The sequence below is a fragment of the Tamandua tetradactyla genome, chromosome X (genome assembly GCF_023851605.1).
Source record: "Tamandua tetradactyla isolate mTamTet1 chromosome X, mTamTet1.pri, whole genome shotgun sequence".
Lineage (NCBI taxonomy): Eukaryota > Metazoa > Chordata > Mammalia > Pilosa > Myrmecophagidae > Tamandua > Tamandua tetradactyla.
This window is the reverse complement of record NC_135353.1, coordinates 45,867,526-46,010,975: the sequence shown is the minus strand read 5'-3', so window position 1 is coordinate 46,010,975 and position 143,450 is coordinate 45,867,526. Positions and strand designations below refer to the sequence as shown.

At 38.3% G+C, this 143,450-nt stretch overlaps 3 pseudogenes; 1 reads left to right on the top strand and 2 right to left on the bottom strand.

Moving 5' to 3' along the window:
• Positions 1–53,162: 53,162 nt before the first annotated feature.
• On the bottom strand, positions 53,163–54,094 carry LOC143671802 (solute carrier family 25 member 33 pseudogene; annotated as a pseudogene).
• Positions 54,095–54,465: 371 nt separating this feature from the next.
• Positions 54,466–118,045, top strand: LOC143671800 (pleckstrin homology domain-containing family A member 3-like; annotated as a pseudogene).
• A 15,225-nt stretch (positions 118,046–133,270) lies between these two features.
• Positions 133,271–135,570, bottom strand: LOC143670221 (cell cycle checkpoint protein RAD17 pseudogene; annotated as a pseudogene).
• Between the last annotated feature and the right edge of the window lie 7,880 nt (positions 135,571–143,450).

Here is a 143,450-nt window from a genome sequence, read left to right as displayed (position 1 = left end):
TCCTGTTAACCCTAAAGAGCACCTAGGGCTCTATCTGAGGTTCTACAAAAGTTTCATGTACTAACTTTACTTTCCAGAAACCTACAACCTCCAGCAGGTTTCCTAGGACAGATAAATCCTGAAACCCAGAGGGACCAGCCTCTCCAAGAACAACTAGTTCCATCTCTCTATCCCATATTATTGACCTCCCTTTTCAACATGAAAAGGTTAGAATGGGCATAGCCCAAATAGCCCTAAAGATTGGGAGAAGGATCAAAGGAAAAAAGGGAGTTATAAAAGAGAAGATAAGATTTAACAAATGAGTATGACTGATGAACCATTATTTTCATATTTCTTTTGTTCTCCAGTATCTTGTAGCAGCTAGAAGGAAATAAACTGAAATCGTGGAACTGTAACTCATACCCAACTTTGAAATCTGTTCTATAACTACTTGTTAAATGTACTTTGCAATTTATTGCTTTTTTGTATATATATAATATTTCACAATAAAAATGTTAAAAAAAAAAAAAAGGAAAACTGCCCCAGCTAAGATCATGCCTTCTTCCAGGGGATTCCACATCCAATGATGGATTAGTGCAAGGGACAAACTTGGGACCACCAGTCATCCTAGGTCCAGAGCCTCCCTTGGGCTTCACTGAGGCCTTTGTTGGGGTCTGCATCATAGCTTCACTTCTCCCTCTGCCCAATTCTGTTTCCTTTACCTCTTTTCCACTGATGTTGATCCCAGTGGCACTCCCCTGGGTCTGATGTTTTTCTCCTCTGGGTCTGATTTGCCTCTCCAAGTGTTTGTGCAGTGGTCATGCTTTCCCAAAACACACTGATGAAGGTTCCAACATCTTCAAGCATTGACCAGGCTCTCATATCTCCCTTGTCAAGCACTGGGGTGGTAGCAGACGCTCTCAAATCCCCCAGGCATCTGAGAAAACTGGGGTATTAACATCCTTCCTGAAAAACAGAGTAGAAGGCCTACTCTCCTCAAGTACTGGGGCACACTCACCATTCCCACATACATGGGTGGGTCCACTGTCTTGGCATGTGAAGGTGCCTTCAATCCAGATATCAGCTTCTATGGTTCTGCCCCTGAAGTGATTTTTTTCCTCAATCTGTCCCATTTCTGTACTTTTTAGTACAGGCTGGTGGTGGTTCCATTCCTACAGATCTCTCATACACAAACAAATCCAAACTTGTCAGTTTTGCACGTAGTACACATGGTTCCAAACCATTAGACAATAGAACTTTTCTTTAAAACTTTTTATTGTATAGTATAACATATATACAAAACAAAGAAATAAAAAAGCAATAGTTTTCAAAACACTCTTCAAGACGTAGTTACAGGGCAGATCCTAGAGTTTGTCAAGGGCTACATATGGTCTTTTCAGATCTTTCCTTCTTGCTGCTCCAGAATATAGGAGGCTAGAAGGCTAAAATATTTTTTTATTACCATAATCTACTTTTTTTTTCTTTTTTTGTGAAAAATAACATAAAAACAAAAAATCAATAAATTTCAAAGCATGGCACCACAATTAGTTGTAGAATATATTTCAGACTTTGACAGGGGTTACAATTCCACAATTTTAGGTTTTTACTTCTACCTGCTCTAAGATACTGGAGACTAAAAGAGATATCAATTTAGTGATTTGGCAATCATATTCGTTTGTTAAATCCTTTATTCTCTATATATCTCACAATTAGCTTTGATTTTTCTATCCCTCTCTTTAGAGGCGTTTGGGCCATTCTAGCTTTTTCACGTTGGATTGGTCTGTTACTAATATGGGGTAAGAAGATGGAACTATCTGATGTTCTGGAGAGGCTGGGTCCTCTAGGTTTCAGGACTTATCTGGTCGAGGGGCCCATTTGGCGGTTGGGGGTTTCTGGAAAGCCCCCAGTACTAGAAAAAAACCCTAATATATAGAGCACTTGTGGAATCTTATATATTGCCTTAGGTGTTCTTGAAGGTTAGCTGGATGGTCCTGGTTGGGGATTGGCAGGTTATGATATGTAGCAAGGTCTAACTGAAGCTTGCCTAGGAGCAACCTCCAGAGTAGCCTCTTGACTGTATTTGAACTCTCTCTGCCACTGATACTTTATTAATTATACTTCTTTCCCCCCTCTTGGTCAGGATGGAATAGCTGATCCCATGGTGCCAGGGCCAGAATCATCCCTGGGAGTCATCTCCCATGTTACCAGGGAGACTTTCACCTCTGGATGTCATGTCCCATGTAGGGCAGAGAGCAATGATTTCACTTGCAGAGTTGGGCTTAGAGAGAGTGACGCCACATATGAGCAACAAAAAAGGTCCTCCAGAAGTAACTCTTAGGTATACCTATAGGTAGGCTAAGCTTCTCCGCTACCTACATAAGTTTCACAAGAGTAAGAATCAAGATCAAGGGCATGACCTATTGAATTGGGTGTCCCTAAAGTTTGACATAATATCAGGGGATTTCCTGATGGTAGGGTTTAAGAGTTCCATATGCTTTCTCCCATCCCTCAAGGGACTTTGCTAATACTTTTTTGATTATCTGCTTAAAATACTCCTGGATGTATCCAAGCATTACATCAGGCTATAGAGGATTAAAGGATATATTTCTTATTCTGGGCTCCCTGTGTTTCGATGGCTCAAATGAGTTATACAGATAGGTTAAATTAGATTATGTGCTACAGGAAATTTCCATTCCAGACCAAATAAACCTTTCTTCCTTTGGTATCAAAGAATATGTGTGGCTCTAAAATATAGACATTGTCTTCCTTACCCCTGTGTTCTGAATTACTTTAACCCCAACCTGATTGGCTTTGTTCTGCTCTCTAAATATCAGGTTATATATCAGCCTCTTAAAATCCAGAAATAATAATTACCACTCTGGACTAAATGTGTCTGCTATAATCTAGGCCCTTATTTTCTTGTAAGTATTTTTTAAGGGAGACCATACCACCATTCTTTGGTTTCTGGCTTATTATTTTGCCTCACCAAATGTCCCACACATTCATTCACATCATTGCTTGCCTCATGAGTATGTTCCTTTTTTGTAGCAGCATAGCTTTCATTCATAAGTGTACACCATCGTTTGTCAATCTACTTCTCAGTCAGTGCATCCTTCAGTCACCTACATTCAGTAGAAAATGCTTACAAGAAAATAAGGGCCTAGATTATAGCAGACACATTTAGTCCAGAGTGGTAATTATTATTTCTGGATTTTAAGAGGCTGATATATATCCTGATATTTAGAGAGCAGAAAAAAGCCAATCAGGTTGGGGTTAAAGTAATTCAGAACACATATTCTTTGATACCAAAGGAAGAAAGATTTATTTGGTCTGGAATGGAAATTTCCTGTAGCACATAATCTAACTTAATCTATCTGTATAACTCATTCCCTGTTGATGGGAATTTGGTTTGTTTCCATTTTTTGGCAACTGTGAATAATGCTGCTATGAGCATTGGTGTGAAAATGTCTTTTTATATTATTGCTTTTAGCTCTTCTGGGTATAACCAAGTAGTGGTATTGTTGGGTCATAGGGCAACTCAATATTTAGTTTCCTAAGGAACTGCCAAACGGTCTTCTATAGTGGCTGCACTATTATACATTCCCAGCAGCAGTGCATAAATATTCCAGTTCCTCCACATCTTCTCCAACATTCGTAGTTTCCTGATGGTTTAATAGCCGCCATTCTTTTTTTAAATTTATTTATTTATTAATTTAAAAAATTAAGAACAAAGCTTTAACATATCATTCCATTCTACATATATAATCAGTAATTCTCAATATCATCACATAGTTGCATATTCATCATTTCTTAGAACATTTGCATCAATCCAGAAAAAGAAATAAAAAGACAACCTAAAAAGAAATAAAACGATAACAAAAAAAGATTGTACATACCATACCCCTTACCCCTCACTTTCATTTATCACTAGCATTTCAAACTAAATTTATTTTAACATTTGTTCCCCCTGTTACTTATTTTTATTCCATATGTTCTACTCATCTGTTGACATGGTAGATAAAAGGATCATCAGGCACAAGGTTTTCACAGTCACAGTCACACTGTTAAAGCTATATCATTATTCAATCATCATCAAGAAACATGGCTACTGGAACACAGCTCTACATTTTCAGGCAGTTCCTTCCAGCCTTTCCACTACATCTTGAATTACAAGGTGATGTCTACTTAATGTGTAAGAGTAACCTCCAGGATAACCTCTCGACTCTGTTTGGAATCTCTCAGCCATTGACACTTTGTCTCATTTCCCTCTTCCCCCTTTTGGTTGAGAAGGTTTTCTCAATCCCTTGATGCTGAGTCTCAGCTCATTCCAGGATTTCTGTCCCATGTTGCCAGGAAGGTCCACACCCCTGGGAGTCATGTCCCACGTAGACAGGGGGAGGGTGGTGAGTTTGTTGTTGTGTTGGCTGGAGAGAGAGGCCACATCTGAGCAACAAAAAAGGCTCTCTTGGGGGTGACTCTTAGGCCTAAATTTTAAGTAGACTTGCCCTATCCTTTGCAGGGTTAAGTTTCATATGAACAAACTCCAAGACTGGGGGCTCAGCCTATAGCTTTGGTTGTCCAGACTGCTTGTGTGAATATCAAGAATTCAACCTGGGGAAGTTGAATTTCTCCCCGTTTTCACCATTCCCCAAAGGAGACTTTGCAAATACTTTCCCACTCACTGATCAAATCAGTCTGGGATTCATCAGGGCATCACTCTGGACAAACCAACAAAAGCTCATGTCCAACCCAAGATTCCAAGTACTTATGGTGTTCAATCAAGCTATCAACATAAGTTACATTAGGAGATGCACTAGTCAAAATATAAATTTTGTACCAAATAAATATTTTTTAATAGCCACCATTCTTATAGGTGTGAAGTGGTATGTCATTGTAGTACTGATCTGCATTTCCCTTATAGTCAATGAAAATGAGCATCTCTTCATGAGCTTTTGAGCCATCTGTATTTGCTCTTCACAAAAATGTCTATACATATCTTTAGCCCATTTTATAATTGGGTTGTCTGTTATTTTGTTGTTGTGTTGTATGATTACTTCGTGGATACAGGATATGAAACCTTTGTCTGATATGTGATATCCGAGTATTTTCTCCCATTGAGTTGGCTGCCTCTTCATCTTTTGACAAAGTCTTTTGAGGTGCAAAAGCATTGGATTTTGAGGAGTTCATATCTATCTATTTTTTCTTGTGTTGCTTGTGCTTTGGGTGTAAAGTTTAGGAAGCTACCTCCTATTACTAGGTCTTGAAGCTGTTTCCCTACATTTTTCTTCTAGGAGCTTTATGGTGCTAGTTCTTGTATCTAGGTGTTTGATCCACTTGGAGTTAATTTTTGCATAAGGTGTAAGATAGAGATCCTCTTTCATTCTTTTGGCTACTGATATCCAGTTTTTCCATGCCCATTTATTGAAAATAGTATTTTATCCCAGTTCAGAGGATTTGGGGGCCTTGTCAAAAATCAGTTGACCACAAATTTTGTTGTCTGTTTCTGCACTCTTGATTCGATTCCATTGGCCAATCCTACCTGTGACCCAGTATCATGCTGTGTTGACCACTGTGGCTTTATAATGGGTTTTAAAGTTAGGAAGTGTTAATTCTCCCACTTTGTTCTTCTTTTTTAGGATGCTTTTAGTTATTCGGGGTCTCTTTCCTTTCCAGATGAATTTGTTAGTTAGCTTTTCCAAGTCGTCAAAGTAGGTTGTTGGAATTTTGATTGGTACTGTGTTGAATCTCTAGATCAATTTGGGTAGAATTGACATCTTAAGAATATTGAACCTTCCTATCAATGAGCAGGGAATGTCTTTTCATGTATTTAGATTTTCTTTAATTTCTTTTAGCAGCATTATATAGTTTTCTGTGCACAAGTCCTTTCTGTTCCTAGTTAAGTTCATTCCTGTACTTCATTCATTTAGTTTCTATTTTGAATGTAATTGCTTCCTTAACTGACTCTTCAGTTAGGTAATTGCTTGTGTATAGAAACATTACTGATTTTTGCACATTAATTTTATATTCTGCCATCTTGATGAATTTGTTTATTAACTCAAGTAACTTTGCTCTAGATTTCATAGGATCTTCCAAGCATAGTATTTTGCCATCTGCAAATAATGAGAGTTTTACTTCTTCATTTCCAATTTGGATGCACTTTATTTTGTTGTCTTGCCTGATTGCTGTAGCTAAAACTTCTAGCACAATATTGGGGTAATAGTGGTGACATTGGGCATCATTATCTCATTCCTGACCTTGGGGGAAAAGCTTTCAGTCTCTCTCCTTTGAGTACTATGCTGCCTATTGGTTTATATTTCCTTTATCATATTGAGATAGTTACCTTTGATTCCTACCTTTTTGAGTGTTTTCCTCAGGAAAGGATGTTGAATTTTGGTGAATGGTTTTTCAGCATCTATCAAGACGATCATGTGATTTTTCCCTTTCGATTTGTTAATGTGCTGTATTGCATTAATTGATTTTCTTATGTTGAACCATCCTTGCATTCCTGGTATAAACCCTACTTGGTCATGGTGTATAATTTTTTTATGTGTTGTTGGATTGAATTTAATAATATTTTGTTGAGAATTTTTGTATTTATGTTCATCATGGAGATTGGTCTGTAGGTTTCCTTTCTTAGAGCATCTTTACCCAGTTTTGGTATTAAAATTATATTAGTTTCATAAAATGAGTTAGGTAGAGTTCCTTTTTCCTTAATTTTTTGGAAAAGTTTGAGCAGAATTGGTGTTAGTTCTTTTTGGAATGTTTAATAAAATTCCCTTGTGAAGCCATCTGGCCCTGGGCTTTTCTTTGTAGGAAGATTTTTAATGACTGATTGAATCTCTTTACTTGTGATTGATTTGTTGAGATATTCTATTTCTTCCTGAATCAGTTCAGCTTGTTTGTGTGTATCCAGGAATTTGTCCATTTCATCTAAGTTGTCTAGTTTGTCGGCATATAGTTGTTCATAGTATCCTCTGTGATTCCTTTTATTTCTTCAGTGTCTGTGGTAATGCATCCCTTCTCATTTATGATTTTGTTTATTTGCATCATTTCTCTTTTTTCTTTGTCAGTCTTGCTAATGGCTGATCCATTTTATTGATTTTTCTCAAAGAACCAACTTGTAATTTTATTGATTTTTTTCTATTTTTCATTTGTTCTCCCATTCATTTAACTCTGCTTTAATCTTTGTTATTTCTCTTCTTCTATTTGCTTTGGGGTTAGTTACCTCTCTCATGTTCCTCCACATGGGCAGTTAAGTCCTCAAATGTTGCTCTTTCTTGTCTTTTTTTTTTTTTGGCTTTTAAAAAGGGGAATTTAATAAGTTGCTAGTTTACAGTTCTGAGGCTGAGAAAATGTCCCAATTAAAACAAGTCTGTAGGAATGTCTAATTTTAAAGGTATCCAGGGAAAGATACCTTGGTTCAAGAAGGCCAATGAAGTTCAGGGTTTCTCTCTCATCTGAGAAGGCACATGGAGAACACAGTCAGAGTTTCTCTCTCATCTGGAAAAGCACATGGTGAACATGGTCAGGGTTCCTCTCTCATCTGGAACGGCACATGGTGAACACGGCATCATCTGCTAGCTTCTTCTCCTGGCTTCCTGTTTCATGAAGCTCCCCGGGAGGCATTTTCCTTCATCTCCAAAGCACTGGCTGATGGACTCTCTGCTTCATGGTGCTGCAGCATTCTCTGCTTTCTGTGAATCTCCTATTCTCCAAAATGTTTCCTCTTTTATAGAATTCCAGTAAACCAATCAAGACCCACCCAAATAGGTGAAGACATATCATCACCTAATCCAGCTTAACAACCACTCTTGATTAAATCATATCTCCAAGAAAATGATCTGATTACAGTTTCAAACATATGATATTGAGTAGGGATTATTCTGCCTTTATGAAATGGGATTTAGATTAAAACATGGCTTTTCTAGGGGACATATATCCTTTCAAACCAGCACAACTGTATAATACTAATAATTATAATCACAACTCAAAAGACATTTAAAAACACTCAGAAACTCATGGTCATAGGACATTTTTAAAAATTTTCAATTTACAAACATTTTCATGCTGAGAAATGATGGTGTGATCAACAAAATCTTTCAAGATCAAGGATAATATTCTAAGGGAAAAAGTGAAATGGAAATATGCTTCCAAGTGGATAAAGGAATGATGTAAAATTTCTGAATATAAAGAAGAATTTCTTCATATGTTTATAAGATAGATGGTAATGGGTATTAAATCACAATGACCTTTATATTCCAATGGATGCATTAGTAATGCAATTCTTTTTAAAACAGTAATATTTACAACATGTTGGAAATTGCATCCTTTGCAACTATTTAAATGAGCGATAAAAAACTTAGATGTCAACTTAAAGATGTGTAAGAAGGTAACTACTTTTAGAAAGTTCTTTACTGAGGCACTTAAGTAAAAAAAACAGTGTGAGGACCACTGGGCCATTGCAATAGTTTAAGTGTAAGGTACTGGTAACTTGGACTAAAGGTTGAGGTGGTTGGATTCGTAATATAATTTGGAGATGAGTCGGCAGGACTGCTGATTGGAAGTGAGGTTGATGATGGTGTTTTAGCTAAAGAAGAGTGGGGAAAGAGCAGATTTGGAGTAAAGAGAGAGTCTGTTCTAGTTTGCTAGCTGCCGGAATGCAACATACCAGAAACGGAATGGCTTTTAAAAAGGGGAATTTAATAAGTTGCTAGTTTACAGGCCGAGAAAATGTCCCAATGAAAACATGTCTATAGAAATGTCCAATTTAAGGCATCCAGGGAAAGATACCTTGGTTCAAGAAGGCCAATGAAGTTCAGGGTTTCTTTCTCAAGTGGAAGGGCACATGGCGAACACAGTCAGGGTTTCTCTCTCATCTGGAAGGACACATAGTGAACATGATGGCATCATCTGCTAGCTTCCTCTCCTGGCTTCCTGTTTCATGAAGCTCCCTGGGAGGCATTTTCCTTCTTCCTCTGCAAATGTCGCTGGCTGGTGGACTCTGCTTCTCATGGCTATGTTGTTCTGCTCTCTCTGAATCTCCTATTCTCCAAAGTGTTTCCTCTTTTATAGGACTCCAATAAACCAATCAAGACCCACCCAAATGGGTGGAGACATGTCGTCACCTAATCCAGTTTAACAACCACTCTTGACTAAATCACATCATCCAGGGAGATGATCTGATTACAGTTTCAAATATACAGTATTGAATAGGGCTTATTCTACCTTTATGATATGGGATTTCAATTAAAACTTGACTTTTCTACGGGGCATACATCCTTTTAAACCAACACATTCCACCCTCTGGCTCCTAAAAAAGATATGTTTTTCCCATATACAAAATACATTAATTTCACAATAATATCAGAAATCCTTAAACCATTTCAGTAGCAATACAAATGAAATACAAAATTAGAAACAGTACAAACTCCTATCAAAGTTAGTTACAGGCATGGTCTGTTCTAAGCAAAGTTCTCTGGCTCTGGAGCTTTCAAAACTTATAACAAGTTATTTGCCGCCAACATACAAAGGAGGACCATTCATGGGATACATATACACATTTCCATAGAGAGGAAAGAACACAGGGGTCACTGGATCCAAACAGTTTTGAAAACCTGCAGGGCAAAGTCCATTAGATTTCAAAGTCTGAGAGTGATATATTCTCAGGGCTTTAGAAAGCGACAGTCCCATCCTTTCCAAGGGCCTACACAGAGGCCTGCCTCTCTTCGAATGCAACCTTGGGGGACATTGGGGAGACCACTTTTTTCTAGGCTCCACCCTCTCCACGCATCAGGGCTGCACCCAGGCTCTCTGCCATCTCCGGGGCACAAACTCAACCCCTCCATGTGGTGGCAGCCAGGCTCTTCCCAAACCCCAAGGAATGTGCTTCACTCTCTCCAAGGTCTGAGGTGGCATGACTCTTCCACTGCAACGAGGTGGAAGGCCCATTCTCTGCCTCTGGGGCAAACTCATCCTCTCCAAGGGCTTGGGTGGGTCCACTCTCCTGGCCCGTGGCTTCTTGACTTCAGACCTCAGTCTCCACGGTTTTGCCTCTGAAGTTATTTTTCCTCCACTGTGTCCCTTTTCTGAACCCCCCAGTTCAAACTGGCAGCGGCTCTGTTTATACAGGTCCCACAGCACTCTCATTGACTTTCTATGCAGTAGCCTCAGATCATGCCCATCAGACATAAGGAGTTTCCACAAATCCTTTTTTAATAACTCCATGTCCAATCCTGGCTTTCTCTGAGATGGCTGACTGGTTCCACATTTGGTCAAATCCTCACATGGAGCACTATTCTCTGGGGTCTCCATTTCTGGAGGCCCAGAATTTTCCAGGACATAGTTATGGTTTCTTTGTACTCAAGAGTTCAGTTTTCAGCTTATCTCTCTCCTGTCACATTTCACTATAAGCTACAAGGAGAAACCATGCTGCACATTCGACATTTAATTTGGAGATCTATTCTGCTAAATATTCAAGTTCGTGGCTTTTAAAATCTGCCTTCCAGCCAAAGCCACTAGTCAATTTTGCCAGATTATCTGCCATTTTAAAACAAGGCTCACCTTCCTTCCAGTTTGCAATAACACATGCCTCATTTCTGTCTAAGGCCTCATCAGAGGTATGTTTAGCGGCCACATTTTTACCAATAGTCTCTTCAAAGCATTTTAGGCCTTCTCTATCAAGCTCCTCACAACTCTTCCAGAATCTTCCCCTTATACATTTAAAAAGCTATTCTAACATGTTTAGTATTTGCAAACCACAGCAGCACCCCACTCCTCTGGTACCAAAATCTGTTCTAGTTTGCTAGCTGCTGGAATGCAATATACCAGAAACGGAATGGCTTTTAAAAAGGGGGATTTAATAAATTGCTAGTTTATAGTTCTAAGGCCGAGAAAATGCCCCAATTAGAAGTCTATAGAAATGTCCAATCAAAGGCATCCAGGGAAAAATACCTTGGCTCAGGAAGGCCGACGAAGTTCAGGGTTTCTCTCTCAAGTGGAAGGGCACATGGCAAACACACTCAGAGTTTCTCTTTTGGAAAGGCACATGGTGAACATGGTCAGGGTTCCTCTCTCAGCTGGAAGGGCACACGGTGAACACAGCATCATCTGCTAGCTTCTTCCCTTCTGGCTTCCAGTTTCATGAAGCATCCCAGGAGGTGTTTTCCTTCTTCTTGTTTTTAAATATAGGCATTTAGGGCAATACATTTCTCTCTCAGCATAGCCTTTGCCACATCCCATAAGTTCTGATAATTTGTATTCTCATTTTCGTTCTCCTCCAGATAGCTACTAATTTCTCTAGCAATTTCTTCTTTGACCCACTAGTTGTTTAAAGTTTTGTTGTTTAGTCACCATATATTTGTGAATATTCACATTCTTTGGTTGTTATTGAGATCCACCTTCATTCCATTGTGATCAGAGAAAGTGTGTTGAATAATTTCAATGTTTTGAACTTTATAAGGACATGTTTTGTGCTCCAGCATATGATCTATCCTGGAGGATGTTCCATGAGCACTGGAAAAGAATGTATATCCTTGTGTTTGGGGGTACAATGGTCTATATATATCTATTAGGTCTAATTTATTTATCAAGTTGTTTAACTTCTCAGTTTCCTTGTTGATCTCATGTCTGATTGTTCTATCTATAGAGGAAAGTGGTATATTGAAGTCTCCTACTGTTATTGTGGAAACACCTATCATTCCTTTCAGTTTTGCCAATGTCTATCATGTACTTTGGAGCTCCTTGATTGGGAGCATATACATTTATGATTGTTACATATTCTTGGTGAATTGTCCCTTTAATTAATATATAGTGTCCTTCATTGTCTCTTATGATGTCTTTACATTTAAAGTCTATTTTGTCTGATATTAGTACAGGTACTCCTGCTTTCTTTTGGTTACAACTTGAATGGAAAATCTTTTGTGATCCATTCACTTTCAATTTATTTGTATCCTTGTATCCAAGATGAGTCTCTTGTAAGCAGCATATAGCTAGATTATATTTCTTAATCCATGCTGCCAATCTATATCTTTTAATTGGTAAGTTTAGTCTGTTAACATTCAAGGTTATTACTGAAAATAGTGTTTCTTGAATCCACCATCTTATCTTCTTATTTGTCAGAAATATATATTCATTTCCCTCTTTCTCTTTTTATCCTTTAAGAGACCCTTACTGGTACTCTTCAATTCTGTGCCCTCCTCCAGACCTCCCTCTTCTGTCTTTTTTTCAGCTGGCAGAACTCCCATTAGTATTTCTTGTAGGGCCAGGCTCTTGTTGACATATTCTTTCAGGAATGTTTGCCTGAGAATTTTAATCTCTTCCTCAGTTTTTTTTTTTGCTTTTTCTTAAATTCAACATAACAACATACAAACACAAACATTCTCACCATATGATCATTCCATTCTTTTTTTAATTTTTTAAAAATTTTTATTAATAAAACCAATCAACATACAATATGATCATTCTTTTTTTCATCACATAGTTGTATACTCATCATCATGATAATTTCTTAGAACATTAGCCTAAATTCAGAAAAAGAAATAAAGGAAAACAGAAAAAAATTCATGCATACCATACACCTTAACCCTCCCTTTCATTTCAATCTACGAAATTCATTTTAACATTTGTCCCCCCATTATTTATTTATTTGTAATCCCTATGTTTTACTCATCTGTCAAAAAGGTAGATAAAAGGGGCATTAGACACAAGATTTTTACAATCACACAGACACATTGCAAAAGCTGTATCATTATACAATCATCTTCAAGAAACATGGCTACTAGGACACAACTCTACATTTTCAGGCAATTCCCTCCAACCTCTCTCTAACACCTTAACTAAAAAGATGATATCTACATAATGCATAAGAATAACCTCCAGTATAACCTCTCGACTCTGTTTGGAATCTCTCAGCCATTGATATTCCATTTTGTCTCATTTTGCTCTTCTCCCTTTTGGTCAAGGAGGTTTTCTCATCTCCCTCAGTTTTGAAGGACAAATTGACTGGGCACAGTATTCTTGCCTGGAACTCTTTCTCTTCTAGGATCTGAAATATATCATTCTGTTGCCTTCTCACTTCCATGGTGCCATTTGTTTAGTCTGAACACAATCTTATGTGGTTTCCCTTGTATGTAGTAGATTGTTTTTCTCTTGATGCTTTCAGAATTTTCTGCTTCTCTTCAACATTTGACAGACTAATTAGTATGTGTCTTGGGGCAGGCCTATTTGGATTTATTCTGTTTGGAGTTCTTTGAGCTTCTCTGACTTGTATATTTATGTCCTTCATAAGGGTTGGGAGGTTTTCCCCCATTATATCCTCAGCTACTCTTCCTGGTCCTTTCTTCCTCTCTTCTCTTTCTGGTACACCAGCGGTTCTTATATTTGTGTGCTTTGTTTTGTCTATCATTTCCCTGAGATCCAATTCAAAATTTTCCATCTTTTTACAATTTGCTGTTTTGAGTGTTTGAAATCATTTATCCTGTCCTCTATATCACTTATTCTTTCTTCTGTCTCTTCAAATATGCTATTGTATGCCTCTAGTATGTTTTTTATTTGGTCAACAATGTCTTTAATCTCTGTGATATCTGCTATTTATCTGTTTATTCTTTCAAATTCCTTTTTATGCTCTTCTATTGTATGTATTTTTTTGTATGCTGCATGGTGGGGGTCAAATTTCATTCTTTTTCCATGTGAGTATCCCCTATTGCAGCACCATTTGTTGAATTTTCATTTGTTTGTTTGTTTACTTGTTTGTTTATTTGGGAAGTGCATGGGCTGGGAATCGAACCCAAGTCTCCTTCATGGCAGGCAAGAATTCTACCACTGAACTACCCCCACATCCTTCTACTGTATTCTTGATCTCCTTTATGTCATTAGCCATCCCACATATTTTATTAAGTAGTGTTGCATGAACATCTTTGACTAGTTGTTCCAATGTCTGTGTCTCCTCTGGTGTTTTCATTTGGTCATTAGGCTGGCTATATCTGTCTGCATTGTGATATGCTTAGCTATCTTCTGTTGTTTTCATTGCGTGTGAATATTTTGATTGATTTAATTTAGGGGTTGATTTCCTTCAATAGTCTAAGGCCCTGTGTTTGTGGGTGGATATGTAGCAGCATGCAGGGCACAAATGTGTGGTGATGCATTGTAGTGCAGGTATAGGCACGGGCTGGGAATGTTACAATGGTGCTTGTGAACATGGGTACCCAGCAGACTGGGAGGATGCAGCTGCGTGGTTGCACAGGCCTGGGTGACATAACCCTGGTGTGCGCTGGTCCAGGATATGGGGCCCTTATTGAGCATGCACAGAGCTATGGCAGTGTGCCAGCATTATCATTATGCCTTCATGGGCTGGGGGTTGGTGGGGCAGGGGTGCTTGGGGTGGGGGAAATGGGGGTAGGTGATGGTTCAGGTCATGGGGTGTGGGGTGAGTTGCTGGTCACAGGGCTGCACAGTTGAGGGTAGCACATTCAAAGAATGTGGCTTGGCTTACTTGCTAGTCTCCATCTCCCCGTCTGTGCAGTCCTGTGGGCTCCACCTTCCGCGTTAGGCTCCAGTCCTCTGCTTCTGAGTTCCTCAACCTCTGCAACCACCATATGTGGTGCAGAAGGCTCTACCAGGTCAGCTGTACTACTCAATCACCATCTCATTTGTCCTCTCATCCCTTCTCTAACTTTTCCTTGGAGTAGGGCTGAACTCGATCTACTTTATTTGGTCATCTTCCCAGAACTCTCAGACAGTCGAACTTTTAATAAACCTTTCTGGATAACTGCATTTGCAATCCTGTCTTGCACTGAAATGGTTGACTGGTTCCATAGTCACTTACACCCTCACAGTATTCTCTGGGGACTTGCTTTCCAGAAGCTCAGACTTTTCCAATCCTTTAATTTCTGGTTTCGTTTGTACCAGGAGTTCAGTTCTCATCTTATCCTTTTCCTTTTGTATTTTACTATAAGCTGCAAGAAGAAGCCAGGCTGGACTTTCCACACTTAGTTTGAAAATCTCTGCTGAAGTGTCACCTTGGCATAGCCTTTCCTGACCATATTATTGAAAATAGCAGTCTACTCCTCAGGAGTCTCAATCCCTGTAACCTTGTTTAATTTATCTCTATAATATACATTATCCATGACTTGTTTTATGTTTGTTTATTTCTTTGTTTATTTTATCTCATAACTAGAGCTACCTCTCCAAGACCTAGAACAATGTCTGGCTCAATAAATATTTCTTGATTTATGTATAGAATACACATATGATTTGATATCAACGTTATGCAGAAATTTTGTTTGTAGAATTTCTTTTTAGTTTCTTTTCCATTATATATTTAAGAGTTGCTATGAAAAGAAATTCAGGTAATACATAAATTACAAATAATCCAGAAAATTCCCTTAAAATTCTCTCACCTCCACAAAGGTAACAACTGTTAACTGTTTGGAATTATCCCTCCACACTTTTAAAAGTGTGTATATATGTGTGTGCATGATACCTACATAAATGTATGCTATTGTGTTTTTTAAAACATTTTTATTGTAAACCTTAACAAGCAAACATACTGTGCTGGTGTGAAATGATGTATGGACCCTAAAAAAGCCATGTTTTAATCCTAATCCCATTTTGTAATGGGAGCCGCTTCTTGTAATCGCTATTCAATATTGTATGTTTGAAACTGTAATCAGATCATCTCCTTGGAGATGTGATTTAATCAAGAGTGGTTGTTAAGATGGATTAGGTGATGACATATCTCCACCCATTTGGGTGGGTCTTGAGAAGTTTCTGGAGTCCTATAAAAGAAGAAATATTTTGGAGAATGAGAGGTTCAGAGAGAGCAGAGCAGAATGATAGCCATGAGAAGCAGAGTCCACCAGCCAGCGACCTTCGGAGATGAAGAAGGAAAATGCCTCCCAGGGAGCTTCATGAAACAGGAAACCAGGAGAAGAGGCTAGCAGATGTGTCATTCCAGATGAGAGAGGAAGCTTGACAGTGTTCACCATGGGCCTTTCCAGATGAGAGAAACTCTGACTGTGTTCGCCATGTGCCTTCCACTTGAGAAAGAAACCCAGAACTTCATCGGCCTTCTTGAACCAAGGTATCTTTTTCCCTGGATGCCTGAGATTGGACATTTCTATAGACTTGTTTTAATTGGGACATTTTCTCAGCCCATTAACTTTAAACTAGCATCTGATTAAATTCCCCTTTTTAAAAGCCATTCTGTTTCTGGTATATTGCATTCCAGCAGCTAGCAAACTAGAACACATACAACCATCCTTGGCATACAAACATTCTATACATGGTGTAAAATCAATGGCTCACAATATCATCACATAGGTGTATTCATCACCGTGATCAATTTTTTTTAACATTTGCATCTCTTCAACAAAAGAAATAAGAAATAGAAAAGAAAAAACTCGAACATACCTTACCCCTTACCCCTCCATCTCATTTTCCACTAGTATTTTGATCTACTCAATTTATTTCAACCTTTGTTCCCTCTATTATTTGTTTATTTCTTATCTATATTTTTTACTCATCTGTCCATACCCTAGATAAGAGGAGCATCAGTCACAAGGTTTTCACAATCACACAGTCACATTATAAACATTACATCTTCATACAATCATCTTTGAGAAATAAGGCTACTGGAAAACAGCTCTACAGTTTCGGGTACTTCCCTTTAGCCACTCAAATACACCATAAACTGAAAAGGGATATCTACATAATGTGTAAGAATGGCCTCCAGGATAACCTCTCAACTCTGTTTGAAATCTCTCAGCCACTGACACTATTTGGTCTCATTTCTCTCTTCACCCTTTTGGTAAAGAAGATTTTTTCAATTCTTTATGCTGGGTTCCAGCTCATCCTGGGATCTCTGTCCCACGTTGCCAAGGAGATTTAAACCCTTGGAAGTCATGTCCCACGTTGGTGGGGGGGGAAGAGCAGTGGGGTCACTTGTGGTGTCAGCTTAAAGAGAGAGGCCACATCTGAGGAACGAAAGAGGTTCTCTGGGGGTGACTCTTATGCCTAAATTTTTTTTATTTACTTAAAATGTCTTTATTTTATTTCACTTTTATGTTTGAAGGATAACTTAAGTCTATGTAGAATTCTTATTTTGTTTGTTTTTTGAAAGTTTTTATTAATAAAGCCAATAAGCATACATACATGAACATTCTTTTATTGTATATTATTTTAAAATTTTTTATTAATAAAACCAATAAACATACAATATGAACATTTTTTCTTTCATTGTATAGTTGTGTATTCATCATCATGACCATTTCTTAGAACATTTGCATCGATTCAGAAAAAGAAATAAAATGACAACAGAAAAAAATTCATACATACCGTACCCTTTAACCCTCCCTTTCATTGATCACTAGCATTTCAATCTACTAAATTTATTTTAACATTTGTTCCCCCTATTATTTATTTATTTTTAATCCATATGTTTTACTCATCTGTCAATAAGGTAGATAAAAGGAGCATCAGATACAAGATTTTCACAATCACACAGTCACATTGTGAAAGCTATATCATTATACAATCATCTTCAAGAAACATGGCTACTGGAACTCAGCTCTACAGTCTCAGGCAGTTCCCTCCAGCCTCTCCATTATACCTTCACTAAAAAGGTGATATCTATTTAATGCTTAAGAATAACCTCCAGGATAACCTCTCAACTCTATTTGGAATCTCTCAGCCATTGACACTTTATTTGGTCTCATTTTGCTCTTCCCCCTTTCGGTTGAGAAAGTTTTCTCAATCACTTGGTGCTGAGTCCCAGCTCATTCTAAGATTTCTGCCCCATGTTGCCAGGAAGGTCCACACCCCTGGGAGTCATGTACCACATAGAGAGGGGGAGGGCCGTGAGTTTGCTTGTCGTGTTGGCTGAGAGAGAGGCCATATCTGAGCAACAAAAGAAGTTCTCTTGGGGATCACTCTTAGGCCTAATTTAAGTAGGCTTAGCCTGTCCTTCACAGGGTTACATTTCATATAAACAAACCCCATGATTGGGGGCTCAGCTTATTGCTTTGGTTGTCCCCACTGCTTGTGAGAATATCAAGAATTTGCCACTTGGGGAAGTTGAATTTTGCCCCTTTTTCACCATTCCCCCAAGGGGACTTTGCAAATACATTTTTACTCCCTGTTCAAATCCTTCTGGGATTTATCGAGCTATCACTCTGGACAAACCTACAAAATCTCATGCCCTACTGAAGGTTCCATGTACTTATTCTTATTATTACACTTATTAATGTGTTCAATTAAGCTGTACACATAAGTTATAGTAGGAAATGCACTAGTCAAAATATATATTTTGTACCAAATAAACATTTTTTGCTTTAGTCTCACACATAAGTTAAAATTTTAAAATATAAATTACCATCTATTTTCAACACCCTGCAGTATTGATATTCCTTTGTTATTCCTCATGCAAAAACATTTTTAAATTTGTACATTTAGTCACTATCATTATATACTCTAGGCATTCCTAGATTATACCATCTCAGTTTTTATCATCTGTTTTTCCTTTTGATTTCATTTGTGCCCCCAGGCCTCCTCCCTCTATCATTCTCACGCTCAACTTCATTCAGTGTTCTAACATTATTCTATTACAGTTAGGTAGTATTGTGCTATCCATTTCTGAATTTTTACAACCAGTCCCGTTGCACAATCTGTATATCTTCAGTTCCAATTACCCAATATCTACCCTATTTCTCCCTCCTGATGACCTCTGTTCTTAACTGAAATTCTCCAAGTTCATTCATTAATGTTACTTTATATCAGTGAGACCATACAGTAGTTGTCATTTTGTTTCTGGCCCATCTCACTCAGCATAATGTCCCTATTGTTACTTACATCATAAATTTATTCTGTCTTATAGTTGCATAATATTCCATCGTATGTATATACCACAGCTTGGTGAGCCATTCGTCTGTTTATGGACATTTGGGCTGTCTCCATCTCTTGGCAATTGTGAATAATACTGCTATAAACATTGGTGTGCAAATGTCTGTTTGTGTCTTTGCCCTCATGTCCTCTGAATAGATACCTAGCAATGGTATTTCTGGGTCATATCGCAATTCTATACTTAGCTTTCTGAGAAACCACCAAACTGCCTTCCACAGCAGTTATACCATTTGACATTCCCACCAACAATGGATACATGTGCCTCTTTCTTCACATCCTCTCCAGCACTTGTCATTTTCTATTTTATTGATAATTGCCATTCTGGTGGGTGTGAGATGATATCTCATTGTGGTTTTGATTTTCATTTCCCTAATACCCAGTGAAGTTGAGCATCTTTTCATGGGCCTTTTGGCCATTTGTATTTCTTCTTCTGAGAAGTGTCTGTTCAGGTCTTTTGCCCATTTTGTAATTGGATTTTCTGTCTTTTTGTTGTTGAGTTGAACAATATCTTTATATTATCTGGATACTAGAATATCTCATATATCGTTTCCAAATATTGTCTCCCATTGTGTAGGCTGTCTTTTTACTTTCTTGACAAAGTTCTTTGATGCACAAAAGTGTTTAATTTTGAGGAGTTCCCATTTCTTTCTTTCTTTCTTCAATGCTTATGCTTTGGGTGTAAGGTCTAAGAAACCACCTCCTATTATAAGATTTATAAGATATTTCCCTACAGTTTCTTCTAACAGTTTTAAGGTCTTAGATCTAATGTTTAGGTCTTTGATCCATTTTGAGTTAATTTTTGTATAGGGTGTGAGATATGGATCCTCTTTCATTCTTTTGCCTGTGGATATCCAGTTCTCTAGGTACCATTTACTGAAGAGACTGTTCTGTCCCAGGTGAGTTGGCTTGACTGCCTTATGAAAGACCAATTGTCCATAAATGAGAAGGTCTATATCTGCACACTCTATTTGATTCCATTGGTTAGTATATCTATCTTTATGCCACTACCATGCTGTTTTGACCACTATAGCTTTGTAATACACCTTAAAGTCAGGTAGCATGAGACTTCCAACTTCATTTTTCTTTCTCAGGGAACTATTAGCTATTCTGGGCACCCTTCTCTTCCAGGTAAATTTGGTTATTGATTTTTCTACTTCTGAAAAGTAAGTTTTGGGAATTGTAATTTGTATTGGATTGAATCTGTAAATCAATTTAGGTAGAATTGACATCTTAACCATATTTAGTCTTCCAATTTATGAACACGGTATGCCCTTCCATTTATTTAGGTCTTCTGTGATTTCTTTTATCAATTTCTTATAGTTTTCTCTGTATAGTTCTTTTGTTTCTTTAGTTAAATTTATTCCTAAATATTTTATTCTCTTGGTTGCAATTGTAAGCAGAATTTTTTACATGATTTCCTCCTCTGATTATTCATCACTAGTGTATAGAAACACTACATATTTTTGAGTGTTGATCTTGTAATCTGCCACCTTGTTGTCCTCATTTATTAGCTCTAGTAGTTTTGCTGTGGATTTTTCAGGGTTTTTGATATATCATATCACCTGCAAACAGTGAGAATTTTACTTCTTCCTTTCCAATTTTGATGCCTTGTATTTCTTTTTCTTGTCTAATTGCTCTGGCTAGAATTTCCAACAGAATGTTGAATAATAGTGGTGATAGTGGACATCCTTGTCTTGTTCCTGATCTTAGGGGGACAGTCTTCAGTTTTCCCCCATTAAGGATGATGTTAGCTGTGGGTTTTTCATATATTCCCTTTATCATGTTGAGGAAGTTCCTTTCTATTCCTATCCTTTGAAGTGTTTCAACAGGAAAGGATGTTGGATTTTGTCAAATGCCTTTTCTGCATCAATCGAGATGATCATGTGTTTTTTTCTGTTTTCATTTGTTGATATGGTGTATTACATTAATTGATTTTCTTATGTTGAACCATCCTTGCATACCTGGGATGAATCCTACTTGTTCATGGTGTATAATTCTCTTAATGTGGTGCTGGATTCAATTTGCAAGAATTTTGTTGAGGATTTTTGCATCTATATTCATCAGAGAGATTAGTCTATAGTTTTTTTTTTTTGGTAATATCTTTGGCTTTGGTATGAGGGTGATGTTGTCTTTGTAGAATAAGTTAGGTAGCTTTCCCTCTTCATTTTTTTTGAAGAGTTTGAGCAGGATTGGTACTAATTCTTTCTGGAATGTTTGGTAGAAGCCATCTGGTCCTGGAATTTTCTTTTTGGGGAGTTTTTAATGACTGATTCAATTTATTTACTTGTGATTGGTTTGTTGGAGTCATCTATTTCTTCTCGAGTAAATGTTGGTTGTTCATGCCTTTGTAGGAAGTTGTCCATTTCATCTACATTGTCGAGTTTATTAGTATAAAGTTGGTCATAGTATCCTCTCATTAGTTCCTTTATTTCTGTAGGGTCAGTGGTTTTGTCTCCTCTTCCATTTCTATTTTTATTTATTTGCATCCTCTCTCTTCTTCTTTTTGTCAACCTTGCTAAGGGTCCATCAACCTGATTGATTTTCTCATAGAAGCAACTTCTGGTTTTGTTGATTTTCTCAATTGTTTTCATGTTCTCAATTTCAATTATTTCTGCTCTAATAATTATTTCTTTCCTTTTGCTTGTTTTGGGGTCAGTTTCCTGTTCTTTCTCTAGTTCTGCCAAGTGGACAGTTAATTCTTTGATTTTTGCTCTTTCTTCTTTTTGGATATAGGCATTTAGGGCAATAAATTTCCCTCTTAGCACTGCCTTTGCTGCATCCCATAAATGTTGATATGTCCTGTTCTCATTTTCATTTGCCTCGAGATATTTATTGACTTCTCTTGTAATTTCTTCCTTGACCCACTGGTTGTTGAAGAGTGTGTTGTTGAGCCTCCATATATTTGTGAATTTTCTGGCACTCTGCATATTATTGATTTCCAACTTCATTTCTTATGATCTAGGAAAGTGTTTTGTATGATTTTAATCTTTTTAAATTTAAATTTAAATTTATTGAGACTTGCTTTGTGACCCAGAATATGGTCTATCCTTGAGAATAATCCATGAGCACTTGAGAAAAAGGTATATTCTGCCATTGGGGGGTGTAATGTTCTGTAAATGTCTAAGTCTAGCTCATTTATTGTATTATTCAATTCTCTGTTTCTTAATTGATCCTCTGTCTAGATGTTCTGTCCATTGATTACAGTGGGGAATTGAAGTCTTCAACTATTTGGTAGATGTGTCTATTTCTCTTTTCAGTGTTTTCCTCATGTATTTTGGAGCATTCTGGCTTGGTGCATAAATATTTATGATTGTTATGTCTTATCATTAAATTGTTCCTTTTATTAATACATAGTGTCCTTCTTTGTCTGTTTTACATTTGAAGTCTAATTTGTTGGATATTAGTATAGCTACTCCTACTTTGTTCTGATTGTTATTTGCATGAAATATCTTTTCCCAACCTTTCACTTTCAACCAATGTTTATCCTTGTGCCTAAAATGCATTTCCTGTAGACAGCATATAGATGAGTCCTGTTTTTTAATCCATTCTGCCAGTCTATGTCTTTTGATTGGGGAGTTTAATCCATTAATATTTAGTGTCATTACTGTAAGGGCAGTACTTTCTTCTACCATTTTGCCTTTTTGATTTTATATTCACATCTAATTTTCCTTCTTTTTACCTTTACACATAGTGTTCATTTCTATGCTCTTCTGCACACCTCTCTCTCCTGTCTTTTTGTATCTGTCACTAGTTATCCCTTTAGTATTTCTTGCAGAGCTGGTCTCTTGGTCACAAATTCTCACAGTAATTTTTTGTCTGAAAATATTTTAATGTCTCCCTCATTTTTGAAGGACAATTTTGCTGGATATAGAATTCTTGGTCAGCAGTTTTTCTCTTTTAGTAATTTAAATATATCACCCCACTGTCTTCTCGCCTCCATGGTTTCTGCTGAGATGTCTATGCATAGTCTTATTGGGCTTCCCTTGTATGTGATGGATTCCTTTTCTCTTGCTGCTTTTGAGAATCTCTTTTTCTCTTTGACATCTGACATTCTGATTAGTAAGTGTCTTGGAGTACGTCTGTTTGGATCAATTCTTTTTAGGACATGCTGCACTTCTTGGATCTGTAATTTTAAGTCTTTCTTAAGAGTTGGGAAATTTTAAGTGATAATTTCCTCCATTGGTTTTTCTCCTCCTTTTCCCTTCTCTTCTCCTTCTGTGATACTCACAACACATATATTTATGTGCTTCATGTAGTCATTCAATTCCCTGTGTCCCTGCTCATATTTTTCCATTCTTTTCCCTATATTTTCTTTTGCTTGTCTGATTTCAGATGTCCCTCCTCAAGTTCACTAATCCTATCTTCTGCCTGTTGAAATCTGACATTGTAGGTTTCTATTGTTTTTTTTTTCATCTTTTCTACTGTGCCTTTCATTCCCATAAGTTCCATGATTTATGTTTTCAGACTTTTGATTTCTTCTTTTTGTTCATTCCTTTATTTTTTAATATTCTCTCTCAATTCATTGATTTGATTTTTGATGAGGTTTTCCATGTCTGTTTGGACATTCTCAATTAATTGTTTCAATTCCTGTATCTCATTTAAATTATTGGTTTGTTCCTTTGACTGGGCCATATCTTTAATTTTCCTAGTATGAGTTGTTGTTTTTTTCTGGTGTCTAGGCATTTAATTAACTTAATTAGTTTATTCTGGAGATTGTTTTCAGTTTTTTTTTACCTACGATTTTCTTGCTGGACGAGTTTGTTGTCTATGTGTTCTTCAAGATTCAGTTCTGGTAATTCCAGACCTCTAGCTTAAGGTTTGTTTAACTGTTCATAATTTTTCAGTTCTTGTTTTTATGTTTGTTGCCTTGCCTGTATGGTGCCTTCCCCCTCCCAGGAGGGTCTACTTAGGTATTATAGACCCCAGTCAGATTTTCTCAGACCAGACTGGCCTGCTGTCAGGAGGAAAGAGTCACCTGTGCCAGGTTTCCTGAGGGTGAGACCCAGCCAATTGAAAACCTTTCCTATGAAGCCTCTGGGCTCTCCATTTTTCCTCTCCTGCCCAGTATGTGGCACTTGTCTGCCTGCAGGCCCACCACCATAAGGTGATCCTGTACCTTTAACTTTAGCAGACTCTCCCTGCTAGGGATGTGGAGGAGACAGAGGAGAGGGTGTGGTCTACTTTTAGTTGCTTCACTTTTCCAGAGCCTGGGGTTTGAACTCCTTGAGGGAGAGATTCCATTTGAGCTGGACCCCACCCCTATCCTGGGTGAGGCACAGGGTCCAGACATACACTCAAACAAACTTAATTCTGCCTATGCCAGAGGCAGTGGAGCCCAAGAAGCCTTGTAGCTGTATCCAAAGAGCAGTTAAGCCATAGAAACACAGCCACCAAAGTGAAAGAGAAAAATACTTTTCAGAGCAGGACCCCCGTTCCTCAGGTTTGCCAATCAAGAGCTTTCGTTGGTACGTTGCTCTGTGTATCTGCAGATCCTATGTGTCCCCCCTTTACTTCAGGGCCCAGACATTTTCAAATCCCAAAAAAACTTATTTTTTTTTTCTGTCAGCGCTGCCTCCTCTGTGCTGGGAGAAAAACCAGTGACCTCTGCTTTTACTGGAGATTCAGCTGAGCTGAGTTCCTATTTTTAGAAGTTAGAATTATTTAATTAATTCCACAATTGGAGTTTGGCTGTGCTCAGCCCTGGTTGCTGATAAAGTCTCTTTCCTTTCCTCTCTGTGAGCAGCCTGTGGGGGAGGGGCGATGGCCATCACAGCTTGTGGAACTCACGGTTCTGGGTGGGCTCACAGCTGGTCAGCTGGTCCAGACTTGTGTATGCGGTGTGTCCAGTCGCTGACATGACTCCAGCAGTTGTTATGTACTGTTCCTGTCTATTTGTTATCTGCTCTGGAGGATGAACTAAATCCCACACCTCAGTGAGCCACCATCTTGGCCCTCCCTACATGAACATTCTTTTTTTTTTTTAATAAAACCAACCAACATACAATATGAACATTCTTTTTTTCATCACATAGTTGTATACACATGAACATTCTTAACGCATGAACATTCCATTCTTGGTGTGCAATCAATGACTCACAATATCATCATCATAGAGTTGTATATTCATCACCATGATAATTTCTCAGAACACCTACATCACTCCAGAAAAAGAAATAAAAAGAAAAAAGTTAAACTCATACATGCCATAACACTTTCCCCTCCCTCTCATTGACCACTAGTATTTCCCTCTACTCAATTTATTTTAGCATGTGTTCCCCTTATTACTTATTTCTAATCCGTATTTTTTACCCATCTGTCCATATCATAGATAAAAGGAGCATCAGAACAAGATTTTCACAATCATACAGTCACTTTGCGAAAGCTATATCATTATATGATCATCTTAAAGAAACATGGCTACCGGAACACAGTCTACAGTTTCAGGCACTTGCCTCTAGCCTAACAGGTAAAAAGGGGTTATCTATGTAATGCATATGAATAACCTCTACAGTAACCTCTCAACTCTATTTGAAATCTGTCAGCCACTGACACTTTATTTTGTCTCATTTCTCTCTTCCCCCTTTCAGTCGAGAAGGTTTTCTCAATCCCTTGATGCTGAATCTTTTGGGAGCTTCTTTTTTTTTTTTTTTTTCACATGGGCAGGCACCGGGAATCGAACCCGGGTCCTTGGGCATGGCAGGCAAGCACCCTTACCTGCTGAGCCACCGTGGCCCACCCTTTTGGGAGCTTCTTGATGACTGGTTCAATCTCTTTACTAGTGATTGGTTTGAGGTCGTCTATTTCTTCTCGAGTCAATGTTGGTCGTTCATGCCTTTCTAGGAAGTTGTCCATTTCATCGACAACTTCCTCATAGTATCCTCTTTTTATCGCCTTTATTTGTGCAGGGTCAGTGGTTATGTCTCCTCTTCCATGTCTGATTTTATTTATTTACATTCTTTCTCTTTTTCTTTTCATTAACCTTGCTAAGGGTCCACCAATTTTATTGATTTTCTCAAAGAACCAACTTCGGGTTTTGTTGATTTTCTCAATTGTTTTCATGTTCTCAATTTCATTTCTTTCTGCTCTAATCTTTGTTATTTCTTCCCTTTATTTGCTTTGGGGTTCATTTGCTGTTCTTTCAAGTTTTTGCCAAGTAAACGGTTAATTCCTCAATTTTTGCTCTTTTTTCTTTTTGTATATAGGCATTTAAGGCAATAAATTTCCCTCTTAGAACTGCCTTTGCTGTGTCCCATAAATTTTGATATGTTGTGTTTTCATTTTCATTTGTGTCACGATATTTACTGATTTCTCTTGTAATTTCTTCCTTGACCCACTGGTGGTTTAAGAGTGCATTGATTAGTCTGCATATATTTGTGAATTTTCTGGCCCTCTGCCTGTTATTGATTTCAACTTCATTCCTTCATGATATGAGAAAGTATTTTGTATGATTTCAATCTTTTTAGATTTATTGAGACTTGCTTTGTGACCCAGTATATGGTCTATCCTTGAGAATGATCCATGAGCACTTTAGAAATAGGTGTATCCTGCTGTTTTGGGATGTAATGTTCCATAAATATCTGTTAAGTCTAGTTGGTTTATAGTATTATTCAAATTGTGTTTCTTTATTGATCCTCTGTCTAGATGTTCTATCCATTGATAAGAGTGTGGAATTGAATTTGCTAAGTATTATGGTAGAGGTTTCTATTTTTCCTTTCAGTGTTTTCAGTGTTTGTCTCATGTATTTTGGAGCAATCTGGCTTGGTGCATAAATATTTATGATTGCTATGAATTACTGTTGAGTTGTTCCTTTTATTAATACATAGTGTCCTTCTTTGTCTCCTTTGTTTTACATTTGAAGTCTAATTTGTTGGATATTAGGATAGCTACTCCTTCTCTTTTCTAATTGTTGTTTGCATGCAATATCTTTTCCTAATCTTTCACTTTAAACCTATTTTTGTCCTTGGATCTAAAATGAGTCTTCTGTAGACAGCATATAGTTGGGTCCTGTTTTTTAATCCATTCTGCCAATTATGTATTTTTTTGTTGTTGGGAAAATTGTTTTTATTTTAAAATGGTAAACAGAAGTATATAATATATAGGAAACTACTGTGCTTTACTTTTTAAAAAATGTTATGTATTTAAACATACCAACATACAAACACAAACATTCTTGCCATATGATCATTCCATTCTACTTATATAATCAGTAACTCACAATATCATCACATAGTTGTATATTCATCATCATGATCATTTCTTAGAACATTTGCATCAATTTAGAAAAATAAATAAAAAGAAAACAGAAAAAAATTCATACATACCATACCCCTCACCCCTCCCTTTCATTGATCACTAGTATTTCAATCTACTAAATTTATTTTAACATTTGTTCCCCCTATTATTTATTTATTTTTAATCCATATGTTTTACTCATCTGTTGATACTCATTTGTGCATCAGACACAAAGTTTTCACAATCACACAGTCACATTGTGAAAACTATATCATTATACAATCATCTTCAAGAAATATGGCTACTAGGGCTTTACTTTGCAATGGTATAAACAATGATGCAATACAAGTCAAAGCACAAGGCAGAAACTTGAGAAAAGAACAATTATTACAGGTAGATTTCACACACCCCTTCCTTTCAAATATCAACGAAATCTTTTTAAGACTGACCAAATCCCATGGTTAAGTACCATTAGAAATCTCCAAAGCAATACCGGTTTTTAAGTTTGCACATGACTATTTGGCATCTTAGATGTAGTAACAACTCCTTCTTTTCCATTCTACCTTCTGTAAGAACTAAGTATATTTAAAATAAAGAGGCTACATCATATCTTTAAATCTCTATTATCCTAAAAGCCAGTCTAAAGAAACCAAAATGTGATGATCAGAGCAGAAATGCTGTTAATATCTGGCTGCTCTCAAGCAGGTGGGCTTGTTCCTACAGGAAAATTGCTACATTTGTACCAACAGACTCATAATCAACAGATTTAAAAAATCCTACATTACAAGGAGTCTGATCAGTTATCAGTTGGTGGTCTGCAATGGTTTGCCTAGCTCTCTCCAGGTTGCTGCAGTTGTCATCCACAAATTGAAATTACATTTACACAACTTAAAATTGCAAATAGCTCTCTATAGATAGTTAACCAAGCCCTAAGAACCCAATTGTTTTAAAGTATTACAGAGACGTAAACAGTGATTTACTCTAATTACAAGGAAAAGTTATTAAAAGAGAGGTGAGAAAATTGAGAAAAGGAATGAGTGATGGGGTTTATAAGTTGAGTACATTTAACTTTTCTCTAATTTAGCTGCAGAAGCTGCATGAATTTAGTGTTGTGCAAGTGCTGATTTTAAAAAGAAATGCTGTAAAAGTAATTTCCTGTGAACGTTTTCAAATAGGCCACACAATTTATAACACTTTGAAAAATATTCTCAATCCACATCAACTCTTAAGTCCTCTCCCTGGAACATACCGTTACCTTATAGACGGCACCATTGTTCTAAAACAGGAAAGATCAGGCATTGGGATTATACATTTTTAAGCTATCCAGGAGCTGGATAAAAGGCCATTTTGTTATTTACTCTTCTGTTGTTTCTGTTAGATAACATCGAAAGATAAACAGTCATGTCCACAAAAAAAGATCACTTTAATTTACCATCATTAGAACTATAAGAACTAATTAATGTACTTGTATGTCAAGCATAGCATGAGATAGTTTTAAAATTTGCTGAAATAGATTTATATTATAAAAACATTTATCTGTGAGGTGGTTGATTTTAAGTTATTTTCTGAGGGGTTAAAACAGTTCTAAGCCATTTTGGGTACATTTTTTCATGTCCTCAAATAAGGCAGGCATATTAATTGTTACATACACTTTTAAAAAGGATGGTAAATATTAAATTCATGTCCTCATCTATTAGAAACAGAATATTCAAAGTAATTAAATTCTTCAAGTAATTAAAAATTGATTATGTTAAAATTTAATATTTCAATTCAAAAGTGAGCAAAATCTTAACTTATTTTACCTCTTGTACTTCACAGTACTTCAAAGACCTTAGCTGGATTTAAAATGCTTAATTGTTGCAATTATAGGGCAAAACCCTACAGAGCAACTGGAGTGCTAAAAATTATACCACTGGAGTGAGAAGAGAAAATCTTTCACACCAGGTCCCGCCCTTTGCCTTGGAGTAGAAAAATAGGAGAATAATTTTAGTACCACTTAGCCTTTCAGGAGGAAAAGGCTCCTGAATACACAGGTTCATTTTCCTGATGACAATGAAAAAATTTTTACCCTTAAAAGGGCCTAATTCCATGAAAGTTCAGAACAGATCATTCCAGTTAGGATCAAAGACAACAACATTTCACCACATTAAAATTTAAAAAGCAAAACTTGAGTGTGTTATTTAAATTACAATTCCACTCAATGCACATTATATACTTAAAAACTAAAGTCAATTGTAATAATAAAGTTGGCAATTCCATTGAGAAGGGGACCTTTCACACATGTACTCAAAAGATCTGCTTATCATTGTGTTTTGGTTAAAAAGTCTCTCCTGTAATTAGAGATGGGTAAAATCTCATATTCAACTGGCAAGGATTTTGAGCTGTAATGTGGATTCAGTACTTGATGAGATTTTTATGCACAGTTTTTCTTCTGGTCTCAGTAGGAAAATAGATCTTTAGGGAGAAATTAATTTGCTCACCCTAAACGACATGGTGCATCATGGCATTCGTGTCCTCAATTTAAATTTGGCTTTTCTGAGGGGGGAAAAATCTTACAAGAAAAAAAAGAGAGGCATAAAATGCCCTCAGGGAAAAACTATTTAAGATGGAAATTTGAAGTCTGGAGTAAAACTTGCTCGTGTTCAGAGGAAAAGAAATGAACAGAACATGATTAGAGGTTGGAGTGGGAGAAGGGGTGGGGAAGCAGCTGCTGCGCTGCAACCGGCAGTGAGACAGTGCAGACGCCGCTCGCCCTGCAGCGCCGGCTAGGCTCGGTCAGACAATTAGAGCCCAGCGGGGCATGCTCGGCTGGGGGCTGTCAGCCTTAATTTGCGCGCTGACAGGCAGCGCGGGCCGAAGCTCAGTCCGTAGGAAGCATGACCAGTGAACCCATATTGCGTCGACGGTTGCACTCATCTAGAAATAATGCAAAACGCCACTTAGATGTATATATCAGGACCCTGTGCTCTAGGAAGAAAACAATCTAATGAGGCTGGGAGTATGCTCGCCAACGACAAGCAGTTGGGAGACTTGTGGAGGCATGCTCTGGTGGAGTTCTTTTTCTTCCGATCTCCCGTCTCGCTCCCTCTCCTCTTACAACTCTTCATTTTTTATTCTGTGGGAGTGTCGCGTCAGAGCCGGCTTGAGGGAACTGGTCTTAGCCTCAGAGGCTTCAGTAAAGAATTTGAAAATAGACGGGAAGCTCTTCCAGGAAGTCAGCTCATGACGGGTTGGTGCCTGTACCTGGGGGTTACTTTGCTCCCCAGTGCTCAGAGGAACCTGACCTTTAGCCAAGTCTGCGTCTCCAAAGGCAGCGCTCCCCGACTGCCTCATGTTGGCGATTACGCCCTGATGGGCTTGCACAGCCGGGACATCTCCAGCGGGTCGCCGGAGGCGTGGCTGGGCGGGCCCCAAGGTCCCTCCAGTCTGTGTCTTTTTATTGGGGAGTTTAATCCATTAACATTTTGTATTATTGCTGTAAAGGTAGTACTTTCTTCTACCAGTTTGCCTTTTGGGTTTTTTATGTCATATATATATATTTTCTCTTTTTACCTTTACTGATAGTCTTCATTTCTGCACTCTTCTCCACCTCTCTCTCCTGCCTTTTCCTAACTGCCTGTAGTGCTTCCTTTAGTATTTCTTGCAGAGCCCGTCTCTTGGTCACAAACTCTCTCACCAATTGTCAGAAAACGTTTTGATTTTCCCCTCGTTTTTGAAGGACAATTTTGCTGGATATAGAATTCTTGGTTGGTGGCTTTTCTCTTTTAAAATCTTAAATATATCATATCACTGCCTTCTCGCCTCTATAGTTTCTGCAGAGAAATCCACCATACTTTTATTGGGTTTCCCTTGTATGTGATGGATTCCTTTTCTCTTGCTGCTTTCAAGATCCTCTCTTTCTCTTTGATCTCTGGCATTCTGATTAGTAAGTGTCTTGGAGTACATCTATTTGGATCTATTCTATTTGGGGTACACTGCACTACTTAAATCTGTAATTTGATGTCTTTCATAACAGATAAGAAATTTTCAGTGATAATTTCCTCCATCAGTCTTTCTCTTCATTTTCCCTTCTCTTCCCCTTCTGGAACACCCAGAACATGTATATTCATGTGCTTCATGTTGTCATTCAATTCCTTGAGACCCTGCTCATATTTTTCCATTCTTTTCCATATATTTTCTTTTGCATGTCAGATTTCAAATGTCCAGTCCTCCTGTTCTGTAATCCTTTCTTTTACTTCCTCAAATCTATCATTGTAGGTTTCCATTTTTTTTTCATCTCTTTTACTGTGCCTTTCATTCCTGGAAGTTCTGTGATTTGTTTTCTCAAACTTTCAATTTCTTCTTTTTGTTCACCCATTACCTTTTTATATCCTCCTTCAACTCGTTGATTTGATTTTTTTTCCGTTGACTTGATTTTTGATGAGATTTTCCATGTCTATTCAAACATCCCGAGTTATTTGTTTCAACTCCTGTATCTCATTTGAATTGTTGCTTTGTTCCTTTGACTGGGCCATATTTTCAATTTCCCTAGTATTACTTGTTATTTCTGCTGGCATCTAGGCACTTGATTTCCTTAATTAGTTTATTCTGGAGATTGTTTTCACACTTTTACCTAGGATTTTCTTGCTGGATGTCCTTCTCTATCTGTTCTTTGCCATTCAGTTCAGCTTATTCTAGACCTCTTACATAGGTTTTGTTTAACTGATCAAAAATTTTCAGTTCTTGTTTTTCTGTTTCTTGCCCTGTCTACATGAATCTCCTTTTACAGGAGGGTCTACTCAGATATTATAGACCCCAGTCAGATTTCCCCAGACTGGGATGATTCCTTTCACAAGGAAAGAGTCACCTGCATCAGTTTTCCCTGAGGGTGAGACCCAGCCCATTGAAAGACTTTCCTATGAAGCCTCTAGACACTGTTTTTCCTATCCTACCCAGATCATGGTGCTTGTTTGCTGGCAGCTTTCCACCAGCATAAAGTGATGTGGTGACTTCAACTTCAGCAGACTCCCCCTACTGGGGGCGAGGTTGAGACAGAGCAGAGGTTGTAGGCTGGTTTTAATTGCTTCAGATTTCCAGTTTCTGGGGCCTGAATTCCTTGAGGAAAGGATCCCATCCCTTTCCTCAGGAAGGCACAGCCTCAAGGGAATTAACTCCTTTTACTTGACCCACCACTTTGTCTCTAAAATAAACTTAATTCCACCTTTGCCTGGGACAGTTGGAGCCTGAGAAGCCTTGCAGTTCTAACTAATGAGCTGTTAAGTAGTAGAAGCAAAGCAAAAATAATCTTTTTCAGAGCAAGATTTCCATTCCTTGGGTTTGTTAATCAAGAGCTTAAGTTGGTACTTGTTCTATGTATTTCTAGGCTTAATGTGCCCCTCTCCCCCTTTTATAGAGTCCAGCCTATTCTAACTTTTCATGTTGGAAGGGGCTGTCAATAATATAGGATAGGGGAATGGAACTAGTTGATGCTAGAACTAGGAGAAGCTGGCTCCTCTGCAATTCAGGACTTACCTGTTCCAGGGAACCATCTGGAAGTTGTAGGTTTCTGGAAAGTTACCTGTGGTAACTACCTGTGGTAGTTAGATTCAGTTGTCAACTTGGCCAGATGAAGGCACCTAGTTCTGTTGCTACAGACATGAGCTAATGGTATGTGAACCTCATCTGTTGCTGATTACATCTGCAGTCGGCTAGGAGGCATGCCTGCTGCAAAGAAAGACTTTTGACTTAATTGGCTGGTGCTTAAATGAGAGAGTGCAACGTAGCACAGCCCAAGTAGCTCGGCATACCTCATCTCAGCACTCACAGCTCAGCCCAGGCCCTTGGAGATGCAGACAGGAATCACCCCTGGGAAAGTTGTTGGAACTCAGAGGCCTGGAGAGAAGGCCAGCAGAGATTACCCTGAGCTTTCCCACGTAAGAAAGAACCTCAGATGAAAGTTAGCTGCCTTTCCTCTGAAGAACTAACAAAATAAATCCCCTTTTATTAAAAGCCGATCCGTCTCTGGTGTGTTGCATTCTGGCAGCTAGCAAACTAGAACATTACCCTAGGGCATGGAACCTTTGTAGAATCTTATATAATGCCCTAGGTGTTCTTTAGTATCAGCAGGAATGGTTTTGGTTGGGCTTTGGCAAGTTATGATAGGTAGCAATGTCTAACTGAAGCTTGCATAAGTGTGATCTCCAGAGTTGCCTCTTACTGTATTTAAACTCTCTCAGCTACTGATATCTAATCTGTTACATTTCTTTCCCCCCTTTGTGTCAGAATGGCATTATTCATCCCATGGTGCCAGGAACAAACCATCCCTGTGGGTTATCTCCCACACTGTCAGGGAGACTTTCACCTGTGGATGTCATGTCCCACATAGCAAGAAGGGCAATTGTTTCACTTGCAGAGTTGGGCTTATAGAGAGAGAGACCACATCTGAGCAACCAGAGAGGCCCCTCAGAAGTAATTCTTAGGCATACCTAAAGGTAGGCTAAGTTTCTCTGCTACATACATAAGCTTCACAAAAAGCAAGCCTCAAGATCAATGTACCTGCCTCTTTATGTTCCATATGTCCTCCAACCTCTTTATATAACTTGACATCAGAAAAACCCACCTAGGATTTCAGGTAGTCTGAGGAGTTCTATGAATATTAGTTTTGTGGACTATATTTCAGGAAATAATTACATAAGATTAAAAAAAAGAGTCTGTTAATTATCAAGCTACACAGAAATATACACAAGGGATTATAGATTAGGGAAATGGAGAATATGAAGGAAGGGTGGAGAAATAAACGGAGCAAGTGGGAGCAGCCCAGATGAGCTTTGAGGAAGTGATTAGGTTTTAAGTGGTATTTAAGAGTATTTTTACTAGAGGAAAATATTGGAATAAGGTATGATTAAGTGGCAAACGTGAGTTTCAAGGTTTGGGTAAATTAGGAGGCTGAAAAGATAAGGCAAGGGATTTATCAGAGAGTCATAAAATGCAATATGGAAAATTACAATAAAAGTAGCTAAATCAATAGGTGAACCTAGGAATGAACTATTAATGAATAAAAGGCCCAAATAATCAGTTTTCCTCTACTAATTTCCTGTAATTCTTTTATGAAAAGCTCTGTGTTCCTTTCTAGGCTTTTAAAAATTATCATTCTTTTGAGCTGGGACTCAGCATCAAGGGATTGAGAAAACCCCTAGAATGAGCTGAGACTCAGCATCAGGGGATTGAGAAAACCTTCTGAACCAAAAGGGGGAAGAGTGAAATGATACAAAATAAGTGTCAATGGCTGAGAGATTCCAAACAGAGGCAAGAGGTTATCTTGGAGGTTATTCTTACACATTAAATAGATATCACCTTGTTAGTCAAGATGTAGTGGAGAGGCTGGAGGGAACCACCTGAAAATATGGAGCTGTGTTACAGTAGCCATGTTTCTTGAACATGATTGTGTAATGATATAGCTTTCACAATGTGACTGTGTGATTGTGAGAACCTTGTGTCTGATGCTCCTTTTATCTACCTTATCAACAGACGAGTAAAACATATGGAATAAAGATGGATAATAAGGGGAACAAATGCTAAAATAAAGTTAGAATGAAATGCTGGTGATTGGTGAGGGGAAGGGGTGGGGGGTATGGTATGTATGAATTTTTTTCTGTTTTCTTTTCTTTTTATTTCTTTTTCTGAATAGATGCAAATGTTCTGAGAAATGATCATGATGATGAATATTCAACTGTGTGATGATATTGTGAATTACTGATTATATATGTAGAACAGAATGATCAAAAATTACAAATCTTTGCATTTGCTTGGTGTTTTTTGGTATTTTAAACAAAATAAAAAATAATAAAAAATTATCATTCTTTTTTCATTTCCTGTCTTCATTTCAAAGACCCTGGAGTCAAAGGATAAATAAGAGGGCATGTCATGGATCTTGTCTGGCCAAGCTGTGTGACTCATAAAGCCAAACAAAGGTTGGGGACATGAGAAATCTGCCCTGTCTATACTCTTACTCAAATGGATTACTTGGCCTAATTTTTTAAAAAATGGAATGATTAATATGACAATGCACATATTGTGATTGTTCCTTTCTATGTGTTCCTATAGCCTGCTGCTTTTAGTCCTATTATACTATTTCTCAAAGCTTATCTGACTTGGAATATAGTTTAATTATTTACAATTCTGAATTTGCAAACTAGTGCCATATAGGACACAATTAGGTCATAGATGTTCTTCATTTGGCCAGCAGATGTTCACATTAAAAAAATAGTTGCCAATATTTTAAAAATGGGAGAATTTTACAAAAATATTAATTGTTAACTTCTCCTGAAAAATGGAAAAATCTGGCATACAGTACCCCTATTTCCTCATGGCAACAACTGATTAGAACTGAACATGGCCACCCCTATTACCAACTTGACATTGAATCTGAAAGTCAGTTGTCATTTATCATGGGATATCCATTTTTCTTCAAAAGGTGACGTAAGAGTAAAGTGAAATATTTCTCTATACCAATTTCTACAATAAAGGAAAAATAATCACTAGACTGAGAGGGGAGATGACTGTTTTGTTTCAAGAAGTGAAGGATGGGGTAGGTCAAAGGTTAGGTAGGGTTAGGAATGGAAAGTCTCCCAGCAGAAATAGGAGTCTCTGTGCTGTGAACTGGTGTTTAGAGGGGAAAAGACATGTTTCTTACCCAAGTGAGAGCTTAGCAAAATAGCAGAGATGATAGAGTGAGAAAGAAGAGGAGATAATTAAGTCATTTCTCTTTTCAGGTTTCTCATGGAGCAAAACACTCCTAGGGGATTTTATGCTGTCTTTCTGCCTTCAACTGAAATTTTCATTGAGCATCTATTCTATGCCATGCGGTATATTGTGGTGAACAAAGGAAACACAGCCCCTGCTCTTGCGAAGCTCACAGTTGAATGGAGAAAGCAGATATTAATAAATACTATGAAGGAAAATAAGAGAGTGCTAACTAAAAAGAACACCAAAGACATTTTTCCTAATCTAGGCTGTCAGGGAAGCCTTCCCTGAGGAAATGATGCTTAAATTGGGGCCTGGAGAGTAAACAGGAGTTAGGTAAGAAGAAGAGGGTAGACCTTTATAGGCAGAGGTAATAGCATGTGAAAACATGAAACAGGCAGGAGCTGGGCACCACTGACATGTGAAAAAAGGTCAACTGGCTGGTAAAGATTAGGGAGAAGAGTGGCTGAAAATGAGGCTGGGAAGGGTGAACCAACCAGGCCACAATGTATGCAGGGCTTTGGAGGCTGTGGAATGAGTTTGAATTTTCTCTTGAGAGTCATCAAAAGGTTTTAAGGAAAATGCATCCTGATTAGAGTTTTTTTTTTAATTTATTTTATTTATTTTTATTTTTTTTAATTTTTTTTTTATTAATTAAAAAAAGAATTAACAAAACAATTAGAAATCATTCCAATCTACATGTACAATCAGTAATTCTTAATAACATCACATAGTTGCATATTCATCATTTCTTAGTACATTTGCATCGATTTAGAAAAAGAAATAAAAAGACAACAGAATAAGAATTGAAACAATAATAGAAAGAAAAAAAAACAAAAAAAACAAAAACAAAAAACCTATACCTCACATGCAGCTTCATTCAGTGTTTTAACATAATTGCATTACAATTGGGTAGTATTGTGCTGTCCATTTCTGAGTTTTTATATCCAGTCCCGTTGTACAGTCTGTATCCCTTCAGCTCCAATTATCCCTTCTCTTTTTTTTTTTTTTAATTAACGGAAAAAAAGAAATTAACCCAACATTTAGAGATCATACCATTCTACATATGCAATCATTAATTCTTAACATCATCACATAGATGCATGATCATCATTTCTTAGTACATTTGCATTGGTTTAGAAGAACTAGCAACATAACCGAAAAAGATATAGAATGTTAATATAGAGAAAAAATTAAAAGTAATAATAGTAAAATCAAAACAAAACAAAACAAAACAAAAACCTATAGCTCAGATGCAGCTTCATTCAGTGTTTTAACATGATTACTTTACAATTAGGTATTATTGTGCTGTCCATTTTTGAGTTTTTGTATCTAGTCCTGTTGCACAGTCTGTATCCCTTCAGCTTCAATTACCCATTGTCTTACCCTGTTTCTAACTCCTGCTGAACTCTGTTACCAATGACATATTTCAAGTTTATTCTCGAATGTCCGTTCACATCAGTGGGACCATACAGTATTTGTCCTTTAGTTTTAGGCTGGATTCACTCAGCATAATATTCTCTAGGTCCATCCATGTTATTACATGGTTCATAAGTTTATCTTGTCTTAAAGCTGCATAGTATTCCATCGTATGTATATACCACAGTTTGTTTAGCCACTCTTCTGTTGATGGAGATTTTGGCTGTTTCCATCTCTTTGCAATTGTAAATAATGCTGCTATAAACATTGGTGTGCAAATGTCCGTTTGTGTCTTTGCCCTTAAGTCCTTTGAGTAGATACCTAGCAATGGTATTGCTGGGTCGTATGGCAATTCTATATTCAGCTTTTTGAGGAAGCGCCAAACTGCCTTCCACAGTGGTTGCACCCTTTGACATTCCCACCAACAGTGGATAAGTGTGCCTCTTTCTCCGCATCCTCTCCAGCACTTGTCATTATCTGTTTTGTTGATAATGGCCATTCTGGTGGGTGTGAGATGATATCTCATTGTGGTTTTGATTTGCATTTCTCTAATGGCCAGGGGCATTGAGCATCTCTTCATGTGCCTCTTGGCCATCCGTATTTCCTCTTCTGAGAGGTGTCTGTTCAAGTCTTTTTCCCATTTTGTAATTGGGTTGGCTGTCTTTTTGTTGTTGAGATGAACAATCTCTTTATAAATTCTGGATACTAGACCTTTATCTGATATATCATTTCCAAATATTGTCTCCCATTGTGAAGGCTGTCTTTCTACTTTCTTGATGAAGTTCTTTGATGCACAAAAGTGTTTAATTTTGAGGAGTTCCCATTTATTTATTTCCTTCTTCAGTGCTCTTGCTTTAGGTTTCAGGTCCATAAAACCGCCTCCAGTTGTAAGATCCATAAGATATCTCCCAACATTTTCCTCTAACTGTTTTATGGTCTTAGACCTAATGTTTAGATCTTTGATCCATTTTGAGTTAACTTTTGTATAGGGTGTGAGAGATGGGTCTTCTTTCATTCTTTTGCATATGGATATCCAGTTCTCTAGGCACCATTTATTGAAGAGACTGCTCTGTCCCAGGTGAGTTGGCTTGACTGCCTTATCAAAGATCAAATGTCCATAGATGAGAGGGTCTATATCTGAGCACTCTATTCGATTCCATTGGTCGATATATCTATCTTTATGCCAATACCATGCTGTTTTGACCACTGTGGCTTCATAATATGCCTTAAAGTCAGGCAGCGCGAGACCTCCAGCTTCGTTTTTTTTCCTCAAGATGTTTTTAGCAATTCGGGGCACCCTGCCCTTCCAGATAAATTTGCTTATTGGTTTTTCTATTTCTGAAAAATAAGTTGTTGGGATTTTGATTGGTATTGCATTGAATCTGTAAATCAATTTAGGTAGGATTGACATCTTAACTATATTTAGTCTTCCAATCCATGAACACGGTATGCCTTTCCATCTATTTAGGTCTTCTGTGATTTCTTTTAGCAGTTTTTTGTAGTTTTCTTTATATAGGTTTTTTGTCTCTTTAGTTAAATTTATTCCTAGGTATTTTATTCTTTTAGTTGCAATTGTAAATGGGATTCGTTTCTTGATTTCCCCCTCAGCTTGTTCATTACTAGTGTATAGAAATGCTACAGATTTTTGAATGTTGATCTTGTAACCTGCTACTTTGCTGTACTCATTTATTAGCTCTAGTAGTTTTGTTGTGGATTTTTCCGGGTTTTCGACGTATAGTATCATATCGTCTGCAAACAGTGATAGTTTTACTTCTTCCTTTCCAATTTTGATGCCTTGTATTTCTTTTTCTTGTCTAATTGCTCTGGCTAGAACCTCCAACACAATGTTGAATAATAGTGGTGATAGTGGACATCCTTGTCTTGTTCCTGATCTTAGGGGGAAAGTTTTCAATTTTTCCCCATTGAGGATGATATTAGCTGTGGGTTTTTCATATATTCCCTCTATCATTTTAAGGAAGTTCCCTTGTATTCCTATCTTTTGAAGTGTTTTCAACAGGAAAGGATGTTGAATCTTGTCGAATGCCTTCTCTGCATCAATTGAGATGATCATGTGATTTTTCTGCTTTGATTTGTTGATATGGTGTATTACATTAATTGATTTTCTTATGTTGAACCATCCTTGCATACCTGGGATGAATCCTACTTGGTCATGATGTATAATTCTTTTAATGTGTTGTTGGATACGATTTGCTAGAATTTTATTGAGGATTTTTGCATCTGTATTCATTAGAGAGATTGGTCTGTAGTTTTCTTTTTTTGTAATATCTTTGCCTGGTTTTGGTATGAGGGTGATGTTGGCTTCATAGAATGAATTAGGTAGTTTTCCCTCCACTTCGATTTTTTTGAAGAGTTTGAAGAGAATTGGTACTAATTCTTTCTGGAACGTTTGGTAGAATTCACATGTGAAGCCATCTGGTCCTGGACTTTTCTTTTTAGGAAGCTTTTGAATGACTAATTCAATTTCTTTACTTGTGATTGGTTTGTTGAGGTCATCTATGTCTTCTTGAGTCAAAGTTGGTTGTTCATGTCTTTCCAGGAACCCGTCCATTTCCTCTAAATTGTTGTATTTATTAGCGTAAAGTTGTTCATAGTATCCTGTTATTACCTCCTTTATTTCTGTGAGGTCAGTAGTTATGTCTCCTCTTCCATTTCTGATCTTATTTATTTGCATCCTCTCTCTTCTTCTTTTTGTCAATCTTGATAAGGGCCCATCAATCTTATTGATTTTCTCATAGAACCAACTTCTGGTCTTATTGATTTTCTCTACTGTTTTCATATTTTCAATTTCATTTATTTCTGCTCTGATCTTTGTTATTTCTTTCCTTTTGCTTGCTTTGGGATTAGTTTGCTGTTCTTTCTCCAGTTCTTCCAATTGAACAGTTAATTCCTGCATTTTTGCCTTTTCTTCTTTTCTGATATAGGCATTTAGGGCAATAAATTTCCCTCTTAGCACTGCCTTTGCTGCATCCCATAAGTTTTGATATGTTGTGTTTTCATTTTCATTTGCCTCGAGGTATTTACTAATTTCTCTTGCAATTTCTTCCTTGACCCACTCGTTGTTTAAGAGTGTGTTGTTGAGCCTCCAGGTATTTGTGAATTTTCTTGCATTCTGCCTATTATTGATTTCCAACTTCATTCCTTTATGATCCGAGAAAGTGTTGTGTATGATTTCAATCTTTTTAAATTTGTTAAGACTTGCTTTGTGACCCAGCATATGGTCTATCTTTGAGAATGATCCATGAGCACTTGAGAAAAAGGTGTATCCTGCTGTTGTGTATCATTTGGAGAATTGTGTATCATTTTGGAGAATTTCCACTGCTATTTTTTTTTAAGTTTACTTATCTTTTTTTCTACTGTGTCTTATCTGCTTTCAATCTATCATATTTACTTTTCATTTCAGATATTGTATTTTTTAATTTTTAAGAGCCGCATTTGAGTTTTTTAAAAAAATATTTTTATTGAGAAATCTTTACACATATATATTCCATATATGGTGTACATTCAATGGCTCACAATATCATCACATAGTTGGATAGTCATCACCATGATCATTTTTTAAGATATCTGTATCACTACAGAAAAAGAAATAAAAAGAGAAAAGAAAAGACTCATACATATCATAAGGATTACCTCTCCCTCTCATTGACCACTAGTATTTCCATCTACCCAATTTCTTTTACCCTTTGTCCTCATTAATTTTGTTTATTTTTTTATCCTTTTTTTTTACTTATCTGTTCATAACTTGGGTGAAAGGAGCATCAGGTGAAAAGTTTTCAGAATCACACATTCACATTGTATATGTTATATCTTTATACAGTCATCTTTTGGAATCAAGGCTCTGGAAGATAGCCCAACAGTTTCAGTTACCTTCTTCTCACCACTCCAATACACCATACACTAAAAAGGGATATCCATATAACACATAAGAATAACCTCCAGAATAACCTGTTGACTTTATTTGCAATCTCTCAGCCACTGAAAATTTATTTTGTCTCATTTCTTTCTTCCTCTTTTTGGTCAAGAAGGCATCTCAGTCCCTTAATGCTGAGTCCCAGCTCAGCCCTCCATGTCTATCCCACATTGCCAGGGAGATTTACACCCCTGGGAGTTATGTCTCACATAGGAGGGAAGGCAGTAAGTTCACCTGCCGAGTTGGCTTAGAGAGAGAGTCCGTCTGAGAAAAAGAGGTTCTCTGGGCATGACTCTTAGGCCTACTTTTAAGTAGGCTTAGCTTCTCCTTTGTGGGAATAAGTTTCATAGGGGCAAACCCCAAGATTGAGGGTTCAGTTTATTGATTTGGCTGTCCCCACTGTTTGCAAGAATGTCAGAAATTCTGCAAATAGGGATGTTTAATATTTCTTCCTTTCTCCCCAATTCCCCAAGGGGATTTTGCAAGTACTTCTTTATTCACTGCCCAAATTACTCTGGAATTTATTGGGGCATCACACTAATCTGGACAAACCAACAAAATCTCATACCCTATTCAAGATTCCATGTACTTATGGCATTCAACTAAACCGACCATACAAGTTAAATTAGGAAAGGTACTACCCAAAATATAAATTTTGCACCCAATAAACATCTCTCTCTTTAGTCTCACACAGAAGTTGAAGTTCTAAAATATAGACAATATCATCCTTTACCCTGTTTTCTGATTTATCTTAGTCTTATCCAGATAATCTTCATTCATATCTCTACTCAAAGTCTGATCACTTTTTCAACGTTTTAAAAAGTTTCTGTATGGGGTATTGCTGACTGTCATAGTTTCAGAGCTCTAACTCTGAGTCACATTTGAGTCTTTTGTATCTTACATTTCTTGCCTCATCATGCTCATGTTTTTCTCTACGTCCCACGACATATGAAGTGGATTTATAATAGGTGTTTTAATGTCCTTGTCAACTACTTCTTTATCTTGGTTGCATCTTAGTCTGATTTTTTTGATTGATTTTTCTCCAGGGTCATAATTTCTCTCTTCTTTGTAGGCCTGGTAACTTTCTATTGAATATTATGCATTGTTTAAGTTTTTGTTTTGGGTTGCTGGACTTTGTTGTATTCCTTTAAATAATGTTGGACTTTTTTTTCCTGTTATGAAGTTAAGTTACTTAGAATCAGTTTGATCCTTTGAAGGCTTGATTTTTTTTGTATGCTGAATGGTGGTGTGCTGGTTTGAAAGGATGTATGTCCCCTAGAAAAGCCATGTTTTAATCTAAATCCCATTTCATAAAGGCAGAATAATCCCTATTCAATACTGTATGTAATTATATCATCTCCCCGGAGATGTAATCCAATCACGAGTAGTTGTTAAGCTGGATTAGGGGAGTTGTGTCTCCACCCATTTAGGTGAGTCTCGATTGGTTTTCTGAAGTCCTATAAAAGAGAAAACATTTTGGAGAATGAAAGAGATTCAGAGAGAGCAGAACAGAACGACATAGCCATGAGAAACAGAGTTCACCAGCCAGTGACCTTTGGAGATGAAGAAGGAATATGCCTCCCAGGGAGCTTCATGAAACAGGAAGCCAGGAGAAGAAGTTAGCAGATGATGCCATGTTTGCCATGTGCCCTTCCAGATGAGAGAGGAACCCTGACTGTGTTCACCATGTGCTTTCCATATTAGAGAGAAACTCTGACTATGTTTGCCATGTGCCCTTCCACTTAAGAGAGAAACCCTGAACTTCATTGGCCTTCTTGAATCAAGGTATCTTTCCCTGGATGCCTTTGATTGACATTTCTATAGACTTGTTTTAATTGGGACATTTTCTCAGCCTTAGAACTGTAAATAGCAACTATTAAATTCCCCCTTTTAAAAGTCATTTCATTTCTGGTATATTGCATTCTGGCAGCTAGCACACTAGAACAGGTGGGGTCACATTTCATTATTTTTCCATGTGAGTATCCTGTTATTGCGGCACCATTTGTTGGATTTTTTTTTATTTGTTTGGTTTTTGTTAGTTTGTTTTGCTTGTTTGTTTTTTGGGAAGTGCATGGATCAGGAGTCAAACCTGGGTCTATGCATGACGGGTGAGAATTCTACCACTGAACTACCTTTGCAACCCCTGAAGATCTGCTTTTAAGTTTTGTTAAGACAGAGTCAGAGAAATTTTTATTCTTAGATTAATCCCCCCCCCACTAATGTATTCTCTTTCTGCAGATTTCCCTGAATGCTTTGTGTATTAGGAGATCTTTGTACTCTGACTGGTGAGGACATGAAATATTACCAGTCCTACGTGAGCTCTGGTAATTATTCTGTTTACATTTCTCATGCTTCTTTCCCTGGTCCTGGGTATTTTCCATTCATGTCTACACACATCAGTCAAAGACTTAAGGGCACTCCTCCTTAGATCTCTGCGACTCTTTCTGTACAGCTCTTCCAAATCTGGCTGTCTTCCCCACAAATTTTAACTGTTTTGGCCTGCCTGAACTCTAATGTAATCGCTGTCTCCTCAACTCAGTGAGAGTGCTTGGCTCTGTTTAGGTTCTGTCTCCTCTTGCTGTATCCTGGAAAATGCCTCAAGACAGTAACTTGGTGCGATAGTGCGACTCACATTGTTTGCTTCCAGACTCTTGGGACTTAGAGTCTTGTTCCGCAATGTCTGAAAACTTATTTAATATATTTTGTAAAGTTCTTTATTTGTTTAAGATGGGAAGATGAGTTCAGTTACTGTTTCTCCATCTGGGCTGGAAGGAGAAATTCATTAACTGAATTTTAACTTTTATATTATTTTTCTTTTCTTACTGTACTTATATTTTGGAAGAATGAAGCAATCAACACAAAAACAGGGTTGTATCTGGAATTTATTTTATAAGTCACCTTCTAGAGCATCTCCAAGTTTCTATCCATATTCAGTCAATCTGAGAATTATATGATCTAGAAGGCTGCCTTAGTTTCCTAAGGTGCCATAGCAAAGTATCACAAGCTAAGTGGCTTAAAACAACAAAATGTTTTGTCTCACAGTTCTGAAGACTGAGAGTCCAAAATCATGGTCTCAGCATGGCCATGTTTTCTTTGAAGTGTGTAGGAATGAATTTATTCTATGTGTCTTCCAGCTTCTGGTGGTTACCAGTAATCCTTGGTGTTCCTTGGCTTATGGCAGCATAACTCTTTCTCTGCACCCATTACATGGCCATCTCTCTCTGTCAGTCTGTGTCCAAATTTCCTTTCCTTATAGGATACCTGTCATATGTGGTTACAACCCACCATAATCCAGTTTGGCCTTGCCTTAACTAATAACTTTAAGGAGGTATCACAGGATTAGGGGTTAGGGTTTTAACATATATTCTCCTGGGGGGGGGAGATACCATTCAATTAATAAAAATGTCTAATTTTTCATAACTGACAATGATAGGCCATTAGCCAGCAGAAAAATATTGTGTCCCACATAGAGTCTGCACCTTAAAAAATGATGAGGAACTCAAATTTTATAAAACAGGTTTCCAAGGAAGGGGAGTGGTTGATTGTAGGGAGGAATCCACAGGAGTTCCTGCTGAACACTGAACTTGCTAGAAAATTTTACTGCCCAAAAGAACTGCTCCAGACTTTTCAATTAGCAAAGGTTTTTCCTGTAGCTGACATTCCATCACTAATTTATCATCTCCACATGCTGTTGCTTCTTGCCCTCTTCTATTCTTCCTCACCATCAGTGTCCCTTCCCCGAAACCCTGTCTTCTTCCTTGCTTCCACATGCCAGAATCTGAGCTTTGTGTCCCAAACTCCTATTAGACCCAAATCTTGATCAAATGTTAATTTGTATAGCCTTACTTTCCACTCACCTTTGCCACAGCCTCTCTATAGGCTGGTCTTTTCAGTGTCCATTCAAATATGCTGCACTCTTTTGGAATTTTATGTCCATGCTAATGCTCTTGCCACTGTCTGCATTATCCCTTATCCCCACAAATCCTGACCATCCTTCAAGGTCAACACAATTGCATGTATAGTATTCTCTGGACCATCCTACACCAAACATACCTTGTTTTTCTTTTCTTTTTTTTTTTAACTTTTTAATTGTATAATATAATGTACATACAAAGCAAAGAAAGAAAACAGCAATAGTTTTCAAAGCACTCTTCATCAAGTAGTTACAGGATAGATCCCATAGTTTGTCATGGGCCACATACCATCATCTCAGATTTTTCCTGCTCCAGAACATTGGAGGTTAGAAGGAGTATATATATTTTTATCATCACTTTTTTTGTGTGAAAAATAGCGTATACACTAAAAAAAAAAAATTCAAAGCACAGCACAATTAGTTGTAGAACAGATTTCAGAGTTTGGATGGGTTACAATTCCACAATTTTAGGTTTTTACTCCTAACTGTTCTAAGATACTGGAGACTAAAGGAAATATCAGTACAATGATTCAACAATCATACTCATTTGTTAAACCCTACCTTCTCTGTATAACTCCATCAACACCTTTGATCCTTCTATCCCACTCTTTAGGGTTATTTTGCTATGGCCATTATAAATTTTTCATGTTGGAAGGGGCTGCCAATAATATGGGTCAAGGAGATGGAACTAGCTGGTGTTCTGGAGAGGATGGACTAGGTTTCAGGGATCCATGTGGAGGTTGTAGGTTTCTGGAAAGTTACCCTAGGGTATGGGACCTTTGTAGAATCTATATATTGTCCTAGGTGTTCTTTAGGATTGGATGGAATGGTTTTGGTTGGGATTTGGCAAGTTACAAACATACTTTTGATCTGTATTATTCACTTTGATGCTGAATGCCTTGCTGGGATTTCTGACAACTTCGTTTATGTGTATATCTTTTCTCCACAACTACATTGGGAGCTCCTGGAGAGCAGAGACTGTTTAGAGACGTTCTTATCCTTATTTTTACTCCAACTCCCTGTCATCAATGTTTAGTGTTTTATTATGTCACAGTGATGCAAGCACTTCTTCTCCCCCTTTTGGTCAGGATAGAATTGTTGATCCCACTGTGCCATGGCCAGACTCATCCCTGGGATAGCCTTTTTTTTTTGAGGAGGGTCTCCTCAGATATTATAGACACCAGTCAGATATTCCCAGACCAGACAGTCCTCACATGTCAGGAGGAAAGAGTAGCCAGTATCAGTTTTTCTTGAGGCTGAAACCCAGCAGGTTGTCAGACTTTCCTATGAAGCTTATAGACTCTGTGATTTTCCTATCCTGCCCAGCATGTGGTGCTTGTCCCCATGTCACTTCCCATCAACTTAAAATGATATGGTGTCTTTAATTTCTGCAGACACTCCCTGCCAGGGGTTGACTGAGACAAATCTGAGGTTCTAGGATGGCTTTAGTTGCTTTCAGTTTTCCAGTCCCTGGGGCCTGAATTCTTGAAGGAGGTATTCCACTTGAGATGGGCCCCGCCTTTCTCTTGGGGAAAAATACACCCTTTAGGCAAGTAACTACTTTCACCTGACTAGCTACCGTGTATCTCAGACAAGATTAATTCTTCCTTTGCCTGGGACAGTGCTGGAGCATGAGAGTGCTTTCAGCTCTATCTAATGAGAATCCTGTGTGGGACTCTGCTGTTCCACCTGGTCCTGGCCTGTGTACACTCTGTATCTGGTAACTGCTGTTCCCTCAGCTGCTGTTCTGTACAATTCCTGCCTCTTTTCTAGCTTCCCTGGAGGACACACTAAATTCAACTCCTCACTATGTCACCATCTTGCCTTGCCTCTCCGCAATCTGCTTTTGAAGTGGATAAAAGGAAACTCCCTCTGCTTAGATAGTCTCCAATCTCCCCATTAGTTGCAATATGAATGGTCAGCTAATGGAAGGTGGGAGATGTTTTTCAGTGTGCAAATTATACAAGAAAGAAAGAAAAAAACAGACAAACTTACCAACTAGGTAGGAAGTTAAACAATAAAGGTAATTTTTTTAAATCCCTGGTGCTAGAAATATAATAATGGCCAGGACCTCTCTCTCTCTAAGTCCAACTCTGCAAGTGAAATCATTGCCTTCCCCCCTATGTGGGACATAGCATCCAGGGGTGAAAGTCTTCCTGGTGGCATAGGAGAGGACTCCCAGGGATGAGCCTGGCCCTGGCACTTGGGATCAACAATGCCATCCTGATCAAAAGGTAGAAAAGAAGTGTAACAAATAAGATATCAGTGGCTGAGAGTGTTCAAATAAGAGTTGAAAGGCTACTTCTGGAGGTCACTTATATGCAAGCTTCAGTTAGACATTGCTACCTACCATAACTTGCCAACCACAATCAAAACGATTCCTGAAAAACCTAAAGAACACCTAGGGTGTTATATAAGATTCTAAAAAGGTTCCATGCACTACGGTAACTTTCCAGAACCCTACAACCTCCAGATGTGTCCCTGGACCAGATAAGTCCTGAAACGCAGGGGGGTCAGCTTCTTCAGAATATCAGTTAGTTCCAACCCCCTTTCCCATATTATTGACAGCCTCTTCCAACATGACAACATTAGGATGGAAATAGCCCAAATACCCCTAAAGAGTAGGAGAAAGATCAAAGGTGATGGTGGAGGCATACAGAGACTGTAGGGTTTAACAAATGAGTATGATTGCTAAATCATTATATTGACATCTCTTTTAACTTCCAGTGTCTTGGAGCAGCTAGTAGTAAAAACCTAAAAATGTGTAATTGTAACCCATACTAAACTCTGAAATCCATTCTACAACTAATTGTTGCAATGTACTTTGAAATTTGTTGGTTTTTTTGTATATGTTATTTTTCACAAAAAAGAAAGAAAGGCAATATGATGATAAATGCACAGTTGTATGATGATATTGTAAACCATTGATTGTACACTTTGAATGATTACATGGTATGAGAATATATAATGTATATTTAAAAAAGTGAAAAAAATGGCCAGGAAGTGTGTAGATTTGTTTCATATGAAAAATTCACCGTACTATATGCTACAATATAGGAAATAAGATAAGTCTAAGACACGGCTTCTGTCTTTCACCAGAGGCTTAACCTCAATCCCACCTGTTCTACTTCACAAAGTCTTTTCAATATGCCCTTTCCACTCCATTCTCATTGCTGTGGTGGTAGTGTGGGTCATAATTCCACCATAACTTCTTTGCTGCTGATAGTGTCCAAAGTCAATTTCATCTCACTTCATTCTCTTGCACATTTCCAGATTAATATTCTTAAAGTTGTGTTTTGCAAATTGTGCTTTGAGATGTTAGCCCTGAGATATGGTGGTTAAGTTCATGTGTCAACTTGACCAGGTGATGGTGTCCAGTTGTTTGGTCAAGCAAGTCCTGGCCTGATTGTTACTGTGAGGATATTTCATGCATTTAAATCATCAGTAAGTTAATTGCATCATCTATGGCTGATTACATCTACAATCAATTGAGGAAATTGTCTTCAACAATGAGGGAAGTTTTATCCAATCAGTTGAAGGCCTAAAGGGAGAACTGATGATTTCAGCAGAAGTATGAAATTCCATCTTTACTTCAGCCAGCCAGCTTTTCCTGGATAATTCATTGAAAACCTTCATCTGAGTTCCCACCTTGTAGCCTGCATTACAGTATCTGAATTTGCCCATCCCCACAGTCATGTGAGCCAATTCCTATACAAATTTTTCATAATATTTACCATATATATATATCTCATGTCTGTTCTGTTTCCCTGGAGAACACTGACTAATACATATACATTCCATAAAAAGAAGACTTTGTGTTAATGTAAGGGACCAGAGCTCATTTAACTCCCCCTTGAAGATTAAAATGTATATTAACATGTTAAAGGCTCTGAGAAGTGCTACAGTAAATAAGCAACTTTGCTTTTCTTTAACCCAATTGACCACAGAACTTCTTTTTCATATATCTATTAATATCCAATACCACAGTTTTTCAGAAATCATACCGTAAAGCATTGTTTTAATCCCTCTTCCAGTTCTAAAATCTTCAGTGGTTCCTTATTTTCCCATGGCGGGTGAGGGGTGCAATTCACTGTATCAGTCTTATTTCAAGGACCATTTCAACTTAATGTTAACCTAATCCAACCCAATTTCATCTCTCATTGCTGCTGTACCTGAACAATTTCTCCCCAACCAGATTATTTTCCTTATTACTCTGTGTTAATTAGCTGTTAAGGTTTGGTGAGGTGGTATGCCAAGAATGGTTGGGGGAAGAGATATGAGGTTTTGGGTAGGGATCATTTGTGAGTAGGTTTGCCCTTGGAAGGCCAGAAGCAAGAACCTGGGAGTGGGGTGACCAAAGCAGGATGAAAGTGGAGGCAGAGTTCAGGGTGAGTAGGTGTAGGAATGCCAGTAGTTGAAATTAGCTTAACACTTGAGAGATAACCATGGCACCCAAGTGCAAGGCCTGATAGCCAGAGAAATGAGAAATGAATGTCAAGACAGGGCAGGTTCCACAAATAAGTGCCCTTAAAATGAAAAGAAAAAGTGGTGAGATCAGTTCAATTACTTTTTTCATATGCAAAAACAGCTATAGTGCCTGCCAGGTTGGGGTAAAAACTGAGAGTCCCAAAGAAAGGATGTGCATGTGTATCTGTGTGTGTGTGAGCATGTATGTGTGTATGTGTAGGGGGTTGTCTTTGTTAAAGGGAATGATTTTTTAAAAAATATTTGAATTGTAAAAAGTTAACATACATATATTCTTGGCATAAAAACATTCCACACATGGTGTACAATCAGTGGCTCACAATATCACCACATATTTGTCTATTCATCACCACGATGATTTTTTGAACATTTGTATCACTCCAGCAAAAGAAACAAAAGGAAAAAAGAAAAAACTCATAATACCATACCCCTCACCCCTCCTCTCATTGACCACTAGTGTTTCCATCCACCCAATTTATTTTACCCTTTGTCCCCCTATTATTTATTTATTTATTTTTATCCACATATTTTGCTCATCTGTCTATACCCTAGACATGAGGAGCATCAGACACAAGGTTCTCACAATCACACAGTCACATTGTAAACGTTATATCTTTATACAATTGTCTTCAAGAATCTAGGCTGCTGGAACACAGCTGAACAGTTTCAGGTACTTCCCTCTAGTAAGGCAGTGATTTTGATCCTTTTTCAGAATCTGATAGAAATAAAGGGAAACTTTTCGTCAGAAAAATGCACATACGCACAATTTTGCACAGAATTTTAGGGGTTTTGTAGACTCCTGAAATCCATAGGGCCCAGTTCAATAAAACTTGCTCATCTAATGTGTAAGGGGTGGTATAGGGCAGAGAGAGAGAGAGAGAACCCTCTCCCAATAGCAGAGATGTTACCCAGGCTGATTAATTAGGTACATTTTTCTCTGCCAAGTGCTTTTGGTAGTCCCCTACTTCTCCAAAGTAGTTCCAATGACAAAAGCCAGAAGCATGACATCAACCAAATTGTACTTTATTTCTGCTTAATTGGCTTACTCCGCTATTACTTCTGGGATTGATTCAATGACCTTTATTTCTGTGTTAGACTTTTCCATGTCCCTGGGAAATTCATATTCTGTGATCTTTTGATCTGTGAAACACACACACATTCACACACACAGTTGCTTAGTTACCTCCATGTCTATTCAGTGTCCTAGAGGGGAGGCATATGTAGGAGCACAAGGAGTATACAAGTGAAGAACCCCAGAAAATTCTAAGCAGAGGGAGTTTTCTGTGAGAATTCTTGATATAAGAACGGGGTTGGGTATGAATGAAGCTGCTGTGCTGGGTGAGTGATTAAGTGATGTTTGCTTCAAGGAACAAGGGTGCTTAGAGTGGTGCTTGCACTCAAGTGTGAGCTTTGAATTTCTTATCACTATTCCCCCAATGCAGTGGTTGTCAACCCTCACTATATATTAGATTCACTTGTAAAAGCGTTAAACATATTTCTAGGTCCAAGTTCAGGAACCAATCCTCAGGGATTCTGACTTAATTGTTCTGAGGTGTGGCTAGGGTGTCATTATATATTATAAATTATGAAATACTTAATTAAAAAAAATGCTATCCTACAATATATAAAAAATAGGTTTTCCTTGTATTCTTCTTGCTGCTTTCAAGATCCTCTCTTTCTCTTTGACCTCTGACATTCTAACTAGTAAGTGTCTTAAGGGGTATGGTACGTATAGTTTTTTTTTTCTTTTTTTTTCTCTCTATTATTGTTTTATTTCTTTTTCTAAATCGATGCAAATGTACTAAGAAATGATGAATATGCAACTATGTGATGATATTAAGAATTACTGATTATATATGTAGAATGGAATGATTTCTAAATGTTTTGTTAGTTAATTGTTTTTTAATTAATAAAAAAACAATAAAACCCCCAAAAAAGCCTTTATAAATGCATATAATGTCTTCTCTAATTTCCTTTGTTTGAAAAAATATCTTTATTATTTCTCTTTCTCTCTCTATCATCCATCATTTAATCTATATATCTATCTAAGGAAACTGGAATATGGAAAAGCCATATTCTAATCACAATAATGTGTGGCTAGAGTCCTCAGACCCCAGCTTTTTGGGGTAGTGTGCTGGTTTGAAAGGAAGTATGCCCCCTAAGAAAAGCCATGTTTTAATATAAATCCCATTTCTTAAAGGTAGAATAGTCTCTATTCAATACTGTATATTTGAAACTGTAATGAGATCATCTCCCTGGTTGATGTGACTTAGTTAAGAATAGTTGTTAAACTGGATTAGAGGATGACATGTCTTCACCCATTTGAGTGGGTCTTGATTAGTTTCTGAAGTCCTATAAAAGAGGAAACATTTTGGAGAATGAGAGATTCGGAGAGAGCAGAGTGATGTAGCCATGAGATGCAGAGTCCACAAACCAGCAACCTTTGGAGATGAAGAAGGAAAACGCCTCCCGGGGAGCTTCATGAAACAGGAAGCCAGGAGAGTAAGCTAGCAGATGATGCCATGTTCGCTATGTGCCCTTCCAGCTGAGAGAGAAACCCTGACTGTGTTCGCCATGTGCCTTCTCACTTGAGAGAGAGACCCTGAACTTCATTGGTCTTCTTGAACCAAGGTATCTTTCCCTAGATGCCTTTGATTGGACATTTCTATAGACTTGTTGTAATTGGGACATTTTCTCAGCCTTAGAACTGTAAACTAGCAGCTCATTAAATTCTCCCCTTTAAAAGCCATTCCGTTTCTGGTATATTGCATTCTGGCAGCTAGCAAACTAGAACAGGTAGAATACTTTAGTTTTTTATGATACCAAAGTAGACATAGCAATATAATGAATCCCCATGTTCCTATCACCATTTTCAACAGCTATTAACCTATGGCCAATCTTGTTTCATCAGCATCCCCACTACACATATGTTTACATATAGAGATCTATCTATCTATCTATATCTATCTATCTATCTACCTACCTATCTATTTATCTATCTAATCTTTCTAACTATAATTTAGTCCAACAGTTGTACTTTTTTAAAAAAACTCAGGTTTATCGAGGAATAATATACACAGTAAAATTTACCTTTTTTTAGTGTCCACTTCTATGGGTTTTAACAAACTAATAAAGTTGTGTGAACACCACTATGATCAAGATATAGGACATTTCCATCCTCGCAGAAGTTCACTTATACCCCTTTGTAGTCAGTCCTTCCCTCCAGTCCTTGACCACAGTAACCACTAACCTGTTTTCTATTCCTATACTTTTGCCTTTTGCAGAATGGCATATAAATGCAATTACATAGCCTTTTCTATTCGTCTTATTTCCCTTAGCATAATGCACTTGCAATTCATCCACATTGTGTGAATATTGATTATTTGCCTCAGAATAATACAGGAATGATGAACACAAGAATAATACAAGAATCTGCATTCATCATTCCTATTCAACATTATATTGGTGGTGCAAAATTAAAGCAGACCTAAATAAATGGAGAGATATACCATCTTCATGGGCTGAAAATCTTTTCTTCCTCTAAAACTTTTTCAGTTTTATTCTTGAAGAGCACAATTTTCTTGTCTGTTACTGACTATGGTCTTTTAACAGGTACACAATTAACTCATAAGTAGACAACACAATGGCACTATTTGGAATCTGCCTGATGAGCTGGGAAAAGGGTCTTCTATAAAAGGCAAGATAACCTTCTTCCTGAAACACCAGGGGAGCCGTCTGAATGAAAGACTTGTACTTGGTGTCTTCTTCACAGAGCCGTGTCCTTATGACTTTGTGTGGGTAAGCAATGCAGGAGGCACATCCCTTTGAAATCATAGCAGCTTAAATGGATCAAAAAATGTTTGTGAGATTTTTCTGAGTCCCATTTGTAGAAGAGGCTAATGGACCTTCTTTCAGATACTTCTTTAAACTTTCATAAATAGCTAAACAGATTACAGTTTCTGAAATCCCAGCATGTGAGGTAGTTAATCCTTTATAGAAGCCACGAATGCCTTCTGTCTGGTAAATACAGTGAGCACACTGGACTGTATTCATCTGCTTGGAGCCTCTCACTTTCTGTTTTAGCTGCATCTGAGTTTTAACCGGCCATATAGGATTCATTAAGGAATTTGTGACAGAAGCTCCGGAGCCAGTTGAGAAAATATGCACATTGCTCTTTGGCTTTGGAGTAACATGCAAAGTACATAGCCCTTGATGGAGCAACTCCAACCAAATTTGGACCCAAGCCTATAAAAAATGACTCTGGTCCTTCCTTCCCCAAGATAGACTTCAGAACTTGTAAGAGCCCAGGTGTCATGGAGGTTGGTCTTAACATCCCAGCTCCAGTACCGGTCCCTAGACAGACCCTGTGGATAGTAGACTGTCCAAACAGCTGATCGTGATGACTGCAACCTGGTCTTAATTACTTCTAGTGGACAAGTAAAAATAGCACCAACTCTGCCCCCACACCTTCGTGACCTCCTGGTTGCATTCTTCTGATGTCCTTTAACCCCCTCCAGCATGTTGCTAGCCAGCGTCACTATCCACGACAAAGACCTGCAGCTCTTCTGACTGTCTGAATTAGCTGCTGAGCTACCCTGAGGAACTCCTTGGCGAATGTATCAACAAGACTGTCCACGGCTTTGAAAACGATGGACGCGAAAGGGCCAGGAGAGCCCAGGCGGAGATGCAGTAAGTTCAGGATGGCCAGGGCGGCAAGCAAGGAGGAATCGGGGTGGACTGAGTCACTGTGGCCAGGCAGAACCACTCGAATGACGCTCATTCATCTCAGCTACCACTTGTTCAAAAAGAGAAAAAGCTGGCGACGTGGAGGGGAGGGGCATCAAGGACGCGACACCCGCAGGGTAAAATCTCCTGCCGGGGATAGAGCTAGATGGGGTTGGGGGAGAGGACCAGGCTCCGCGGCCGCCCACGGGCCGTTCCCCATCTACCACCTTACGCCAAGACTTCCTTTTCCTCCGGGAGCCGGCGAGTCACGCAGGAAGGGTGAGTAACCTGCACCGGAGGGAGCGAGGAGGGGGAGGCTGGGGCAGGGGCCGGGGCGGCGGGGGAGGCCGGAGGCGGGCCCAGGAGGCTCACTGTTGGTGAAGAGGTAAAGTAGTGTGCTCTCCTGCTGAGTGCCCATAGCCATGGCCGCCTCCGGGTGCCACTGGCGTGGGGCGGCTCCAAGTCTGCCGGTCGGCTAGCCCAGCTGGCCCTCAAGCGGCCGCTGGCGCCGCCTCCACGTGGTGCGGGCCAGGACCACAGAGTCCTGGATCCGCGCCCACCAGGCGAAGTGCCAGCGCCTCACCCGCCTCTGCAGCGCGAGCCGGGCAGGAGCAAGAATCCGGTGCTCCTTAATATTGCTAATTTACCAGTTCTATCCAAATTGGTAGATATGTAGTTTCAGCACAATTCTAGTAAAAATCTCAGGGGGATATTTTGTGGAAATTGACACGTAGCCTTTAACTTTTTCCTCTTTTTGGCTGAGTAACATTCCATGATATGGATGTTCCATAGTTTGTCCATTCATCAATTGAAGGGTATTAGGGTTGTTTCCAAATATAGCTGTAATAAATAAGGCTGATGTGAATACTCATGTGCACTTTTTTGTGTGAAAATATGTTTTAATTTCTTTTGGGTAAATATCTAACAGTGGGCTTGCTGGGTAATATGTTAAGTATATGCATAACTTTTTACGAAACTGTTGTCCTCATCAGCACTTGGTATTGTCAGAATTCATCATCTTCATCATTATTATGATTTTAGCCATTCTAAATGGTTTGTGGTAGTATCTCACTATGGTTTTAATTTGTATTTTCTTAACAACTAATGATGTTGGGCATATTTTTTCATGGGCTTATTGGCCATTTGTATATTTTCTTTGGAAATATTCATTTCCTTTGTTCAATTTTAAATTGAGTTGTCTTTTTGTTGTTGAGTTGTAGCAGTGCTTTATATATTCTGGATATTAACCCCCTATTGGATATATGATTTGCAAATGTTTTCTCCCATTCTGTGAGTTTTTTCATTCTCTTGATGGTGTCCTTTGATGAAGAAAGATTCTTACTTTTGATAAAGTCCAGTTTATCTAATTTTTCTCTTGTTGCCTGTGTCATTTAACAGACTATTGCCGAATCCAAGGTTATATAAAATTGCTTCAATGATTTCTTCTAAGAAATTAATAGTTTTAGCCCTTAAATTTAGGTCTGTAGTTCATTTTGAATTATTTTTTATATTGTATAAGACAGAACAACTAAGCCTGAAGGGAAAGACTGCCTCAAGCAAAACTTCTATTGCCACCTCCAGATTTCCAAGGGAGAGTTGGGTATAGAGGCCAGACACTCTCAGTACCTGCTTTCCACACCCCCAGGGTTAGAGGATCAAAGCTTTCTTTCTTCCACTCCAGACTCCTCTTCTTTGCTCCCATTCTTGGAGACCTCTACTTTCAGACTATTGAGCTGTAGTACCTATCTCTAAGGATAGTTGTGAAGCCTACATGAGATAATGCATATAACATGCCTTGCACATAGGAAGTACTCCATAAAAGTCAGCTGCTGCTATTGCTGTTACTGTAATAAGGCCCCACAACATTCAGATCTTGAGGTCCTTTACCTGTCTGTCTTTCTTCAGGTTTAATTAATAGCAGGGTTTGTTGGATTTTAATTAGGTCTTATATCTGTGAATCGCCCAATTCCCCTACCTCTATTTGTCTCTGTACATTTGCCCATATTGGGGGACACCTTTTGCTTAAGACCCAGGCCTAATGGCCACTGCTTTCCTCCCAACTGCCACCCATACCCTCCAGATCATGCAAAGGACCTTTAGGATCCCAGATGCATTAGTTCTGGCTAGAGTGTAGTTGAACATTCTTTTCTACAGGATGAGGATCAGTGAAGAAATCAGGCTGGGAAAGTTAGCTATAAAGCAATCTTACAATTGGCTGAATTGTATTTGAAAGGCAGTCCTTTGGTGGATGTGTGGACAAAGTTGTAAGTACTACCCTATCCACTGGGCTTCTTCACTTCAAATATGTGTTCCTTTCCCTCGAGATCATCCAGTAAGATGGAGATGAGGCGGTGTGGATACATGTCCTTTCATATTGGGGTTAAGTTGGGGTAAACTGGCATTAGCAACTTTTTTTCTGGCTATGAGAAAGAGCTTGCTTTGAGGAGACCCAGGCCATTGATTCAATTTTAGGCCCTTGGGAAACAATGTCCCAACTTTCAGTATTGAGTTTATGCTCATTCCACTCTCTGGACCCCCCAAAAGACATCTTTTTTTCCATATACAAAATACTTTCACTCCATTACAATATCACAAAGCCTTAAAACATTTCAGTAACAATACAAATAAAGCTAAAACCAGTACAAAATCTGATCAATGTCTGTAACAGGCATCATCTGTTCTAAGGCAAAACATCTCTTCTGGCTCTGGGCCTATGAAACTTAAAACAAATTATCTGCTATCAATATACAAAGGAGGAACAGTTATAGGTTGCATGTTTCCATTTCTCCCTATAGAAGGAACACAGGGGTCACTGGACCCAAACAGTTCTGGAAACCTGCAGGGCAAATGCCATTAGATTTCAAAGCCTGAGAGTCATTTATCCTTGGGATTTTCGAAAGCGGCAGTCCCACGCTTTGCAAGGGCCTATGAAGCAGCCCAGCTTTCTTCAAATCGAACCTTGGAGTACACTGGGGAGACCACCTTTATCTCAGTTCCACTCTCTCCGAACATCTAGGCCACACTCAAGGTCTTCCTTCCAGTTTGGATTGACACGTTAAACATTTCTGTCTAAAGCCTCATCAGAAGTATCTTTAGAGTCCACATTTCTACCAACAGTCCCTTCAAAACATTGTAGTCTTTCTCTATCAAGCTCCTCACAATTCTCCCAGACTCTTCCCCATATATATTTTTTTTAATGATATGATCATTCCATTCTTGGTATATAATCAACAACTCACAATATCATCACGTAGTTATATATTCATCACCATGATAATTTCTTAGAACATTTGCATCAATTCAGAAAAAGAAATAAAAAAAAGAAAACAACTCATACACACCCATATCCATTTTAAAAGCCATTCTAACATGTTTGGTAGTTGCAAACTGCAGCAGCACCCCACTTCTCTGGTACAAAAATCTGTAGTAGTCAGTGTTTTAGTTTGTTGAAGCTGCTGGAATGTGATATACCAGAAATGGAATGGCTTTTAAAAAGGGGAATTGATTAAGTTGGAAGATTATAGTTCTAAGGCCGTGAAAATGTCCAAATTAAGACAAGGTTATAAACATTTCCAAATTAAGGCATCCAGGGAAAGATACCTTGGTTCAAGAGGGCCGATGATGTTTAGGATATCTCTTTCAGCTGGAAAGGCACATACATGACAACGTCTGCTGGCTTTCTCTCCAGGCTTCTTCAATGGCTTCCCTGGCACCCTGTACACTCTGTTGGCTCTGTCACTTCTGGTGGCTCTAAAGCTTTTTCCAAAATAGTTTCTGCATAAAGGGCTCCAGTAAGCAACCCCACCTTGAATGGGTAGAGACACATCTCCATGGAAGCCATCTATTCAAAAGTTACCACCCACAATTGGGTGGTTCATATATCCATGGAAGCAATAAAAAGATTCCACCTGGCAATATTGAATGAGGTTCAAAGAACATGACTTTTCTGAGGTACATAATAGCTTCAAACTGGCACATTCCACCCTTTAGACTACCAAAAATCATGTTCTTTCCAAATGCAAAATACACTCATTCCATAACAACATCAGAAAGCCTTAAACAATTTCAGTAACAATACAATTACATTACAAAGTCAGAAGCAGTGCAAAATCTCATCAAAGTCAGCTACAGTCATGGTCTGTCCTAAGGCAAAATTCTCCGCTGACTCTGGACCTGTACAACTCAGAACAGGTTATCTGCTACTAATATACAAAGAAGTAACAGTCATAGGATACATATTCCCATTTCCATAGGGAGGAATTGGAAGAAACACAGTGGTCACTGGACTCATACAGTTACAAAATCCTGCAGGGCAAAGTCCGTTACATTTCAAAGTCTGAAAGTCATTTATCCTTGGGGCCTTGCCCTCTCTGCATGCACCCTTGGGGGGACACTGGGGAGACCACATGTTTAGTGGCTCCACTCTCTCCAAGCATTGGGGCCTAATCCCGGACTCTCTTCCATTCCTAGGGCACACACTCAAACTTTTAAGAACAATGTGGTGGCAGCCAGACTCTCCCCAATCCCCAAGGAATATGCTCCACCATCTCCAAGGCCTGGGCCACAACTCTTCCTGAATAAGGAGGTGGAAGGCCCACCCTCTACCTTCAGGGAAAACTCACCTTCTCCAAGTACTTGGGTGGGTCTGCTCTCCTGGCTGATGGTTTCTTGACTTCATATTTTAGCTTCCATGGTTCTGCCTTTGAAGTTATTTTTCCTTCAATTTGTCCCTTTTCTCTCCCTTTTAGTCCAGACTGGCAGTGGTTCCATTTGTAAAGAACCCACAGCACTCTTGTGGGTTTCCTATGCAATATGCTGGGATCATGCCCATCAGAGAAGAGGACTTGGATGACTCCATCTCCAATTCTGGCCTTTTCTGAAATGGCTGATTAGTTCCACATTTGGTTAATCCTCACATGGTGCCCTATTCACTGGAGTCTCACTTTATGGAAACCCAGAATTTTCTAGAACTCCAGTTTCCATTTTATTTGTACCCAAGAGTTCACTTCTCAATTTCTCTCTTTCCTCTTGCATTTTACTATAAGCTGCAAGGAACAGTCAGGCTGCATTTTCCACATTTAATTTGGAAATTTCCTCAGCTAAATATCCCAGGTTGTCACCTTTAAATTCTAATTTCCATCCAACAGCAGTACACAATTTTGCAAGATTCTGTGCCACTTTAAAACAGGGATCGTCTTCCTTCCAGTTTGCAATAACATATGCATTATTTCTGTCTAAAGCCTTCTCAAAGGTATCTTTAGAGTGCACATTTATACCAACAGTCTCTTCAAAGCATTCTAGGACTTTTCTATCAAGCTTCTCACAACTCCAAAAGCATCTTCCCCTTATTCATTTAAAAAGGTGGTCTAACATGTTTTCCAACCTATTTGCAAACCGCAGCACCCCACTTCTCCAGTACCAAAATCTGTTTTGGTTTGTTGACGCTTCCAGAATGCAATAAACTAGAAATGGAACAGCTTTTAAAAAGGGAAACTTACTAAGTTGCAAGTTTACAGTTCTAAGGCTGTGAAAATGTCCAAATTAAAGCAAGACTATAAAATTGTCCAAATTAAGGCATCCAGGGAAAGACACCTTGGTTCAAAAAGGCTGGTGATGTTTGAGATTTCTCTCTCAGCTGGATAAGCACATGGCAACATCTGCTAGCCTTCTCTCCAGCCATCTTCAATAGCTTCCTGGGGCTCTGTCTGCTCTGTTGGTTCTGTCGCTTCTGGTGGCTGTAAAACTTTTTCCAAAATAGTTCCCTCTTAAAGGGCTCTAATAAGCAACCATGCCTTGAATGGGTGGAGACACATCCATGGAAGCCATCTAATCAAAAATTATCACCCACAATTGGGTGGGTCATATCTCCATGGAAATAATAAAAATTATTCCACCCAGTAAGATTGAATGAGGATTAAAGGACGTGGCTTTTCTGGGGGTACATAATAGGCTCAAACAGGCATAATTAGTAAGCTGCCAGAATGCAATACACCAGAACTGGAACAGCTTTTAAAAAGTGGAATTTAACAAGATTACAAGTTTACAGTTCTAAGCCTATAAAATTGTCCAAACTAAGGCATCCAGGGAAAAATACCTTAATTCAAGGAAGCTCAATGGGTCAATGCAACACCTCTGTTAGCTGGGTAGTCATGTGGCTGGCATCTGCTGGTCCTTTGCTTCTGGGTTCCATTACTTTCAGCCTCTGTTCTTGTGGGTGTTTCTCTCTTTGCTTCTCTAGGGCTAGTTTTCATCTCTTGACTTCCCTTTGCTCTCTCCAGATTCTGGTTTGCCTAACATCTCATGGTGGCATGCTGGGTTCCAAGTATCTCCAAACAAATGTGTCTCTGTCCTCCAAGTGTTGGCTTCTGTGTCAGCTCTGCTCTGAAGTTTCTGTTGGCTCTCTATTTGTCAGCTCTGGGGTTTCTCTAATTTCTGCTGGTGCTTTCTGTGTTGGCTCCAAGGTTTCTGTCATTTCTAACTCTCTCCAAGATATATTCTGTTTTAAAGGATTCCAGTAAACTAATCAAGACCTACCTGGAATGGGTACAATCACATCTCCATCTAATGAAAGGTCACACCCACAATTGGGTAGTGTCATGTTGCCATGGAGATAATCCAATCAAGTTTCCAACCTAGAGTATTGAATTAGGATTAAAAGAAGCAGCTGCTCTCACAAGATTGTATTGGTATTAAAACATGGCTTTTCTGGGGTGCATAATATTTTCAAGCCAGCACAATACCCAATTGGTAAGACATGGTACTATCGGATATACTGAGTCAAGATAAGGTGGGATGGGCTGCTGCTATTGTTGCAGACAGGCAGTGCACACCAGAACTAGACTAAGATGAAACCTAGTGCTTCTCACAGCTCCAGGTCTAGACCTAGAGCCAGACCTTGATTGGGTGCCAACCCAGAAAATGAAGAATAGCAATTCTGCCTGATCTCCTTCCTGGTTGCCCTAGATTTTCAGGGGCAAGGTCTTGTGCATGCCAAGTTCCTGTATACAAGAATGAGATGTTCCAACTGAAGTACTTTGTGAGGACATTGTTTCTGGGGCTGTTGCTTGAGGGGGTGTATTTGTGGCCTCAGGGGCAATCTTTTCCAACTACTCAATAGGCTGATGCCATCAGCTAGAAGGTGATGATTTCTTCCCTTAGCTCCTATGATAACTAGGATAAGAAATGACAGAGCTGCTATGAATTCTTGTAGGGGTTGTCCATGGGACAGGTGGTTCATGTACTGATATATGGGCCAGGCCACTGAAACCTGAGCAGGCTTGTTAGGACAGCCATTTTAGAGGGAGACATCTGAGTAAAAGCGTACTGTGGTCCATGTCAGACTGGAACAGGAGGTGTCCAAGATATTAGTGAGACAAAAAGACATTTTTAACATTGGGATACCTGTCAAGAAACCTAGATTAGTACTCCATCACTAGTCTCAGATTTTAAAATCAGAGCAAGAACTATACCAAAAAATGACTGGATGCCTGATATTAAGCTGATGGGTTCCTAGGCATAGATCTTTATAGCTGTTCAGGCTAGAGACTCAGTGCTCTCCAAAACTAGAGAGGAGAGGGGCTGCAGGCCAAGGCTAAGGGATAAGACTACCAGGATTAGAAGGCTGCAGGCGATGGAGTCAGGTAGACTCCCACCTAATCCCTTTTGGCATGCTTCCATGAAGCATTTAAGTAGCCCAACTGCATCCTGAAATCTTGATCCCCTTCTGCCAACTCCCCTTACTGAAGAATTGCTAGCTATTATACAATTAACAATGGGTTAATTGCTTGGAAATGTTTGCTGACTGGGCCAAGATTTAGACTTGCTGCCAGGAAAGCATTTTGGGAGGGTCAGAAGCCTTCAATGGGTAGTTGGATGCACAATGGAAATTAGATGGAAGGGGTTCTATTTCTATTAATCTCCACTTAGGCAATGATTAAACTTGTTAGAGAGTTAAGAATTTGTTTAGTTTCATCAGAAGTCAATGATTTTAATCTCTCTTCAATAGCTAGCTATTAATTAACTGGTAATAAAAAGAGTAATTGAAAATGGATTTGCTCATAATATCTTGTGCCTTGTAGAGTCAATATTTTTGGGTATCAATGGTATCTTGGATGAAAGGAAGTAAGCACATTTGGAGACATTCTTTAAAGAGGCAACTAGCTGTAGGCTATGCCTGGTTATGAGCTTTATAGTGGATAAGATGGACTCAGAGTATCCTCCCAACTTTTTCAGCAATCTCTTTCCCAGGGTTCTACATAGCAATCTCAACCCAGGGGCTAATCTGCTATATATAGAGTCCCAGTGTTTTACTTGATAAGAGTATGGGTTTAGAATCATATCTGAGCTAGAATCTCAGTTTTGTCACTTACCACCTATATGATTTTTGGTAGGTTACTATTTCTCTCGTGTTCTTTGCAATTTCCTCAGCTATAAAGTGGTAATGATAATATATTTACCACACTATGTTCAAAGTATTTTAAGAAATTAATGCACATAAAAGACTTACTATAATGCCTGACTAATAAAAAATAGTCAGCATTGAATATTTCTTTCTTTTCATACTTTCTCAGACTAGGAACCCTTTCTAGTGGGAAATCCCAACCACCCTGATGGGCAACACATGCTTCTTTCTATGAGGCTACTACCAATGAAGGCTTGATAAAGCCTTGGACCCTGCTCAGGGTTGTGGCCTGGAAGCCCATCTGCCTCTGACAAATTCATCTTTACCATTTCCAATATGGCACCGTAGTTTTGAGTGTGGGCTCTGGAGTTAGACAAACCTCAGCTGGAATCCCAACTCAACTATTTCCTGGCTTTAGGCAAAGTGTTTAACCCTTCTGATGGAGATTAAATCATGTCCGCCACAAAAGACATGTTCAAGTCCTAACTCCTTGTCCTGTGAGTGTGAACCTATTTGTAAATAGGACCTTTGAAAATGATATTAGTTTAGGTGTGCCCCAACTGAATGAAGGTGGGCCTTAATCCAATATAGCTGAAGTCCTTATAGTCAAAGAACAATGGACATTGAAGCAGATGCCAAAAATGAGAGAAGCTAGGAAGGAGATTGCCATATAATGGAGAATTGCTATCATCGGAATGCTTTAGACTTTGGAGAAAGCATGGCCTTACCAGCATCTTGATTTTGGACTTCTAGCCTCTAAAACTGAGCAATGAATTTCTGTTGGTTTAAGCCAGGAATATGGGTGGTATTTGTCATAGTATCCCTGGAAAACCAAGGCACCTTCTATGTGTCAATCTCTTCACCTGTAAAATGGGATAGTAATAATAACACCCTCACAGGATTTGGGGGAACAATTCAATGGACTGAAGCATGTAAAGCACTCATAAAAAGTATCTGGTATACTGTAAGTGCCAAAAACATAGCAACTATGTTATTAACTATATTACTATCTTTATCCTGGCTTCCATTCTCTCAGGGGCCGGATTGGTATGAAGAGCTCATGTGACAAAATCCTATAGGCAGATTAATGATTTAAATGTCACTATACGCTACCTCCCTATGAAACCAATGGCACCACCAACTACTACCAGGGTATGGTTCTAAGCTGTTCCATTTTAAAACAGAGCCCTCAAACATCTGATACACGTCCCATTGAGAGGCGATGTCTAGTCTCCTCCCCTGAATCTGGGCTTTTTGAATATTTTACGGATAAAATATATTAGAAGTGATGTTGTGTTAGTTTCTGGATCTATTGCTGAAGGAACCAGCACCTTCCACTTTATTTCTCTGGGAAGGTTTGCTGTTGGAACCCAGCTGCCATGCTATGTGGAAGGATAAGCAGCCCATTGGGAGGCTCTTGGAGAGAGGAACTGAGGCTCCTGGCCCTCAACTCTGGCTGAGCTCCCAGCTGACAGCCAGAACCAACTTGCTAGTCAATATGATTGAGCTATCTTGGATGTAGATCCTCTAGCCCTGAGTTAAGCAGCCCCAGCTGATACCATATGAATCAAAGATCAGCTATTCTTGCCAAGCTATATTTCAGACCAGTGATAAAATTAAATGTTGTTTTAATACACTAAGTTGGAGTGGTTTGTTACATAGCACTAGATAATTGGAACACAGATTATGGGGAGCTGACTAACAGGTGGAGGAATCTTTTTGACCAGGCTGTTCCATGCATCCCCAACCACAACATGTAAGTTGCAACTGGTTCTCTCAAGAGGTAGGACTGGCCTTTGGCTGGACTGTGGAATGGGCTTTTCATGGGGTGTGATTATTAAGTCTAATGATTCAGTTTTAAAAAATAAACCATAGGGGGTGCAAGCATAGTTCAGTGGCAGAATTCTTTCCTGCCATGGACAATGTTTGAGTCCTGGTCCATGCACTTCCCCAAAAACAAACAAACAAGCAAAGCAAACAAACAAAAAAACAAATAAATAAAAAATCCAACACATGGTGCTGCAGTAACAAGATACTCACATGGAAAAATAATGAAATGTGACCCTGCCATACAGCATACAAAAAAAAAAAAGAACAAACCACAAACATAAACTGTTGACCAAAATTGTTGGACAATATTAAACTAAATATTGATTTCCTCCCTGCCAAATCTATTTCTCTTCTCATGTTCTGCATCTCAAAAATGATTACATGGTATGTCCAGTTTCTCAAGAAAAAAATGTAGGAGTTATTCATGAATTCCCCCATTTTTCTAACACTTCATATTCAGTTCATTAGGAGGTTCTGTTAGGTCTATCTTTGAAATGGCAGAACGCTTACAATCATTGCCCCATCTGTAGAGTAAGGGCCAGTATTGAAAGAAAGGCTAAGTAGAAGCCCCTGAAACTGTACCCCTCTCCCCAAGATAGTAATGCAAAAACAATACATCATGCCTCAAATAATTTGCAAAGGTTAGGACCAATATTAGATATTGGACAGACTCAGGGATGGTGGTCCCCATCATATTCATATTCGGTTAGTCATTTTGTCCTCTGGAAAAAAAATGGATCATGGTGAATGATGGTAGACTACTAAAAACAGTGAGATGGTAGTACCAAATGAAGCTTCTGTTCTGGATGTGGTACAGAGCAACATAACCTCTGGCACTTGATATGTGGCTGTTTGACAAATTTATTTTATACTGAATTAATAGAAAGAATGAGAACAATGCACAATCTGAAAAGCATTATGTTTAGAGAATGAAGCCAGACACACAAAAAATACATACTGTGTGATTTAAATTATATGACTTCCAAGAACAGGTAACACTCATATATGGTGATAGAAATCAGAAAGTGGTTGACTCTGAAGGATAAGAGGATTAACTAGAAAGGGGCATGAGGGAACTTTTTGGGGTGATGGAAATGTATATCTTTTTTTTTTGAATTGTGGGTACGTGGGTATATATTACTGTTAAAACTTAAGGTCTCAGCATTTTTTTTGTATGTAACTCAATAAAAAATAAAAAGCAGATCACCTTTATATGGCAAGGACACCATTATTATCTTACCTCAGGCTATTTTAACTTTCCTGCTTTCAATAATATTATATGCAGGAAGCTTGAACATCTTTACACTAGCAGACTATTACAATACTCCTATATTAACAAAGATAGTCACATTGTGGATTTTGAAAGGTCTGAGATTCTGGGAGCATGCCAGAACATCCTCCTTGAAGTAAAGGAGAAGATTCTATGTCTCAAAACTTCCACTAAAGAGGAGGACCAGCACTTTGTAGTCATTTCTGGATCTTGGCTACAGTATATACTGTGTGTGAGAATATTGCTCTGGAAAATTTAATGACGACTTAGAATGCTGCCAGTTTCAAGTGAGGCTCAGAGGAAGAGAGAGCTCTGCAGCAAGTAGCAATACAAGCTGATCTGCCTCCTGGGACAAATGATTTATCAAACTCAGTGGTACTAGATAAGTCTCTGATAAACTCCAAGGAGATTTGCATTGCAAATCTGTAAGATTTTGGAGCAAGTCCATGGCATTGGTGGCAGAAAACTATTTGTTGAAAGACATCATTCTGTGTGCAATAGAGGCTGACCATGAGACACAGTACTTTCTATTGCTACATTACAAATTTAGCAGCTTATAAAAATGTATTTATCATCTTACAGTTTCATTAGGTCAGTCTAGGTATATCTTAGCTGAGTCCTCTGCTCAGGTCCCTAAAGGCTGCAAGCAAGGTGTCAGCCAGGGCTGCATTTCTTTCTGGAGTTTTGATTTCTCTTTCAAGCTCACGTGGTTGTTGACAGAATTTAGTTTTTTGCAGCTTTATAACTGAAGACCCAGTTTTCTTGTTATCTGTGGCTAGGGCTTCACTCTGTTCCTAGAGGCTGCTGGCAGTTCCTTGCCATGTAGCTCTCTCAGAGGACCTCTTACAATATGGAAGTTTATTTCTTAAAGGTTGGCAGGAGAATTTCTGCTTCCAATTTGTCAAGATGGAGTCTTATATAATGTAATAAAATCATGGGGGAAAATATCTCATCACTTTTGCTACTTTCTATCAGCTAGAAGCAAGTCATAGGTTCCATCTGCACTCAAGGGGAGGGAATTATACAAGGGTATGACTCAATGGAGATGACCTTAGGGTGTGTCCACCACGACACTCATTATGCAGCATGAGTTCCTCATAATGCTTTGGGTATTATCTACCAATTTGTAAGGTTGAGCATGAGCAGAAATTGAATGTGTGATAGAAATGGTATGTCATGGTCAGGTTCATGTGTCAACTTGGTCAGGTGGTGGTACCTGTTTGTCTGGTTGGGCAAGTGCTGGCCTGTATTTTGCTATGAGGACATTTCACAGAATTAAATCATGATCATGTCGGCTACATCCACAGCTGATTCCATTTGTAGTCAGCCAGGGGTAGTGTCTTCTTTTGTGAGTGATGCTTGGTCTAATCACTGGAAGCCTTTTAAGGAGAATTCAGAAGAGACAGGCTCACTCCCTGCTTTGGCTGGCAAGCCTCTCCTGTGGAGTTCATCCAGACCCTCCATCAGAATCGTTGGCTTCACAGCCTGCCCTGCGAATTTTGGACTCTGTGTTCCCGCAGTCACGTGAGACACTTTCATAAATTTTATATTTGCAAGTGTTCCTTGTTGATTCTGTTTGTCTAGAGAACCCTAACTAATACAACTTGGTGCCAGAAGTGGTTCTTAAGAAACAGAATCTTAAAAATGGGTATTTATGAATGCTTTTCTAAACTGACAGGACTCAAAGTTACTAAGAACTCTGATTCCCATAATCAGAATGACGTTGCCAATCCATAGTGTGAGTTGGCAAAAGAGAGCCAAAATATCACTATCTGATTCTTCTAATGTTTGCTTGTATGAAGCCAGGCTCTAGGGGATAATGTTTTTGACACCTTTACCTGAGTTTTTTTGGAAATAGTAAGTATAGAGATGTTGGCTGGTTGTTGTTAGATACACTGTATACCTTAATGAGTGAAAGGGATGGGCTTAAGGCTTCAAATGAGAAGCTTCACTTTCTAAAGTGAAGGATAAGTTGCTACATCTGGCCCATCCTACAACCAAAAAAGAGGCACAACACCTAGTTGGTCTCTGGATTTTGGCAACAACACATTCCTCATTTGGGTGTGCTACTTCAGCCCATTTATTGAATGACCAGAAAAGCTGCTAATTTTGAGTCAGGACCTGAAAAAGAGGAGACTCTGAGATGGGTCCAGGCTGCCTGACAGATGTAGTAGTTTCTGCGAGTGTTCTGAAGGAAAATCTTATTTCCTATAGCCATAGACTTGAGATCTCTGAAAATCAGACTCAGAATCTTCCTGATAGAGTAGCAGCTTTGCAATGTAACCTGAAATCTCAGTGTTGCATGGTGTCTGCCGTTAAAGTGAGAACATTGATTGGAAAGGAGTGGGACCCTGAAAGATAGGATGGCGACATATGGATTGATAATGATGTCGGTGGAGAGGTTGAAACCCTAGGTCATGCCGAGTCTTCACTAGATAACGCTGTAACAGTCTTTCATGAGAACATAGCCGCCCCACTTTCAGTCTGCCTTGAGGAGTTGGCCACCCAACCTCCAGCTGAAGGGATTAGCCCTAGAGTGATTAATCCTGTTTCACCAGATAAAACTGCAAATGAATGCCCTGAAGCAAATGGCTTGGAAGATACTTTTAATTCTTTTCATGACCCACCCCCAGCACCCCTAATTTCTTCCAGACCTATACTAAAGTCTGAACATGCCCCTAAAGGTGAGGTACAAAGTATCACACAAAGTATCACAAAGAACTGTGTCAGTTTTCCACTTTATATAGACAGAAGTCGGGGAGTATGTGTAGCAATGGATTTTATGGGTGTGGGATAATGGTGGGAGGAATATAAGGTTGGATCAGGCTGAATTTATTGATATGGGCCCACTAAGCAGGATTCTGCATTCGATGTTATAGTTTGAGGGGTGAGAAAAAGCATTAACAGTTTGTTTGGATGGTTGGCTAAAACATGGATCAAAAGGTGGCTGACATTACCTGAGGTTGAAATGCCAGAACTGCACTGGTATAATGTAGATGAGGGGATCCAGAGGCTTAGAGAGATTGGAATGTTAGAGTGGATTTATCATGCAAAGCCTGCTCTTACACCCCAGGAATGTCCAGAGGATGCACCTTTTACCAGAACAGTGAGAAATAAATTTGTGAGACTAGCACCATCATCCCTGAAGAGCTCTGTAGCTGCACTTCTCTGTAGGTCAGATATTACTGTAGGAACTGCTGTCACTGAGCTGGAATCCTTAAACACAATGGGGATGACCGGATCCCAAGTTGGCAGAAGCCAAGTGGCAGCACTTAACTGCAAAATGCAGGGTGGACGTGGCTATTATAATAGATAGCAAACTCAAAGCAGCATTCAAAATAATCTGACTCACAGAGATTTGTGGTGTTGGCTAGAAAATCGTGGGGTACCTAGAAATATAATAGATGGGCAGTCTGCTAAATTCTTGTTTGAGCTGTATAAACAAAAGAGTTCTAGGTCAAGTGAACACATCTAACTTGAATTACAAAAACAGAGTCACGGCCCCTTAATCAAATTCCAGACTCGAGAGAGTGTACAGACCCAGAGCCCCTCAAATGAAGGGGAGGCCAGATCCCTTTGGGAGAGAATGATGTTACAATGCCACAAATCTATACTGTTAATCTTCCTCCAAGCCTTCCCCAAGGAGACCAACAGCCTCTGACCAGGGTAACTGTGCATTGGGAAAAGGAAATGATCAGATATTTTGGGGATTATTAGACACTGGTTCAGAAGTGACATTAATTCCAGGGTACCCAAAACATCACTCTGGTCCACCAGTCAGAGTGGGGACTTCTGGAGGTCAGGTGACTAATGGAGTGTTAGCTCAGGTCCATCTCACAGTGGGTCCAGTGGGGTCCCAGACCCATTCTGTAGTTATTTCTCTAGCTCCAGAATGCATAATTGGAATAGACATACTGAGCAACTGGCAGAATCCCCACAATGACTCTCAAACTCTTGCAGTGAGGGCTATTATTGTGGGAAAAGCGAAGTGGAAGCCACTAGAAGTGCCCCTACTTAGCAAAGTAGTAAATCAGACACAATACCGGATTCCTGGAGGGATTGCAGAGATTACTGCCCCTCTTAAGGACTTGAAGGATGCAGGGGTGGTGATTCCCACCACATCCCCATTCAACTCTCCCATTTGGCCTGTGCAAAAAACAGATGGGTGTTGGAGGATGACAGCAGATTATCGTATGCTCAATCATGTGGTAACTCCAATTGCAGGTGCTGTTCCATATGTGGCATCATTGCTTGAGCAAATCAATACATCCCCTGGTACCTGGTACACAGATACTGATCTGGCAAATGCTTTCTTCTAAATAGCTGTTAGTAAGGACCACCAGAAATAGTTTGCTTTCAGCTGGCAAGGTCAGCAATATACTATCACTGTCCTACCTCAGGGATATATCAGCTCTCCAGCCCTGTGTCATAATCTTGTCTGCAGGGACCTTGATCGTTTCTCCCTCCCACAGGACATCACACTGGTCCATTATGTTGATGATATCATGTTGATTGGACTTAGTGGGCAAGAAGTAGCAACTACTCTAGACTTACTGGTAAGGTATTTGCATGTCAGAGAATGGGCGATAGATCCAACAAAAATACAGGGGGCTTCCACCTCAGTGAAATTTCTAGTGTCCAGTGGTGTGGGGCATGTCGAGATATCCTTTCTAAAATGAAGGATAAGTTGCTACATCTGGCCCATCCTACAACCAAAAAAGAGGCACAACACCTAGTTGGTTTCTTTGGATTTTGGCGACAACATATTCCTCATCTGGGTGTGCTACTTCGGCCCATTTATTGAATGACCAGAAAAGCTGCTAATTTTGAGTCAGGACCTGAAAAAGAGGAGACTCTGAGACGGGTCCAGGCTGCTGTACAAGCTGCTCTGCCACTTGGACCATATGATCCAGCAGATCCAATGGTGCTGGAAGTGTCAGTGGCAAGTAGGGATGCTGTCTGGAGCCTTTGGCAGGCCCCTATAGGGGAATCACAATGCAGACCCTTAGGATTTTGGAGCAAAGTCTTACCATCTGCTGCAGATAACTACTCTCCTTTTGAGAAACAGCTTTTGGCCTGCTGCTGGGCCTTAGTAGAGACTGAATGCTGAACCATGGGCCACCAAGTTACCATGAGACCTGAGCTGCCTATCATGAGCTGGGTGTTGTCTGACCCACCAAGCCATAAAGTGTGCATGTGCAGCAGCATTCTATTGTAAAATGGAAATGGTATATAGGATATAGGGCCAAAGCAGGTCCTGAAGGCGCAAGTAAGTTACATGAGGAAGTGGCCCAAATGCCCATGGTCTCCACTCTTGCCACATTACCTTCTCTTTCCCAGACCAGAGCTATGGCCTCTTGGGGAGTCCCTTACAGTGAATTGGCTGAGGAAGAGAAAACTGGAGCCTGGTTTACAGATAGTTCAACACAATATGCAGGTACCACCCAAAAAGGGGACAGCTGCAGCACTACAACCCCTTTCTGGTGTGTCCTTGAAGGACAGTGGTGAGGGAAAATCCTCCCAGTGGGCAGAATTTTGAGGAGTGCATCTGGTTGTTCATTTTGCTTGGAAGGAGAACTGGCCAGATGTGCATTTATATTCTGACTCATGGGCTGTTGTTAATGGTTTGGCTGGATGGTTAGGGACTTAAGAATACCATAATTGGAAAATTGGTGCCAGAGAGGTCTAGGTATTGGTGTGTGGATAGACATTTCTGAGTGGGCTAAAAACATGAAGATATTTGAGTCCCATGTGAATGTGCACCAGAGGGTGACTTCAGCAGATGAAGATTTTAACAATCAAATGGATAAGATGACCTATTTTGTGGATACCAGTCAGCCCCTTTCCCCATCAACTCCTGTCATTGCCCAATGGGCTCATGAACAAAGTGGCCATGGTGGTAGGGATGGAGGTTATGCATGGGCTCAGCAACATGGATGTCCACTCACCAAGGCTGACCTGGCTATAGCCACTGCTGAGTGCCCAATCTGCCAGTAGCAGACACCCATACTCAGCCCCCCATATGGCACCATTCCCAAAGTTGATCAGCTGGCTACATGGTAGCAGTTGATTACATTGGACCATTCCCATCATGGAAGGGACAGTGATTTGTTCTAACTTGAATAGACACATACTCTGGATATTGGTTTGCTTTCCATGCATGCAATACTTCTGCCAAACCTGTCATCTATGTACATACAGAATGCCTTATACATCATCCTGGTATTCCACACAGCATTGCTTCTGATCAAGGAACTCACTTCACTGAAAATGAAGTGCGGGAATGGGCACATGCTCACAGAATTCTCTGGTCTTACCATGTTCCCCATCATCCAGAAGCAGCTGGATTGATAGAACGGTGGAATGGCCTTTTGAAAACTCAATCACAGTGCCAACTAGGTGGCAGTACCTTGAAGGGCTGGGGTAATATTCTATAAGAAACTGTATATGCTCTGAATCAGCGTCTGCTGTATGGTGCTGTTTCTCCCAAGGATTCATGAGTCCAGGAACCAAGGGGTAGAAATGGGAGTGGCGCCACTCACTATTACCCCTAGTGACCGACTAGGAAAATTTTTGCTTCCTGTCCCTGCAACCCTGAGCTCTGCTGGTCTACAGGTTTTAGTTCCAAAAGGGGGAGTGCTTCCACCAGGAGAAACAACAATGATTCCATTGAACTGGAATCTAAGACTGCCACCTGGTCACTTCAGGCTAGTCATGCCCCTCAATCAACAAGCCAAGAAGAGATGACATTACTGGCTGGGGTGATTGACCCTGACTATTGGGGGAAATAGGACTACAACTACACAATGGAAGTAAAGAAGAGTTTTCCTGGAATATAGGAGATCCTCTCCAGTGTCTTTTAGTACTACCATGCCCTGTGATTAAGATCAATGGAAAATTGCAACAACCCAATCCAGGCAGGACTACCAATGGCTCTGAAACTTCAGGAATGAAGATTTGGGTCACCACACCAGGCAAAGAACCAGTCAGCTGAAGTGTTTGCTGAGGGTAAAAGGAACATGGAATGGGTAGTGGGAGAAGGTAGTGATAAATATGAACTACAGCCATGTGATCAGTTACAGTTATGAGGACTGTAATGCTGTTTTGTTCATGTTTTACTATTTAACTTGTAAGATATCAAGTTTAAGAATGAATATTACCCAAGGACTTGCATCTTATTCTGGAGGGATTTAATGAGTTTCTGGTTATATGCAGGACAGTTGAGTATTGTTAGGTGAGGAAAAAATGTGTCTTTTATTGTTTTCCATTTAGAAATTAGGTATGGTTTGAGGTGATGAGTATAACTGCCAAGTTGACAAGGGGTGGACTGTCATGGTCAGGTTCATGTGTCAACCTGGCCAGGAGGTGGTACCTGTTTGTCTGGTTGCGCAAGTGCTGGCCTGTCTTTTGCTATAACGACATTGCATAGAATTAAATCATGATCATGTCAGCTATATCCACAGCTGATTCCATTTGTAGTCAGCCAAGGGTAGTGTCTTCTTTAATGAGTGATGCTTAACCTAATCACTGGAAGCCTTTTAAGGAGGATTCAGAAGAGACAGGCTCTCTTCCTGCTTTGGCTGGTGAGCCTCTCTGTGGAGTTCATCCAGACCATCCATCAGAGTCGTCAGCTTCACAGCCTGCCTTGCGGATTTTAGACTCTACATCCCCATGGTTATTTGAGCCACTTTTATAAATTTTATATTTATAAATATTTCCTGTTGATTCTGTTTCTCTAGAGAACCCTATCTCTACACTTAGGTAGTACACTTAGGACTTGTCTCAAGCAGGTCCAGAAGGCTTAAATAAATTTTAAGAGTAGAAGGTCTAGGCAGATGTCACCTGTTTCAATTACACCACCTTCTTTCCTTCAACCCACACTTATGTAGCCTCATGTTGATGGGGAGGGGATCCACTACTATCAATTGACAGAGGAGGAAAGGATTCAGTCTGGGTTCACAGATGGGTGAGCACAATGTGTTGGCATTATCTGGAAATGAATTGTTGTCCCATTATACCCCAGTGAGTATACTTCAGCAGTGGCACTGAAGGACAGTGGTGAAGGAAATACTCCCAGTGAGTGGGCTTCCTTTTACTAAGGCTGATCTAACATCTGCCACTGTGAAGCACCCAAACTGCCAGCAGCCTTCAATACAGCACCATTTTTCAGGGACACTTGCCAGCCACCTGGTGTCAGGTCAATTACTTGGATCTTTTCCATTCTGAAGCAGGTAGCAATTCTTCCTCACAAGAATTGGTTAGCTACTCTAGATATGGAATTTGCCTTCTTTGCCCAACATTGTCTGCTCTGGCACCCAAATATAGGGCTTACAAAATACCTAATGAAACAATAGAACAGGTTGTTGAAAGCTCAGCTAACATTCCAGAAGAAGTACAAAACCTTGTAGGGTTGGGCACCATATATTTATATACTAGAATTTGGTATGTGCCTTGATCCAATGGCTGATATATGGTATTGCATTCTTCTAGTTAGAATACACAGATCCAGGAACCTGAAATAGTCAGGAAGCTTGAAAAATCCTGTAAATTCTATAGGAGATGGGAGTCTTCATCCTCACCCTTCTGGGATGACAGCAGTGATAACATAGCGGAAGCACTGGTTAAGCTGATGACATCCATGGCTCCTGCTTGAAAGGACCCAGGGTTCGAACAAAGAATGACATTGTCAGAAGCAGCTGCAAAACTTTAATGACAGATAAGGAAAGTAGGAGAATAAAGTAAACAGAATTTGGGGGAGTTTTGAGGGCCAGTGAAATGAGTTAGACCTCTAAAATCATACAGACCTGAGTTTAAGTCTTAGCTCTGTGACTTCTCTGAATGACTTTTACCTTCTGAGCCTTAGTTTCCATATCTGTAAAACAGGAATGATAATAGTACCTATACACAGGTTGTATTCGTTAGGGTTCTCTAGAGGAACAGAATCAACAGAGATCTCTAACAAATACAAAATTTATAAAAATGTCTCACGTGACTGCGGGAATGCAGAATCGAAAATCCACAGGGCAGGCTGTGAAGCTCACACTCCGACGGAGGGTCTGGACGAACTCCACAGGAGAGGCTCACCAGCCGAAGCAGGAAGAGAGCCTGTCTCTTCTGAATCCTCCTTAAAAGGCTTCCTGTGATTAGATGAAGCATCACTCATTGCAGAAGACACTCCCCTTTGGCTGATTACAAATGGAATCAGCTGTGGATGCAGCTGACGTGATCATGGTCTAATTCTATGAAATGTCCTCATTGCAATAGACAGGCCAGCACTTGCCCAACCAGGCAAACAGGTACCACAACTTGGCCAAGTTGACCCATGAACCTGCCATGACATAGGTTATGAAAATTAATGAAAATAATATTTGTAATAATGTAAAATGCCTAGAACAGTGCCTGGTGAAAATTAAGTGTTCAATAAAATAATGCATGCATGACCATCTCATTTTAAGATTGATATGGTGTGAATATAAATGCAGAGAGATGGAGCTGTGTCAGCACATACTGTTTGGGATCCTAAGCCCATTTGCCGTGATAGTGTCCTCTCCTTTTTTTTTCTTTTTTTACAGATTTTTTATTTTGAAATACTTTCAAACATTTAGGAAATTTACAAAAATAATATAAGCTCTACACGAGAGAGCCCCAATATACCCCTCCCCACCCCTGATACAAGGATCCAGCAATCTTAACATTTTGCCACATTTACCATATTCTATCTATCAATCCATCTATCAGTATGTCTGTCTATATGTCTGTTTATCAGTCCACTTTCTGAGCACTTGCGTATGGGTTATATATATATTGCTCTCCTTGAACACTTAATACTACCGTGTATATTTCCTTAAGAATAAGGATATCCACTTATGTAACCACCTTAAATGCAGCTATGATGGTCAAGAAATTTAAAATTTATATAAATATGATAGACCGTATTCCAATTCTTGCTTTGTCCCAATATCCCTTTCAACCTTTTCTCCTCCCTTGCTAGATCCCATCAGAATCATGTATTGAATTTAATTGTCATTGCCTTCTTAGTTGCCTTTTTTTCTACCCATGGGAACATATATACAACATTAACTCTCTCATCTTAACCACTCCCAAATATACCATACATTGGGATCAATCACATTCACAATATTCTGGAATCCTCACCACCTTCCATTACTAAAATCTTCCCATCTTGTTCTCTCCTTTTGATACAAGCTGCTGTTAGGCTTTAGTTGCAACCAGAATCTCCCCAGATCTCACCAGATTGTGGGTACAAAAGTGTCATATTATTATGGGCAGACACCGGGAATAGAACCCAGGTCCCCTGCATGGCATGCAAGAACTCTGCCTGCTGAGCCACCGTGGTCCACCCAGTCCAAATTTTACCAGATAAAGTCTAGCATTTATTCCTATACTAACTGGAGCACTTTACAGAAACCTACAAATAGTTGTGAAACCCTTAAAATGTGTTTCATCAATGCTCATGAACCAGTATTTGCCCTGTTCTTCCTCTCTTGTTCCTAGTCTCCTCCATATATGGCTATTACTCATAAAGCTGCTTGAAGAAGCTTCTTTAGTAGTACCCTCTGAAATCTGCCAATGTCTGTGCCAAGGATAGATTTACCTTGATGCTAATGAAGATTGAGCTCCAGGACCTTTTTCATTTGCACCAGCCTCTTCCGAAGCTCTGGGAGAGGCTCTAGTAATGTGTTTATATGATCATATTTTTCAATTATATTTTAAAGTTTATTTCATTAAAATGCCCTCAGAAATTCACTTAAAGTAGCTGACTAGTTTATTTTTATAATTTCCCTTTGTTTCTGAAGTATTCAGTAAGAAAGGACATTTCTATCTCCTGTTTGTACATACCTTTCTGCAAATGATATATTGCCTTTGTGCCTAATGCATGGAAAGGCAAATTAGATATAATTATTACATTTTTCATTTTAATATATTATCTTTTGAAGAACCATCTTAATGAGCTCTTTAAGAATTTGATCATATGACTAGAAGTCACAAGTCTGTTAATAATCTTGATGCAAATTTGCAGAATGATTATCATTTTATGCTCTTCATTATTTTTCCGAGTTCTTTTTTTTATTAATTAAAAAAAAGAAAAGAAGTTAACACAACATTTAGAAATCATTCCATTCTACATATGCACTCAGTAATTCTTAGTATCATCACATAGATGCATGATCATTTCCTAGTACATTTGCATCGATTTAGGAAAAGAACTAGCAAAACAGCAGAAAAAGATATAGAATGTCAATATAGAGAAGAAAATTAAAATAATAATAATAATAAAATATATATCTATATATATAAAGAAAAATAAAAAACAAAAACAAAAGATACAAACAAACAAACAAAAAAACTATAGTTCAGGTGCAGTTTCATTCAGTGTTTTAACATAGTTACATTACAATTAGGTATTATTGTGCTGTCCATTTTTGAGTTTTTGTATCTAGTCCTGTTGCACAGTCTGTATCCCTTCAGCTTCAATTACCCATTATCTTACCCTGTTTCTAACTCCTGCTGGTCTCTGTTACCAATGATATATTCCAAGTTGATTCTCGAATGTCCGTTCACATCAGTGGGACCATACAGTATTTGTCCTTTAGTTTTTGGCTAGACTCACTCAGCATAATGTTCTCTAGGTCCATCCATGTTATTACATGCTTCATAAGTTTAGTCTGTCTTAAAGCTGCATAATATTCCATCGTAGGTACACACCACAGTTCACTTAGCCACTCATCCGTTGACGGACACTTTGGCCGTCTTCATCTCTGTGCAACTGTAAACAATGCTGCTATAAACACTGGTGTGCAAATGTCTGTCTGTGTCTTTGCCCTTAAGTCCCTTGAGTAGATACCTAGCAGTGGTATTGCTGGGTCGTAATCCATTCTGCCAGTCTCTGTCTTTTGATTGGGGAATTCAGTCCATTAACTTTTAGTGTTATTACTGTTTGGATAATATTTTCCTCTACCATTTTGGCTTTTGTATTATATATATCATATCTGATTTTCCTTCTTTCTACACTTTACTCCATACCTCTCTCTTCTGTCTTTTCATATCTGACTCTAGTGCTCCCTTTAGTATTTCTTGCAGAGCTGGTCTCTTGGTCACAAATTCTCTCAGTGACTTTTTGTCTATAAATGTTTTAATTTCTCCTTAATTTTTGAAGGACAATTTTGCTGGATATAGGAGTCTTGGTTGGCAGTTTTTCTCTTTTAGTAATTTAAATATATCATCCCACTGTCTTCTAGCTTCCATGGTTTCTGCTGAGAAATCTACACACAGTCTTATTGGGTTTCCCTTGTATGTGACAGATTGTTTTTCTCTTGCTGCTTTCAAGATCCTCTCTTTCTCTTTGACCTCTGACATTCTAACTAGTAAGTGTCTTGGAGAACGCCTATTTGGGTCTATTCTCTTTGGGGTGCACTGCACTTCTTGGATCTGTAATTTTAGGTCTTTCATAAGAGTTGGGAAATTTTCAGTGATAATTTCTTCCATTAGTTTTTCTCCTCCTTTTCCCTTCTCTTCTCCTTCTGGGACACCCACAACACGTATATTTGTGCACTTCATATTGTCATTCAGTTCCCTGGTCCCCTGCTCAAGTTTTTCCATTCCTTTCCCTATAGTTTTTGTTTCTTTTTGGGATTCAGATGTTCAATCCTCCAGTTCACTAATTGTAGCTTCTGTCTCTTTAAATCTACCATTGTAGGCATCCATTGTTTTTTCCATCTTTTCTACTTTGTCCTTCACTCCCATAAGTTCTGTGATTTGTTTTTTCAGATTTTCTATTTCTTCTTTTTGTTCAGCCCATGTCTTCTTCATGTCCTCCCTCAATTTGTTGATTTGGTTTTTGAAGAGGTTTTCCATTTCTGTTCATATATTCAGCATTAGTTGTCTCAGCTCCTGTATCTCATTTGAACTATTGGCTTGTTCCTTTGACTGGGCCATATCTTCAATTTTCCGAGCGTGATCCATTATTTTCTGCTGGTGCCTGGGCATTTGATCAGATTTCCCTGGGTGTGGGACCCGGCTGGTTGAAAGGTTTATCTGTGAAATCTCTGGGCTCTGTTTTTCTTTTCCTGCCCAGTAGGTGGCGCTTGTGGCGCTCATCTGTCTGCGGGTCCCACCAGTAAAAGATGCTGTGGCTCCTTTAACTTGCCAATCCGAATCTCGCAGTCGGCCCGGGAAACCGCGCGTGGAGGGGGGGGTCGCCGGCCACCGTGGCTTGGGGGAGTGCCGGTCCAAATTGCCCAGCTGGCCCGAGATGCCAAGCGTGGCGGGAGGGCCCTGCTATCCAACGTTCCCAGTCGGACCGGGAAGCCACGTGTGTGGAAGGGATCCGATCGCCCGCCGCCCCAGCCCGGGAAAGAACGCGCCCCTCGGGTATCTCACTGCAGCGGATTCTCCCTGCCCGTTCAGCCGTTCCAGAATGGGGTATGCTGTCTTTTTGGTCTCTGTTGTAGCTCTGGGAGCTGTTTCGTATTGTTTCTGTTTCTTTAGTTGCTGTTCTGGAGGAGGAACTAAGACCCGCGCGTCTTACTAAGTCGCCATCTTCTCCGGAAGTCCATGGCCGAGTAGCTCTTCATTATTTTTCAATATAAGAATTACTTATGCTTTCTGCTTTCAGAGTATACATTCAAAAACACATGACTAAGAGGGAGGGCCATGGTGGCTCAGCAGGCAGAATTCTTGCCTGTCATGGTGGAGACCTGGGTTTGATTCTCAGTGCCTGCCCATGTCAAAAGAAAAAACACATGACTAAGAATAAAAAATACAGTTACAAGCCACAAAATAATCAAAACCACCAATAATGTTCTTCTGTGTGATAAAACATTCATTTCCCTTACCTACTAGACTTGCTCACTCTGTATGTTTTCAGAGTCTCTCTGTATGCATTGAAAACTTCTTTTTCATTGATTCATTTGTTCAACACAGACTTATTGATCTCTAGGCAACTAACTTAAAAGGAGTGGGGAAGTGCAATCCTACCAGTTGCTTAGTAAAAAAAGAACCAGAAATATTTGGTCAACAGCACCACCACCCCAGCCCTAGGCAACCACTCATCTACTTTCTAATTTATGTATTTTCTTATTCTGAATATTTCTTATCAATGGACTCATACAATACGTGGCATTTGTGTCTGACTTCTTTCACTCAGCACAATGTTTTTAAGGTTCATTCTTGTTGTACCAAGTATCAGAACTTCATTCCTCTTTTATGGTTGAATAATATTCCATTGCACTTATTTATCACATTTTGCTTATATATTCATCAGTTGATGGATATTTGGGTTATTTCCAGTTTCTGGCTATTATAAATAATTAACGTGTGAACCTTAATGTACACGCTTTTGCGTGTACATGTGGTTTCAATTATTTTGGGTATATACCTAGGACAAGAATTCCTCAGTCGTATGGTAAATTTATGTTTAACCATTTCAGAAATTGTCAAACTGTTTTCCTAAGCAGCATGTATGATGGTTCTAATTTCTCTACATCCTAGCCAACACTTGGTATTATTTGTGTTTTTTATCATGGCCACCCTAGTGGGTGTGAAGTGGTATCTCATGGTATTTTAATTGGTACTGCCTAATGACTAAGATATTGAGCATCTCTTCACATGCTTATTAGCCTTTTCTATATCTTCTCTGGTGAAATACCTAGTCACATATTTTGCCAAGTTTTAGTTGGGTTGCTTTTTTTTTTTAAATGTTTGATTTGTGAGGGTTCGTTCTTTATTCTGGATTAAAGTTCCTCATTAGATATATGTTTGCAAATATTTTCTCTTGATCTGTGGCTTGTTTTTCATTTTCTTAATGCTGTATCCTTTTGTATTTATTTTGTATTTGCAACATTACTTTTGTTTTCTTTCTTTTTGTTTTTTTTACATGGGCAGGCACCGGGAATCGAACCCGGGTCCTCTGGCATGACAGGCAAGAATTCTTGCCTGCTGAGCCACTGTGGCCCACCCTACTTTTGTTTTCTTAAGGTAGACTCCCCAAATTGAACAAGCTTCATGTGCCAGTAAACTTGGATCTACTTCTAGTATATTTCAAGAGAGCCTCTAGGTTCTCCTAATCTTCAAAGTAATGATCACAGCTAACATTTAATGAGTGCTTGCTATATATCATGCACTGTTCTAAGCATTTCACATGTATTAACTCCCTTAATCTTCACAGTAACCCTATGGGATAGGTATTATATTATCATCCAGTATTTATAGAACTGCGGCAAACTTAGGAAGAAGTTTTAGACAAACAGAGGAAAGTGAGGTGAAGGGAGATTAAAAATCTGGCTCAAAAATCACACAACTATTATACAATGTGGCCAGGGTTTTAACTCTGGCCTGTCTTCTTACCACTATGCCATAAACCTCTCCACTCTAGGGCTGCAAGAATAGTCCTGAGTTCTGTGCAAGGATGGTGAGTATGGACTCACTCCTCAAGGCACAGCTGCACTCTGTTCTTGGGCTCTAAGGCAACACTAGTTGGACATAAAGTTCTTTAGAGAAATATCTCTTCTTTCTGCCTTTAACACCTCTCTCCACAGAGGTTCCAGACCAGTTTAAGGAGCCAAATGTGGCTTTTATATACCCTGTATTTCTTACCTGTCTCTGTTCCTTTACTTTCTCTCCCCAGGCATCCATTCACCCAAACTTCTATACACTCCAAATTTCCTCCTTTTTTTTTCAGTCCAATAAGCAAGATGAAATGAAAGAACAACAACAGCAACAACAAAAATCCACAACAAATGTCCAGGCATATGGCAATGAGTACAACACAAGCAACCAGACAGGAGGCCCTATCTCCTCATACGTATGATGCATTTAAATCACCTCTCATATATAGAATTTAGAATTTTGAACATTAGATAATTAGCCAACATTTAAAACCTGTCCCCCCAAAACTGCTTTCTTTAAATCAGCAATACCATATACATTTGTACAGTAATTATAGTACTTGTGTAATTATTAAGTCATTTAATTAAATTTTGTTCTTATTTTATAAAAAATAAATGAAGATTAAAAATAGAAACATTGTTAGTGCTAGTAATGAGAACTGCAGCTACATAAACTAAACACAATTGATAATAAGACAGGAATTGGAATATTTAATCTTCCAAAAAGGTAGAATATTTAGCCTTAATCATATTTTCACTGGACTCATGTTGTCAACTTTAAGCTGGCTTAATTGCAAGGAAAATAACAAAATTGAATAATTTATAGAAAAGCTGGTAGTGTATCATTGATGATTGTATCCAAAGGGTGAAATGTACTGTTCTAGTTTGTAAGCTACCAGAATGCAATATACCAGAAACAGAACAGCTTTTAAAAAGGGAATTTATTAAGTTGCAGGCTTACAGCTCTAAGGCCTGAAAATGTCCAAATTAAGGCATCCACAGAAGGATACCTTAACTCCAAAGAAAGGGCTGATGAAGTTCAGGGTTTCTCTCTCAGCTGGGAGGGCACATGGTGACATCTGCTAGCATTCTCTTCTCCTTTCTTAAGGTTTCCCTTGGGATGTTTTCCTTCTGCATTTCCAAAGATCTCTGTCTGTGTGGCTTCTGTTGGCACTGAGCTTGTTCCAAAATGGCTCCCTCTTAAAGGAGTCCAGTAAGCCACCCCACCTTGGTGGAGAAACATCTCCATGGAAACTATCTAATCAAAAGTTACGACCACAATTGGGTGAGTCATGTCTCCATAGAAACAATAAAAAATGATCCTACCCGGTAATATTGAATGAGGATTAAAGAGCATGGCTTTTGGGGGGTCCAGAATAGACATAAACTGGCAAATGTACTAAAAAAAGCAAATTATGATATTTAGATCTTTGGGGAGAGAATTGCTGTCATAACATGTGAGTCCATGGTCTGGATTCTGTTCATATTTTGAGGAGTACTATGAATGAAATTAGGAAGCTGTCTTGGGAAGTTGCACAAAGGCTGCAAGTGATAATAGGGGATTAATTTACACCTTAGGCTAGTTATAGCACTTGAAACTTGCAATATCAGAGGCAAGGAGACACACTAGAAGCAGGTAAGGACCAAAATGGTGCAGAATCCAGGCAGATGATTGGAAACCAAGAATCTATGAGAAAAGACAGCTGTTAATAGAAGACAGATGGAGGATGTCAAAGAGGAGGTATTTACCTGACTCAGACCCAGAGGTATACTTAAAAAATCAATGCTCATTTCAGCAAATATGTGCATATAATTTGAAAAGTCAAATAAATGTAAAAAGGTTTAAAACAAAACACACCAGGCTCAAACTCCACCCCAGTTATATATGAAAAAAAATTTAAATGATAAGGATCTCAAACTGCATGAAAGCTACAACACATATACCATATAGAGAGTGAATCATAGAGGTTAAAAGAAAAAGAATGGGCCAATATATATTTTGAAAATAAAAAGAGAAAGTAGCATTTGAACTATTATCAAACAGTATTAATTTTTGATGAAAAAGGGGTTAATTTTTATTGATAAATGATTCATTTTTAAGTAAATTTTTAATTATGAAATTCTTATGCTGTATAGTAGCAGATTCAGTAGTGATCTACTGCTTTCAACCAATTGCTTGACACAATTTAAAAGTATTAAAGACTTTTAGGAAGATGGCAGAATAGGATAGACTGAGTTCACTCCTGCTCTATGGAACAACTAGAAAAGTGATGGAAAAATGACTGGGGCAGCAGTTCCTGGGTGCAAGTGGCCAGAGAGGGTCTTCTACATGATATAAGGAAGTCCTGGATGAAAAAGCAGAGAAATTGGGATGGAGGGAATGGGGTGAGTGTGCTTGGTAGTGACTCCACTTGCAGCAAGTGGTGGTGTGAATGAAGAAAACTGTCCCCAAGGAGCAGGGCACTCCTGCACTCCTGCCTGCCCCCACAGCTAGCTTGGGAGATCTTCCCTCTAAGCTCTGCAGCCTGGAACTCCCTTGGAGAACATGGAAGCCAGGAACTTGGTTTGCCTACACACAGAGACCTTCCAGGCAGTGAACAGTGCCTTCTTCTGAACGCTGCGGCTGGATGATATGGGAGCCTGATTTTTGGCAGAGACTGGGGGGCCCTTATTTTGGGAAGAGGGGGAGATGCAGAGTGGAGCTGATCTGACAATTGGCTGGTGAAAGAGACTCCTTGAATCCTGCTATCACTTCCCTTTCACTGTGGATGCCTGGATTACTCAGGCATACGTGGGTGGAGAGGCATGGCTGAGGAAGCAAGTTGAGCCATGCTGTGTGTGGTGCCAGGCTTTTTTGGGGTCGCTGAGAGCAGGGGCAGATGAAATACATAGTCCCACAGCCCAAGGACATCCCAAGTGGGATTCTGGAAATTACCAGACCCAACAGGCTTACAAGTGGATTATCCAGTGATGAGCACACTGCCCACCCATCAATACCGGGTTTGGTGGTTTTCAGTGTGCACTGAGACCAGCAGACCTGGCTGGAATTACACCAGGTCTCCAACCTGCTCAGCTGGCTGCCATAATGTTATTGTTAGGAATTTTAATGGATTAAACTCACCAATTAAAAGATACAGATTGGCAGAATGGATTAAAAAATATGATCCATCTATATGCTGCTTACAAGAGACTCATCTTAGACACAAGGATACAAATAGATTGAAAATGAAAGGATGGAAAAAGATGTTCCATGCAAGCTGTTACCAGAAGAAAGCAGGAGTAGCTATACCAATATCAGACAAAATAGACCTTAAATGTAAAGATGTCATAAGAGACAAGGAAGGACACTATGTATTAATAAAAGGAAAAATTCACCAAGAAGAAATAACAATGATGAATGTTTATGCTCCTAATCAAGGCAGCATTGGCAAAACTGAAGGGAGCAATAGATGTTTCAACAATCGTAGTGGGACACTTCAATACACAACTCTCCTTTATAGATAGAACATCCAGACAGAGGATTATTAAGGAAATAGAGGACCTAAATAATGTAATAAATGAATTAGACTTAATATATATATCATTACACCCCCAAACGCCAGGATATACATTCTTCTCAAATGCTCATAGACTGTTCTCCAAGATAGATCATATGCTGGGGCACAAAAGAGGTCTTAAAAAATTAAAAACTATTCAAAATATTCAGAGCACTTTCTCTGATGACAATGGAATGAAGTTGGAAACTAATAATCACCAAAGAACAAGAACTTTTACAAATATATGGAGATTAATCCACATATTCTTAAATAATTAGTGGGTCAAAGAAGAAATTGCAAAAGGAATTGGTAAATATCTGGAGAAAAATGAAAATGCAAATACAACATATTATAACTCATGGGATGCAACAAAGGCAGTGCTGAGAGGGAAATTTATTGCCCTAAATGCCTATGTTAAAAAACAAGAAGAGCAATAATTGAGGAATTAACTGCTCACCTGGAAGAACTAGAGAAAGAACCACAAACCCCAAAGCAACAGAAGGAAAGAAATACTGAGGATTAGAGCAGAAATAAATGAAATTGAGAATATGAAAACAATGGAGAAAATTAAAACCAAAAGTTGGTTCTTTGAGAAAATCAATAAAATGGATGGACCCTTAGCTAGACTGACAAAAAAAAAGGAGAGGATGCAAAGAAACAAAATCAGAAATGGAAGAGGAAATGTAACCACTGACCTCACAGAAATCAATTAATGTAATACAACATATTAAAAAATTGAAGCGACAATACCACATGATCATCTGGATTGATGCTTAAAAAGCATTTGACGTAATTCATCATCCTTCTCTGATAAAACACTTCAAAAGGTAAGAATTGAAGGAAACTTCCTTAATATGATAAAGGGTGTATATGAAAAACCCACAGCCAGCATCATGCTTCAGTGTGAGAGACTGAAAGCATTCCTCCTAAGATTGGGAACAAGACAGGGATAGCCATTGTCACCACTATTATTCAACATTGTCCTAGAAGCTTTAGCTAGGGCAAGAAAAAGAAATAAGAGGCATCCGAATTGGAAAGGAAGAAGTAAAACTTTCATTATTTGCAGATGGCATGATCCTATACTTGGAAAATCCTGAAAAATTGATAACAAAGCTACTTGAGCTAATAAATTCTGTAAAGTGGTGGGATACAAAATTGATGTGCAAAAACCGGTAATGTTTCCATACACAAGCAATGACCTAACTGAGGAGACAATTAAATTAAAAATTCCATTCAAAATTGCCACTAAAAGAATCAAGTATCTAGGAATAAACTTAACCAGGGATTTAAAAGACCTGTACATGGAAAACTTTGTGTAAAAGAAATCAAATAAGATATAATTAGGTGGGAAGACATTTGTGTTCATGGATAGGAAGGTTAAATGTCATTAAGGCATCAATTCTACCCAAATTGATCTAAAGATTCAATGCAATACCAATCAAATTTCCAACCACGTACTTTGACGACTTGGAAAAGCAAGTTATCAAATTTATTTGGAAGGCAACAGACCTCAAATAGCCAAAAATATTCTAAAAAAGAAGAAGAAAAAAGTGGGAGACTAATACTTCCTGATTTTAAAGCTTAATAAAGCCACAGTGGACAAAACAGCATGGTACCATGCAGTACTGCCACACATGTAGACATATTGATCAATGGAATTGAATTGAGTGTGCAGAAACAGACCATCAAATCTGTGGTCCATTAATCTTTGTCAAGGCTTCCAAATCCACTGAACTGGTACAGAATAGATTTTTCAATAAATGGACCTGGGAGAACTGGATATTGATAGCCAAAAGAATGAAAGAGGACTCTTACCTTACACCCTATGCAAAAATTAACTCACAGTGGATTAAAAACCTAAATATAAGAGCCACTACCATAAAAATCCTAGATGAGAATATAAGGAAATATCTTCAAGATCTAGCCATAGGAGGTAGCTTCTTAAACTTTATACCCAAAGCATAAGCAATGAAAAAAGAAATAGATGAATGGGAACTCCTCAAAATTAAATTCTTCAGTGCCTCAAAGGACTTCGTCAAAAGGTGAAGTGGCAGCAACTCAACTCAATGGGAGTAAATATTTGGAAACCACATAGCAATCAGATAAGTGTTTGATGTCTAGTATATATAAGGAAGTCATACAACTCAACAAAAGAACAAGGAACCCAATTATAAAATGGGCAAAAAATATAAATAGACATTTTATTTCTGAAGAGCAAATATAAATGGTTAAGAAACACATGAAGAGGGCGGTGTGACGGTGGCTCAGTGGCAAAATTTTTACCTGCCATGTTGGAGACCAGAGTTTGATTCCCGGTGCCTGCCCATGCAAAAAAAAAAAAAAAAAAGATTCTTGTCTTCATTACCTTATAAGGGAAATGCAAATCAAATCCACAATGAGATACTATCTCACAACTATGAGAATGGCTGCTATTAAACAGGAAACTACAAATGCTGGAGAAGATGTGAAGAAATTGGTTCACTTCTTCAATGCTGGTGGAAATGTATAATGGTACAGCCATGATGGAAGACAGTTTGGTTGTTACTAAGAAAATGAAATATCGAGATATCCTATGACCTGGCAATTCTGCCATTTGGTATATACCCAGAGGAGCTGAAAGCAGTGCAGGAACAGAAATTTGTACACCAATGTTCATAGCAGTGTTATTTGCAATTGTCAAAAAATGGAAAGAATCCAAGTGCTCATCAACAGATGAGTGGAGAAATAAAATGTATATGCACACAATGGAATATTATGCAACAGTAAAATGAAATGAGATCTTGAAACATTTGACAATATGGATAAACCTTGAGGAGATAATACTGAGTGAAATAAGTCATACACAAAAGGTTAGATACTGTATGATTTCTGTAATATGACCCTGGTAAGGGTAAGCTCAGTCTCATAATGTAGAATATTGGGGACCTAGAGATATACAGAAGCTAGCTAGGTGAATGGTTACCTAATGAGATTGAACTTAAATGTATGGGAATGGATAGAAGTGACGGTAATTCATTAGTGGGTTTATAAGGAATATCGCCATATGGAAGGTGAATACATTGAAAGGGGTTGTATAAGGCCATGTATCTCACTGATTAACACTACAAATATTTATAAATAAGTTCTTGCATGAACAACTTCAAAGGTATGAATCTTGAAAAAAGGGTCAATAATAGAGGGTATGGGGAAAAACTACTATTGTGTGCTGTGGCCTATATTTAATAGGAAGATATCGCCAGTACCACAGCAATTCTAGGGGTAAAGAATTGGGGTGGGGGGTTTGGACAAGATTTAAGCAGAGTTTTGGATTTTCTCTTTGGTGAAGGTGTTTTTATCAGTTATTTTTCTCCTTGGTGCTATTAAAAAGTGTCTAAACTTGAGAGTGATTGCGATTGTGCAACTAAGAGAGGATACTGGGAGACATAGATAGTTTATTTTGGACATTATCCATGATGCCCAATGGATGGAGGTGGCTGAAGGGTAACATGACTGAGAAGCAGAAAGGTGAACTCTGGTGTGTATATATATATATATATATATATATATATATATAGTGGAATATTGTGCAGCTACAGGAAGGAACAAAGTCGTGAGTCATGCAACAAGGTGAATGAACTTTGAAGATATTATGTTGTGCAAAGTAAACCAGAAACAAAAGGACAAATATTGTGTGTCTCTTTTAGAAAATACTTACAAGAAAATGGGGCCTAGATTGTAAACTCTTATAGTAGTCACATGCAATCCAGAGTTGTAAGTACATTTGTGGATTCTGAGATGCTGTGCTATATGTGTATAACTTGACATTTCCCTGGAACGTTAGGTACCTGTGTGACACCTAAGTCTCATATTTAAAGTTTTGAAGCTCTGAAAGTCAGCATTGCTGTTCTAAATTGCTAGCTGCCAGAATACAATATATCAGAACTGGAATGGCTTTTTGAAAAGGGAATTTAATATGGTTACAAGTTCACAGTTCCAAGCCTATAAAAATGTGCAACTAACACCTCCAGGAAAAGATATCTTAATTCAAGGAAGACAGATGGATCAGGAACACCTGTTCAACTGGATAGTCACATTGCTGGCATCTGCTGGACCTTTGCTCCTGGGTTCTGATGACTTCAGCCTCTGTTCCTGTCAGGGTTCCTCACTTTGCTTCTCTGGGGCTGGCTTTCATCTCTTGGCTTCCCTTGGCTCTTGCTCTGGCTTGCTTAACACCTTATGGTGACATCTTCTTGGCTCCAAGTGTATCTATTCATCCATGTCTCTGTTCTCCACGTGTCCACATCTGTGTCAGCTCTGCTCTGAAGTTTCTGTTGGCTCTGAGGCTTCTGTCATTTCTGTCACTTCTGACTCTCCAAAATGTTTCCCCTTTTAAAGGATTCCAGTAAACTAATCAAGACCCACCTGGAATGGATGGAGTCACATCTCCCTATAATGAAAAGATCACATTCCAATTGGGATGTCACATCTCTGGAGATAACTTAATCAAAAGATACTGTCCTACAGTATTGAATTAGGATTAAAAGAAACAGCTGCATCTACAAGTTTGTGTCAGGATTAAAACAAGGCTTTTCTGGAATACATATTTTCAAACCAGCACATTCCACCTTCTGGACCCCCAAAAGACATGTTTCTTCCATATACAAAACATATTCACTCATCGCAATATCACAAAAGTCTTAAACCATTTTAGTAACAATACAAATACAATACAAAGTTAAAACCAGTACAAAATCTCATCAGAATCTGTTACCAGCATGGTCTGTTCTAAGGCAAAGATTTCCCTCTGGTTCTGCACCTGTGAAACTTAGAACACATCATCTGCTGCCATTATACAAACTGAGGGACAGTCATAGGATACATATTTCCATTTCCATAGGGAGAAATCGAAAGATAAACAGGGGTCACTGGGCACATACAGTTCCAAAAAACTGCAGGGCAAACACCATTAGATTTCAAAGTCTGAGAGTCATTTATCCTTGTGGCTTTAGAGAGCTTTAGTCCCATCCTTTCTAAGGGCCCATGCAATGGCCTTGCTCTCACTCCAAATGCTTGGGTGAATTGCAACACAGGGGCTTGTTGTAGGGACCACCTTTTTCTTGGCTCCACCCTCTCCAAAAATTGGGGCCACATCTCGGCTCTTTGCCATCTCGGGGGCACGCACTCATCCCCTCCAGAACAATGGATGGCAGTCCCTCTCTCAGACCTGAGGTGGCACAACCCTTCCTGAGCATTGAGGCAGAAGGCCAACCCTCTGCTTCTGGGACAAACTCACCCTTTCCATATGTATGGGTGAGTCTCCTCTCCTGACCCGAGATTTCCTGGCTCCACACCTTAATTACCACAGTTTTGCCTCTTAAGACATTTTTCCTTCACTTTGTCCCTTTTCTGTCCCTTTCAGTCCAGACTGGTAGTGGTTACATTTTTACAGATCCCACAACACTCTTGTTGGTTTTCTATGCAATACGCGGGGATGATGTCCATCAGACAAAAGGACTTTCCACTGAGAAAATTTGCTGATGGAAAACCTACCCTTGAAGAAAGCCTTAAAGGAATTTGATTCTCTAAATGAAAAAAGGGCAATAGTAGAAGGCAGCTTGAAACTTCATGTTATAATGGGTACAAATAGAGATAGGTACAATATGCTCTCCTACTTCTCATGCATTTCTTATATCATATTTCATAATTAAAGCAAAAATTATAACATCGTTGTTCTCAAAGTATGTAGAAAATATACAGAAGAAACATATTTTTTTAATTTTAAAACATTTTTATTGCTAAATACAATATATATACAAAGAATAGAAAAAGCACAATTATTTTCAAAATACACTTCAACAAGTAGATATGGAACAGATTTCAGAGTTGGTTATGGGTTATCATTCTACTATTTCAGAGTTTTCCTTCTAGCTGCTCCCAAACATTGGAGGCCAGAAGAACTTTTTTTCTTTTTTGTGAAAAATAACATATATACAAAAGAGCAATATATTTCAAAACACATTGCAACAATTAGTTGAAGAACAGATTTCAGAGTCTGTTAAGGGGATATGATTCCACCATTTTAGGTTTTTACTTCTAGCTGCTCTAAGATACTCGAGACTAAACGAAATATCAATATAATGATTCAGCAATCATACTCATTTGTTAAACCCTACTTTCTCTGTATAACTCCACCATCATCTTTGATTTTTCTCCCACTCTTTTTTAAAAACTTTTTTATTGTACAGTATAATATATATACAGAGCAAAGAAATAAAAAAGCAATAGTTTTCAAAACACTCTTCAAAAAGTGGTTACAGGATAGATCCCAGAGTTTGTTATGGGCTACCATATGATCCTCTCATTTTTCCTCCTAGCTGCTCCAGAATATAGGAGGCTAGAGGGCTTAAATACTTTTTTTCTCATCACAATCGACTTTTTTCCTTCTTTTTTTTGTGAGCAATAACAAATATACAAAAAAAGCTATAAATTTCAAAGCACAGCACTACAATTAGTTGTAGAACATATTTCAGACTTTGACATGGGTTACAATTTCACAATTTTAGGTTTTTACTTCTAGCTGCTCTAAAATACTGGAAGCTAAAAGAGATATCAATTTAATGATTCAGCATTTGTATTCATTTGTTAAGTCCTATCTTCTATGTATAATTCCACTATCACCTTTCATCTTTCCATACCTCTCTTTGGGGTTGTTTGGGCTATTGCAATTCTAAGTTTTTGATATTGGAAGGGTCTGTCACTAATATGAGGTAGGGAGATGGAACTATCTGATGTTCTGGAGAGGCTGGGCTAGGTTTCATGACTTATCTGGACCAGGGACCCATTGGGAGGTTGGAGGTTTCTGTAAAGTTACTCTGGTGTCTGGAACCATCGTGGAATCTTATAAGTTGCCCTAGGTGCTCTTTAGTATTGCTGGAATGGTGCAGTTTGGAGGTTGGCAGGTTATGATAGGTAGCAAGGTCTACCTGAAGCTTGTGTAAGAGCAACTTTCAGAGTAACCTCTCGACTCTATTTGAACTCTCTCTGCCATTGATACTTTATTAATTTCACTTCTTTCCCCCATTTTGTCAGCATGCAATTGTTGATCCCACAGTGCCAGGTCTGAATTCATCCTTGGGAGTCATCTCCCAAGTTGTCAGGGAGACTTTCCCCTGGATATCATGCCCACATGGGGAGGGCAATGATTTCACTTGCAGAGTTGGACTCAGAGAGACTGAGGCCACTTCTGAGCAACAACAGATGTCTTCCAGAAGTAACTTTTAGGCATGCCTATAGGTAGTCTGAGCTTCTATGCTACCTACATAAACTTCAGAAGAGTAAGCCTCATGATTGAGGGCATGGCCTATTGATTTGGGTATCCCTAAAGTTTGATACAGTATCAGGGGATTCCCTGATGGTAAGGTTTAATAATTCCATAGTCTTTCTCCCCTCTCTCAGGGGACTTTGCCAATACTTTTTGATTATCTGCTTAATATACTCTAGGATGTTTCCAGGCATTACAGTAATCTATACAGGATTAAAGAACCTCTTTCTCATTCTGTGCTCTCTGTGTTTCCTTTGTTCAAATGATCTATACAGATAGGTTGAATTAGATTATGCACTAAAGAAAATTTCAGTTCCAGATCAAATAAAACTTTCTTTCATTGGTCTCAAAGAGTATGTGCGGTTCTAAAATATAGACACTGTTTTCCTTACCACTATGTTCTGAATTACTTTAACCTCAACCTGTTTGGCTTCGTTCTTATCTCTAAATATCAGGTTATATATCTATAAGTCTCTCAAAATCCAGAAATAGTAATCACCACTCCAGACTTAATGTGTCTGCTCTAAAAGCTTACAATGTAGGGCCCTGTTTCTTAAAAACATTTTCTAATGGTGACCATATCATTCTTGCTGTTTTGTTTCTGGCTTATTTTGTCTCACCAAATGCCCCATATGTTTGTTCACATTGTTGCGTGCTTCACGACATTGTTCCTTTTCACAGCAGTGCAGCCTTCATTCATAAGTATACACCATCGTTTGCCATTCTACTTCTCTGTCAGTGCATCCTTCAGCCACCTGCTTTCATCAGGCATCATGTAGCGGACCCAAAGTCCACAGTCCATCAACATTCTCAATTTTAGATAATTTCATTGTTCCCAAGAGACAGAGACCCAATAAACACACTCTCACCAAATAGGCTGTGTGTTTGTTCTATCTATAGAGAGGAGTCATGTATTGAAGTCTCCTACTATTATTGTTGAAACATCTATCACTCCGTTCAGTATTGCCAATGTCTGTATCATATACTTTTGCAAAATTTATATGCTTTTAAGTATGAAGGATAAAGGGACATAAATGGAAGTAAGTTTTCTATACTTCTCTTAAATTGGACTGTGATAAATTACATATGATAAAATAGTGATAAGTTGTATATGCATATTGTAATACCTAAAGCAACCACTAGGACAATATGAAAAATGATATACTCAAAAATAATACTAAAAAGTCAAGATAAAACACTAAATGAAGTCAAAGCAAATCACAGGGGTATAATTAAAGATAAACAGAGAAAGGAGAAGCAGAAGAAACAAATGGAAAACAAATAAAATGACAGACTTAAGCCCTAATATATTAATAATTACCTTAAATGCAAATGGCTTGAAATACACTGATTAAAAGAGATTGGCAGACACCAGAGCCACTAGAGCTCACCGGGCTGGAGACCATTGGAAATGAAAGAATATACCTCTGGGGAAGCCATTGAAGAAGCCTGGAGAGAAAACTAGCAGACCTTGCCATGTGCCTTTCCAGCTGAGGGAGAATCCCCAAACATCATCGGCCTTCTTGAACCAAAGTATCTTTCCTTTGATGCCTTAATTTGGACATTTAAAATATATTTTTATTGATAAATCAACATGCCAACACAAACATTCTTAACATACAAACATTCCACACATGGTGTACAATCAATGGTTCACAATATCATCACATAGTTGTATATTTATCACTATGATCACTTTTTAGAACATTTGCATCACTCTAGAAAAATAAATAAAAAGAAAAAGAAAAACTCATACATACCATACCCCTTACTCCTCCCTCTCATTGGCCACTAGTATTTCCAATTACCCAATACATTTTAACCCTTGTTCGCCCTATTATTTGTTTATTTTTTATCCATATCTTTTACTCACCTTTCCATACCCTAGATAAAGGGAGCATCAGGAACAAGGTTTTCACAATCACATGGTCACATTGTAAATGTTATATCATTATACGATCACCTTCAAGAAACAAAGCTGCTGGAACAAAGCTCTACAGTTTCAGGTACTTCCCTTTAGCCACTCCAAATACACCATAAACTAAAAAGGAATATCTATATAATACATAAGAACAACCTCTAGGATAACCACTTGACTCTGAAATTTCTCAGCCAATGAAGTATTATTTTGTCTTATTTCTTTTCCTCTTTTGGTGAAGAAGACTTTCTCAATCCCATGATGCTGGTCCCAGATCATCCCTGGTAGACATGTCTCGCATTGCCAGGCAGTTTTAAACCCCTGGGAGTCATGTTCCATATAGAAGGGGGTAGTGAGTTCACCTGCAAGTTGGTTTCAAGAGAAGACAACATCTGAGCAACAAAAGAAGTTCTCTGGGTGAAGTTCTTAGGCATAACTATAAGTAGTCTTAGCTTCTCCTCTACAGGAGTAAGTTTCATAGGGGTGAATCCCAAGATTGAGGGCACAGCCTATTGAATTGGTTGTCCCTACTGCTTGCAAAAATATCAAGAATTTTCCAGATGGAGAAGTTTAATATTTCCTTCTTTCTCCCCAGTCCCCCAAGGGGACTTTGCACATATTTTTTTATTCTCTGCCCAAATTACTCTGGGATGTATCAGGGCACCACACCAACTCTACAAACCAACAATAACTCACACCCTATTCAAGATTACATGTAATTATGGTGTTTGAATAAACTGACCATACAAGTTAAATTAGATAAGATGCTACCCAAAATATGAATTTTGCACCTGATAAACATCTCTTCTTTTGGTCTCACACAGAATTTGAAATTTTAAAATATGGACCATATCATCCTTTACTTTGTAAATTCTGATTTATCTTAGTCTTATCCTGATCAGCTTCATGCATATCTCTACTTGAAGTCTGATCACTTGTTCAACTTTTTAAACTGTTGCTGTATGGTGTAATGCTGACTTTCATAGCTTCAGAGTTCTAACTCTGAGTATGAGGTGTCACACAAATACCCGAAGTTTCAGAAAATGAGCAGGTAATATACAAATCGCTCAGTATCTCAGAATTTGGAAAAAGTAGTTACAACACTGGAATAGACAGGACTGCTGTAAGAGCTTACAATCTAAGAACCTTTACAATAGCCCCGAATGTGATAACCCATGCTCTTGACTTCAATTCTCCCAGGTTGTATATTATAACTAGTCTATCTGAGTGAGGCATGCTCTTTTCTGGTTGTTGTTTGCATGAAATATATTTTTCAAACCTTTCACTTTCAATCTGTTTTTGTCCTTGGGTCTAATTTGGGTCTCCTGTAGACAGCATATAGATGGGTTCTGTTCTTTAATGGATTTTGCCAGTCTTTGCTATTTTTTTTTATTGGGGTGCTTAATACATTAACATTTAATGTTATTACTGTGAGTGCAGTACTTTCTTCTACCATTTTGGCTTTTGGATTTTATATGTCATATCTTACTTTTTTCTCTTTTTACCTTTACTGATAGTCTTAATTTCTACACTCTTATCCAGTCCCCCTCTCTCCTGTCTTTTCCTATCTGTCTTTAATGCTCCTTTCAGTATTTCTTCTAGAGCTGGCCTCTTAGTCACAACTCTCTCAGTGACTGTCTGAAAATATTTATCCCACCCCACACTTTTGAAGGACAGTTTTTCTGGGTATAGATTTTTTGTGTGGCAGTTTTTCTCTTTCAGAATCTTAATATATCATACAACTGACTTCTCACCTGCATGGATTCTGCTGAGAAATCCACGTACAGTTGTCTCTAACTCCCCTTGTATGTGATAGATTGTGTTTCTCTTGCTCCTTTCAAAATTCCCTCTGTCTTTGACATTTGACAATCTGATTAGTAAGTGTCTTTTAGTAGGTCTATTTAGATCTATTCGGTTTGGAGTATGCTGCACTTCTTGGCTCTATAATTTTATGTTTATCTTAAAAACATAAAATTTGAAATTTTCAGTGATTATTTCCTCCATTAGTCTTCTGCCCCTTTTCCCTTCTCTTCTCCTTCTGGGACACCTATAACACATATATTCATATGCTCCATGTTGTCATTCAATTCCCCGAGACCCTGTTCATATTTTTCCATTCTTTTCCCTATCTTTTATTTTGTGTGTAGTTTTTCTGATGTCTTGTCCTCTCCTCTAGTTCACTAATCCTTTCTTCTGCATCTTCAAATCTGCTGTTGTAGGTCTCCATTGTTTCTTCATCTCTTCTACTGTGCCTTTCATTGCTGTAAGTTCTGTGATTTAGTTTTTCAAACTTTCAAGCTGTCTTTTATGTTCACCCAATGTCTTCTTTACATCCTTCATCTCTTTTGCCATATCTTCCCTCACCATATTGATTTGATTTTAATGAGATTTTGCATTTCTGTTCAATTTCCTGAATTAGTTGGTTTAACTCTTGCATATCATTTGAAATGTTGGTTTGTTTCTTTGACTTGACCATATCTTTGATTTTCCAAGTATGACTGATTATTTTTTGCTGATGTCTGGGCATGCAATTTCCTTAATTAGTTTATGCTGCTTGTTGTCTTCATTTTTTTACCTAGAATTTTCTCATTGGTTGGTTTTGGTCACCATCTGTTCTTTGGCATTCAGTTCAACTTATTCTAGACCTCTAGCATAGGTTTTGTTTTACTGATCAGAATTTTTCACCTTTTGTTTTTCTGATTCTTGCCTTGCCTATATGGAACATTTTTTTGAGGAAGGCTCCCTCAAGATAAGGGATAAGATTTACCCCAGTCAGGATTTCCCAGATCAGACAGACCCACACCTCAGGAGGAGAGACTAGCTGTTATTAAGTCTCCCTGAAGGTGAGCCCCAGTAGGTTGTTAGATGTTCATATGATGCATCTAGGCTCTGTGCTTTTCATATCCTACCCTGCACATGTTACTTGTCTGCTCTCAGTTTCCCAACAGCATAAATTGTTTTGGTACCATTAATTTATCATCCTCTCCCTGCCAGTAGTGTGGTTTAGAAAGAGTCTGAGGTAGTGGGTGGGCTTGGGTTGTTTCTCTTTTCCAGCCCCTGGGGCCTGATTCCCTCAAGGAAGATCACCACTTGAACTGGGCCCTGCCCCCCTTTTCCTGGGGGAAAATAAACCGTTTATGTATTGCCCTAATTCACTTATTTAATTTGTCTCTCAGGAATGCCTTAATTCTGCCTTTTCCTGGCCTGGGAGAGTGCTGAAGCCTGAGAGTACTTGCAGTTATGTCTAATGAACAGTTACAAAGTAAAAGAAAAAAAAAGAAAAAAAGAAAAGGAAAAAAAAAGCCTTTTCAGAGTGGGACCCCAGCAATCTGGGTTTGTCATTCAAGAGCTGGATCTGGTATATGGGTCTATGTGTCCCCAGGTGATATGTGCCTCCGTTTGTAGCAGTGCATGCTTTTTTCAGTGTTTTGCGCTGTCCAACTAAAAAAGCCTTTGTTTTTCTTTTTATCATCCTTGCCCTCTCTCTGCCAGGGTGAATACTCCCAGTTCTCTGCCAGTAGTGCATACTCCAAGTTTTCGGTGCTGGGGCCTGTTTTCAGCAATCTGAATTTGTTAATCAGTTCTTCAATTGGAACTTTGTTAAGGTAACTTCCTTGATATTAGTTAAGTCTGTTTACTTTCTCCTGGGGAGGGGGGTTGATCAGTCTTATGTGCCCCTGGGGAGGGGCACTGGCTTCTGCAGCTTGGAAGACTTACAGTTCTGTGTGAGATCTCAGCCATTCCACCCATTCCAGACTTGTGCACTATGTGTGTCTGGTCACTAATGCTCCCCCAATAGTTGTTCTATAGTGTTGCTAGCTATTTACTAGCTGCTCTGGAGTATGAACTAAATTCCACATCTCACTATGCCACCATCTTGCCCCACCTCCTGATATATTTTTAAAGTATTTACTTCATGGACTATTTATTTCTTCTTCTTGTATGAAGAACTCTGGTAGATGTTGACATTTAAAAAAATTTTAATTGCAAATCTTCACACACATACAGGTCATCTATAGTATACAATCAGTGGCTCACTATATAATCACATAGTTGTGCATTTATCACCATGATCATTTTTAGTTTTTCTTTTTTTCTTTTTATTTCTTTTTCTATAGTGATACAATGTTCTAAAAATGATCATGGTGATGAAATTGCATCACTCTAGAAAAATAAATAAAAAGAAAAAAAGAAAAACTCATTCATCCCATAACCCTTATCTCTCCCTCTCACTGACCACTAGTATTTTAATCTACCCATTTTCCCCCTTTATCCCCCCATTATTTATTTATTTTTGTTTTTACATTTTTTTAACTCAATTGTCCATAAAAAGATGAATAAAAGGAGCATCAGACACAAGGTTTTCACAATCACACAGTCATATTTTAAAAGATATATAGTGTGCCAATTTGAAAGGATGTATGTACCCTTGAGAAGCCTTGTTTTAATCCTAATCAATCTTGTGGGAGATACTGTTTCTTCTAATCTATTCAGTACTACAGGTTGAACATTTGATTAGGTTATCTCCATGAAGATGTGACTCACCCAACTGTGGGTATTAACATTTTAATTGTATAATATAACATATATAGAAAGCAAAGAAAGAATAAAACAATAGTTTTCAAAGCACTCTTTAAGTAGTTACAATACAGATCCAAGAGTTGGTCATGGGCTACCATACCATCATTTCAGATTTGTTCTCCTAGCTGCTCCAGAATATAGGAGGCTAGAAGGAATAAATATTTTTTATCATTGCAATGGACTTTTTTGTGTGAAAAATAACATATATACAAGACAGCAATAAAATTCAAAGCACAGCACAACAATTAGTTGTAGAACAGATTTCAGAGTTGATATGGGTTACAATTCTACAATTTTAGTTTTTTTAAAAAAATTATTTATTAATTAAAAAATTAAGAACAAACAAAAACATTAACATATAATTCCATTCTACATATATATTCAGTAATTCTCAATATCATCACATAGTTGCATATTCATCATTTCTTAGAACATTTGCATCAATTCAGAAAAAGAAATAAAAAGACAACAGAAAAAGAAATAAAACAATAACAAAAAAAAAGATTAAACAAACCAAACCCCTTACCTCTCACTTTCATTTATCACTAGCATTTCAAACTAAATTTATTTTAACATTTGTTCCCCCATTCCTTATTTTTTTAAAAAATTATTAATTAAAAAAATTAATAAACCAAATAAAACACCAACATATTATAATCAGTAATTCACAATATCATCACTTAGTTGCATATTCATTATTTCTTAGAACATTTGCATTAATTCAGAAAAAGAAATAAAAAGACAATAGGAAAAGAAATAAAACAAACACAGGAAAGAAAAGAAAAAGATTATACTTACCATACCCCTTATCCCTCGCTTTCATTGATCACTAGCATTTCAAACTAAATTTATTTTAACATTTGTTCCCCCTATTACTTATTTTTATTCCATATTTTCTACTCATCTGTTGACATGGTAGATAAAAGGAGCATCAGACACAAGGTTTTTACAATCACACAGTCACATTGTGACAGCTGTATCATTATTCAATCATCCTCAAGAAACATGGCTGCTGGAACACAGTTCTACATTTTCAGGCAGTTCCCTCCAACCTCTCCATTACATCTTGAATAACAAGATGATATCTACTTAAGCATAAGAATAACCTGCAGGACAACCTCTTGACTCTGTTTGGAATCTCTCAGTCATTGACACTGTCTCATTTCACTCTTCCCCCTTTTGTTTGAGAAGGTTTTCTCAATCCCTTGATGCTAAGTCTCAACTCATTCTAGGGTTTTTCTCAATCCCTTGATGCTAAGTCTCAGCTCATTCTAGGATCTCTGTCCCACGTTGCCAGGAAGGTCCACACCCGTGGGAGTCATGTCCCACGTAGACAGGGGGAGGGCAATGAGATTGCTTGTTGTGTTGGCTGGAGAGAGAGGCCACATCTGAGCAACAAAAGAGGCTCTCTTGGGGGTGACCTTTAGGCCTAAATTCTAAGTAGACTTGCCCTATCCTTTGCGGGGTTAAGTTTCATATGAACAAACTCCAAGACTGGGGGCTCAGCCTATAGCTTTGGTTGTCCACCCTGCTTGTGAGAATATCAAGAATTCAACTTGGGGAAGTTGCATTTCTTCCTGTTCTCACCATTCCCTGAAGGGGGCTTTGCAAATAGTTTTCCACTCACTGATCAAATCACTCTGGGATTCATCAGGGCATCACTCTGGACAAACCAACAAAATCTCATGTCCTACCTGAGATTCCAAGTACTTATGGCATTCAATCAAACTATCTACATAAGTTATATTAGGAAATGCACTAGTCAAAATGTAAATTTTGTACCAAATAAACATTTTTATGCTTTAGTCTCACACATTCTTTTGTTCTTCCTCATGCAAAAACATTTTTAAATTTTGTACATTTAGTCACTATTATTATACACTCTAGGCATTCCTAGATTATACCATCTCAATCTTTATCGTCCATCTTTCTTTGTGATTTCATTTATGCCCCAGCCCTCCTCCCGCTATCGTTATCACATGCAGCTTCATTCAGTGTTTTAACATAATTGTACTATAGTTAGGTAGTATTGTGCTGTCCATTTCTGAGGTTTTGTATTCAGTCCTGTTGCACAGTCTGTGTCCCTTCAGCTCTGATTACCCAATATCTTACCCTATTTCTATCTCCTGATGGTCTCTGTTACCAATGAAATATTCCAAGTTTATTCACTAATGTCAGTTCATATCAGTGAGACCATATAGTGTTTGTCCTTTTGTTTTTGGCTAGTCTCACTCAGCATAATGTTCTCAAGGTCCATCCATGTTGTTACATACTTCATAAATTTATTCTGTCTTAGAGCTGCATAATATTCCATCATATGTATATACCACAGTTTGTTTAGCCACTCGTCTGTTGATGGACATTTTGGCTGTTTCCATCTCTTTGCAATTGTAAGTAATGCTGCTATAAAAATTGGTGTGCAAATGTCCACTTGTGTCTTTGCCCTTATGTCCTCTGAGTAGATACCTAGCAATGGTATTGCTGGGTCATATGGCAATTCTATATTCAGCTTTTTGAGGAACCGCCAAACTGCCTTCCACAGCAGTTGCACAATTTGACATTCCCACCAACAGTGAATAAGTGTGCCTCTTTCTCCACATCCTCTCCAGCACTTGTCATTTTCTGTTTTGTTGATAATGGCCATTCTGGTGGGTGTGAGATGATATCTCATTGTGGTTTTGATTTGCATTTCTCTAATGGCCAGAGGGACGTTGAGCATCTCTTCATGTGCCTTTTGGCCATTTGTATTTCCTCTTCTGAGAAGCATCTGTTCAAGTCTTTTTCCCATTTTGTAATTGGATTGGCTTTCTTTTTGTTGCTGAGTTGAACAATCTCTTTATAAATTCTGGATACTAGACCTTTATCTGATATGTCGTTTCCAAATATTGTCTCCCATTGTGTAGGCTGTCTTTTTACTTTCTTGATGAAGTTCTTTGATGCACAAAAGTGTTTAATTTTTAGGAGTTCCCATTTATTTATTTCTTTTTCAGTGCTCTTGCTTTGGGTGTAAGATCTATAAAACCGCCTCCAATTATAAGATTTATAAGATATTTCCCCACATTTTCTTCCAACAGTTTGATGGTCTTAGACCTAATGTTTAGATCTTTGATCCATTTTGAGTTAACTTTTGTATAGGGTGTGAGATATGGGTCCTCTTTCATTCTTTTGCATATGGATATCCAGTTCTCTAGGCACCATTTATTGAAGAGACTGTTCTGTCCCAGGTGAGTTGGCTTGACTGCCTTATCAAAGATCAAATGTCCATAGATGTGAGGGTCTATATCTGAACACTCTATTCAATTCCATTGGTCAATATATCTATCTTTATGCCAGTACCATGCTGTTTTGACCACTATGGCTTCATAATATGCATTAAAGTCAAGCAGCGTGAGACCTCCAGCTTCATTTTTTTTCCTCAAGATACTTTTAGCAATTCGGGGAATCCTGCCCTTCCAGATAAATTTGCTTATTGGTTTTTCTATTTCTGAAAAGTAAGTTGTTGGGATTTTGATTGGTATTGCGTTGAATCTGTAAATCAATTTAGGTAGGATTGAAATCTTAACTATATTTAGTCTTCCAATCCATGAACACGGTATGCCTTTCCATCTATTTAGGTCTTCTGTGATTTCTTTTAACAGTTACTTGTAGTTTTCTTTGTATAGGTCTTTTGTCTCTTTAGTTAAATTTATTCCAAAGTATTTTATTCTTTTAGTTACAATTGTGAATGGAATTCATTTCGTGATTTCCCCCTCAGATTGTTCATTACTAGTGTATAGAAACACTACAGATTTTTGAATGTTGGTCTTGTAACCTGCCACCTTGCTGTACTCATTTATTAGCTCTAGTAGTTTTGCTGTGGATTTTTCAGGGTTTTCAACATATAGTATCATATCATCTGCAAACAGTGAGAGTTTTACTTCTTCCTTTCCAATTTTGATGCCTTGTATTTCTTTATCTTGTCTAATTGCTCTGGCTATAACTTCCAACACAATGTTAAATAACAGTGGTGATAGTGGACATCCTTGTCTTGTTCCTGATCTTAGGGGGAAAGTTTTCAGTTTTTCCCCATTGAGGATGATATTAGCTGTGGGTTTTTCATATATTCCCTTTATCATTTTAAGGAAGTTCCCATGTATTCATATCCTTTGAAGTGTTTTCAACAGGAAGGGATGTTGAATTTTGTCAAATGCCTTCTCTGCATCAATTGAGATGATCATGTGATTTTTCTGTTTTGATTTGTTGATATGGTGCATTACATTAATTGATTTTCTTATGTGGAACCATCCTTGCATACCTGGGATGAATCCTACTTGGTCATGATGTATAATTCTTTTAATGTGTTGCTGGATTCGATTTGCTAGAACTTTGTTGAGGATTTTTGCATCTATATTCATTAGAGAGATTGGTCTGTAGTTTTCTTTTTTTTGTAATATCTTTGTCTGGTTTTGGTATGAGGGTGATGTTGGCTTCATAGAATGAATTAGGTAGCTTTCCCTCTACTTCAACTTTTTTGAAGAGTTTGAGCAGGATTGGTACTAATTCTTTCTGGAATGTTTGGTAGAATTCACATATGAAGCCATCTGGTCCTGGACTTTTCTTTTTGGGAAGTTTTTAATGACTGATTCAATTTCTTTACTTGTGATTGGTTTGTTGAGGTCATCTAATTCTTCTCGAGTCAAAGCTGGTTGTTCATGCCTTTCTAGGAAGTTGTCCATTTCATCTACATTGTTGTATTTATTAGCATAAAGTTGTTCATAGTATCCTGTTATTACCTCCTTTATTTCTGTGGGATCAGTGGTTATGTCTTCTCTTCCATTTCTGATCTTATTTATTTGCGTCCTCTCTCTTCTTCTTTTTGTCAATCTTGCTAAGGGCCCATTAATCTTATTGATTTTCTCATAGAACCAGCTTCTGGTTTTATTGATTTTCTCAATTGTTTTCATGTTCTCAATTTCATTTATTTCTGCTCTAATCTTTGTTATTTCTTTCCTTTTGCTTGCTTTGGGGTTAGTTTGCTGTTGTTTCTCCAGTTCTTCCAAGTGGATAGTTAATTCCTGAAATTTTGCCCCTTCTTCTTTTTTGATATAGGCACTTAGGGCAATAAATTTCCCTCTTAGCACTGCCTTTCCTCCATCCCTTAAGTTTTGATATGTTGTGTTTTCATTTTCATTTGCCTCGAGATATTTACTGATTTCTCTTGTAATTTCTTCCTTGACCCACTGGCTGTTTAAGAGTATGTTGTTGAACCTCCACATATTTGTGAATTTTCTGGCTCTCTGCCTATTATTGATTTCCAACTTCATTCCTTTATGTTCTGAGAAAGTGTTTTGTACAATTTCAATCTTTTTAAAACTTGTCGAGACTTGCTTTGTGACCCACCATATGGTCTGTCTTTGAGAATGTTCCATGAGCACTTGAGAAAAAGGTATATCCTGCTCTTCTGGGGTTTAATGTCCTATAAATGTCTGTTAAGTGTAGCTCATTTATTGTAATATTCAAATTCTCTGTTTCTTTATTGATCCTCTGTCTAGATGTTCTGTCCGTTGATGAGAGTGCAGAATTGAAGTCTCCAACTATTATGGCAGATGTGTCTATTTCCCTTTTCAGAGTTTGCAGTGTTTGCCTCATGTGTTTTGGAGCATTCTGGTTCAGTGTATAAATATTTATGATTGTTATGTCTTCATGCTGAATTGTTCCTTTTATTAGTACATAGTATCCTTCCTTGTCTCTTTTAACTGTTTTACATTTGAAGTCTAATTTGTTGGATATTAGTATAGCTATTCCTGCTCTTTTCTGGTTGTTATTTGCATGAAATATCTTTTCCCAACTTTTCACTTTCAACCTAAGTTTATCTTTGGGTCTAAGATGTGTTTTCTGTAGACAGCATATAGAAGGATCCTGTTTTTTTAATCCATTCTACCAGTCTATATTTTTGATTGGGGAGTACAGTCCATTAACATTTAGTGTTATTACTGTATGGGTAGTACTTTCTTCTACCATTTTGCCTTTTGGATTTTATATGTCATATCTACTTTTCCTTCTTTCTACACTCTTCTCCACACCTCTTTTTTTGTGTTTTCATATCTGTCTCTAGTGCTCCCTTTAGTATTTCTTGCAGAGCTGGTCTCTTGGTCACAAATTCTCTCTGATTTTTTTGTCTGAAAATGTTTTAATTTCTCCCTCATTTTTGAAGGACAATTTTGCTGGATACAGAATTATTGGTTGGCAGTTTTTCTCTTTTAGTAATTTAAATACATCATCCCACTGTCTTCTTGCCTCCATGGTTTCTGCTGAGAAATCTACACATAGTCTTCTTGGGTTTCCCTTGTATGTGATGGATTGCTTTTCTCTTCCTGCTTTCAAGATCCTCTCTTTGTCTTTGACCTCTAAGATTCTGATTAGTATAAGTGTCTTGAAGGATGTCTATTTGGATCTATTCTCTTTGGGGTATGCTGCATTTCTTGGATCTGTAATTTTAGGTCTTTCATAAGAGTTGGGAAATTTTCAGTGATAATTTCTTCCATTAGTTTTTCTCCTCCTTTTCCCTTCTCTTCTCCTTCTGGGACACCCACAACACATATATTTGTGCGCTTCATATTATCATTCAATTCCATGAGTCCCTGCTCATATTTTTCCATTTTTTTCCCTATAGTTTCTTTTTCTTGTCGGATTTCAGATGTTCCATCCTCCAGTTCACTAATCCTATCCTCTGTATCTCGAAATCTACCATTGTAGGTTTCCATTGTTTTTTTTTTTTTCATCTCTTTTACTGTGCCTTTCATTCCCATAAGTTCTGTGATTTTTTTTTGAGACTTTCCATTTCTTCTTTTTGTTCATTTCTTGGCTTCTTTATATCCTCCTTCAATTCACTGATTTGGTTTTTGATGAGGTTTTCCATGTCTGTTCATATATTCTGAATTAATTGCTTCAGCTCTTGTATCTCATTTGAACTATTGGTTTATTCTTTTCACTGGGCCATATCTTCAATTTTCCTGGTGTGATTTGTTATTTTTTGCTGGCATCTAGACATTTAATTACCTTAATTAGTTTATTCTGGAGATTGCTTTCACTTCTCCTACCTAGGGTTTTCTTGCTGGATGAATTTGTTGTCTATCTGTTCTTTGACATTCAGTTCAGCTTTTTCTCGACCTCTAGCTTTGGTTTTTTTTAACAGAGGATAATTTTTTGGTTCTTGTTTTCTTCTTTCTTGCCCTGCTTGTATGGTGCCTTCCCCTCTCCCCCAGGATGGTCTATGTAGGTATTATAGACTCCAGCTGAGTTTTCCCAGACTAAACTGGCCTCCTATCAGGGGGAAGGAGTCACCTGCATCAGTTTTCCCTGAGGGTGAGACCCAGCAGGTTAAAACACTTTCCTGTGAAGTCTCTGGGCTCTGTTTTTCTTATCCTGCCCAGTATGTGGTGCTTGTCTGCCTGCGGGTCCCACCAGCATAAGATGATGTGGCACCTTTAACTTTGGAAGACTCTCCCTGCTGGGGGTGTGGTGGAGACAGAGGAGAGGTTGTAGGCTGGTTTCAATGGCTTCAAATTGCCAAGCCCTGGTGTCTGAATTCCTTGAGGGAGGGATTCCACCTGAGTTGGGCTTCACCCCTCCCCTGGGGAAGGCACAGGTGGGAGACGCGCCCTGAAAGCAACCCGTTTCTGCCTATGCCTGGGGCAGTTGCAGCCCACGAAGTTCTGCCACTGAATGCAGAGGCAGCCAAGCCTCCATAGAAACACAGCTACAAAAACCTCCATTTCCTCCCCTTTCCTCTTTTTCCATTAGCCCAATGAGCGACCCTCACCTTGACCAGGTTCACCTGAGCTGGAGGCCTATTTTTTTAGTAGTCAGAATTTGTTAATTAATGCCACAATTGGTGTTTGTTTGGACTCAGCCCCTGCTGCTGTTAAAGTCTCTTTCCATTCTCCTCTGGGAAGCAGCCTATCTATGAGTGGCACTGGCCGCCGCGGCTTGGGGAACTTACAGTTCTGGGGAGGCTGGCAGCCAATCCAGCTGGTCCAGACTGGGGTACGCTGTGTGTCTGGTCACTGACGTGGCTCCAGGAGCTGTTCTGTACTGTTCCTGGTTATTTAGTAGTTGTTCTGGAGGACAAACTAAAATGTGCACATTGCTAAGCCGCCATCTTGGCCACACGCCTACGATTTTAGGTTTTTACTTGTAGCTGCTCTAAGATACTGGAAACAAAAAGAAATATCAGTTTAATGATTCAGCAATCATATTCATCTGTTAAATGTGAACTTCTCTGTATAACTCCACCATCACCTTTGATCTTTCTATCCCACTCTTTAGGGGTATTTGGGCTATGGCCATTCTAACTTTTTCATGTTGGAAGTGGCTGCCAATAATATGGGTAGGGAGATAGAACTAGCTGATATTCTGGAGAGGCTGGGCCCTCTAGTTTTCAGGACTTATCTGGTCCAGGAACCCATCTGGAGGGTGTAAGTTTCTGGAAAGTTACTCTCGTGCATGGAAACTTTTTAGTTTATATATTGCCCTAGGGTTTTTTTTTTTAAGGAATGGTTTTGGTTAGGGTTTGGCAAATTATGATAAGTAGCAATATCTAACTGAAGCTTGCATAAGAATGACCTCCAGAGCAGCCTCTTGACACTATTTGAACTCTTTCAGCCACTGATACTTTGTTACACTTCTTTTCCCCTTTTTGGTCAGGATGGTGTTGCTGATCCCATGGTGCCAGGGCTGGACTCCTCCCTGGGAGTCATCTCCCATGCTCCAGCGAATCATTCACCCCTGGATGTTATGTCCCACATAGTGCAGAGAGCAATGATTTCATTTAAAGAGCTGGGTATAGAGAGAGTGAGGCCACATCTGAACAACAAAAGAGGTCCTCCAGAAGTAACTCTTGGGCAGGGTATTAACTTTTGAATAGAGGGAGATGTGGCTCCATCCATTCCACATGGGTCTTTATTACTTTACTGGAATCTTTTAAAAGAGGAAGCATTTTGGAGAAAGCTTGAGAATGATGAGAGCAGCAGAGACATGAGAACTACAGAGTACACCAGCTAGTGACCTTTGGAGATGAAGGAGAATGCCCCTGGGGGAGCTTCATGAAGCAAGAGGCCTGGAGAGGAAGGTAGAATACATAGCCATATTCACCATGTGACTTTCCAGTTGAGAGAGAAAGCTTGAACGTCATCAGCTTTTCTTGAGTGAAGATAACCTCTTATTGGTGCCTTAATTTGGACATTTTTATAGACTTCCTTTAATTGGGACATTGTGTTGGCCTTAAGAATTGTAAACTAGCAACTTATTAAATCCCCCCTTTAGAAAGCCATTCCATTTCTGGTATATTGCATTCCAGCATCTAGCAAATTTGAACATATAGTTATGCATTCATCTTCAAGAATCAAGGCTACTGGAACACAGTTAAACAGTTTCAGGTACTTCCCTCTAGCAACTCCAATATGCCATAAACTAAAAAGGGGTATCTATATAATGCACAAGAATAACCTCCAGGATAATCTCTCAATTCTGTTGAAATCCTTCAGTCAGTGAAATTTATTTTATCTAATTTCTCTCTTCCTTTTGGTCAAAAAGGTTTTCTCAATCCCATGATGTGGGTTCCACTCATCCTGGGAGCCCTCTCCCACGTTGCTAGGGGAATTTACACCCCTGGGAGTCATGTCCCACAAGGGGGAATGGTAGTGAGTTCACATGCCAAGTTGGTTTAGAGAGAGTGGCCACATTTGAGCAACAGGTGACTCTTAGGCATGATTATCAATAGGCTTAGCTTTCATTTGTAGGAATGCTTCACTGGGGCAAATCCCAAGATTGAGGGCTCAGCCAATTGAAATAGTTGTCCTCACTGCTTGCAAGAATATTAGGAATACCCCATATAAGGAAGTATAATATTTCCTCCTTCTACCCAGTCCTCCAAGGGGACTTTGGGAATACATTTTTATTCTCTGCTTAAATTCCTCTAGTAGATATCAGGGCATCACATTAGCCTGAATAAACCAACAAGACCTCATGCCCTACTCAAGAGTCCATGTAATTATAGTGTTTCAATAAACTGACCATATAAGTTAAATTAGATAATGCACTACCCAAAATATAAGCTTTGTACCAAATAAACATCTCTCCCTTTGGTCTCACGCAGAAGTTGAAGTTTTAAAATATGGATCATATCATCCTTTACCCTTACTCTGATTCACATTAGTCCTATCCATATCAGCTTCATTCATATCTCTAGTTGAACTCTGATCACCCCTTCAAAGTTTTAAATGGTTGCTGTATGCGGTAACACTGATTTTCATAGCTTCAGAACTCTAACTCAGTTGCAGGTGTTACATAAATACCCTAAGTTTCAGGGAATGACCAGGTTATACACAAATAGCTCAGTATCTCAGAATTTAGAAATAACTTACAACTTTGGAATAGATGTGAGTGCCTTAAGTGCTTAACATCTAGGACTCTTTATAAGAGCACCAATTTGGTGACTTTTTAAAAGTAATTCTTAAATTTTGAATAGTTTTAGGCTTACAGAAAAATTGTGAAGATAATAGAGCATTCCCACAAATCTCACACCCAATTTTCTCCATTGTTAATATTTTACATTACTATTTTATATTCATCACAATTAGTAAACTAATATTGAAATATTATTAACTAAAGTCCATAAGTTGTTCAGATTTTCTTAGTTATTACCTAATATCTTTTTTTCATGCCAAAATCACATCTCAAGTACCAGAATACATTTATTTTTCATGTCTCTTTAACTCCTCTTTGCTGTGGCAGTTTATCAGAATCTCCTTGTTTTGTTATATGTGCTTGCATGCACATGTGTGTACGCATGTTTGTAAATTAGGTTACATTTTATTCTTTTTTTTTGAATGAAGGAAAACTCACATAACAAAATTCACTATTTTAACCATTTTAAATTATACATCCCATTGCCTTTTAGCACAATTGTAATGCTGTGCAACCATCACTACTGTTTAATTCCAGAACATTTACATTTACATGCCCCCACCCATATACTGTCCAGCCATTAGCAGTCACTTCCAGTTCTCCCATCCTCCAGCCCATGGAAACCTCTAATATATTTTCTGTCTCCATGGAGTTGCCTCTTCTGGACCTTTCAGATAGATGGAATCCTATAATATTTGGCCTAGATCCTTTCACTTTGCATAACATTTTCAGTGTCCATCCATGCTGTAGTATGAATGAGTCCATTATTCCTTTTAAAAAAAACAATTTATTTTGAAATACTTTCAAACCTACAGGACAGTAACAAGTATAATACAAACCCCATATGAGAGCTCCAACATATCTCTATCCTCCAGGATACCCAGATCCACTAATTTAACATTTTTGTGATATTCACCATATCATTCTATCTATATCTATATCATCTATCTATATCTGTAGTTGTGTCTATATCTATAGCTGTATCTGTATTTATGTCTATGTCTATCTCTAGCTTTATCTCTATATTGATATCTATATCTCTCTATCTACCTAACCATTTGTCTGTCTGCTGTTTAATTATCTGTCCATTTTCTGAACATTTGAGTGTAGCTTATTGCGTTAGTCAGGATTCTCTAGAGAAACAGAACCACCCAGAGATACCTGTAAATAAGAGATTTATAAAGTTATCTCATGCAACCGTGGGAATGGAAGAGTCTAAAATCCATAGGGCAGGCTGTGAAGCTGGTGGCTTCAATGAAGGGGTTGGACGAACTCCACAGGAGAGGTTTTCTGGCTGAAGAAGCAGTGAAAGAGCCTATTTTCTTCTTTAACAGCCTTCAACTGATTGGATTATCTCGTTTGAGGGAGACATGCCCTTAGTTGATCACAGATGTAATCAGCCACAGCTGCAATCAATTGATGGATGATTTAATAAACCAGTCTTCTGATTTATCAACCAGCCATGAAATATCCTTGCAGCGATGGTCAGGCCAGTGCTTGCCTGAGCATATGACTGGGCATCATACCCTGGCCAAGTTGATGGCAGAACCTGACTGTCACAGTCCACCCCTTGTCAACTTGGCAGCTATGTGCATCACCTTGAAACATGATTAAATTCCAAATAGAACACAATAACGGACATATATTTCATTTGAAAATACTTAACTCTCCCACATACAACCAGAAACACGCTACATCTGTCCACAATAGGGTTCAATTACTTCAGTAACATTCACTCTTAAATGTCACATCCTATGACTTAAATACTATAACATGAATAATACAACTATGTTATATGATAAGAAAACAAGATATTTGATTGTGTATAACTACAAACATATTCATAACAAAACAGGGAGGAAATATTCATATAATCAGTTTTCATTTTTGTAATTGATCATGTGGTCATAGTTCATATTTATCACTACCTTCTTCCACTACCCATTCCATGTTCCCTTTACCCTCAGCAGGCACTTCAACGAGCTGTAGTTCTTTGCCAGGTGGGGTGAACCAAATCTTCATTCCTGAATCTTCTGGGCCATTGATAGTCCTGCCTGAATTGCGTTGTTGCAGTTTTCCATTGACTTTAATCACAGGGCATGGTAGTAATAAGAGAAGACTGAGGAGATTTCTTGTAGTCCAGGAAAACTCTTCTTTACCTCCATTGTGTAGTTGTAGTCCTTTTTCCCCTTAATAGTCAGGCTCAATCACCACAGACAGTACAGTAATCCCCTTCCTTGCCTGTTAATTCAGTGGCACGAGAAGTTCAAAGTGGCCAGGTGGCAGTCTTACCTTTCAGTTCAATGGAATCACTCTTGTGCCTCCTGGTAGGAGCACTCCTCCTTTTGGAACTAATACCTGTAAACCAGCAGAGGTTATGGTTCAGGGACAGGAAGCAAAAATTTTCTTAGTGAATCACTAAGGGTGATAATGAATGTTGCCACTCCCATTTCCACCCTTTGATTCCTGGACCCATGAATTCTGGCTATGGGAGAAACAGCACCATAGAGTGGTTGCAGATACAGAGCATACATAGCCTCCTGGAGAACACTGCCCAATCCTTGCAAGGTATTGCCATTTAGATGACACTGTTACTGGGTCTTCAAAAGGACATTCCACTGTTCTATCAACACAGCTACCTCTGGATGATGGGGAACATGGTAAGACCAGAGAATTCCATAAGCATGAACCCGTTCCCACATCTCATTTGCTGTGAAGTGGATTCTTTGATCAGAGTCAATGCTGTATGGAATACCATGATGGTGGATAAGGCATTACCTAAGTCAATGGATGGTAGTTTTGGCAGAAACATTGTGTGTAGGGAAGGCAAACCCATATCTGGAGTATGTGTCTATTCAAGTTAGAAAAAATCACTGCCCCTTCCATGATGGAAGTGGTCCAATGTAATCATCTAGCCACCAGGTAGTAGTCTGATCACCACAGGGAATGGTGTCATATCAGAGACTGAGTGTGGGTCTCTGCTGCTGGCAGATTGGGCACCCAGCAGTGGCCATAGCCAGGTTGGCCTTGGGAAGTGGAAGCCCATATTGTTGAGCCCATGCATAACCTCCATCCTTACCACCATTGCAACTTTGTTCAGAAGCCCATTAGGCAATGGCATGAGTGGCTGGAGAAAAAGGCTGATTTGTATCCACAGGATGGATAACCTTATTCATTTGATACTGAAACCTTCCTCTGCTGAAGTCACCCTCTGGTGAGCATTCATATTGGACACAAATACCATCATGCTCTTTGCTCAGTCTGAAAAGTCTATTCACCTACCTCTTCCCCAGGCCTCTTTGTCACCAATTTTCAAATCATGCTCCTTCCAAGTCCCTGACAATCCAGCCAAACCATTAGCAACAGCCAGTTGCCAGTTCTCCTTCCAAGCAAAATGAACAACCATGTGCATAGTTCAAAGATCCTCCCACTGGGAGGAACATCCCAGTGGAAGGAACCATTAAAGACATCCCAGAAAGGGGTTTTTGTGCTGCAGCTTTCCACCTCCGAATGGTACTTGCATATCATGCAGAACCATCTGTAAACCAGGACTGAGTTTTCTCTTCCTCGGTCAACACACTGTAAGGAACTCCCCAAGAAACCATTCCTCTGGTTTAGGAAAGAGACAGTAATGTGGCAGGAGTGGGGGCCATGGACATTTGGGCCACTTCCTCATGTAACTTACAGGTTCAGGACCTGCTTGAGCCCTATGTCTTATATACCATTTCCATTTTATGATGAAGTGCTGCTGTGTATGCCTTCCTTTATGGCTTGGTGGGTCAGACAACACCTAGCTCATTATAAGCAACTCAGGTTCATGGTAACTTGGTGGCCCATGGTTAAGTGTTCAGTTTCTACTAAGGCCCAGTAGCAGGCTAACAGCTGTTTCTCAAAATCAGAGTAGTTATCTGCAGTGGATGGTAAGTCTTTACTCCAAAATCCTAAGGGTCTGCACTGTGATTCTCCTATAGGGGCCTGCCAAAGGCTCCAGACAGCATTCCTACTTGCCACTGAAACTTCCAGCACCATTACATCTGCTGGAACATATGGCTCAAGTTGCAGAACAGCTTGCACAGCAGCCTAGACATGTCACAGAGCCTCTTCTTGTTCAGGTCACCACTCAAAATGAGCAGCTTTTCTGGCCACTCAGTAACTGGGTCAGAGTAGTATACCCAAATGAGGAGTACGTTCTCTCAAAATCCAAAGAGGCCAACTAGGCATTGTGCCTCTATTTTTTTTATTGTATACTATAACATATATATAAAGCAAAGAAATAAAAAAGCAAGAGTTTTCAAAGCACTTTTTAACATGTAGTTACAGGACAGATCCCAGAGTTTGTCATGGGCTACCATATGATCCTCTCATATTTTTCATTCTAGCTGCTCCAGAATATAGGAGGCTAGAGAACTTAAATAGCTTTTTATCATCACATCGAGTTTTTTTCTTTCTTTTTTGTGAACAATGACATATATACAAAAAAGCTATAAATTTTTTTATAGCACAGCACCACAATTAGTTGTAGAACATATTTCAGACTTTGACATGGGTTACAATTTCATAATTTTAGGCTTTTACTTCTAGCTGCTGTAAAATACTGGAGACTAAAAGAGATCAATTTAATGATTCAGCTTTCATATTCATTTGTTAAGTTGTATTTTCTATGTATAATTCCACCATCAACTTTGATCTTTCCATACGACTCTTTGGGTTGTTTGGGCTATGGCAACTCTAAATTTTTGATATTGGAAGGGTCTGTCACTAATATGGGGTAGGGAGATGGAACTATCTGATGTTCTGGAGAAGCTGGGCTAGGTTTCAGGACTTATCTGGTCCAGGGACCCATCTGGAGGTTGTAGGTTTCTGGAAAGTTACTCTGGTGTCTGGAACCCTTGTGGAATCTTCTATATTGCCCTAGGTGTTCTTTAGGATTGGCTGGAATGGTCCTGATTGGGGGTAGGCATGTTATGATAGGTAGCAAGGTCTTGTGCCTCTATTTTGGTCTTAAGAGTGGTCAGATTCAACAGTTTATCCTTCCTCTTAGAAGGGATATCTCAACATGTCCCATGCCACAGAACACCTAGAAAATTCACTGAAGTGGAGGGTCCCTGTATTTTTGTTGGATTTACTTCCCATCCCTTGAGTGGCAAATGCTTTACCAATAAGTCTAGAGTAGTTGCTGCTTCTTGCTCACTAGGCCCATTCAGCATGATATCATCAATATAATGGACCAGTTTGATGTCTTGTGTGAGGGAGAAATCATCAAGGTCCCTGTGGACAAGATCGTGCCATAGAGCTGGAGAGTTGATATACTCCTGAGGCAGGACAGTAAAAGTATGACTCTGGGTCTGTAAGCTGTCTCAATTCTGGGAATTAATTAAGGGGACTTGATCCCCTATTTTTGTAATTCAGGTTATAATTCTGTTCACTTAATCTTGAATTCTGCTTATACAGCTCAAACAAGTATTTAGGAGACTGCCCACCTATTTTACTTGTAGGTACCCCATGATCTATAAGCCAACACCTCAAGTCTCTGTGAGTCAGATTATTTTGACTGCTACTTTGAGTCTACTGTTCATTATGGTGGCCATGCCCACCTTGTCTATGGTTATTAATTGTTGCCACATGTCTTCAGCCAATTTAGGATCCAATCAACCCCATTGTGTTTAAGGATTCCAACTCAGTGACAGCAATTCCCATAGTTATATCTGACCTAAAGAGAAGGGTAACTATAGAGCTCTTTAGGGATGATGGAGGTAGTCTTAAAAATTTATTTCTCAAAGTTCTGGTGAAAGATTTGTCCTCTAAACATTCCTGGGATGTGTGAGTAGGACTTCCATGATAAATCCAGTCTAACATTTCAATCTCTCTAAGCCTCTGGATCCCCTCATCTACGTTATACCAATGCAGTTCTGGCATTTTGAATTCAGATAATGTTGGCCACGTTTTTATCCATGTTTCAACCAAGCATCCAAACAAGCTGTTAATGCTCTTTCTGACCCCTTGAACTACAACATTAATACAGAATCTCTGCTTAGTGTGTCCATATCAATACATTCAGCTTGGTCCAACTTTATATTCCATCCACCATTATCCCACACCCTTAATATGCATTCCCACACATATTTCCCTGATCATTCTATATAGATTAGGAAACTCATGCAGTTCATTTGGAGTATCGCATACCTCCTCATGGGTCATGTTTTGTACCTCATCTTTTGGGGTCTGTTGGGTGGTGGCAGTGTGTCATGAAAAGAAATAGAAGTGTCTTGCAAGCTAATTACCTCAGGGCATTCATTTGCAGTTTCTTCTGGTGAAACTGGATTAGTCACTCCAGACAGAGGAGTTAGGGCTGTTTCCCAAGGGAAGGTGGTTACAGATTTAACAGGCACTGAAGGGTTAATCTCTTTTGGTGGATGTTGGATGGCAGACCAGAGTCCAGGAAGCTGTTTTCTCAAGGCAAGATTGAGGTCGGGGAGCACTTTTCTCAGGGCAGGCTGGAGTTGGGTGGATGTTTCTGCAGGGCAGGATGGAGGTGGGGCAGTTCTTTCCTCAAGACAGTCCGTTACAGGTCTATCTAGTAAAGGCTCAGCAGATGTCCCTATTGCCATCATTATCAAGCCAGATATACCACTCCCCAGTTTTAGGATTCCATTCTTTTCCAATCAAAGTCCTTACTTTAACAGGAGACACCCTGCAAGGTTGAGACTTTAGTTTATGTTGTAAATCTGCTACTCACAAAATGAGGCTGTGTTCAGTTTTCAGAGATCTCAAGTCTGCAACCGCAGGAAACTAGATTCCCTTTCAGAGCACACATGGAAAGTGCTACATCTTTCACATGGCACTTAAGTTTTAAATTTGAAATGTTCAGCTCATCCTTTTCATTCATAACTGTATCCAGCGTATTTATCAACAACTAGCTAACGTCATTATACTTCTTGATTCCACAAACTCCATTAGTGTCAAAAACATTCTCACCAAGAGCCTTGCCTTGTATAAGCATACAATTAGCAGAATCAGATAGTGATTTTTGCATATCTCTCTTGACAACTCACCCCTTGGACTGTTAGCGCCATCTTGATTATTGGAAACAGAGTCATTAGTGCCTTTGAGTCTAATTATAATAGAAAACCAATGGTGAAAACCCATTTTTAAGATCCTGTTTCTCAAGAACCACTCCAAGTTCTAAGCTGTGTTAGGGTTCTCTAGAGAAACAGGACCAACAGGAGATATCTTTAAATATGAGATTTATAAAGGTGTCACACAACCATGGAAATGAAGGGCCCAAAATCTGTAGGGCAGGGTGTGGGGCTGGTGGCTCTGATGAAGGGTCTTGATGAACTCTATAGGAGAGGCTCAGTGGCTGAAGAAGGATTGAAAAGCATTGAAAAAGACTCAGCAGTCTTCAACTGATTGAATTATCCCACTTCTGGGAGACATGCCATTAGTTGATCATAGATGTGGTTAGCCACAGCTGCAATCAACTGACTGATGATTTAATAAATCAGCTTTCTGATTTATCAACCAGCCATGAAATGTTTGCACTGATGGTCAAGCCAGTGTTTGCCTGACCAGATTACTCAGCATCCTCACCTGGCCAAATTGACACCAGAACCTAACAATCACAGCTCTATACAGCATACTCCTTGAATGCTTAATGCTGCCATGTACCTTTCCTAAGATTAAGGATATTCACTTTTATAACTACCTTAAGTGCAGTAATCAAGTTCAATAAATTTGACATGGATATAGAGCTTACAGTCTATATTACATTTTTTTATATGCCCAAGTAAAGTTATTTTGTGTCTTCTCTTCTCCCATGTTAGATTCCGCTCAGGATCATGTATCTCTTGAATTGTCTTTGTCTCTTTAATTGCTCTTTCTTTTTTAATTGTGGAAACATATATACAACATAAACATTCTCATTTCAACCACTCCCAAGCATACCATTCAGTGTGATTAATATTATTCACTACGTTACAGTACCCTCACCATCTTCCATTACTGAAATTTTCCCATCTCAGAGAAGGGAGCACCAGGACTCTGAAGCATTGAAGGAGTTCTGTAGAAATGGACCAACTATCTCGTTCATTTGTTTTAGATAATGGAATCCTGTCCTACTATGATTCACAGGATGATGTTTGCAAAGGGAGCACAGGAAGTATAAAGATGGTAGTTTGTGAAACTAAAGTCCATTCAGCAGACAACACAAGAATGGAATTAATCATTCCAGGAAAGCAGTATTTCTACATGAAAGTGGTGAATGCAGCTGAAAGACAGAGGTGGCTGGTTGCTCTGGGGAGCTCCAAAGCATGTTTGACATACTAGGATTAAAAAAGAAAAAGAAATAAGTGAAATTAGTGAATCTCTGAAAACCTAAATGTCAGACTCTGCCTCTACTGTGACCTCCTAAAACAGCAAGTTCATACAATCCAAGAATTTGTTCACCATGATGAGAGCCATTCATCTTCCAGCATGGAGAACATACATGAAGCCTCTTCTTTGCTTAGTACCACCTGTAATATGTTCATCACAATACTTGAGGAATGTGTGAAGATAGCGAATGCCAAGTTTAAATCTGAGATGTTTCAACTTCCTCATCCTGATGCCTTAGTTTCTCCTGTGTCACCTTTTCCTGTTCTGATGATGAAGCGTTCTATCTGCCACCCTGATTCTTGCATTTCAGAGAGGAGCAGTCATTCTATAAACGAATCCATATCTACACATCACCGATTATTCCAGCGTAGCCGAAGAACTTATTCAGATACAGATTCCTGTAATGATAGTTTCCTTGAAGATCCAGATAGACCTGTTCACTGCTCAAGAAATACACTTAATGGAGATTTGGGATCTGTTACCATTCCTGAAGAAAGCAGATTAATGGCCGGAAAAAAAAAAAAGCGGAATCAGAAGATCCTTTTGCATCCGTCTCTTCCTGAGAAGAGATAGCCCAACTTCCTCTAAGTATTGCTATGCAAAAGCTGCTGTAATTAAACTATTGTTATAAGGAGTAGTTTTTCTCTTAGGTTTTCTCTGCACTTTATAGACTATTGTACAAAAAACAACCCACATACCTTTGAAGTGTATTTTACCTTTATATAGTTTATTTGGGCGAGAGTATTTTCCTAATAACTTCACAATGTGAATGTGCATCTTTCTTTTCTTTTTTTAAACAAACGATTGTGTAACATTTTGACTACACAAGGACAAAGATTGATATTTTTTTAAAAGACTGTGACGGACTGACATATTCTAGCTTATAAATGTGAAATCTTACAGGCATAAGGTTTCAGTTTGAAGGAACGTGTCCCATGGACCAGGTAAATGGTCACTTTACTCCAGCTAAAAGTGAGTTATAATAGTAGCCTGATGGTGATTGTATTGTGTTCTTTCAAGCAAAAAAGGAATACTTCATATTCTAAATGTTTTTAACCCAAATACCATGACACATTGAGGAGGTTTTAAAAAACCGGACCATGTTGTCCTTCATAGGTAAAGTGGACACTACTGATTTGTCAATACCAAATGTTGGGTTAAAGTATTTAATTTTTATTTATTTATTTTTCTGTTGTGTGGAAAAATGATTGCATTCTATCTTTTGGGACCTACCAAATTTAAGATGTGTATATATACATTATAGAAAAGTGGTCAGTGTGGTAGTGACCTTGCTCACTTACACCAGAGAAATAAATGACTTTCAATGGAAGAGGATTTTTGCGCTTTTTTTTTTCTAAATGACATGAAGTTGCTGTTGCAAGATATTAATGTTCGCAGCTCTTTTGACTATCTAAAGACATTTTTAAATTTATGAATATTTATATAAAAAATAAATTCTGTTAAGATGATTGCTTTTCCTCATTTTAGAAAATGGCATAATTTAATGAAAAAACAAATAGCACTTTTTGGTAGTGTCTGCCCATATCTTTTGTCAGTGCTTGCCTTGTAAATTTTTTTATTAATAAAAATATGGTTTCTGCATTCAAACTCACCATAAAATGCATTGTATTTTCACATTTGTTTATATTCTATTTAATCTTTACCAAGTGCTAGTAGTGTTTTTATTGTTTTGATTTTGTTTATATATTTGGGTCTCATGGTAAATTCACAATTGAATCACACTTTTTTGTTGCTTATGATTTTAGAATGGTGTGACCTATTTCACTTTAAATTATTCTTGTAGTTTTATGTGAGATTCTTTTTCAAAGTTAATATTTGATGCTTATTTTATTAAAGTAAATCTGTTCTTATAGGCTTTCTTAAGTTTAAAATAGACATAAATTATAAATATATACATTAATATGCATCTGGATAAACTGCTACTTAAAATGCTCATGATTTTAAATAGCACACAGGTCATTAGACTATTCTATATTAAGTGGAATCTTTTTCTGCTTATATATTGTACTTCATATGTCTGATTAAAAAAAGGAGTTTGATAATGTAAGTTTTCAAATTGGTAATCAGGTTTTTTCTTTCTTTTTATTGTAAACACTTGCACAGTGATAAGACTATAAAGGTTAAGGTGCTACCGGTAGGGAGTTTTTCTGGTAATTAGTTTTTTATTTTTTTAATTTGTGACCCCAGCCCTACTCCCTTTGTCCATTCTCACATTCAGCTTCATTCAGTGTTTTAACGTAATTGTTTTACAGTTAGGTAATATTGTGTTGTCCATTTCTGGGTTTTTATATTCAGTCCTGTTGCACAATCTGTATCCCTTGAGTTCCAATTACCCACTATCTTACCCTATTTCTATCTCCTGATGGTCTCTGTTACCAATGAAATATTCCAAGTTTATTCACTAATGTCAGTTCATATCAGTGAGACCATACAGTATTTGTTCTTTTGTTTCTGGCTAATTTCACTCAATATAATGTCCTTAAGGTCCATCCACGTTGTTACATACTTCATAACTTTGTTCTGTCTTAAAGCTGCATAATATTCCATCGTATGTATATACCACAGTTTGTTTAGCCATTCGCACAGTGATAAGATTATAAAGGTTAAGGTGCTACCGATAGGGAGTTTTCTGGTAATTAGTTTTTTTTAAGTGATAAGTTCATAATGAAAATCTTATAACAAGCTTTTGAACCCACAGAAAATAAATCCATTTTCTATTTCTTTGTCCAAATATACGAGTTCATGTACAGTTTTCTGTCAATATTTTAAAAAGTAAATGCAATCATTTCTGTTTCGTATCTTTTTTCCCCCTTGAAACAGGTGCTTTAAACAAGTTTACTATATTCCTAAATATGACTTTTATTGTAACTTGGAGCTGCTTTTTTTCCCCATATGAACCAAACTCTTTTGTGGATTTATTTTTGATGGAAAAATAAATGTATCTTGAGTTACAAAAAAAAAAATTTCCCATCTCTCCTAACAGAAACCGTACATCCATTTTGTATTAATTCCCCATTCCACATGCCTCCTGACCTTTAGTCTAATTTCTGTCTCTATGAGCAACCTGTGCACTAGTTTCTTTCTCTATGACCTTTTATATTCTCTGTTTTCTTTGTACTCATCATGGGGCTTAAATTTAACATCCTAAATCTCTAAGTATCTTGTTTGCTTTGATGCCAACTTAACATTAATAGTAGACAAGAACTATGTTCCTACAGCATCCATCCTCTCAATTTTATGCAGTTCTTGCCATGAATTACATGTTTATACATTACGAATACTAAATTACTGATTTATCATTACATTTTATACATTTGCCTTTTAGATCCTGCATGATGTAAAAAGTGAAATTACAAATTAAAAATTCAATAGTACTGGCATTTATATTTCCCAGGTGATTACCTCACTGGGGAGCTTTATTTCTTCATGCAGCTTCCATCTGTTGCTGTTGTCCATTCCTTTCAACCTGCAGAATTCTCTTTAGCATGTCCTGTGGGGTTGGTCTAGTGGTGATGAACTCCCACAGCTTTTGTTCATTTGGAAAATGTCTTAATCACTTCCTCATTTTTGAAAGACAGTTTTTCCAGATATAATTCTTGGTTGGCAATTTTTTGCTTTTAGAACTTTAAGTATGTCATCCTTCTGCTTGCTTGCCTCCATGGTTTCTGATGAGAAATCAGCACTTATTCATATTTAGGCTCCCTGTATGTGACATGTTGCTTCTCTCAGCTTTCAGAATTCTTTTTATCTTTGACATTTTACAATTTGATTATACTAAGCCACAGCATGGGTCTATTTGAATTCATCCTGTTTGGAGTTCATCAGGCATTTTTAATGTGCATATTCATGTCTTTAGTTAAACTTGGGGAGTTGTCAGCCATTATTTATTTGAATGGACTCTCTGCTCCTTTCTTTCCTCTCCTTCTGGGACTCTCAAAGTGCATACAATGGTACACTTGATGGTGTCCCACAGTTTCCTCAGACTCCATTCACTTTTTTTTAATTCTTCCTTCTGTTTCTCAGACTGGATGATTTCAATTGTCTTATTTTCAACTTCTGATTCTTTTTTCTGCCAGCTCCAATCTGCTATTGAACCCCTCTAGGGCATATGTGATCTTCAGTTCTGGTTTCTTTTTTTTTTTTTTTAATGTTTTTATTGCTAAAACAACATACAAACATACATTCATAACATACAAATATTCCATACATGGTGTACAATCAGTGGCTTACAACATCATCACATAGTTGTGTATTCATCACCATGATCGATTTTTTTTAACATTTATATCACTCCAGCAAAAGAAAGGAAAAAGAAAAAAGAAAAGACTCATACATACCATACATCTTACCCCTCCCTCTCATTGACCACTAGTATTTCCATCTACCCAATTTATTTTAGCCTTTGTTCCCCCTATTATTTATTTTTTATCCATATTTTTTAGTCATCTGCCCATACCCTAGATAAAAGGAGCATCAGACACAAAGGTTTTCATAATTACACAGTCACGTTGTAAAAGTTATACCTTTATACAATGGTCTTCAAGAATCAAAGCTGCTGGAACACAGCTGAACAGTTTCAGGTACTTCCTCCAGCCACTCCAATACACCATAAACTAAAAAGTGATATCTATATAATGCATAAAAATAGCCTCCAGGATAACCTCTCAACTCCATTTGAAATCTCTCAGCCACTGACACTTTATTTTTTTGCATGGGCAGGCACCGGGAATTGAACCCAGGTCTCCAGTATGCATTGACACTTTGTTTTGTCTCATTTCTTTCTTCCTCCTTTTGGTCAAGAAAGTTTTCTCAATCCCCTGATGCTAGGTCCTGTCTTATCCCAAGATTTCTGTCTCACATTTCCATGGAGATTTACACCCCTGGGAGTCATGTCCCATGTAGAGGGAGAGGGCAGTGAATTCACTGCCGGTTTAGAAAGAGAGGCCATATCTGAGCAACAAAAGAGATTATCTGAGGGTGAACCTTAGGCCTAATTTTTTGTAGACTACAGGAATGTTTCATAGGAGTGAGCCCCAAGATCAAGGGCTTAGCCTATTGATTTGGTTGTCCCCACTGTTTGTTAGAATATCAGAAATTCTCCAAATGGGGAAGTTGAATATTCCCCCTTTTATCCCCATTCCTCCAAGGGGATTTTGCAAATACTTCTTTATTCACTGCCCAAATCACTCTTGGATTTATCAGGGCATCACACTAAGCTGGACAAACCAACAAAATCTCACACCCTATTTAAGATTCTATGTACTTATGGTGACCATACAAGTTAAATTAGCAAATGCACTCCCCAAAATACAAATTTTACATCAAATAAACATCTCTCCCTTTGGCCTTACACAGAAGTTGAAGTTTTAAAATCTGGATGATATCATCCTTTACCCAGTCTTCTGATATACCTTAGTCCTATCCAGATTAACTTCATTCATATGTCTACTTGAAGTCTGATCACTTTTTAACTTTTTTGTAAACAGTTCCTATATGGGGTAATGCTAACTTTCATAGCTTCAGAGCTCTAACTCTGAGTTTCAGGTTTCACATAAATACCTGAAGTTTCTGGGAAAGACCATGTTATATACAAACAGCTCAGTATCTCAGAATTTAGAATTAACAGTTACACCTCCTGAATATATGTGACTTCTGTAAGAGCTTATAATTTAGGATCCTTTACAATAAGCCCCAACCTGATAACCCATGCTCTTGACCATAGATCACTGAATTTTTATATTATAGTTAGTCCATATGATTGAGGCATGGTAATATTTGCCTTTTTCTTTCTGGCATTTCATTCAACACACAGTCCTTAAGGTTTATTCATGTAGTTGCATGCATGACAACTTCATTTATTCTTGGGCTGCTGAGTAGTCCATTGTATGTGTACACCATAGTTCCCCTTTCCATTCTTCAATCGTTGTACCCTTAGGCCACCTCCATTCGTTGTGAATCATGAGCACTGCTGCCATAAACACTAGTGTGCAAAAGTCCATTCCTGTCCCCACACTCAGTTCCTCTAGCATACACTGAGCAAAGGGATTTCAGGATCATATGGCAACCCCACCCCTAGCCTCCTGTGGAACCACCACACTGCCCTCTAAGGGGCTGCACCTCTCATTTCCCTAAGCTCTGATTCCTTTTCACAATTTCCATCTCTCTATTGATTTCTCTTTGCGTTCATCTTCATTTTCCTGATTTCCTTTAGTTCTTTATCAATGTTTTCCTCAAGCTTTTTGGGCATAATTAAGGCCATTTTTTAAAAAGTTTTTATTTATTTATGAAACATAACCACATACAAACACAAACATTGTTACCATATGATCATTCAATTCTTGTTATATAATCAGTAACTCACAATATCATCACATAGTTGTGTATTCATCATCATGATCATTTCTTAGAACATTTGCATCAATTCAGAAAAAGAAATAAAAAGAAAACAGAAAAAAATTCATACATACCACACCCTTTACCTCTCCCTTTCATTGATCACTGGCATTTCAATCTACTAAATTTATTTTAACATTTGTTCCCCCTATTATTTATTTTATTCCATATGTTTTACTCATCTGTTGATAAGGTAGATAAAAGGAGCATCACACACAAGGTTTTCACAATCACACAGTCACATTGTGAAAACTATGTCATTATACAATCATCTTCAAGAAACATGGCTACTACATTTTCAGGCAGTTCCCTCCAGCCTCTCCCCTACACCTTAACTAAAAAAGGTGATTTCTATTTAATGCATGAGAATAACCTCCAGGATAACCTCTGGACTCTGTTTGGAATCTCTCAGCCATTGACACTCTATTTTATCTCATTTTGCTCTTCCCCCTTTTGGTTGAGAAGGTTTCTCAATCTTTTGAGGCTGAGTCCCAGCTCATTCTAGGATTTCTGTCCCAGTTTCCAGGAAGGTCCACACCCCTGGGAGTCATGTTCCATGTAGAGAGGGGGTAAGGCAGTGAGTTTGCTTGTCATGTTGGCTGAGAGAGAGATAGGCCACATCTGAGCAACAGAGGAGGTTCTCTTGGGGGTGACTCTTAGCCTAATTTTAAGTAGATTTAGCCTATCCTTTGTGGGGTTAAATTTCATATGAACAAACCCCAAGATTAGGGGCTCAGCCTATTGCTTTGATTGTCCCCACTGCTTGTGAGAATATCAAGAATTCTCCACTTGGGGAATTTGAATTTTCCCCCTTTCTCACCATTCCCCCAAGGGAACTTTGCAAATACTTCTTTATTCACTGTTCAAATCACTCTGGGATTTATCGGGGTATCACTCTGGACAAACCTACAAAATCTCATCCTAATTAGGGCCATTTTTAAAAGGTCTTTGGTAAATCCTAGGTCTAGTTCTTTTGATGATTTTTTAAAACATTTTTTATTGTGAAATATAACATATATACAAAAAGGCAATGCATTTCGAAGAACATTTTAACAAATAGTTATAGAACAGGTTTCATAGTTTGGTATGGGTTACAGTTCCAAAATTTCAGGTTTTTCCTTTTAGCTGCTCTAAGACACAGGAGACTAAAAGAAATATCAATTTATTGATTCAGTAGTCATATGTGTTTGTTAACTCCTAAGTTCTCTAATATACTCCTCCTTCTCACTTGATCCATCTCCCAATCTTTAGAGATAGTTGGATTATCCCTATTTTAACTGTTTCATGTTGAGAAAAGGGTGTCACCAATATGGAATAGGGAGATGTAACTGCTTCATGTTCTTGGAGAGACTGGCTCTTCTGGGTTTCAAGATTTATCTGTCCTAGAAACCATCTGAAGGTTTTAGGTTTCTGAAAAGTAAACTTAGTGCACGAAACTTTTTTAGGATCTCAGATAGACCTGGATGTTCTTTAAGGTTAATGAAAATGATGTTAGTTGGAGTTTGGCAAGCCATGGCAATTAGCAGTAACTTGCTGAAGCTTTCATGTGTGTAGCTTCCAGAAGAGCCTCTTGATTGTATTTAACTTTCTTGGCCACTGATACCTAATTTTATTACATTTCTTTTCCCCCTTTTGGTCAGGATGCCATTGTGGATCCTATGGTTCCAGGACCAGGCTCATTCCTGGAATCATGTTTTCCCATGTTGCCAGGTAGACTCACAACACTGGGTGTCATGTTCCACATAGTGGAGAGGGTAATGATTTTTATGTGCAGAGTTGGGCTTAGAGAGAGAGAGACTACATCTAAGAAATAAAAGTGGTTCTCAGGAAGTAACTCTTAGGCATAATTATAGGTAGGCTTAACTTCTCCACTATAGAAATAAGTTTCATGTAAGCAAGCTTAAGATTAAAGGCTTGGCCTATCAATTTGGGAGTCCCTTTTCCCATTGTTGTAAAATTTAATAGTTCCATATTTTTTTCTCCAATCCCTCAAGGGATTTTGCCAATACTTTCTCATTATCTGCCCAACATACTCTGAGATGTATCCAGGTATTACATAAAGCTATACAAAATTACAGCCTCTTGTTTCCATTATGGACTCCATGTGTTTGGGTTGTTTAAATGAACTATCCAGGCAGGTGAGTTAGATTGTGTGTTACAGAAAATTTAGGTTTTGGACAAAGTAAAGGTCTCATCCTTTGGTTTCATACATTAAGTGAAGTTCTAAAATACTTATCTTTTACCCTGTATTCTGATTTACCAGATTGGCTCTGTTCTCATCTCTAATTGAAGCCTGATTTCTGTTTTTGTTTCTCTCTTGATCATTTTAATTTTCTCCTTTACCTGGGTTATAACTTCCTCTTAATTTGTGTGCTTTGTAATCTTTTATTGAAACCTGGAATTTTTCATGTTTTAATATATTATCACTAGAATTTAGATTCTGTGGTGTCTGTTCCTTAAGGTTGTATCCAGTTAGTGTTATGACAGAGCTTTCCTTGAATGCCAGAAGCTACAACAACAAAAAGGAAAAACAGAAATCACATTTCCCGGTGTTTACAGACTGACATGTGCAAGTGCTCCCCTTCAGAATTTACCCATACAAAGGGTTAGATAACAGCTCTTGGTCACTGTGTAGGGGCCACTGTGATCCTTTCTGTGCATGTGTCATGTCTGGAGCATATACATGTGGCCCTGGGAATTCCCTCATTTACATAGAACTGTCACCTCTTCCCTAAGAAACAGTTTCCTCATGGTCTTAGGCACTGTGCTGTACTTCTTAAAGCCAACAATCCCTTGTCCCAGCCATCATGACTTGAGTTCTCTCCCATAATATTCTATAGGAGCGTTTGATGAGCCACCTTCTACACTCTGCTTCCTCTGGAACTGGGATCAGGGATGTGCGTGCTATGTGTGCAGGATGACTGCAGTGAGATGGTTGGGGTGGGGTAGTAGCTAACCAAGTCCTCGCCAGATCCTATGGCTTTTTTTTTTTTTTAAGATCCTATGGCTTTTAAATAATCTTTTTCTTGATTTGGTACCTGCTCTATTACTGCAGTCCTTTGTTTTCCGGTGCTTTGAGAAAGATGTTCTTGCCTCTTCTCGCTGGTTTGCCAAAGTCCAGAAACTTCTCATATCATCTTCTTGATTGGGACGTCATTCTTTTTATGGCTGAATAATATTCCATTGTCTGGATATAATACATTTTGTTTACACATTCATCATCTGATGGACATTTGGTTTGTTTTGACTTTTATTTGTCATGGATATATTGTTATGAATGTGTGTGTATGAGTTTTTGTTTGAACATATGTTTTCAATTCTCATGGGCATATACCAAGGATTGGAATTCCTGTGTCAGATGGTAATTCCATGTTAAACTGCTTAAGGACTGCCAAACTGTTTTCCATAGAGGTTGCATAAATTCCCACCGGCAGTGTATGAGGATTCCAGTATCCCTGCATCCTTGTCAACATTTGTTTTCTGGTTTTTAAGAAATTATAGCTATCCTAGTGGGTGTGAAGTGGTATTCTTTTGTGGTTTTATTGTATTATTCTAGTGACCAATGATGTTGAGCATCTTTTCATATGCTTCTTGGCCAGTTGTGTTTCTTATTTGGGAAAATAAATGCCTTTACTCATGTAAAAATTGGTTTGTTTTTTATTATTGTATTTACTCTTAGAAGAATATATATTATGGATAATAGATCTCTATCAGATATGTGATTTGGAAATATTTTCTCCATTCTGTAGGTTGTTTTTTGCTTTATTGATAATGTCCTTTTATGCAGAAATGTTTTAAATATAAATGAAGTTCAATTTATCTACTTTTTTCTTTTGTTTTTGTATTTTTGGTGCTATATTTAAGAAATGTTGCCTAATAGAAGGCCACAAAGATACATCTCTATGTTTTCTTTAAAGGCTTTTATTGTTTTAGCTCTAATATTTAGGCATTTTGTATTAATTTTTGTATATGATATGAGGTAGAAGCCCAAATGCATTTGTATGGATGTGGATATCATTTGTGTTAATATTATTTCTTTTAAAGACTGATCTTTCTGTTATGAATGGTCTTGAAACACTTGTGAAACTCTATTGACCATAGATATATGGGTTTATTTCTGGACTCTCGATTCAATTCCATTTTTCTATACATCTTTCCTATGTCAATACCACACTGTTTTTCTTACCATGCCTTTGTAGTCTAGTAAATTTTGAAATCAGGATGTGTGTGTCCTCCAACTTTGTTCTCCTTTTTCAAGATTAGTTTGGATATTCAGGGTTCTTTAAAACTCCATATGAATTTTAGGATCAGCTTGTCCATTTCTCAAGAAAGGCCATTGGGGTTTTCATAGGGATTACATTGAAGATGCAGGTAAATTTCAGGAGAATTGCTATTTTGACATATCAAGTCTTCTAATTTATGAGCACAAGTGATCATCACACTTATTTATATTTTCTTTAATTTTTTCAGCAATGTTTTATAGTTTTCGTTGTACAATGAATTGTATCTTAGATAAATTTTCTTAATTTTATTCTTTTTATTCTATTGTAAATGGACTTGATTTTTAATTTCATTTTTGGGTATTTATTGTTAATGTATAAAAATAAAAAAAAACTGATTTTCATATATTGATCTAGTATTGTGCAACTTTGCTGAACTTATTTATTAGCTCTAACAGGTTTTTTGTGGGTGGATTCTTTAAGGTTTTCTTATGAAAGATCATGTCACCTGAGACTAGAGATAGTTTTTCTTTTTAATAATTTGAATGAATTTTCTTTCCTTTTTTCTTCTTCTCACTGGCTTCCTACCTCCTTCCTTCCTTTTTTTCTCTCTTTCTTCCTTTCTTCCTTACTTCCTCCATCCCTCACTCCTTTCCTTCCTTCTTGTCTGCCTTCCTGCTTTCTTTCTTTCTCTTTCTCTTTTTCCCTTCCTTTCTCTCTCCTTATTCCTTTTTATTTCCCCTGACTAGAACTTTAAGTATAATATTGAATAGAAGCATTAAGAGTGATATCCTTGTGTTTTTCTTGGTCTCGGAGGTAAAATTTTCAGACTTTTATGCTAAGCTGATATTAACGGTGGGTTTTTCATAAATGTCCTTCATTGTGTTGTCATAATTTCCATATATTCCTAGTTTGTTGATTGTTCTTATCATAAAAGAATGTTGGATGTTGTCAATAGTTTCTTCCAGCTCATTTGAGATCATCGTGTCTTTTTCGTTTTCATTCTATAAATGTGGCTATTACATTGGTTGATTTTTGTATGTTGACTCACCCTTGCATTGCTGGTATAAATTTCACTTTGCCATAGTGTATAATTCTTTTAACATGCTAATGGACCAGGTTTGCTAGTATTTTGTTGAGGATTTTTTGCATCTATTTTCATAAAGATATTAGTCTGTAGTTTTCTTTTTCTGTGATATCATTGTCTGGTTTTGGCATCAGAGTAATAATGGCCTCATAGAATGAATTAGGAAGTGTTCCATTCTCTTTAATATTTTCAAAGAGTTTGAGAAGGATTGGTATTAGCTTTTGAAATGTTTGGTAGAATTCACAGTGAGGACATAAGTAATGTTTGATTACTTATTCAATCTTTTTTACTTTATATAGATCTATTCAGATTTTCTATTTCTTCTTAGTTTAGGTAGTTTGTGTGTTTCCAGAAATTTGTTAATTTTATCTTGGTTATCTAATTTGTTGGTGTACAACTGTTCATCACCTTCCCTTATAATCTCTTTGCTTCAAAAATGTCAACAGTAATATCCCATATTTCAGTTCTGATTTTAGTAATTTGTATCAGTCTTTTTTTTCTGGTCAGTCTAGCTAAAAGTTTGTAATTTATTTATCTTCTCAGAGAATGAACGTTTGGTTTCATTGATTCTCTATTAATTTTCTATTTCATTTTTTCACTTTTGTCTATATTATTTCCTTCTTTCTATTTGATTTGAATTTATTTTGGGCTTCTATTACTAGTTTCTTAATATGGAAAGTTAGCATATTGGCTTGAAATTTTTCTTCATTTGTTTGTGTGTGCCTTAAAATTTAATTTACTGAAAAGAAAAAATTCAGTCACTGCACACGATTATTTAATATGATGACACTAACAGAAGACTTAAAAATTTTTTTTGCATCATAGAAACTTAGTAACAACTTTAATACCCTCTGACTGGGTGGCCTCTATACTGCCATGACACAAGTGGAATTTGCACACATTAATGTAGGAAAATTTAATTGAAGAAAAGGCTGTTATCTAATACACAACAGAGAACTTATGAAAGATTTTCTTCAATTTGGGATTTTTGAATTCCAAAAGAACATTTGGAGCCTTTGGAATGATGGTTTTATATTAAAAATAGTATAGAAATTAAGAGTTTGAAATTTTCAGTCACATCAAAGCAAAAATAGCCTAAGACAACTATTTGATTCCATCAAGTACACCAATTTAGGTGTTATCAGAATCTTAGAAGGAGAAGAAAGAGAGAAAGGGGCAAAAGGAATATTTAAAGAAATAATGAGAGAGACTTCCCAAATTTAGCAAAAACATGAATATGCACATCCCAGAAGCCCACAGAACACCAAACAGGGTTAATATGAAGAAAATATACCCCATCATACATTGGTCACACTATCAAAAACAAAGGACAAAGAGAGAGTTCTGAAAGCTGCAAGCAAAAAGTAACATGTTATGTACAAGAGAGTCCCAATTAGGCTGAATGCCAATTTCCCAACAGAAGCCATGGAGGCAAGAAGGCAGTGGGTTGAAAAACTTAAAGTTCTGAAAGAAAACAACTACTAGCCTAGAATTTGAACCCAGTGAGACATTCTTTTAAAAATGAGGGAGAGGGAAAGACATTCTCAGATAAACAAAAGCTGAGGGAGTTCATCACCAGTAGACCTGCCCTACAAGCAATGCTAAAGGGAGTCCTTTTGACTAAAAAAAAGGACACTAGACAGTGGTTCAAAGTGGCATAAAAAATAAAAACCATTTGGGTAGTTATAAATACTAGTATTATTGTATTGTTTGGTATGAAACTTTACTTCTTACTTGCTACAGGTGCTAAAATGCTAGTGCATATAAAGTAGTGATAAGTAGTCTAAATTGTTGGACATTTAATGTACAAGGAAATAAATGGTAATAAGGACAAAAGTGGTGGAGGGACAGAGGGGTATAGGAAAAGCACATGTTAATACTATTGGGGTTAAGTTGATATCAAATCAAATATGACTGTTAGAAATTTAAGATGTTAAATTTTAACCACATGGTAATCGCAATGTAAATAGATGAAGTAAGAAGTCAATATAGTACAATAAAAAAAAATTAAAGTAGGGTTTAATGGAAGTGAGGGACAAAAAATAGTATAAGGTTTACAAAGTCTAAGTAGCAAAAAAGCAGAAGAAAATCCTGTATTATCAATAGTGACTTTAAATGTAAATGGATTAAACTCACCAATTAAAAGGCAGAAATTGGCAGAATGGATAGAAAAGCATGACCCAACTATACATATCTGCAAGAGACTCACCTTAAAGTCAAATACACAAATAGATTAAGGGTAAAAAGTTGGAAAATGTTTGCTAGGCAAGTATTAAACAAAAGAGTGCTGGTTGTGGCTATACTAATATTGGATAAAATAGACTTTACATAAAAAACAATTACAAAGGACAAAGGTAGTCATTATACAATGATAAAGGGGACAATTTAACAGGAAGATACTACAATTATAAATATGTAAGTACCTAACAGCAAAGTCCTAAAACATATGAAGCAAATATGGAAAGATTTGAAGGGAGAAATTGACAGTTCTACATTAATAGTTGGAGACTTTAAATGTCATTATCAATAATGGATAAAACATCTAGTCAGAAGATTATTGTGGAAGTACAGGACTTGATGATATTCTACACCAACTAGACATAACAGTCAGGTATACAGCACTGCATCCAAAGAAACCAGAATACATATTCTTTTCTACTGTACATGGATCATTCTTCAGGATAGGCTATATGGTGGGTCACAAAATAAGTCTCAATAAATTTAAAAATATTGAAATCATGCAATATTTATTCTCTGACTACACTGGAATGAAGCTAGAAATCAATAACAGAGGAAGGAATGGAAAATTAACAAATATGTGGAAAATAAACAAAATACTCTTAAATATCCAATGGAATAAGGAGGCAATCAGAAGTAACATTGGAAAGTATCTTGAGGTGAGTGAAAGTGAAAAAAGCCAACATACCAAGACTTATGGGATGCAGCAAAAGCAGTGCAGAGAGGGAAATTTATAGCTCTAAGTGTTTCCATTAAATAAGAAAACTTCAAACCAGAGACCTAACCTTAAAACTGGTAGAACTAGAGAAAGAAAAGCAAGCTAAACTGAAAATGAGCAGAAGGAAAGAAATTTTAGAGTGGAGGTAATGAAATAAAAAACCACAAAACAATAGAAAAAATCAATAAAACCAAAGGTTGGTTCTTTGAAAAGATCAATACTGTTGACAAAGCTTTAGCTAGACTGAAAAAGAAAAAAAGAGAGAGGATACAAATATTGAGAATCATAAATTAAAAGGGGGACATTATTACCAACCCCATGAAATAAAAAGACTATGTGTATATACTATTAAAAACTGTATGATAATAAATAAGATAACCTAGATGAAATGAACAAATTCTTACTTAGATTACAAAAACTGCTTACATTGCCTCAAGAAAAAATAGAAGAGCTCAACAAACCAATTACTAGTAAAGAGATTGATTCAGTAATTATAAACTTCCCAACAAATAGAAGCCCAAGACCAGATGGCTTTATAAGGGAATTGTTCCAATCATTCCAAGAATTAAGAAAACTTAATTCCAATTCCATTCAAACTCTTCCAAAATACTGAAGAGAAGGGAATATGACACAACTCATTCTATGTGGTCAACATCACCCTCATACCAAAGTCAAATAAAGAAATCACAAGAAAAGAAAACTACCTATCAATATATCTTATGAATAGAGATGCAAAAATCTTCAAAAAAAATATTAGCAAATTGAATCCACACATATTTTTTTTTTGAAATCCAACATTTTAATTTTGATATAAATTACGTAATACTTCCCAGAAAGTATCTAAAACACTCCACCTGCACAATGCAGAACAGGGTATTTCAGAAGTCAGAGACCGCAGAGAAACTGTAAATAAGGCACAACGTTTATTTACACTCATAATTGCAGCCTGAACTGTTTCATAATTCCTATTTACAATCTCCACATAAAGTTTTCATATTCTGAATCATTCCTTCGCATTTCCTTATATTTGGCACAACGTTCAAACATACTTCATACACGCTGACCTCTCTGCACACCACTCACAAACCTAAATAAATACTAGAGGAAAAATGAAGACATTTCAAGGCTTGATCTTTCCTTTACTCCAAGAAGACAGAAGAGTCAGTCCCTTGTGATGAAATACTACCAGAGCGAAGAATGAATCATTTTAAATTCACCTGAAACTGTTTAACTTCGTTAAGTACCCCTGAATAAAAACTGAAATAAGCCCGCCCAGCAGCGGCGGACTGGCAGGCGGGCTTCTAGGTCCCATCGCTCTCCCACTCCTCTATGACTGCGTCCTCGTCCGCATCTCCTTGGGCTGGAAAGGCCCGAGGCTGGCTGGGCGGCAGCTCAGACCCACTACTGGGACTCGGGGGCAGAGGGCGGGCTTCAGGCGGGACAGCCCGAGCGGGCGCCCCCAGCGCGTCCTCGTCCTCGGCGGGCAGCCCTCCATCCGGCCGGGCTTCATCTTCACTGTCCGGGTCCGCCGCGGCAGGCTCCCTGTCCGCCAGGGCTTCCATGTGCAATCTTCCAAAGTGTCGCTTCAGAGGAAGCCTTCCAATATCTTGGATAAAAGAAATCTGAGCTTGATTTCTCATTGGAATAGTTAGCAGAGCAAGGTATGGCAACAGCTGAGTTTGGAGACATAAAGCTGGTAAGCAGAAGTCAGAAAAAAGTGCTTTTGCTGCCAGGCAATTCTCTCGATACTTTTTACTTATTAGAAACCACTGGGGTTTGTGCAAAGGTCGAAAAGTTGATCCTCGTCCCTGGCAGTGAGCAAGCCCTAGGGCTCTGTTGGAATGCATCACACCTCTCGTGGCTACAGATGTGCTGTATTCTCTGAGTAAAGAGCGGATATTCCAGTCACCATTGAAGATATCTGCAAAACTCAGAAATTCACTGGCTCTCACGAGATCATCTATATCCACAAAGAAATCTATGTAGTTTTGATGAACATATAAGTTAAATAACTCTCCTGGCATGTGTGACATTTCTACTACATCCTCAGGTTGAACAAGTAATGTATCACGTTCATACTCTGATAAATGAGGGGGCAAGCGAGTAGAGTCTAATTCTGTTAAAGATGCTCTTTTGCAATACAGTATTTTCCCCAAAGCTCTGAAGAGGAAGAGAGAAACATCTTTGCCACCAATAGCCTGGATCTCTTGATTTTCAGAAATCCCATTGGATTTTTTTCTTTGTTTTGACTTTGACAGAGCAGCATCAGATTTTAATGAAGATAGTCCTTTTTTCCTTGGCCATAAATAGTTCACTCCTTTTAAAGAAGAAAACTGCAGGCTGTTTATTGCACTTCTGATATCACCAGAACATCCTCGACAGAGCAACTCTAGAGAAGTTTCATCAGGGACAATAATTTTTCTTCCATTCTTATTAGCTTCTATTGTCACTATTCGATTAAGAAATTTCATCATAATTGTTGGTGCCACAGGGTTGAAACTAATATTTGATATAGAACATTCTTCTTGAATTTCTTTAGGAAATAGTAACCTTTGATTATTATCTCCACTGAGACTGTCAGAGATTATAAATACAAGGGGGCATCGACCAATCCGTACATACTTCCTTAGAACTTCATGTAATGCCTGAGAATCTCGATAAAATTGGTTAGGTAAATCTTCAATCAGAATTATCTTCTTATCAGTTCTCAGATCATCTCCAAGCATTTGTAATTTGTTATACTTTGTTGCTCGTAGTAGGAACTCTTTAAAAACTGCCATCTGAGACTGACAGGGGATGTATGGAAATGTACGGAAGCTTGATTCAAGATTAGACATCTCCTTGGAATCATCTTTTTGAAAGTCTGATAAAACTGGATTAATCCACTCTTGTACTTGGATACCATGTTCCTTTGATAGTATTTTTATAGTTGTTGTCTTTCCACATCCAGGAGGACCTGTTTCGGTTGCCTTTCTAAGACTTGCGCTTTTAACCAGATTTCAACTTCTTCAATTTTCTTTTTATGCACAGCAAGTTCTTGCTGAGTCTCTGGTTGATATTTATCCACCCATGGTTCATTTTCAGACAGACATTCTTTTGAATTTTCTAGACCATAAATCTGTTCTGAGGAAGATACCTTTCCTCTCTTTCTGGCTGGAAATCTGCGACTTTCTAACGTGGAAAGCACATTCTTTCTTCTATAATTTGAGTTATTCACATCTAATGATGTGGCAGTAAGAGAAGAAATGTTTGTATTTTCTAAAAAATCATCAAATGATGGGTCTACCCAATCTGCTACCTTTGTGGAAGATACCTTTGGTCTAAGAAAAGTTTTTGACATTATAAACTTTGATAGTTCCCATCCGTAGTACATTAAAGTACAATTCACCTCCTTTAAATAGCAGGTAACTGTCCCTGATGGCGCCAGGTCCTTTCCAGGAGCGGCATCACCTCGCGGCGTTGAGGCGCGGAAGAGCCGGAGCAGTGCTCTGGCTGGCAGGGCCTGGCCCGTACCGGCACTGAGCCTCCTCCAGGGCCCCTGAATCCACACATATTAAAAGAATTATTCACCACGACCAAGTGAGATTTATGCCTGGTATTCAAGGTTGGTTCTACATAAGAGAATCAGTCAATGTAATATACTACATTAAGAGAATGAAAGAAAAAAACACACCTGATCATCTCAATTTTAGAGAAAGTACATTTGGCAAAATACAGCATCCTTTCTTGATAAAAAATACTTAGACCACTAGGCATAGAATTAAACTTCTTCAACATGATAGAGGGCATATATGAAAAAAACGCAGCTAACATTCTCTTTAATGGTGAAAGACTGAGAGCTTTCCCTCTGACATCAGGTACAAGACAGGGATACTCTCTGTAACTGCTGTTATTCAGCATTGTACTGGAAGTTCTTACCAGAGCATTTAGGCAAGAAAAAGAAATAAAAGGCATCCGAATTGGAAAGGAAGAAGTAAAATTTTCCCTATTTGCAGATTATATGATCCTATATACAGAAAACCCTGAAAAAATCTACAGCAAAGCTCTTAGAGCTAATAAATGAATCCAGCAAAGTGGTGGGTACAAAATCAACAAGCCCAAATCATTAGTGTTTCCAGCATGAACAATTGGAAGAAGTCAAGAAAAAATTTTCCATTCACAATAGCAAGTTAAAGAATCAAATATCTGGGAATAAATCCAACCAAGAATGTAAAGGACTTGTTGCAAAATATTGTTAAAAGATATTAAAGAATACCTAAAGAAATGAAAGTATATGCCATGGTAATGGATTGGAAGATTAAGTATCATTAACATACCAATACTACCCAAAACAATTTAGAGATTATTTGGAATCCCAATCAAAATTCCCACAACCTTCTTTGTAGAAATGGGAAAGGCAATCATCAATTTTTTTAAGATATCATTCCATTCTGCATATATAATCAGTAATTCTTAATATCATCACATAGTTGCATATTCATCATTTCTTAGAACATTTGCATCAATTTAGAAAAAGAAATAAAAAGACAACAGAAAAAGAAATAAAACAATATCAGAGAAAAAAGGTTATACTTACCATACCCCTATCCCTCGCTTTCATTGATCACTAGCATTTCAAACTAAATTTATTTTAACATTTGTTCCCCCATTGTTGATTTTTATTCCATGTGTTCTACTTGTTTGTTGACAAGGTAGATAAAGGAGCATCAGACACAAGGTTTTCACAACCACAGAGTCACATTGTGAAAGCTATATCATTGTTCAATCATCATCAAGAAACATGGCTACTGGAACACAGCACTACATTTTCAGGCAATTCCCTCCAGCCTCTCCACTACATCTTGAACAACAAGGTGATATCTACTTAATGCATAAGAATAACCTCCAGGATAACCTCTCGACTCTGTTTGGAATCTCTCAGCCATTGACACTTTGTCTCATTTCACTCTTCCCCTTTTTGGTCGAGAAGATTCTCTCAATCCCTTGATGTTAATTCTCAGCTCATTCTAGGGTTTTTCTCAATCCCTTGATGCTGAGTCTCAGCTCATTCCAGGATCTCTGTCCCATGTTGCCAGGAAGTTCTACACCCCTGGGAGTCATGTCCCACACAGAGAGGGGGAGGGTGGTGAGACTGCTCTTTGTGTTGGCTGGAGAGAGAGGCCACATCTGAGCAACAAAAGAGGCTCTCTTGGGGGTGACTCTTAGGCCTAAATTTTAAGTAGACTTGACCTATCCTTTGTGGGGTTAAGTTTCATATGAACAAACCCCAAGACCGGGGGGCTCAGCCTATAGCTTTGGTTGTCCACCCTGCTTGTGAGAATATCAAGAATTCAACTTGGGGAAGTTGAATTTCTCCCTGCTCTCACCATTCCCCGAAGGGGGCTTTGCAAATACGTTTCCACTCACTGATCGAATCACTCTGGGATTCATTAGGGCATCACTCTGGACAAACCAACAAATTCTCATGTCCTACCTGAGATTCCAAGTACTTTTGGCATTCAATCAAACTATCTACATAAGTTATATTAGGAAATGCTCTAGTCAAAATATAAATTTTGTAACAAATAAACATTTTTTGCTTTAGTCTCACACATAAGGTGACATTTTAAAATATTAATTACCATCTATTTTCAGCACCCTGCAATAATGACATTCCTTTGTTCTTCCTCATGCAAAAACAATTTTAAAATCTGTACATTGTACATTTCACTATTAGGCAATCATTAAATTTATATGGAAGGTAAGGGGACCCAAATACATAAAGCCATCTTGAAAAATAAGAACAATATTGGAGGATTCACACTTAACAGTCTTAAAACTTATTACAAAGCCACAGTAATCAAGTCAGCATGGTACTGGCAGAAGTACAGAAATATAGACCAGTGAATAGAATTGGGAGCTAATAAATCAACTCTCACATTTATGGCCAACTGATTTTTTACAAGGTGGCAAAGATCACTCAATTGGAAAATTATGTTCTCTTTCAACAATTGGTGCTAGGAAAACTGGATCACAATTTGCCAAAAAGTAATAATAATAATAAGAGGAAGGAAGACACCTATCTCACACCATATGCAAAACTCTCAGTTTGATTCCATTGGCTAAATATCTGTTCTTCTGCCAGTACAATCTTGTTTTGATTGTTGTGGCTTTGCAATAAGCTTTCAGATTGGGAAGTGTATGTCCTCTAATGTTGTTATTCTTTGTTAAGGTGGCTTTTGACTATTTAGAACCCCTTACCCTTCCACATTAATTGAATGATTAGCTTTTTCATATTTACAAAGAAAGCTGTTGGGGGCGGGCCGCGGTGGCTCAGCGGGCAAGCGTGCTTGCCTGCCATGCCGGAGGACCCCGGTTCGATTCCCGGCCCCAGCCCATGTAAACAACAAACAAACAAAATATAATAAAAACAAGAAAATGTTTAAAGATGTTTCCCTTTCTTCCTCCTTTCCTTCCTTCTATCCTTCCTTCCTTCTCTGTCTTTAAAAAAAAAAAAAAGAAAGCTGTTGGAACTTTGTTTGGGATTGCGTTGAATCTTTAAATCTCTTTGAGTAGAATGGACATGTTAACTATATTCAATTTTTAATTCTGTTGCTGTTGGGTGAAATGTTCTATATGTTATCTGTCAGGTCTCAATGGTTTAGAATATCATTGAAGTTTTCTATTTACTTGTTGATCTGTGTAGGTGGTCTATCCATTATTGAAAGTGGTGTATTGAAGTCTCTTACTATTAATGTAGTACCATCAATTTCTCCCTTCAATTAAAATCTGTCAATATTTGCTTCATGTATTTTGGAGCTCAGTTAGGGATATATAAATTTATAAATATTCTGCCTTTTGTTGATTTGACCACTTTATCAGTATATAATGACTGTCTTTGTCGCCCATAACAGTTTTGGACTTAAAGTCTATTTTATCTGATATTAGTGTAGCTACCCCAGCTCTTTATTGGTTACTACTTGCATGGTGGTTTTTTTTTCCTATTCTTTCACTTTAAATCTACTTATGTCTTTGAATTGAATGTGACTCTTATAAACAGCATATTGCTGGGTCACCCTTTTTTACTCATTCTGCCAATTTCTGACTTTAGACTGGAGAAATTAAACCATTTACATTGAAAGTAATTATCAATTGTCATATTTCTTCTGTCATTTTGTTATTTTTTATTTGTAATTCTCATATCTTTTTTGTCCCTTAATTCTTCCATTAATTCCTACTTATTTGTTTCTATATTGTACTATTTTGTATCCCTTTGCTGGGCTTCTTGAATATTCATATTCATGTCTTTTGTTAAGTTTGGGAAATTTCTGTCATTATTTCTTTGAATACTCCTTCTGCCCCTTTCTCTCTTTCTTCTCTTTCTGGGACTCTCATCATGAATATATTGGCACACTTGATGGTGTCCCACAGTTCTTTTAGGCACTGTTCACTCTTTTAAAATTCTTTTTCTTTTCTGCTCCTCAATTTGAATCATTTCAGTTGTCTTGTCTTTGATAGTGTTTTCTGCTACTTTCAATATTCTGTTGAAGCCCTCTAGGGAACTTTTACTTTCAGTTATTACATTATTCAAACCAGTATTCCTGTCTGGTTACTATTGCTAAAGCTGCTGGAATGCAATATACCAGAATAGGTTGGCTTTTACAATGGGATATATTAGCTTACAAATTTACAGTTCTAAGGTCTTGAAAATATCCCAATTAAGGTATCAACAGGATGATACCTTCTCTGAAGGCAGGCTGCTCACATCCAGGACACCTCTGTCACATAGGAAGGCACATGGCCAGCATCTGCTAGTTCTTTACTCCTGGGTTTCATTGCTTTAATTTCACTGGTTTCTTCCCTCAGCTTCTGTGGGTGTGCCCTTGCTTCTAAGCTTCTCTGAGCTCTCTGGCTTTTTCAGTGTGTTTATTATCCTCTTATAAAGGACTCCAGTAAGGGGATTAAGACCTATTTTGGGGAAACACCTCAATTGAAATAACAATCAAAATATCCCACCTAAAATAAGTCTGCACCTACAGGAATGGATTCAAAGAACATAGCCTTTTCTGGGCTACATAACAGCTTCAAACCACCACAGAATCCAAAGTGTAGTCTTCTTTGTTGATGGTTTCTGGATTTTCACCTTGCCCCTTTAGATTGTTCATCATTTCCTCCTTTGTCTTGTAATCTTTTTTTTTTGCATACTGTGCATTTTAATATTTTAAAGTATTGACTCTTGGGTTTAGTGCCTCAGCTGTGTGTTCCTTATGTTTGTATCCCACTATTGATATGACAGAAATTGTCTTGAATGTCAGGAGTTGATCAAAACAAACAAAGCAAGGCTAAAAATATATTTTACTGTATTTTAAAATTATCTCTGCTTTGGATGGTCACTTCCTTTAGAGCTTAGCCCTCCGATCAAGAAGATGAGCCCAAGGCAATTAATTGTAAAGTGCAGGGTCCTCTCTGTCTTATCTGAGCCTGAGTGGAACAGTGGATACTGCTCTTTTTCTTAGGCTTGGGCTTGCTTGTGGCCTTGGAGTAATCCAATTAACATTCTGCAAGAGTTTTAGACAACACCCTTCTACTCCCTTTGAAATATACTTTCACCCTCTCCTAGGTGTACTATTTTGTAACTTAATGCAGGTAGTTCTTTGTCCCAGGCCACATCAACTTAATTGTTTTCCACACCGTCTGAGTTGTCTGCAGGCTGCTTCATGGCCCTCAGGTCAAACTCTCAGAGGGAAAGCAGAGCCACTGCGCTCCCTCTGGAACAGGGCTAGGAACCACAATAGGAGTGCAAGCTGGTTCCACCCCACATTGTGGAGGGGATGGAAGAGGGTACTGCAATGGTGCCTAGAGTTTTATGGTTTCCAAAGTTGTGTTTTTTTGATTCAGTACTTTCCCAGTTAGTGCAGCCCTTTACCTGCTTTGTTTTGTTTTTGTTTTTTGTAGTTTTGAAGAAGGTTTCTGTCTTTAATAGTCCTCTGCCACCTTTGCGTAAGGATGGCTGGATCAGTGGCTGCCTTCAGAGCTGGTCTCCACCTATCTGAAGTAGCTGATCAAAAGTAGTGATTGTGATCAGACCACACACCCACAGAGTTTGGAAGATTAGGTCTTTATGTGCCACCCTGGCCCCAGCAAGCTCCTCCCAGAGCCTGAGCTGCAGTTTCCAGTTCTGCCTACCAAGAGGTTGTGGATGGGACATGGTAGCTGCTGCAGGTATGGTGGAACTCACTGGTAATTATGTAATTTACCAGCTTCTTCCTCCTGTTCCTCCCTGGATGCTACAGTGTTTCACTAGACTGCAGAGTTTCAACATAGCTGATTCAATTAGTTTCTGCCAGTTCAACATTTATTTTGGTGGAAGGACTGATATTTAGAGCTTCCTACTCCACAATCTTCCAACAATTCCTCAATAAGAGATATTTAGAAAACTGGTATCAAGAGTATCTGAACTAATTTTCATTGGAGGAAAAGTCTTAATTTTACTGAAATATTTGATAACCCCATAGTTTCATGAGGTTAGATATACTTGGATAAAATGAGAATTTTCATAAATGCACATTATTCTAGAGACTAGGCTTCAGTGGATACTGTAGGTATAACCTCTGGATGGCCAGGGGCTAGCAGATGACTCAGCATTTGGGGTAAGGTAGGGGCCTTAGAAAAAAAGAAAAGGTCGAAAGCTATGTAGTAGTTTAAAGCACTACTATTGGAATCAAACAAATTGGGGTTCAGATCCTGGTAACCTTGCCAGAAGTTCTAAGATCCTGAGTAAAGTGACCTACCTTCTGTCAGCTAAAGTTTTCTCATCTGCAAAATGGGTATGATAATTTGAAGATTATATACAATAATTCATGTAAAGGGATTCCATCAGAACATCACCTGTCATGTAGTACTCAATGGATGTTAACTGCTCTATACTTAACTAATAATTGTTACATTGTATTGAACACATCATAGTATTCATAGGCCTTTAAGTCAGAAAGGACATTTCATAGCAAGAAGAGACTTTAGGAAGCTGCACCTTTCAAGACGTAGAATGTTTTTGGGTACTCTCTTTTCTAGTAGTCTTAGTTTCTGGCTTAGGCCGGCAGCAAGTTGCCATAGGGGCAGTGTATATTTGTGATTTTTGTGGTGTATACAAATCTTTAAAAGAGAAAAAAAGACCACCAGAAAAAAGACAATCAGGAGAAAATTGGAAATCATATGGGAAATTTAACCTATTTTAATATGGTCTTAGTCTCCCATTCTATATCATGCTGGACCCTCTTCTGCAGATGATAGCTGAGAATATCCTCCTTAGAGTAATAAATCATAGGAACATTAAATACATCATTGCAGCCACAACAGAGATAATTAGAAGCCAATTCAAGGAAAGGACTTATTGGAGGTTTATTCTCCTTCCTACTTTTAAAAAACCACCCATGCCATTTTTGTTTTGGCTTAGTCTTAAACACTAACCTTAGTAAACATCAGGCTTAGGTCCTGTATTCACTAGGGTTCTATAGAGAAACAGAATCAGTAGGAGGTATCTGTAAATATAAAATTTATAGAAGTGTCTCACATAACTGTAAGAATGTAGAGCCCAAGGTACACAGGGCAGGCTGCAAGCTGGCAGCTCCAATGAAGGTCCTCAATGAACTCTCAGGAAAGGCTGGCTGGCTGAAGCAGGAAGAGTGACTGTCTCTTCTGACTCTTCCTTAAAAGCCTTCTGGTGATTAGATTAAGCATCACTTATTGTAGAAGACCCTCCCCTTAGCTGATTACAAGTGCAATCCGCTGTGGATGCTGCGAATGTGATCATGATTTAAGTCCATGAAATGTTCTTATAGCAACAGACAGGCCAGTGCTTGTCTGAACGGACAACTGGGCACCACCACCTGGCCAAGTTGACACATGAACCTGATTATGACAGTGCACCCTTTGTCAACTTGGCAGCAACACAAATATCCTTAAACCATACTTAATTTCTAAATAGAAAACAATAACAGACACATTTTTTCCTCACCTAACAATACCCAACTGTCCCACATACAACTGGAAACACATTAAATCTCTCCAGAATAGGGTGCAAGTCCCTAAGTAACATTCACTCTTAAACTTAATATCTTACAACTTAAATAATATAAAATGGACAAAACAGCATTACAGTCCTCATTTCTGTAACTGATCATGTAGTCATAGTTCATATTTATCACTACCTTCTTCTATTATCTGTCCCATGTTCCCTTTACTCTCAGCAGACACTTCAGCTGGCCATGGTTCTTTGCCTGGTGTGATGAGCCAAACCTTCATTCCTTAAGCTCCCAAGCCATTGGTAGTCTTACCTGGATTGGGTTGTTGCAGTTTTTCATTGATTTTAATCACAGGGCATGGTAGTACTAAGAGACACTCAAGGGGATCTCCTACAATCCAGAAAAACTCTTC